At 37.7% G+C, this 144,179-nt stretch overlaps 1 protein-coding gene across 3 annotated transcripts; it reads left to right on the top strand.

Moving 5' to 3' along the window:
• The first annotated feature begins 18,710 nt into the window (after positions 1-18,710).
• Positions 18,711-104,685, top strand: STXBP6 (syntaxin binding protein 6). Of its 3 annotated transcripts, none has more exons than XM_059819875.1 (5): positions 18,711-18,864; positions 68,846-68,976; positions 70,792-70,957; positions 97,832-97,989; positions 104,653-104,685. In XM_059819875.1, the coding sequence occupies exons 1-5, from the start codon at positions 18,711-18,713 to the stop codon at positions 104,674-104,676; spliced, it is 633 nt and encodes a 210-aa protein (XP_059675858.1). In that variant the 3' UTR covers positions 104,677-104,685. The 3 variants fall into 3 exon arrangements, with proteins under 3 accessions (XP_059675858.1, XP_059675859.1, XP_059675860.1); XM_059819876.1 differs by having other exon boundaries at positions 97,853-97,989; XM_059819877.1 differs by lacking the exons at positions 68,846-68,976; positions 70,792-70,957.
• The last annotated feature ends 39,494 nt before the right edge of the window (positions 104,686-144,179 follow it).

A 144,179-nucleotide genomic window follows, 5' to 3' on the forward strand; every position in this document is an offset into this window, starting at 1 on the left:
ATGAAAAGAGTAAAAGACTGCAGAAACACTGGTGGCTGTCAGATGTGCAGAAGGTTGGACTGAGGCTGGTTTCTAGCACAGAAAGATCATGAACATACTGGCAATCTTTTTTGACAATGTAAACCATAGCTTTTTAAAAATTTGACTAGCTATATCTTTGACATGCTTATTGTAAATTTCTTTTCTCTAACAATAAGAGGTGCTGTACAGTTTTAATATTTCTACTCATATACCCCTGCTAATAGTTTCAATGTACAATTTTCTTTTTTGGTCAGATTGAATATTATGGAAATAACAGCTTGTCATCGTTTGTTTGCAGATGTCTTCTTGCAGAATTGTGATCTATGTTTAAACCTTGGCTGAGAAAAGAGGATTACTGCCAATATTCCCTTCTCCATCTATGTCTTTTCTTTCCCCTTTACGCTAAATAAGAATTAGTATGTGAAGAACAAAAAGTCTGAGAGTGTTTCCACACTGATTTTACTGTATATGGCATAAGATGACTTGTTTTTTGCTGTTGGCTGTACATAAATAAATGAAGTTAGTAGTGCTATATATTTATCTTATTATGAAGTTAGTAGTGCTATATATTTATCTTATTATGGGTGCTATATAAAGCAAATGGTTTTGTGAGAGTATTTTCTCTGATGTACCACAACTGCCTAGTCCATTTTGGAGAAATTTGCTTGCTGATTCACGTTAAGATAGACAAAAAGTGGTATAATTCTAATACTGCTTTTCATAGCTCTGAGACTAATCAATCTCAAATTTATTGGGAAGAATGCTGTGGGAACATACCAAAATCACTTCTCTAAACCCAGCAGTTCTCTGGCTATCAGGCAGTGACCAGCTGATGGATGTGCTGGTGCATTGAACTCGGTATGATATAACTGACCTCTAGCTGTTACGTTCTGTACTTTCGTAGCTTTGTCAGATAGCTGAAAATACCGTTAATACACCTGAATTTAACAGCTGCATGTTGCTTGCTTTGCTGCAAAAGTAGAAAATCAAGGATGGTAGTGAGGTGGTGATTATAACGGGTTTTTTTCGTTTTGTATTTTTCAAGATGAAAATAAGCATACAACTTACTAAGGAACTGGTTACATGCATCATACAGTGATACTAAACTCTTACTTCACCAGCTCAAGTTACATCTGCTTCTCAGCCTGATTAGTCTTAGGCTGGACTACATCTGTAGCTCAGATGAGTAAAGGCATAAATTTGTTGGGTAACTGCCATAGGGTTTTTCCAGATTGTTAACATTTCAGCTGCATGGATGCATGTCTCTTCTTGCATTTGGTATGAAAACTGTGAGAAAGATCTTTCTTCTGCAGTATTTAACAGTATCTAGGGCATTCAGTAAAGACCAGAGATCCCCTAAATGCTAGTGAAATGCAATATATTTAAGCATAAATAAAATATTTTGAAATGAGGAGTTTCTGACGGTGTGTTTGGAGCTGGTTTCCAGTCCCATGGATTTCACTAAGGTATGAGTACTTAGCTTCCATTAATGTTTTGAAGTGCCGGGTTTTCTTCACTGGGATGCAAATTAGATACAACTTAGAGTAGTGTTACAAAAGAAACTGGATAGGAAGTACCTGTTAGAAAACAATGAGCCATGTGCAGAGGAGGATATGGTGATGACAGGGGGTGGGGGAGGAGAACACAAATGTGGATCATAAGTAAATTTATCTCTGTTGAACTGGTTGATGCTGGGATTCTGTGCATTTTAGGGATAGACAAAAATAAATATTTACAGGGGGAAGAGGCAAACATCACGTAGTGGTTACTTCTCTTAAGTTAGCGTAACTCCACTAATGTTATTCAAGTGTGTAGTGAGAAAGACTTTTAAAAAATTAGTTAACTTATAAAACTTTCTAAATGAAAACACTCTACTGTTTTGAGGTTTGATGTCAAACTGAACAATGCTGAAAGTAATTTCTTTCAATTTCATTATCTGTTAATAAACTATACTTGGCCCTTAGTTTATTTCTGTGTCACAAGAAACAAATAATAATAGTTTTTGCTGCATAAGACCTATGGAAGTAAACTTTAGAACCAGAAACCTGAATATTTAGTTATATACTTTTACATATGATAACTGGGAAATTAAAGCTTTATTGGCAAGACAATGTTTTCTTTTTCCTAAATAAGTTCTAGCGTCAGCAGCATCCACTGCCATTTCGGTTTTAACACGATAGTATTTAGAAAAGAGTAAGGCAGAAGCGTGACTCTCGTGCTTTATCTGCTGCATACAAAGTGAAGCCTGGTATTTTTGTGAGCTAGACATACTGAAGGAATTAATACATCATAAACAAAACATCTGTCTCCCCAGCAATTTTTTTTTTTTTTTTTTGCTGGGATCGGAATGAGTCATGGGTTTGGGAACTGTGCTGGTCTCAGCACAATGAGATCACCATAAAACTTAAGGGTTTTCACTGTTCTTTCCAAAAAGAAAAATTATATGGTGAAGTCAGTAAAACTTACCTTCTTTTTACACTTGCACATGGCCTTCTGCTTCTGAGCCTTTATGATACTAGGAACTCTCTTCCCGGAGAGCCGTTTCCTTTTCTTCCCCATTAAAAGGATTGAAGGGACTTGGACAAAATTTTCTGTACTAGTAAAAGTAAGAATCTGAATGCAGTGAGAGGGAATGAAGAAAATGGCAAGAGTGGTGAGGAACAGCATGTTGTTGCCAGTTCAGTTTTGACATAAATTTCTGCATGGGTACATACCATCATTGAGATAAAAACTGGCAAAAAGTAGTACAGAAATGTTTCAAAGAAGATCAGATTTTAAACACAAACTACTTGAAAAGCAGTATTACGGCACTAGTAGATGGAAAATCGTTGTTGGAAACGAAGCTGTTCTCTTCTGCGCTTGCTTTTTCTGAGGTTTTATTTGTGAAATATTAGTTTATTTATCTAGTTGAGTTATGATTTATTTACAAGAAGAAATTGAGGTGACTCTTTCAGTCCATTCTTTCTAACTTTTGTAGCAGGTTTTGAAATACTGGCTAGCGAGGATATTGTATAACTGTGTTCTCCAGATTTGGTGCTACAGTTCATAAGGTGAGAACAGCAGCTATTTTGTTGGCTGATATGTACACGGTTGGGTGAGCATTATCACCTTGCACTTGAGCTTTCCTTTTAGATACTTTATTAAATCTCTAAATTTTATTTATATGGAAACTGATCCAGTCCCTTAAAAGAATCTAACTTATTTTGTACCTCAGCTGCTGGATTCCATGTGCTTCCTGAGATCTTTTGTTACCACAGTGGTCAGTGACCCTGTCTCTGGATCTCTTGCATATATTCCCACATTCAGATTCTGGCAATATCATTTAAGCAGTGGGATCCTGTACTGCAGCTGTTAGTCATAGGCCCACCCACGGTCTTATTTCTTCTTTAGGGTCTGATTTTTCTGTGGGAGTTTTAATTTTCAAATTTTCTTTTATTTACATGAATATGTAATGGAGGAAGAAGGCTTATTCTAAGACTCTTAAAGCGTGAACAAATTACTTTTGTACTTGGCAAGAGCATTAGGGCACAAAAGTCTATCACTGAACCGTTTCCCATGTCTTTCAGAGTCATCCTCTTGTCTAGCCAGTCCCTGGCATAGTTGCAGTCCAGGTTGGTAGAGCCCAAGCCTGGATTTCACTGCACCCTAACCATACTCCATAATATGACCTTTGTGGAGCACCGTCAGCGCTTCTGAGTGGAGACTTGGCCTCAGCTAGCACCCAGGTTTCCACGGTAAAAGAAAAAAGCAATTCATCTCCTGAAGCAATAGCTTGGTTTTATTTAGGCACTGCAGGTTTAAAAGTAAAAGAATTCTTAGGCTCTGAATATCAAGGTTTGGCATTTTGTAAGTTCAGTTCAGTGTTGCAGAGGGAACAGCTTTTTTCCAAGTATCGTTTCAGATATCAAACCTAGTCAGGGATGGTGCCGCCTTTTTCCACAATCCCATTTCATATCCATGGCCTGCCCCTGGCTGGGCTGGGATCTTTCGCAACTGATGCGTTTTGCTCAAGTCCTTAGGAGGAGCCGCCTTTTCCTGGCTCTGAGCATATATGACTGTACTCAGATGGGAGAGCTATACCTCTTCACATTGTCTCAGCCTGGGGGTCAGGTAGAAGAAGAAAATAATGACTTTCATATTGTTGTACTTGGATGGAAAGCAAGGGAGTGGGAACGTTTCTCCTTTTCCCTGCCCAGAAGAAACATTTTCGGGTAGAATCCATTTGAAGTCAGTGGCCTTGAAACAATGGGTTTACTTTTTCACTGAGAAGTCATTGAGTGGGGATAACCCTCAGTGAATTTCTCCAGTTAGCAGCCACTGTAGCCTGGGAATAGCAAATTACTGTTTATCAAACAAAATAGTGTCTGTAACTGTCCACAGACATACTCCCTGAACTGTCACCAGCATTAGCTGTTTCACCTCTTCCTCACAAACTCTGAGAATAAATGCTGATTTCAGGAATTGCAATATATTTTACCTGTGTCTGACAGAAGTAGAGTTCCCCGAGTGTTTTATAGAAAGTCTTCTCATTTTAAAATGCAATTAAGCAGCCCAGGCCAAAGCGTATTATGCTTACCCCATGCATATCCTTGACCATATCTGCAGGGCTGCAGCAAGCAAATCTGATCTTCCTCATCTCCAGTGGATAAGTTTTAAAGATTCACCTTTCTTAACTGGTATTTATACCATCCTTTTTTCATTGCTGGGGCTAAGTTTCTCTGCCAACAGCATGTTCTTGGTACAACAGGTAAACCTTAGTGTCTAAAGAACCTAAGTCCAGCAAGGTGCTGGTAGGGCGTGCAGAGGATCACAGCTGAGAAACAGTGTGAAGGCAATAGAGTAGGCGATGTGAAAGACAGAATACCTGCCCTATATTTGCGTATCGTCCCCCCCATTTTTGTTTTAAGAAGTCATAGCAGGCTCTCGCATTTTGTCAGTGGAAGCGATTTGCAGGCACATGAAGGACAAGAAGCTGAGTAGTAAGAGCAAAGATGGTAAACCATGCTTGACCAATCTGACTGCCTTCTGTGATGAAATGACTTCCTCAGTGCATGAGGGGAGAGCTGTGGAGGCTGAACAAAATGAGGAGATAGATATATATATATATAGAGAGAGATATATATCCCAGTGCAATTTATTTATTCATTCCTGTTCTGATGTCATCATAGTACTTTGAGAAATGGGGCTTTGCCCTGCCCCCTCCCCCCCCTTTTTTTTCATAGCTCATACTCAGTTTGTTTCTTCTGGCAGATTGTGGGTTCTCTCTGCTCTTCTGATAGGAGCTGGTGATGTTGTACGAGTTTAAGAAACAAGTTTTGCCTTTTACTCTAGAATGTGGAGAACTCTTATTTTTAAAATTCCTTGTGGCAAAATTTTTCATAACTGTGCCAACCTGCCAAGAGCTTCTAAATCAAGGGCCTCTTGCACTTGGGGTTATTACACTCACTTAATTTTTTACTGGTATTTCAATGAATTTTCTGTCTCCCTTCTTCATTGGAAGACAGGATTGCTCTTTCCTGTAAGCTTCTTCACTGTACCCATATTGTTTTGACAAACATACATTTGTTTCACCTATATCTCCTCTTCCCTGTAACTGTGCAGAGGATAATTGCCGGTTACTCTCTAGATTGCAAGTCTGTTAAGGTGGATGTAGTGGGCTTCATTATCTGCTTAATGTTGCCGAAGTGCTGTTTTTAATGTGGATGAATCAGACACAGAAATAAGCCTTAATGTCATTTTCTCAAAGTTTTTGAGTACGTTGTTTGTCTTAGTTACGGAAGAATTTATATAAAGAGTTGTTATATAGGTATTGCAAGTTACCTTAAACGTGCAAGCATATCCTTAGGTGGTAGAAGCTGTAAGTGTGTATTGTGATGTTAAGCCACTTGTGTAAGTTCTCCAGCTTGTTTGCTAAAACTCATTAGCCACTATGAAGTGAATGTGTTTGAAGTAAATTGTCATAGTGGTTTAGTCTAATGAATGGACAAGTATCAGGTTCTGAAGCCCTGTTTATTTACATACTGACTGTGTGAAATAAAAAGTAAAGTAAAAGGTAAAGACAAAGTGAAGTTTGATTTGGATCATTCATATTATTAAATTAACTTTTTTTCTTTTAATTAGCTGATTTAGTAGGCAGGTGGTTTTCAGGAGTTAGTCTGGAGGTAATGCTAATGATACCTTTATAAATTTTTTGGTTTGTGTTGTTCTCTGTCTGCAGAATATATGAAAGGAAAAGCCTATAGCAAATAAATCACTTGGTCTAATATAAGATACACTTGTAAAGTTTTTTGGATGCAGGGTGTGATAAGCAGTTAATTACTGTCTGGATGTAATTGCTTTTAAGTACTTAGGATGATTGACTACTTGAAAGGCAAAGTAGTTTAATAGTTTTGAATAAAGCATGGTGTTAGGATGGGTAGAGGTGACATATCCTGTTGAGTAAAGAAAGAAAAAGATCGAAGCTGTGGAGAGCAGTCTATAGGTTCATTGTAACAGGCCACACCACATAATTGTCTCTGAGACCTCAGTTTAGGATTCAAGAATAATCAAGTCTAAGAATATCGTTCTCAGGCTTGTTTCTAAAGGCATCTGCAGAGGTGAGGGTAAGGATTCAAGACTGAATTCGCACAGTGAACTGTAGATTATTGCTCAAAGTAGTGCATATTCCCACCAGTTCCAGTGTGTTGATACTAACGATGTGCAGCTGCAAATTTTAGTGTAGGATTAGTGTTCTGATGAATCAGCAAAAAACTGGGAGATGAAGGATGTCAACCACTTTATTTGGCAGCATCCCACAGTTAAACTGGCATATGCTGGTGCTGAAAACCTTCTTTTGGCTGAGGACAGGACTAGATTGATTTCTTTGTGAAACAGTTTTCCTACTTGTAACTGGGTATTTCTGTCCTTGAGTGATTGTATGGGTCGCTAATATTGCATAGTGGTTGTTTGGTTTTACACAGGTGGAGATTTTCATGAGGCTAAGAAGAATACTACATTTGAGATAAGCATGTATGTATCTACATGGATTCCTTTTCTAGGCAGGGGATGTGTGGCTGGCAGTTGTTTTACGTTGTATTCAGATGTCTTCGTTAAAGATGCAATTTCTTCCTGTTGCTCTTGCAGTAAGTTTTTATGGGATAAAAATCATAAGACTGTATGGAATATGTGGTTGTTTTTTCAGTTGGATGCCATTTTATCTAAGGGTGTTGCCATCTAAAATACCTTTTTGAATTTTTTTAGATGGTTTCTGGCAGTGAACAGTTTGAAGGTTGGAGATGTCATTTTGTTTGTAATATCAATGTCTGTAGTTCAGCACTAGATGTGGGATGTATTGAGTTGATTTTGGCACAGAATCGTTGCAGAGGATTTGTTGCTGTGGACGTTGTCAATTATTATACTACTGAATTTGATGGGGGGATATTGAAATTCTTGGTCTATTTGAAAATGTGTATTTCTAAATTTGGTGTACTTTTGGTGCTATAATTATCTTTGTGTAAGCCTGTGAAGATCTATTGAGAGATGATGTTATTTTGGGGTCCAAAGCTGTGCCCACTGTTTAGAGACCATGTAAATTATTCACAGTAAAGTTGTGAGAGAGATTAAGATTGGAAGGATATCTGATATATTCATTGAGCTGGTATCTCTGGGATCAGTCTAATGAAAGACGTACATTGTATGTTTTGATTTTTTTAAACAGTCCTCCTACTTTGACACATGAAATGAGTAGATGCCTAAGAGTTATAAAGTTCTGTGTGCAAGAAGCATAGAATCAGTCCCAAATTTATTAAATGAATGTTGCAGGGTTTTTGTGTTGTATCGTCCTGTCCCATCCCCCCTCGTTGGATAGGATGTTTCTTATACAAATTTAGGTGCCACTGTTTGGTCCACCTTCTCATGCCTCCATATGGTATTGTCTCAGTTCAGGCGTGCAAAACATACGTAATTATTTGAAGTGAAAACATTAAGAGAAAGGTATTCCACTATCTCTCTTTTGGGAAAATGTAAAAACGCATAATAGAAAGAACTAGAGAAGAATGTTTTTTGTTTGTTTTGGCTCTCTAGGTTCCCCTCTTTCATCCCTCACTGTGCTCTTAGAGTGTTGATCTCAGAATTTTGTGTAAAATGTTACTATGTGTTTTACAGGTATCCCATACATTGATTAATACCACACTGATCTGTAAGAGATTTTAATGTAAAACTTATTGGTTTGTCCAGATTCATAAACCTGATGAAAGCTTTCGCATCCTGGAGAAGTCACTACTTGGTCCCTGAAAGGAGTGCAGAGGGGAAAGTGTTTTTTGTTTTTCTTTTTTAACTTCAGAAGAATAATAGCTCACTCCCAACAGGCTATCACTCGACAAGATTATTTCTGCCCACCACCTCCATGTTTAATGGAAATTTTCTAGTTGTTAAAACAGAATGCCTTTACCACTGATCAGTGATTGCAAATTACCATGAAAGCATCGAGGGAGAAGAAAAAGCCAGTAGTTTCCATTCTAGCTTTTTCTCGGATTTCTGTGAGACTAAACAACAAGCCATTCATTTAAAAAAAAAAAAAAAAAAAAAAAAAAGAAAAAAGTCTTCAAATGTACAAGGTCTGTTTGCAGTGTTGTTTTGGGCTTTTTTTCCTGAATTCTGTCAGGAGTGCAGAGCTAAGCAATCAAACATAGTGGGGGGATAAAAGCCATGGATGGCGTTTTTAATAATTCCTGAGATGATAACATCCCTTGAACAAAACATTGGAGCAGACCAGATTTGTGTAATTTCTTCACTTTGCAGGACTCTGCAGTTTTGCAAGCTTTATTTGGCTCACTCATTTTGAAATGGGTGATGCTTACTGTTGGAGGATTCCTGGGAAGAAGTATGCAGCATGTCAGAAATGTGTTCAGCTTGTGTTGTTTGCCAGAAAGAAAACTGTCTTTAGTTAGCTGCTAGAAAGTATCAGGACACAGTCAACAGATGGTTTACTACTTTTACACAGTTCTTGTTTTCCCCTCAAGTAAAACGTTGGTGTAATACTTTACAGAGGTCTCTCTGCCCTTACAGAGATTCTGATATCCCCAGAACCTGATATATTCCATTCTTAAAAGAATTATGCATTTTGCTAGTAAGTGATTTCACTCACACAGTTGGAGTGATTGGAAAAAAATATTTATACTTACCAGAGAAAGTTGATTCACCTTGAATGGATCAAATAGAATGCTTTAATTTTTGATGTTATATCTTATCCCATTGTATTACTCTGCTTTTGTACTCTTCCCCATCATTAAAGTAATATAAAGGAACATAATGATAAAGAGTTTACTTTTCTTTTCTTTCAGACGTGGGTGTTGCAGGTTGCAGTTCAGAAAATTTAAAATCTTCAGCCTGAGAGACCTGACTTTGTTCCCTACTTCTCTTTTGGAATATTCCATTTAATAGATGGCTGTAATGTGCGGAAATTTCCAGTTTGTACCAATACCAGTTATGTGAGGAGGAATGGAAATGGAACTGTGAGGATTTGGAAAACATGATTTAGGATCTTACTGAGGTATACTAATTAGGTTAAGCTGGTGGCAAGACTACTATGTCCTAGCTGTTGGCTGAAACAGTGTTTTTTTTTCATTTAAAACACCTTCAACTAATACTGTAGTAATATAGTATCTCTCTGGGAACCTGTACTCTGAATTATGAATCCATTTAACATCGGATTTTTCAGTGATCAGTACTTAGTACTTGCAAAGTTTGTCCTTGTTGAGCAGCTGTGATTGTTCATGCTAGTAAGTCAAAATCAGCTTCCTGTGAGATGTCTTGCCAGAGTAGCTGCCGTGACTTAGTGTGTTCTAGTTATGTAGGATATACTGCAGTAATAGCATTGCATAATATTTTTGTATATTCCTATATGCAGCAGGTTCTGATTTAGTGTAGAAATAACACTGCATGCTAACGGAGCCTAACTTCCAACCTGCATTTTTGCTATGCCTCTGTTTAACCCAACAAGTAATGGAGTCAGTATACCAAGAAATTTGCTCCTATCTTGAGATATGTTTGTTCTTATCAAGGAGAAGCCCGGTATGAACTCTTCTGTTTTATAACTTTTACTCAGTTTGTTTCTTTGTTGCAAGTTTTGATTTTGAAAAATTTTGTCTAGATTGGCTCCATGCCATGTCTTCAGTTAGCCAGTTTCATTGTTTGATGAAAGCTCCTGACATTTCAGGTTCTGTCTTTAAACTGCAGTTTCATGATCCTTGTAAACTAATATTGCTGGTGCACAAGGCAACCCTAATCTTACCGCTGTTCTTCCTTCCCATGTGCTGACACACAGCTGTGTAGTGAACTGAGTCAGGGAGCTGATCTGAGTAAAAACAAAACTAATCACTCTTTTTCTTCTTTTAAACGGGATTAAACCTGGATTAATTCTCTTGTCTAGTTCACTGCACTACCACATAAGCACTTGTGATGTCATAAGAAAGAAAAGCGCACAGGGAAATTAATAATTTCTGCCAGCAGAAAGACAGGATTGGAATTTAAACTTACCTTACAGTATTGGAGAAATAGCCTGAAAGTAGTAAGTACAAAAATCCCCTTTTAAGTGGGAAAAATTAGTTACTGAGATGTCAAATGTCTTTTTTTCAGTAAAAGATTGAAGAACGTGGTAGATGTTGAACTGAAGCTCTTGTCTTTTGCTGACCAGTTGGAAAAGATCCATGTATGGCAGTAGCTGTATAAGCAGGAGTGTTTGCTGTAAGGTCTATGAAGTATCATAGAATATCTCAAGTTGGAAGGGACCCATAAGGATCGAGTCCAACTCCCTGCTCCTCCCAGGACTGCCTAAAACTAAACCATATCACTAAAAGCGTTGTCCAGATGCTCCTTGAACTCTGACAGGCTTGGTGCTGTGACCGCTTCCCTGGGGAGCCTGTTCCAGTGACCAACCAAGTAGTTCTTCCAGTTGACTCTGGTGCCATAAATGATGCTGTGAGTCCAGATTTGAGGATTGCATTTCAAAAAGGATGTAGGCCAGTGGGAAAGAGTCTAGAGAGGTGAGGTGTCTGGAACAAGAAATCTGTGAGGAACGGCAGAAGAAACTGATAGTTCAGCCTGCAAATAAAAGTCTAAAAGTGGATGTAATAACTGGTCTTAACATCTAAAAATATCTAAAAGGTCGTAAGAATTAAGCTGACTTCTTAAGACTATGATTTTCAGTGTTGCTATGCAGAAGTAGTAGTTCTTACTGCTATGAATGTCCCAATGTCCTGAAGTAATACATACAACTTTCCACAAATGCAAATGTGGTCTCTCTGGGGCTTTGTTATAACATCTGGCAGTTCCTAAGTTTTACTGTGAATCTCTTTGTGAGATTCAAATAATTTCTGTTTCAAAAAGATGACTCCAGCGCCAGTCTTCCCGAGCAGTTCTTGGTTGCTTGTCGGTAAACAGTTCCGTTGTTTGGATGGTACTGCTTAATGTGGTATTGTCCATCCTTATTTTCAAATTCATACATTCTCAAACAATAATGACTTTCAGATTTTGGGACTCTTCTAATGAGAACCTCTCTGAGTGGGTCCCCAGCTGTTACTTTTCACTCGGAGATGCCCTGACAGGGCTGTACCACCTTCTGCTGAGATGCCTTTCCCTCCCTGGGGCATAGCCCAGAAGCACCCCCAGCTGTCCATATGGGGTCTGGGGGAAAGCATGTTTAGGGAACACTGCTGCTTTTGGCTGTTAAGAAAATGCTTAGAGAATGAACATCCACAATGCCCACTGATTCTTGCATTATTATTTTATTGGCTTCTTATAAGTATAGTCTTGATCCAAAATGCTACAAAAACGTAAGCAGCGATTGATTTTAATTTGCTGCAGTTCTTGAATGTATGGTTGTTTTCTTGCATGCCTGTTTAAAGCAGTCTGATCCTAACTGTCTGCAGCCGTTCACACACAGAATTCCAGTACAGAAATGTTGTACGTCTTTATTTGAGTTGGATTTTTCCAGCTTGTGGGTACTATAAGTTCACCTCAGAATTAACATCCTCTTGTGAACAAAGTTAAGCTGGAAGCCACCATACTGTTTACCAGGACATTAGTTGCTGGATATGGAATTGCTGTGTTCTTGTCAGAACAAGAAAAAATTGTTTGACCAGGAATATACAGTAACCCATCCATCTCTATGCCTCTTTGGTGCCTTCTTGTACTGCCTCCTACTTAATTTTCTGTACCTCCTGGGAAGAGTTTGGGGGCACAGAGTCTCAAAAGAACCAAGCGATGTTGCATCTACTGCTTTGGCTACCATCTGTCTTGAGGAAGTAAGGGTATTGATTACCATGATGCTGTATGTATGCCTCTCTCTCAGCAGTAATACACCTTTACTAGAGCAAAGTGCAGGAATGAAAACAGCTGCTTTGTCTTCTACATGAAAGTGGGACTGGTTCTCATTTACCTACTTGTGGGATTTCTGTGATGTCCCTGATAATCTGTCATTGTAAGTAGATGTTTGGGGTTTTTTGGGGGCTGATGGAGGGAGGTAAACAAAACTTCTAGGTGAACTTTGTTCATTTTTTAAAAAGATTGTGTTATGGTCTGCCGGATTGTGGCACTGGATGATGTAAACTCAAATGTACCTTTCTGTTCTGCATCCCTTTTCTATTGCTTCTTTATAAATACATAGTCCATTCAGAGCTCTTGATGCATTTGATCTCTTTAGATCCATAGGTCAATACAACTTGCACAGAACTCAGATCAACTTCCTTTTGGATGAAAGAAAGGTTGAAGGAATTACTCAAGGCCTTAGGCTGCCTGCCTCAGGTGAAGAAACATGTCAAACATCAATATTTAGGCACTACTGCTTCTGTCCGACTTTGACATACTACTACTGTGCACTTGTTCATTTTTTTTCTTGACTAAAAACCACATGTTCTCAGGCCCATTCCTTTTGCTTATTCTAGGAGTTTTCCGAGAGATTCATAGATCATTCAAATGTGGCTGCTTTAAGGGGTCAGTAAACAATGCTGAAACACTATTAAATCCCTGTAAGCAAACCATAGCTTCATTAAAAACAAAGTTAAGAAGGTTTGTATTTCTAACTTAGAGTACATTCTGTCAAACATTGTAGCCCACCTGATCCAAGACCAATATAAAGCCAATTAAAAGAAAGAAAAAAGTCACTTCACTGCAAGAAAGACTCAAATTTTAGATTTAGGAGCCACTGTTCTCTGAAGTCTGCTTATGTCCAGTTCACCTTGATTGGGCAGACAGTTTACTTTGCAGTTATATATGCAAGTAAAAACACATTTCTTGTTTCTATTTTAAATTGCCACAAATACAGTTTACGATTTCATAATTTTAATATTCTAGAATTAATATATTATTCAAATGAACCAGTCATCACTAAAAGCTTAATTGAAGAAATGAATTGGAAATGTGACTGACTACAAATAACTCTGGAGAGTTATTTTTTCCAGTAAACACTTAAGTCATGAACTCATGTTAGTAGGATGTTAATAGAATTTTTCTGGCCTGTACAGTGGCTGCCACTATTGTCCTAATTTAAATAAAAATCTATCAAGCAAATCTAGATTTTTGCAAATAGAAGGATGACAGAAGATATTCTGATCTTCTTGTTATGTTCAAGCCTTTTAAAGATTTAACCTTGATTGTTTTAGAGTAAGGTTGATCTGCTGCTGGTTTAATCCTTGTTTACAGAGCTAATTAAACTTGGTGTTATTCCTTTAGGATAGAGTTAAGCTTAATAAATCTATTGCAAACCAACTTCAGAAATGATACGTTCTAGTATTTGCTTTTTAAGGATTTATAAATTATTTGCCTTGTTTTAGCAACGATTTTGTGCTTCTCCAAAGTTGCACTAGCTATTTGTTTGAGATGACAAGAAATACAGAATTTTGATGAATGGTAATGGTCAAGTATGTAGACTCAACACTTCCAGCAAGTAAGTATCAGACAATTATGACAATAGCAGAACCTGGGCTTTTAATAACGGTGTCTTGCAATGATTTCCTAAAGTAGGTGTCCTTTGTCAGGACGGTGGCTTTATTAAAAGCAGATTTGAGTGCTTGCTTGAGCTACCAGTGCAGCTCAGCGATAGTTGGTTGCTGAGATGATTTCACACTGCAGGCAGCATTTCAGTGGTTAGCCTCTCCTGTGAGCCCATCCCTGTTTGTGATTAAACTAAAGATCCTTGAAAACAGCGAGACTTAACATACTGAACATATTTTCTTTTTTGGAAAACATTACTTGCTCTTCCTTCTCTTGCTTCTTATTTCTCCATGCTAATTTACTACTATGTAAATTCTGCATGCTGAGGATTAGTTTCCCCAGTTCCTTCTGTGTACCAATACCTCAACAAAGATACTATAAATCTCTTTTTTCCACTTACTTGCATGGTCCTATAAAACATCTGGATGTAAAGATAAGTAAGCTGCTTGCTGGCTGTCTGCCCAAAAACAATCTGAGGCTCTGACTGACCAGAAAATGGTTCATGAACGTGTGGGATGTGTGAAGGTATCAGTTTAAGTACCTTGGTTATATTTAGTATCTTTTTTAGAAATTACGTTTAATCCCCATCCCCTCACACACACACATAGAGGAATGGTCAGCTGTTCTTAGGAGGAGGTTTTAGTGACAGACATGCCATGGAGAAGAATTGCAGCAGAGAAAGATCTGAGGAGATGCAAATGGGCAGTGTTACAGGCACTAGTTCAAATCTGCACAGGAATCTTCCCTCTTGGGCGTTTCTGTTGAGCACTGGGGGCACAGTGTAAATGTTGACATCCTCTTCCATAACACTGGGATGGCTGGAGTGAAAATCTGCAGGAGGAAAATGGAATTTTCTTCATTCAGCCAAAAGCATCATTATAATAATTTGAGCGGATTTAAGTACATGGAACAAAGAAAGTGTGTGAGGCAGGAAATACAGGCTCTCTTTAAAGTCTCTTACATTTACTGAAATGTTTAAATGCCTCTTGCCACAAAGGGGTAAAAGTGAACAGCAATGCACTGTCTCAGAGTGCTCAGAGATCCTCCAGTAAAAGCTTCAACTTTTAAGGTATTTTATATTCGAGCACAGGGAAAACTGTTTGCATTCCAAAGTGTGTGAGTCCACATCGGCCATGAATGGAAACTGCTGATGGTTTGAATTTGTCCTAGAATGTGCACCAGGAACAAACATTACTGTGTAAAGAAATCTGCATGTAGCACATGAAGTTTTGCATGTACTGCCAGCATCTTTTTTTTTTGATGAAAAGAGGTGTTTTTGTTGGAGAATGGGAAAAATTGAGACTTACTTATGTTACTTGAGCAAGTCTTCCTTATTTTTTAGTAAGACTAATAAGAAGATTGCATTCCAGCACGCCTGCTTTTGAAAAACAGGAGTGCTGGAATGTTTTACTTAGTACTTTAATATTACCTTTGCTTTTCACAGAACCGTAGAATATCTCAATTTGAAAGGGACCCATAAGGATCATCGAGTCCAACTCCCATAGATTCACCAGTAAATATGGAGAAGGTAGCTTATTTAAACCCAGTTGCTGATTTTTTTGACCTGTGAAAACCAGCTTCATCCAAACTATACTGAGAGCTCAGTCTCAGAAGTCTGTTTGCACACAGGCACAGTTAGTTGTTTTCTTTTTTAAATAGATAGGCTTTTGTGATTTGTGCCAGTGTCAGTTTCCTGATTAGATTCAGTAATCACATCAAGTAACACTGCATTAGATTAATTGGTTAATTCTGGCACCTGAGGCTGTTGTAAACCAAGCATTGGGAACAGAAGGATCACAACCTCCTAGGCAGTGAGTGCATGCTTTAGTTGGAGGTTCAGTTACAACATTTGGTGTCTATAGCATCTGTCTGTGTACACCTTCTGGTGCATATCTGTACAACCAGCTTAATCACAAAGCAAGTAACAGCATGCAGCAATAAACTGCAGTATTTGATTGTTCGATTTCATGTCTTCTGTGATTCTACTGAAACAGGAGATTTAATGTGTCTTGGGATATTGTGTTGAGCTAGGCTTTACTTAAAGTTGGATGTGTATGTTGTTCATGCATAAAAGCACTTGCATTAAAAGACAGTGTATACATAGGTATGTTAATTAAATCTCCTAGGTTTTGCATTTATTTTGGGTTATTGTCTATGTGGAAGTCATTGTAGTTTCATGCTGTAAGTTGCAGTGCACATATGAAGCAAAATTATTTGGGAAATCTATGAAATAGGATTTGGATAGTGCCTCTTGTTTGTTTTGCTTGCCTCCTGTTCAGCAGTCTTATCAAATGCAGCTATATACAGTGAGGCCTATTGCTTGTAATAGCCTTAAAGTAAATCTTGAAGTACTAGATGAAAGTTTTGAAGCTATAAGCCAGTAACATTTTCTGCTACAACCAGTTGTAGGTAGGGAAAACTTATATCCTGTCTTAATCCAGGAAGCTTTTACATCACTAAGTATATCTTTGAAATCATACTTTATTTTGCCATGTGTGAACCTCAAGAAAATGTCTGCGAACATCTATTCAACAACCCAGTTGCAGAATCAACAGCATCAGATCGTTGCAAGAAGGAGTACACTTTTTCAGTTGGCTGTGACTCGAGTATGTTTTTACCTGACAGCAGTTGTATGTGTTTTCCTAATCAGCTATTGAAAATTCTTTAAGCATGTGAAGGTCTGAGGCTGAAGTTATTTTTGCAAAGATTATCACACTTTATCTCAGCCCAAAGGAGGTCTGTGTGATTAAACCCATAGTCATTGACAGTGGCCTTGAATTAAAAAAAAAAAAAACAAACACAAAAACCCCTCCAAAAACTAGTCATAAACTGCCAGCAGCTCACATGCTGGTATAAGATATACTGCAGATATTTTCATATCACAATTTTCTCCTCTTCTGTGTTATGATGAACACGAATGTGAAAACAACTTTTTCTAAGTAACTAGCAAGTAAATTTATTCTTTTGATTCTTTTTTCATGTTAATATATTTGTTGTTAAAGGGTAGGTAACTTACATGGCAGGAATTATGAAATCACGTCTTTTCAGGAGCTGTGCATTCTTTTTTTTCCTTTGAAATTGGTCTGGATTTTTTCCTTTGATGGGGCTGTTTTTTAAATGCAATTGATTTTTGTAAAGGTGCATGTAAAATAACTTAATGCTAAAACTTGACAGAATTTGCATACCTCTATATTGGTTAACTGAGGTATACTATTACAGGTTATTTTGGCAAAGGATTCTATCTGCATCCCAAAATAAAAAGGTGGTGAATTTGATTTGGACTAATTTGTGCTCTTACACCTCCATAAATACAGCTTTTTTTTTTTTTAAGATAAGGGAATATCATAAATAAGTGCCAACAAAATGTTGAGACCGAAAGTGTTAAGACAATTACTTTGCTGATAGTATGCCCACTAAAAATAATGGAACCTTGTCTCTTTTGGCTTCATAATCTAATTTGACTGGAATTTATCTATGTTTTCTAATAGTTAAATTGGGGCGAATATCAAATGATCCCACAGGCAGAATTTCTGGCTTCAGTAGTTGAGACCTGAAGATAATCTTACTCATACTAAGAAAGCTAAGGATGTGAAAAAAATCTGTGGGCTTGAAAGTCTTAATAATATGTAGATGTGGAATTTAATGTGTGTGTATTAGAGCATCATTGTATTTGAAAAATTAAAAGGGGCATTTGGCAGTCTTTATCAGTGGGATCTATATACTTATTAACAGATTTCAGTGCAGAACTAATTGGAGTTATAACTGTGATGCTGTGTAGGTAAAGAGCCTGTTAATATCCCCTCCGTAACTGAGTTCTCCCTCCTTTAGTTAGGCTCCTCTGTAAGCTGTGGTCAGACCAACCTTTCTTTTGCTGGACACTACTGAATAAGCAGCTTCCCTCCTTCTCCCTCCCTGTTCTCTACTTTTTTTTTTGTCTCTCCGAATGTCTCTCCTAAGTTGACGGTGCTGTTTTCTTATGAAACACATTGAGGAACTGAGCTGGGTCAAAATTACTTAGCAGAAAAGAGGAGGTGTGGTTTTGTCTGTGTAAATTCTGACCATTTCTCTGACACTGTTCCTGTGCAGTTGCCCAGCTGGTAATTACAGACAAGTTGAGGGGATGAGGCAAGAGGTGCAGGAGCTGCTTAATCAAGTACTGTCACCAAGAGCAGCGCTCCTGAAGGGTCTTACTGAGTCTGAAGCTTTCTGTATCTTCTGTGAATATGACTTGTCTGCCAGCACAGCCAAGCTCAGAGAGGATGCTGATGAACTCAACCACAGTGTTCCTTCCCTATGCCCTTGCATTGCTTTCCCTGTCTATGTGGGACAGATGAGCTTCCCTCCAGTTATCAGAGAGGGAATTAATGAAGCTTTTATGCAGCATGAAGTTACAGGGTGTCCCTCTGAGAAGACTTTGCATCATACTGAACTGCTAGTGTGGACAGCTTCTGCCCAAAATAAGCTAAGCTAGTTAAAGAGAATATAAGAAGCGTGGAGAACAACTTAAGTGAAGACTCTTAGATACTTTGAAAATTCTGCATCTAAGTGCATGAAATTATATTTGAAATTCTTTGAATCCTTAAACTTTATTTGAAGGTCGGAGCTGCTAATGCCCATGTAAGTTAGCTGGACTTTCACATAACTTAGGAGTTTCTAATATTTTTTATTTATTTATGATTTTATTTTTAGAGAGCAGCAGTCTGTTATATCTGTGATCTACAATGAATGCCAAATCTGCAATCAGCAAAGAAATTTTTGCCCCACATGATGAAAGGATGCTGGGAGCTGTCCAAGTGAAAAGAAGAACAAAAAAAAAGATTCCTTTCCTAGCTACTGGGGGTCAGGGTGAATATTTAACATACATCTGCCTGTCAGGTAAGATTAATGATTTTGACATCCAGTTATTTGGTTTGATTTATCTTTGATTAACTGATTAGATGCTATCTGTAGCCATAAGGACCTGGGTGACTCGAATGTCAATAATGTAACCAGAGAATTATGGCGCTTTCGTGTTTAATCTTGAGAAACCACACACTCACGGCTATTAATATTTCTACTATATAATAGAGTAAACAGGTGGTTTCATTGTTTAAAAAAAAAAATTAGGTGTTCTCTCACAGCATAGTTGCAGAGTATGAACAAATAAAATATTTGGTAACAGTTTTGCTTATTGAGGTAAAGATCTTCCTTGGAGGGATGAAATTCACAATGTATTTCCTTTTAATGCCCTGAAATTTTTTGTTTGAAGCAAATATGCTTTCCTCTTCTTTTTGTATTTGCCTCTGTGTGTTACCAGCTTATTGGGTACTTAAATATGCAACTTTCAGCCAGAATATTTTCAGTTCATTGAACAGAACAGTGGTGCTATGTGTCAATCACCTGACTTTAAAAGGGATGAAGATGGGAATATTTGGATTGAAGAAGAAAAGGATGTGTAAAGACATGTTTTGTGAGAGGTCGTGGGGAACAGGGAGAAATGATCTATTTGTGGCTAATGTATGCTAATGTGTTCAGATGAAATTAATCTGAGTTTCTCCAAGGTCAAACCAGTATTCGTGAGAGTCTGGATTTCAGGAACAGGGTAGGTAGTAGCCGTACGATGTTTTGCTTTAGATTTTTATAAAAGTAAAGTGGTTTGGGTTTTTTTTTATGTGCATAAATGAAACCCATTGCTTGGGTAACTTATGGTTAACTATGGTATTGTAGGTTTTTGGCTGGCTTTTTTTAATGCTTTGAATACCTTCTGGTTATTGCAGTGAAATTTACCTTAATTAAGATTATGTCTCAAGACAGTTGGAAAGCAGTTTGTGATCCTGGTTTCTTGTAGTTTATACCTGTTTTCAAACTTCGAGTGGAACTCAGTTGCTTGGAAGTAGGCATTCAGTGCACTTTTAGGTTTCTTGCCCTTCCTTCAGGCAGCTCTCTGGAAAGGCAGAAATCTGTTGTAGTTTCTATGTCTGCCAGATGAGTGTGTGTGAGTATCTTTGGTATCCTAGGGTGATTTAGTCACTTAGGTTTTTAGGCATAGCAGTGCCTCCCTTCGAGTGTGGGCGTCTTACTGGAAGTAAAACTAGTGGTCAGAGGAAGAATCATAGAATAGTTTGGGTTGGAAGGAACCTTTAAACCAACACCCCTGCAATGAGCAGGGACATCTTCAACAAGATCAGGTTGCTCAGAGCCCCACTGAACCTGCCTTAAATGTTTCCAGGGATGGGGCATCTACAGCCTCTCCGGGCAATCTGTTCCAGTGTTTCAACACCCTCACTGCAAAACATTTTCTTCCTTATAGCTATTCTGAATATACCCTCCTTTAGTTTAAAAACATTATGCCTTGTCCTATTGCAGCAGGCCCTGCTAACAAGTCTGTCCCTGTCTTTCTTATAAGCCCCCTTTAAGTATTGAAAGGCTGCAGTAAGGTCTTCCTAGAGCCTTCTCTTCTCCGTGCTGAACAACCCCAACTCCCTCAGCCTTTCCTCACAGGAGAGGTGTTCCATCCCTCTGATCATTTTTGTGGCCCTCCTCTGGACTTGCTCCAACAGGTCCATGTCTTTCCTGTACTGAGGACTCCAGAGCTGGAAGCAGTACTCCAGGTGGGGTCTCACGAGAGCAGAGTAGAGGGGCAGAATCACCTCCCTCGGCTTGCTGGCCACACTTCTTTTGAAGCAGCCCAAAATATGGTTGGCCTTCTGGGCTGCGAGCACACATTGTTGGCTCATGTCCAGCTTTTCATCCACCAGTACTCCCAGGTCCTTCTCCACAGGACTGTTCCCAGTCCTTTCATCCCCCAGCCTGTATTGATACCAGGGGTTGCCCCAACCCAGGTGCAGGACCTTGCACTTGGCCTTGTTGAAGCTCATGAGGTTCACGTGGACCCTCTTCTTGAGCTTGTCCAGGTCCCTCTGGATGGCATCCTGTCCCTGAGGCATGTCAACCACACCACTCAGCTTGGTGTCATCTGCAAACCTGCTGAGGGTGCACTCGATCCCACTGTCGATGTCATTGATGAAGATATTAAACAGTATTGGTCCCAATACGGCCCCCTGAGGGACACCACTTGTCACTGATGTCGATCTGGACATTGCGCCGTTGACCACAACCTTCTGGATGTGACCATCCAACCAATTCCTCATCCACCGAACAGTCCATCCATCAAATCCGTATCTCTCCAATTTAGAGTTGTGTTGTGGGGGACCATGTCAAAGGTCTTACAGAAGTCCAGATAGATGACATCCGTAGCTCTTCCCTTGTCCACTGATGTAGTCACTCCATCATAGAAGGCCATGAGGTTGGTCAGGCAAGACTTGCCCTTGGTGAAGCCATGCCATCTCAAATGACCTCCCTGTCCTCCATGTGCGATAACATAGGAGGATCTAGAGGACCTGTTCCATGATCTTCCCAGGCACAGAGGCGAGGCTGACAGGTTGGTAGTTCCCAGGGTCCTCCTTTCTATGCTTTTTAAAAATGCGTGCAACGTTTCCCTTTTCCCAGTCACCAGGGACTTAACCTGACTGCTATGACTTTTCAAATACCATGGAGAGTGGCTTGGCAACTACATCAGACAATGCCCTCAGGACTCTGGGATGCATCTCATCAGGTCCCATAGATTTATGTATGCTCAGGTTCCTCAGGTGGTCACAAAGCTGATCTTCTCTTACAGTGGGAGGGACTTTGCTCCCCCAGTCCCTGTCTTGCGGTCCATCCACTCGAGAGGTATGGGAAGAGAGGTTGCCGGTGAAGACTGAGGCAAAAATGTTTTTAAGTACCTTCTCCTCATCCATTGTTACCAGTATGCCAGTCTTGCTCATCAGAGGGGGTATGCTTTCTTTGAACTTCCTTTTCTGACTGACATACCTGTAGATGCCCTTCTTACTGTTCTTTGCATCCCTTGCCAAGTTCAGCTCCAGCCACGCCTTGGCCTTCCTGACCCCACTGCTACACAACCAGGCAGCATCCCTATAGTCTTCGTAGGATACCTGTCCCTGCTTCCACTGCCTGTGCATTCCCTTCTTGCCCTTTAGTTTGACCAGCAGGTCTCGATTCAGCCATGCCAGTCTCTTGCCTTCCTTGCCTGATTTCTTATACCTGGGGATCGAGAGCTCTTGTGGTCTATGGAAAGTGTCCTTAAAGATCTGCCAGCTCTGTTCTGCTCCCTTGTCCCCTGAGGGCAGTTTCCCAGGGGGTCCTATTGACTAATTCCTTGAACAGCTAGAAATTTGCTTCCTAAAATTCAGGGTCCTGACTTTACTCTTCGCCTGACCCATATCCCTCAGGACAGCGAACCCCACCAGTGCATTATCACTGCAGCTCAGGCTGCCTCCAATCTCGATGTCACCAATTAGCTTACTTGTGTTGGTGACCATTTGGTCCAGTACTGCATCCGCTCTGGTAGGGCTGTCTGTTACCTGGCTTAAGAAGCTATCCTCAATGCATTCCAGGAGTCTCCTGGATTGCCTACAGCTCATTAGGCTACTTTTCCAGCAGATGTCGTGGTGGTTGAAGTCCCCTAGCAGCACAAGAGTTTGTGAGCGCGACGCCTCCTGTAGGTGGAGGAAGAAGGCATTGTCAATAGACTCCCCTTCACAGAATCACAGAATCACTAAGGTTGGAAAAGACCTGTAAGATCATCAAGTCCAACCATCAACTAACACTACCATGCCCATTAAACCATGTCCCACAATGCCTTGTCCACATGTTCCTTGATCAGGCGGCCTGTAACAGACACTATCCACAAGGTTCCCTTTGTTGCCTCGGTCTCTAATTCTTACCCATAAGCTTTCAACCTGCTCATAGCTATTCTTCAGAGACATCTCTTCACACTCTATCTATTTCTTGATGTAGACGGCAACCCCTCTGCCCCTCCTTCCTCACCTTTCCCTTCTGAACAGCTTGTAGCCGTTGATAGCTGCAGTCCAGTCATGGGATTTGTCCCACCAAGTTTCAGTAATGGCAACTAGGTCATAACTTTATAGCAACACGGTAGCTTCCAACTCCTCCTGTTTGTTGGCCATGCTGCATGCATTGGTGTAGAGGCATTTCAGCTGGGCTGTCGGCCGTGTCACCTTCTTAGAGGAACACCCCTTAATTCCTTTAAGGTATTTCACTGGTGTTTCTCTGTTGGCTCCTATTACAGAGGTGAACCAGCAGCTCCTGCGGTAAGACTTCAGGTGTGCTCCAGTATACCAAGCACATCTCAGAGAAACAGGCTGAGGGCCCTTGCTAGCACCCAGTCTAACCTTTGGCGTGTCATCCCACAGCTTGTCACAGCGAGCCTGATATTATCTCCCTCCCCCTTTAAGTCTAGTTTAAAGCTCTGTCAATAAGCCCTGCTAGCTCATGATCAAAGACCCTCTTCCCGCTTTGAGAAAGGTGAATCCCATCTGATGCTAGCAGGCCTGGTGCCATGTAGACCATTCCATTATCAAAAAACCCGAAATTGTGGTAGTGACACCAGCCATGTATTAATAGACTGGGTCCATCTGTTTCTTCCAATGTCGCTGCCCGCAAGTGGAGGGATAGAGGAAAAAATTACCTGTGCTCCAGATTCCCTTACCAACAGTCCTGAAGTCTCTTCTGACTGACGTTGGAGTACGCATTGCTGCTTCATCACCACCCACGTGGAAGAGCAGGAAGTGCTCTATGAATCTCAGAAGACTGCAATTATTTTTGGACTAAATGGAAGATAGTGTTTCATGGACTCTTTCAAATTTTTTTCCACTGAAAACTATGTTAAAACTTTCAAAACAGAGGAAGTAAAACCTACTACTGGTATAAGACATTACACACATGCATACAAAATATACATTTATTGAATGTTATGTATGTTTAGGTTAAAATATAAGCTTCAGAGTATATGCGCACACATACTGAGGACAGTGAGACAAAACAGAAGACTTCTCATTTCCGGCTGAGTGTTCTGCTTGTAATTCTCCCCATATACAGAGCTTCAAGGAAGGGTTTAAAAATTGATTTCCCAAGGCTGTTCCCTAGACTTGTGGTTGGGATACTCTTTTTGGATTTAAGGATTGCAGGTTTCAATCCTCTCAGGTTGCAGAGGAATCTGAATCTAGGTCTCCCATCTTTTAAAGAAATGTTCAAATCACTACCCTTTTGAAGCAAAGCTCAACTCTTCTTTCTTTGGCAGTAAAATTTTTCAAGTGTCAGTCCAATTTTTTTTCTAAGTCATCTTATTTTAAAGAACAATCCTGTTGTAGGGCCATGGAATCAGTTTTGGAATACCCAGGTCTTTGATACCCATGTTTATGAGGAAAGGTTAGAGGTGTGATCTGTGCTTAAAATTTTCTGTAGGCTAAGTCTATTCAGGAGATGGATTTTTTTTTTTAAATATTTTTTTTTTAATTGCCATTCTGGGAAACTTAGCCCTCCTTCAGCTCCCCCACCCCCATGTTGATGTGTAGCAGCCAACATGGATTTTAAGCGATTGAATGATAGATGCATCTAATGCCTTTCTGCAGCAAGATAACATATTATGAGTAAGGAAGAAACAGCAGATGTCCTGACTTCAGCAGTGTTTCTCACTGGTGACAAGGAGAAGCATTCAGGATCTAACTAAAATTGCTGTATGATAGGCACTGATAAGCTGCAAAATTGTATTAGGAGAGCTGTCATGCGTGGCTTATTATTAGTGTGGGTGTGCAGGGATCTGAGACCAGTTGTTTTATATACATTTACGGTTTATATGGAATGTACAGTATGATTGGTAACTTCAGTAGACAACAAAGTGACTAGGGAGAGGACTGCCTGGCTGTATTTGTGTTTGAGGGCAATAGTAGAGTTCCAAACAGTCTGATCAGACAGGTGATTCAATACAGTAGGGTCAAGTGCAATTAGTTATTTAGTTGGGAATAATCAATGGCACAAAACTAAGGGGAAGGGAACAACTGTTTCTGCCCCTGTGGTTAAAGGAAATTGTGACAAGGATAAGCCGTGAGTTTTGCTATTCCTTATGGCTGTGAAGGAATAATGGTGTTAGTTGCAGCGAGAAGTTGTGTTACAAATAAAGAAAAAGTTTTCCTTTAGTAAGGGTAAGTTAATGTGGGGATGGCAGTTTAGTTGTGTCCCCAAACAGTCTAAGATGAACTGTATCTTGCAATAACAAAATATACTTGGTGACCTTCCATTTTTTCTGAGATTTGGTACAATGAATGAGACACAATGGTGGCTACGTCTGGATTTTAGTTTCCATTTCAAGTGACATGTGCTTTAATGCTGAGTGTCGCAACATCTATTTTGGAAACACCTTTATCAGCCTTTGACTCTTGTCCCATTTTTCCCAGGTTTGCTATGTATTAGGTAAACATAGTAACTGGAATATCTTTGTGTTCTTAGTTTCCTTGGACTAATTCAGTTTGGCCTGTGCCAAAAGGAATTTGATAATTTACTGTTTAGAACTGAATTTGTCTTGTTAAGGGACTTCTAAATATTTGGAGATACAAAATATCCTGCCTAGTTGTAGTTTCATTCAAGATAGGATACAGAAAATTAAGCATCAGCTGTTGTGATAGCTACTTTTATTTACTGCTCGGCTTGTAACTGACAAATTGCATGAATTGTTATAATCAGAGTTAAATGTTTTCCTTTCTGTGTTGAACTGAAAATACATTATATCATAATTGTTGTCTATCTGCATTTTTGTAAGCATGGATAGAGATGCTGAGGAGGGAGAATGTTCTTAGGCCTCAAAGAGATGGGACAGTGAAGCATTAAAAGAATCAAATATTGAACAGAGCAAGATGGGAGAGTAAGGGAGATTACAGAATCACAGAATGATAGGGGTTGGAAGGGACCTCTGGAGATCATCTAGTCCAACCCCCCGCCAGAGCAGGTTGACCTAGAGCAGGTTGCACAGGAACGCGTCCAGGTGAGTTTTGAATGTCTCCAGAGAAGGAGACTCCACAACCTCTCTGGGCAGCCTCTTCCAGTGCTTTTCCACCCTCAAAGTAAAGAAGTTCCTCCTCATGTTTAGATGGATCAAGTTTGTGCCCATTACCTCTTGTCCTGTCACTGGCCACCACTGAAAAAAGACTGGCCCCATCCTCCTGGCACCCACCCCTTAAGTATTTATAAGCATTAATAAGATCCCCCTCAGTCTTCTCTTCTCCAGACTAAAAAGACCCAAGTCCCTCAGCCTTTCCTCGTAAGAAAGATGTTCCAGTCCCCTAATCATCTTCGTAGCCCTTTGCTGTACCCTCTCCAGCAGTTCCCTGTCCTTCTTGAACCGGGGAGCCCAGAACTGGACAAAGTACTTCAGATGCAGCTTTACCAGGGCAGAGTAGAGGGGGAGGATAACCTCCCTCAACCTGCTTGCCACACTCTTCTTGATGCTCCCCAGGATGCCATTGGCCTTCCTGGCCACAAGGGCACGTTGCTGGCTGTGGTCATCCTTTTGTCCCCCAGGACTCCCAGGTCCCTTTCCACAGAGCTGCTCTCCAGCAGGTCAGCCCCTAACCTGCACTGATTCTTCCTTAAAATCTGTATTTCAAGTATGTATGGGATTTTTTTATTTGACAATACTAAATACTGAATTCATTAAAAGGAAATACTCATTAATGCTCCAAAAAGGTGTACCTAAAGCCTGTCATCTGAAACTGGAGACAGGTGAAGGTAAGAAAGCTGTAGCAAGACTGCTTGCCAGAGTGGTAGAAACTGAGCATCTGGGTTACCTGCAACCTTGCCTGCTGTAGTGGTGGGGCTCGCCAAGTTAGACTGGCAAGCAGAGCCAAGAGAGACCTTTTAGGAGTTACTTAGTTAAGAACAGCAAGAAAGGAGTAGACAGATGGGAAATACAGAGGTGGGGTGGCTGTAGGCAGAACAGAGAAGATGAAAACTGGGATTTTTTTTATTTTCTTTTTTTTTTAATGTTAGAAGAGGATTTAAAACAGAGAAAAGACAAGAAATTCAGAGCTGAAAGTGGGTATTTATCACCTCCTCCACACTAGCAGACCTAGTGACAGTTATTGGATCAGATCTAAGTTTTAATTTTGTCATCATTGTCTTATATAATTAAAACATAACTTTCAAAAATAGTTCTTAGCCTTATTTAGAATTCTGAATTAGGTGTAAAATACTTAAAAGATCACTTCAGAAATATAGGACACTGGCGATATCTCCTACTTGCTTGTGCAGTTTTGTGTGTGTTATTTCCTTTGACACTCTATCATTATGTTTTTTAAGTTAACTTCTAATATTTAGAAAGGTTTTTAATTTGTTATAGTGCATTGGAAGTGTTCCAGTTTGTGCATATGGATGTGGCATTGACCTTTCAGGACTAAAAATCTGTTGCAGTGAACTGAATGAACCAGATGGTTCCTTTTGAACCTGAATGCCTATGTGTCATAACACTCTCGGCTTAGCAGCACTGCTTTTTCTAGTCCTTCTGCTGAAAAGCTTGGGATTTGACTGTAAAGCTGAAGTTGTTTAAAAGTGAGAGTGGAACTTTCTCCCCTGTGGTTACAACTTCAATAGTGTTATTAACATATTTTCAGTTCAGGGTTTTTTTGGGATGGCTTTTATGCAAAAGTACAATATATCAAAAATGGTGCTAGAAAAGCCAAAAGGAAATGTATAGAAGTCATATGAAGTAACATACAAATATAAGATGTACATGCAGGGGGAGAGTGTGTTGGGTTTTTCTTCCTTTAAGATTTAACCTTATTGACCATGTCACAGGTTTTCTCGAAAGACAAGCAGTAAATAGCTTAGAAAGCTCTTTGCAGTTACTCTGGAAGGTTTTGGGGTTGTTTTTTCTTCTGTTTCTAAGCATACAGAGAGACAGAGGCTTGCCTTATTAGCTTAAGTAGTTCTCTGAATATCCTTGTTTGTGCTCTTACAGCACACTTCAGCAGACGTCTAACCACACCACTCGGTTACACTTCCAACGTAAGCTTTCTATTCTGTTTTTTGCCCCTAGAGCCAATGGTGCTGTGAAGTTGTTTTTCCAAACAGGAATTTGTTGTTCCTCCCTTACTGGCTGCTCATGGAATAGAACATTACCCAGGAATGACCTATATCTCTTGCTTCTTTGAAGGTCACTTGACATGGCTGCCAGAAATTGGCCATAATTTTGTGGGGAGTTCAAGGGCAGGTTAAGTGCAATTGAGTTTTCAGCATGATAGCTGAACTGAAAATTGGAAAGTAGTGAGGAAGAGCTTCATATCAAAAGAATTCAGTTTTCTCCTAATGTGTTCTCATTTTCCATTTGAGTTTTGCTACTGTACTGAAGTGACAATCTCCCAATTTATTTTCTATATTTTCTTGTTGAAGAAAACATCCCATTTTCAGGAGCTTATAGTGCAGAGGATTCTCATGGTTCCTTCTCAAGACATGAGAAAACAAAGTAAACTTCATTTTCCCCTGACTTTCCAGGAGAATGCTGTGATCACCTCCCCACAGGGTGTATTGAAGTATTACTGCATATTGGGGAGGGGGGGAGGGGCATTTCCCCTCTGTTTAAATATTTTATTAAGGCATGAGAATGATACTTCAGTGTTCATGGTCAGACATAGGACATTCACTTTGAGTCTGACCCATTTAGATGTCAGATTCTCCATTGAATGTTTAATTATTTATGCAGAATAGAACATGATTGATGTGAGAGATTTAGTCAACCCAGAATACTAAATGGTGGTCCAGTCTTCTGCAAGCTCTGACCTGGACAGCTGTTTGAAGACAGCTGCAGACCAGTTGTGCTTTCTTTAGCCCCATGGACCCAGATTGGCACAGCAGGCTGAATATTCGGGCATAGATTGGTATGTTCGATCACGGGAAATATTTCTGGTACCTGTACTTAACACAAGTGCTAACTGTTGCAGGTGGTGGCTTTAATGTAAAGACTCACCCTGTCCCTCAGAAGAGGGATGTTAGGTATTCCTATGTCTTGGATGAGTTCTTTGAGTACTAACCATCAGTATAAAAAGTGTGGCTGCCGTCAGCAGTTCTCCGCCTAACACTTCTGCATTTTATCTGCAAATACCTGATAACTTTCTGATGGCCAATGGAGAAACTATTCCAGAATTCAATGGCCAGGACTCTGCAATTCAGAAAATGTAGAAAAGAAATGTACTATTCCTTCTTTATTGGCTTTTTTAATGTCAGCACAGACGCACTGAGGACTTCCTTTGATCAGCAACTGATCCCTCTAAAACCTTCTCACTGTGCAGAGTCAGTGGCTGCTTTTGCTTCCAGTTACTTGGAGATATACGCTACACAGATTTTGTGCAAATTTTGCATTCATGTTGACTAAGTCAAAGTGATACGATTTGCTAATGTGAGTAGAGTTAAATTGATGTAACGTTCTATGGTTTCCACACACATATAGTTAGGTTCGAGTTTAATGCCAACTTCTTAATATTTATTCCTGGATTCCATTCCAATGCTTATCTGTTCTACTTCTGAATGAGATAATGCCTTCTTGGGGTTGTGTACATGGCAGATTACTCTATTTTCTTTACCACTGAGTGTGTTTTAGGCTGGTGCTTGTATTTGTTGCTTAGCAAAGTTATTTCCAGTGATATCAAATTCAAAAATTTTATTAAATGCTGTGCAAAAAACCACCCATGCTTACTGACTGTAAGGATTACTAAAAGGCAATTTCTGCATAACGTAAATTCTCAATTTGAAAACACGTTTACATTATCAAATACGCAAGAATGATTATGGCCTTTAATGGATGGATACATTTTTCCCCTTATTAACATTGCTTCAGAAGTCAGTCTGAGTGGAGTTAAAATCCTTTCTAAAAGCGATAGGATTGAAGCAAATAGGTCTCTTCAGCACTCCTACTTTACTAGGGTTTGTTTTAACCTTGATTAACAATCATAGGAGTTTGGAGGAATTCTCTGAAGTTTACTCTGCCTTTACTTCTCCTTTTGAAATAGCTACCTTAAAAATCATCACAAGCTTCTGGCTAAAACTTTTTTATTATTTGCATTTTATTAAATTATTTTTAAAATAAGGAAATAGAAGTTCACATATGTAGAGGCATAATATTATCACTAGCCTTTCTGTGGAGTGAACTAAGGCCCGTTACAACCTTGATGTTTTCTGTTCTAAGAGAAATAAAAAATCAAGTCCCAAAGATGTTTCAGACCTTGTCTTCCTTACCATGAGCCTCTAACCATGCATTTGTGTTGCTCTGGGTCCAGGTGTTGGTTGGTTGGTTTCTTTTTGTGTTTTGCTTTAAATAACAATAACAATGTAAGTTTTGTACTGTGTTTCGTGACAAAAATGCAAATCCTTTTTTTCATAAGCCAGAACAGGAAAAAAATAACAAACAAGCTTCTCGTCTGTCTACTTCTTCCAAAGGTAAAATTTGTAACCATCACTCTCTCATCTTGGTAATGGATTCTTTAAGATGAAGGTTTAATGGTTCAGGTACCTGTAGGGCAAATTAATGTCTAGCTCCTCTTGCTGTGTGCTCAATGAACTATATTCACTGCTCTGAGTTGACCATTAAGTTGGGTAAAGGAAAGCACTGATATTTTTTGAATTGTTCCTTAACATGGTTGCGCTCATGTAGTGTACTGTGTGTGTCTAAATAAACATATATTAAATGTGTGTATATATATATGAAGTTCCTGTCTACTCTTAGTTGCTAGCCTCAAGGCTTGTAGAAACTGTGGAAGCAGTTGTTTCCAATGATGCTGGTTGATGGTAACAGGCTGTGCTGAGACATATCTTGTGTTGTGGCTTGGAAGACTGGCAGCACAGACAATGGCAATGCTTGTCTCATAACAGCTTCCCTGTTGCATCACAGCTCAGTGAATTTGCCATGATGTTGATGTTTTGGGTGCAGTGCTCATATTAAACTGTCAAAATATAATTGCCTTCATCTACTTATAGTAAGTGATTATGATACTGAATACAGTTCTTAACCAAGCGTCTTTTCCCTTCTTTATCAGAACATGTTTTGTCTTTGTTAGGTATTTCTGATATCCATGGTTCTCAAAAGGAGTTTTAGAAGTCCAAATATCACTTGCTCGTAATGATAATAAATGCCAAATTCCATTTTATAAAAGGGCTTTAAAAGTGTGAAGTCATGTAAGGGTCTTTGATCACTGGTAAAGTTTTTCAAATCATGTAAGTGGCAAAACTGGTGGCTTTTGCATGGGAGCTGGATTAACCTTCTGTTCTTCTACTGATTGATCTTTTTGTATTTATTTAAAATAGAAGAGTGGAAATGATGACCTTCTTTGGGGGGTAGTCTGCATTCATTGATCGTATTCAAAATAATACCCTTAATATATGTTGATGCTCTGATCCCTCCTGACTCTGAGCTGTTCAGCTTAATGTAACCAGTACTTTTTCACAAGAATTTTGTGTAGGAGGGGATCTTGTTATAGCAAAGCTATAGAATTGCATATTTGAAAGCATCTAGTCTAAGATTAGTGTTTTTTTCTTTTCTTCTTAAAGTGGACAAGGAATGTATGTGTGCTACCATGCATCTGCCCAACACACTCCTTGATCTAATTTGCATGCAGGGAATATTTCCTAAATTACAAGCTGAAGGTGTGCAGTTATGTGTCTGTTGTTTAGCTCTTTTTTTATTTTCTTTTTTTTTTCCCAGAAGAGAATCGTAGCAGAATGATAAAGCTTAACAGTTAACTATTGTGCATCACTTTCAGTTTTATAAAATGATGTGTCGATCCAGGGAACTTGTGTTATTAATGTTGCCTTCAGTTTTATTCAGAATTGAGCTTTTGGAATTCCTTTTCCCTCCACCTTATGCATACATGGACTCTTTGGAAAGATTTCCAAAATCCCAAATGAGATTATCTTGGAAAAAACATGAGCAAAACAAAAACATAGAAAACTTGATGGGAAAAGTGAGGCATCAGATCTGTTTATTCAGTCAGATGTAATTTTGTAGTAATCAAAAGGGATAGGCTTAATATTCATGAATATGAAACCTGTATTGATGCAGTAAGTTTTTATGCATAAAACAAGTTGGTTGCAAAGCTGTATGTTGGAAGTTGTACACTGGAAGCTGTATGTTGCCGCATACATCATAAAGGAAGCTCGATGAGGTTATTCTTAGTTGGAATTTGTAGCCTTTTCCATGAAGGCATCCAAAATTACTGTGGAGGCTTACACAAAGTAGTTAGGTTGCAAACTGCCTTTCCCCCCTCTATGTTCACAGAAGAGGATGGTGGTGCAGTAGTGCTTTATCCATTCACTGGAATTACTTGTGCTGGATAGGTTTGTATTCCTCAAGAGCTGGCAGTAGCTTTCTTCAGTGAGTGCAGCATTTCATTGCAGTGTTTTGCCCAGAATATGGCAGATGCTTGCATCAAGTTTTAATTCCAGGTTTAAATGTTTGAATGTCGTGCTGTCTTTGGAAGCAGTTTGTTCTTTGTCCATGTGAGGCTTTTGGCAGGGATTGGTGTTATCTTATATGTGATAAAAATGCAGAGCTAGAAGTAAGGATGTACTAAACAATATTTCATGGTAACTACCCCTTCAAGTTTAAGTATAGCAACCATGCATGTAAGACCTGTGTGAGTATCCTCTAATTGCTAGCTTTGGTGGAAACCATTTTCATTGTACCATGACAGTTAAAACTGGTGTGTTTTGCTTTGAGGTAGGATTCATTTTGAACAGTTTTCTTAGTTTTCATGGTGCATGGTATTTATAATACCCTGACTCACTGCATTACTGATTGTTGAACTTGAATCATACCGGGGAGAAAACATCTGGATTGTTCCCTTGCAGTTGCACTTTAGAAAGCATTTCTGTCAATTGCTGTGTAGCTCTGCTCTTAGTAGTTGTATCAGCTTGTAAAGAAAACCAGTTCTTTTTCTGCCTGACCAGTCGTTGGTGTATTACAGACTCTTTTAGTAGATAAACATCAGATTAAACTCTTATCCTTTTATAGTACTCCAAGCTGTAGGAGTCAAATCCTGTAAGTTTTCATCATACTTCTGACCTTTGAAGACTGTACTATCAAATAATTTTCAGTGCAGAGCAGCATGTAAGAAGTACGTAAGAAAAGGAATTGCTGAGCCGATCAGAATATTATATCAAGCTTCTCTGTCATTAGGTAGGTTTTATTGTTGCCTCAACAAAGAAAAAGATAAATAATGCAGTCCTGATCTCTAAAGACTTTCTGTTTGTGAAAATAATCTTTTTACAGCAAGTTAAATAGAACAGATCAGAACTGATGCCTGATCTTCTGCTGTGATTTGCCTGTATCCCCCAGTTTATCCAAACTACTGCCACAGGAGCTCAGGTACTAATCAAGTAGCATGCCACCTATGAAATACTGTAGGGAGGGAATTTTGAACTAATTCTGGCCAATTCTCCCTCACTGGTGTAATATATGAACATTTCTAGCTGTAGCAATAAAAACAAGGTCATGGTCTCGTGCATGCATGTATATATGCTACCACAAACAATTGTTCTGCATTTACGACAGGCAGTGTTTTTCCTCCAGCCTACTTATATTAAGATTTTTACGTAACTTGTTTTTTGTAGTCTGATTATGTATATCCTAACAAGAAGGAAAAAAACAACATATGAAGGGTGGGGAGGCTGAGAGAATATAAACTATGCAAAGTTTTGTTGGCCTTGTATCAGGGAGGAGCGTACCCATTTGTCCAAGTTAGAACAATCTCTAGTAACTGTTCAGCTGGAACAACTTCACAGAGAAAGTCTGCCACACCCTGTCAGCTGCTCTTCTGCTGTGTTCATTAGAGCAGAGCAGCACACAGTAACTTTTGGTAGCCTCAGAGAATGATGGAGTTAAAACCCTATTGCAGCTCAAATTCTCTAACATTAGTGTTTTGATGAAAAATTCATTTAGGTGAAATTTTTAGGGGGTGCGTTTTTAGGGTAGCTTTATAATATTGTGGAACATATGCATCAGACAGTGAATTAGCTTAGGCAATTTTATCCCCTAAATCTAGATGGCTATTGGAAAATTGCTTTAAGCATCTAATCGTCCTTCCGTATTGTCTCCTTAGACATATCTTCAGAGGACAAGCTCAGCTGGAAGAGAAGCTGCAACATAAACTTCTTGCTGGATGAAATAACTAGTAAATGCTTTTCGTGGATAATATGATATCGGCTCCTGCTGTGTTAGTTTCCTTAAATCTCTGCCTCTTGTCACTCTTTGTGGAACACTGTAGTAATGGCAAGAGCAGTTTTCTGTGACTGGATCAATGACTTGGAAGGGAACAGAACTGTTAAAAGAATATTCTCTTGCTAGAAGCAAGAGAAGCATTTGCACAAAGCATTCAAAGCATTTGCACAAAGAATGCTTTTCCTGAGTGAAGTGAAAATGGAAAGCTTAAATAAAATAAAAGCTTTCAACCTCCAGTCATTATGTTTGTCCACCTGCATTAATGAGTCCTAAAGAAATCTTGGCTGTTCAAGTGTCTGGGAATATCTGAAGTTGTCTAAAACACTATCTGATAAGATTTTTGGCAGCTGAAATTTGTTAAATTTACTAAAAGGAAAACAACAAGAGCTAGGTAGAGAGCTTTTGTAAAAGTTCTGGAATAATTTGTGTTCTGTTTTATTTTTGTATTCAGATATCACGGTTTCTTTTAAAAATAGCTTTCTTAAGTTTAGCCCACATAAATTTAGCACACACATACGCACAAACCATCCTTCAGCTTTACCATCTGCCTGAGGGAATGCTGGTTGTTTACCCAGTGTTCATTCTGTAATGGAAGGTAGTTGGGAAGCAAAAGAACAAAAATTGACCTCAACTATGGAGAACATAAAATCGGAAAAGGCTTGGAGGGATACTTCGAAATTTGTGAGGCACTGGAAAAAGGGATGGCTTGTACCGTGACATTTGAAAGATTCTAAACTGATAGACCACTGTGTGTGTTGAATGATAAAGCCATGAAGTATTCATGTTTTATTCAGTTGGACTCCCAAATAAATTATAATTTTTTGTACATTTAAATTTTAAGACGTTTTTCTGTCATGTCCCATCCCTCCCTCCCCCTCAAAAAAAACTGTAGACTTCTCTTGACTCTAATGATGTATTGCAGCATGATGTTGCCATTTTGCAAGACGGGTCTTTCAATCCATACTGAAATGCTGTGAGGACTAAAGCATTTGATCACTAACTTCCAGTGGTAGTGGGGTTTTGGTGATCCAGGTGATGAGAAATAACATAGATTTCATTAAAGGCTCTAATTGCCTTTTAAATATGACAAAAATGTCTTTTTGTTCAGTCATATTTCAGTCCTTACATTACAGTAATTACAGAACTGCAGAACAGCCCAGGTTGGAAGGGATCTTGAAAGATCATCTGGTCCAACCTTTGCTTATGAAAGAGTGTGTTCAAAAACAATAGTGTGCAGTGAGACAGTGGTGTCATTCAGGCAATCTGCTAGAATTATTCAGAGCAGAAGTCTAAACAGTAGAATTATTGTCAAGAATTGTATTAACCATTCGTTTAGATGGCACAGTCTCAAAGACTTGAGTGATCAGAGGTGTACTATTGCTTTTTAGCCCTTTGGATTCAAAATTTAATGAAGTGGAGAAAAATCTTGTAAGAGTTATTTGTATTTGTTACTTTCTACAGCTCTGCTTTTCCTATTGCAAGCATTTCCATAAACCTCAGCTCAGTCTTTGTCACTTTCTTAATGGATTTCGTAAAGACTGTTCTCACCTTTCTGCTTACTTTGGACCCATTCATACAGTCATTCTTCCCATTTGCTCTTCTCTCTTTTTTAAAAGAACCTACATAATTTAGGGGAAACAGCTGGGTTTCATGATGTCATTCCCCTTTTTGTATATCTAAAATGTCTTGAAAGGCTGGAAAAATGTTTGAAATGCCATTTTTCTGTGAGTAGCTCCTGTTTTCAAACCAACCAACCTATTGTGGACAGCTTCTTTTAGTCTTATTTGTGGAAAACTTTAGCGAAGTTTCTATTTATTACTTCTTTTAAAAGACTCAGTTTTTTTATTGTTAGTTAATTGGATTTTTACTGTGGCCATTTGTATTGCCTTTTTCTATCTCAACTGCTTTCTGTCAGCTGATTGTCTCTGTGATTCTCGTAGGCTGCAACACCTTCTTGGAGAAATTTCTGTCGCTAAACATAATTCCTTCAAGTTAATTCGCGTTTTAATTTTGCACACGTCCTTCCTGAATGTAAATATTCACTAGTAACAAGCCATTGTCATCTTGCCGCTATTTCTGCTTAACTCAATTTCCAGCTGTCCAGCTCTACGCAAGAATCTACCCTTTTTTTTAAACAAATAAAACATAGCTTTCTTCCTCTGTTGCTTATGCCAACCTTTTTCATTCCCAACACAGAATAGTAATGAAGCTGATTGTCTTTTAACCTCATGTGATTATCCCTTTTACCTTCTCGCTCTTTTTAAGCAGTCTGCTCTTCTGACTTTTCTGTCTTACAGTCAAGCTCTCTAATTTTCAATACCTTATCTGCTCTGTTGGACCATATTTTGGGTTACTTTGCTTTGTTTTTCTCTTTCCCTTTATTTCTAGAATCCTGGTACAGCTGTAAAGCCAGGCTTCTGCTATACCATTTCTGTGAAAATTTGATATCCTATCACTTGGCTTCGTTCCCTGCTCAGGAGGAATCATTTGGAGTGCAGAATTCCTATTTCTTATTCTCCTCCGCAGTCTTTGCCTTCAGCCGAATGGGGCATTTGCTGTTTCTGTTGGGTTTTGTGAACTCTGTGCTCTGTTAGTGAGTATCTATTGGGAGACCAAAAGGTATCATTCAGTTAATTTGTGTAATATTTGATTAAAGAAGTCCTAGCACTTGCTTGTCAGCTCTGCACAGGGTGTCGCATAGCAGAAGGGCAGAGGAATTGCTCCTGAAAAATGGTTTGGGGTTTTTTTTGGCCACAGAGCCTGGTTTTAAAACCATTTGGAAAATTTAGAAGTGCACAGAATAGCAAAGGAAAAATGAGTATTAGAGCAGCCTTGTAGATCTATATTTGTGGCTGTGAGTGAGTGGTCATTAGGACACGTTTGTGGGGATGGATCATTAGAAACAGCTGTGTTGCATTCTCTTAAGTGTTTAGGGTTCAGCTGTAAACTTCTGCTTTAGCTAGTTGTGCTCTGGCTTCCTTTTCACTTGTTAAAGCATGTTACCCCTCCCCTCTAGGAGAACTTTTTGGCTTCACTGTTGTTCATGCTTCATTCTCTTTTGCTTATTGATCTCAACAGAAGGAGAATTTACAGCTGCTTCCCCTCTTTTTACAGTGTTTTCCATAAATACTATCAGGTATATGTATAAAAAAAATAGTATATTACATTTTCCATGTGTTGAGGCCTCTTTCAACACATCCATCCTCGTATGTTTTAAAATTAGCTTTAGACCTAGTTCTTCTATTTGTTGTAAATTGTCTCACAGCATTTCTTGCAAAAGAGTGCAGATAAAAAATTATTAATTTATTTTCTTTTTCATAAAATGCTTTATCTCTGATAATGTGACATGTTAATAAAATGGTTTGTCAAACGTCTCTATATAGAATAAAAGAAATGCAAATTCTTTGGGCCTTGAAGTGCTGCCTAAGCAGACAATTTCTCTTAAATCGTAACGGGAATGCATCAGTTTGAGAGCTGAGTTTAAAATTATTTTTCCTAAGTATAGAAATGATTTTGAAAGGATGGATTTTGTTTCATTTTGAGCATAATACAAATATGTCAAGAATTGAATGGAATTGATACTGAATAAATTCTGGAAACAATATAATATATGTACATGCAACTTCGTCAAGCTATGTCCTGACTATGTGCTTTTATCTGTCAAATCCATCTGACTCAGGGTACACATAAAATTTCCTAGAATAGGAGTAACTTGACTGACGTCCTTTATTTTAAGATGTTATTTTTACTGAACCAGTAATTTCATAATCTACTTATCAATATTCTTGAAACAAAGGCGGTTACCACCAAGTTGCTAGGTGACTATAAGCTTGCATAAGGGGTAGTACTGTAAGAAACAGAGGTAGGCTGCCCACTTCTAATATTTCTAGTAGACAAGAATTCTTCGTTTTGTAACTTTTCAGGTTTATTTTTTGACACTGATATGGCTGTAACTTGTAGAGAAATTAGTTTTGTCTTACTGGATAGTGAGTACCAAAAGATGTGTTAGAAGAACCCTTGAATCATAATGTAGCTGATTGCAGGATTACCTTTGCACAAGGAATGCTATTTCCTTATTACCCAAAATGTTGGCCAGTGCTTTGTTTCATTTTTTTAAAGCAAATGGAAGCAGGATCTTTATGAGGTACAGACGACAGGGAGTCTCAGGGGACAACTGATGCCATACTGTGCCAGCTGTACGCAGTACGGTGTGCAGCTGCCACCATGAGAAGGGTGCAGCTGTGCAACTGCTCTGCTCATGTCTACTGTGTGGCCAGATTTTTAAGTGCAGTATCACCAGCCACAGGAGAGTGAGGCTCAGAACTTGTGGGGCACATTTTCATAGGTTTGGTATTTTAGCTAATGATATTCATAGTTATTTTATTGAGTTTGAATCTGCATTAAGGGAGTAGCAGACGTAAATTAAAATGTGCCCCAAAGAAAATCATTCACTGGGATGATGGCTGTGGAACGTCCATAATACAATTAAGCAAGGCATTAAGATACTATTTCTGCGTATTTCTTGAGGGTCTGCAGGATTTTCTTCACTGCTATAATACAGTATGAAAAGAACAAACGATGGAAGTAATGGATTAGCTTGTGTTCCCTTTGGTGATGACCATAATGAATTGAACAAGCAGACTGAGGCAGTTAAAAGGAGATTGATTTACTAAACTGATGTATGTCTGTATGTGCAAACTCTGTGTTACAGGAACTAGAATCTGGAAGGGGTCATAATACTTGAGCAGTCAAAGATTATTCTTATGGACATCTCTAAAAAATAGGGTGTACTTTGAAAGCAAATGCTGAGTGATATAATGTGTGTTACCTCTTTCCACCTGTGCACCTTTGGGATTGTTTTGTTGCTCTGAAATGTAGAGAATGTTCCAAAATGACTTTGTCATCTTCCCCCTATCTTTTGTGTTGTACCAGTAAGTGCTTGATGTACAGCTGATAACAGTATCGATAACTTCTAAAGAATTTAATGTTGTTTTCTTCCAGGTTCAGTGTGTTAGTTGTTTGAGATGCACTGTCCAAAGAAGTTGGTGAGGTGTCAGGAAGCATATCCCAGGCAAGAGGGGGTGGAGACAGAGAAAAGAACTATAGTTCTATCTGCAGCCAGTGTATCCCGCTGATGGTACAGCTGATCTATAAAATTAGGTGGATAGTACCATATCTAGTTCAACCAAGTCTTATTTTATTTTATGTCTGGTATACAGTGTCTGCATTTGTTCGGAATGTCATTGAAGTTATTACACAGTGGTTAGGTGTCTGTTGTGCCTGACCTGCTGTTGGATTGTATTTGAACTTGGTTATTAGTGTTCCACAGGAGTGCTAACAGGGATAATCACACACTTATTAGGTGGGTTTTTTTTAGATAAGACATTAGTATTTATTGTTCTAGGAAACTTTGACCTCTTATTCATATAAATGTTTTGATGCACTCCAGGAGAACAGGAGTGTACATTTTCCCAGCAGTAATTTCTAGTCCCAAGAATACTAGACCGCTACTGCACCCAAATACTTGGTTATTCAGTGTACTCTGACATACTGTCTGGAAAATCTCCCTTTGAATACTGAAAGGTGGTTATCAGGTAAGGTCCTGCTATTCTGATTCTTATTTGACTATAATTTTGAACTGTTTACTTTCAGTCGCAAGATTATATATAAACACAAAAAAACCAGACCCCAAGCCCTAAATCCTGTTAGCCGGAACCTCCATCTGCGGTAACAAACAATACTATATCTGTGGTCCCATAATGTTCAATCATTCAGCAGCAAGATTTCTTATGTAATCTGTCACCTCAGTCTACAGGTTAGCATTGTTTATCATAACTCAGTAATAAAATTTAGTAGTTTCCTACTCATGCATTGCTGTGTTTTTTAACTCTACAGGGTCGTCCACATGATAATCACTCTTGGCTGTGTCTCGTCTGTATTATGTATTCCACAGGATCTCTGCTGGTAACATTTGTGTAAGCTTTCAAGATGCAGCTGCTTCTTATGTTATTAAATCCTTTTCATTATGTATTCTTTATAGATAGATAAATACAAATAGGTTGAATAACAACAATGGCAAGAGAACTTACTGTACTCTGGGGCTATACAGCTGCCATTTGTATACTATTGTGCAGTATGCTGTGTTCAGTTTTAAAGCTCAACATTATTAATATACCAAGAATCCAGTATAAATTTGCTGTATAATTTTTAAAATTAAACTTAAGGCTGAGCTTCATAGGATGGTAGAATGCATTAGTAAAAGGCTGGGATTCCTACACTAACTGATTAGTATATACTTGGCAAAAGAAAGCCCCCAGAGTGATATTAATCTGAGGACAATGGTGGTAGGTACAGTATGAAATTCTGATTTAAAAATCAACCATTAAAAATGTAAATATCTTTAGTACTGGGTATTAGGATTTATTATTTGTTCATGGAAAGTCTTCTAAACAAAAGAGCCACCCCCGCCCCCCCCCACCCCCCGCAGAACCCTACCTATAATACCGTGCATTTTCTAATCATTCAAGAGATGACCCTTTCTGACAATTGCTCAGCACAAAAATTGGTCTGCACTGCATGTGTAGAAAGCTAAGGAATTAGAGGAACTTTAAGTAGATATTGAGATGGCTGATTTTTCTCCAACAGCTACGAGCGGCAGGGGGAAAAGTAACTCAGCCAAGTATCAGTTTTGTTTCTACTCCAGGTACTTGAACTAGCTGATGTCATTCCAGGCCGTGGGCTTTTGAATCCGTGTTTATTTGCTCCATTGAGAGAAGTATATGCAACTCTGATAGCTCTTTATCTTTCTCAGTGAAGGAATACTTGTGTGAGATTTTTGTGGTATTGAGGAGGACTCGAGGCAATCTTAAGCAGAATTCCTGTGTTTCTACATGGGATTTCCAGAAAAATATATATGAAAGTGCACACATTGCAAGTCCTGAAGTGTGTTAGATGAACTGCAAATGCACAATCATTGCACGCATTATACAGGTGTTTCTCAGGATCCTGGCATGTTGTTCAGTCTCATAGTCTCACCAGAGCAACAAATCGTGTGGGAAACCTCATGCGTGTATTCAAAGTCTTCAGCTTATGTTTAGGGAAGACTTCCAGATGGAAAGAGAGAAGGATATATCTGAGGAAATAGGAATATAGGGCAGGTCTGTTTCTTACGTTTGTTTTATTTTCAGCTTCCTGGAAATTGACTTGCTTTATAAACACAATGTTGAAATAATAGCCTTGTTTGATAACGTTAAAATAATTGATCTGCAATAGATGACAGATACTTACGTAGAATTTTTTAAAAGCTTATTGTATTCGTATATTGTGTTTTAGGATTTTGGGACCAAGTGCAAACCAGGCTGGATTATTGTGTTTTAATTTGATTTTCCAGATTAGAATGATTGCTTTGTCTTGTCTTACCCCAATTTGTAAATGCATCTAGTGGATTCTTTTTCTGCCTGTGTGAAACACAGTATCTTAAGCAGCTTCATAAAGCCATGTTTTCCTGTTCTTGTCTGAACAGGAATATCCCTAACAATGACCCAGAGAACTTGCCACAGCATTGATGTAGGTACATACTGAACTATTTACACTTTTTTGAGCTGTAATGGTTTGGGTGAGTTTAGTAATATATCCCGTGGTGCTTATTTTTCTGATGGTTATAAGGCTTTAATTATCTATTTCATTATGTAATTGTTTGTAACAGTTACGGTCAAGTCCTAACTGGCAGTGCTGCCATGGGAAGGTGTACTTTAATGCTTTATTTTCAGTGCTTTTGTTAAGGAGAGTAGTTCCTGGCTAATCTAGCAGTAAAAGATGGATTACGTGTTACACCTGAAAAAAAATCACATATTATTTATTTTAATGATAGTACATTGTTGTTATATTGGTGGGTGACTTGGAAAGTAGATAGGGTCCTAAGGCAGTAAGGGTTATTCAGCGGTTGCATTTATAATAATAAAGGAATTGCGTTCTTTTAGGAAGTGTGCTTGATGATAGCTCCAAACTTGACTGCTTGCTGAAATAAATAGTCTCCTCTTCTAATCTCATATATTAAGCTGTCATCATTTCAGATAAAGTCATTGGGTGAAATATTTAAATTAATTAAATGGTGTAAGATATATAGTTCAAGTCATATATACTAGCTTGAAAAGTATAATAGGAAACACAGGTCAAGAAGCTGTTTTAAACTAGTCAGTAGGGTCTGTTTCCTTCATGTAAGTGAGATACTGTGGTTTAATTTTTGACAATTTCATGGCTTCTTCCTCAAGCTGCGGAGTTTTGTTTGTTCTTACTTTTCTTTCTTGAAATAGTTTGAACCAAACATTAAATCAACAGGAAGGCCATATCTTGAACCAGAACTTAGAAAATGTAGAAGAAACACAATCTTTAGTCTATCTAGTCTCACCTCTCCTGTAGCATAGGTCACAGAATACTGCCCAGCAAATTGAGGTTGAATTGGTACTTAGTCAGCTCGTATCCCATGTAATGGGGGACAGACACAGTCCAGATCATGGAAGACAAGGAATTAGCTCAATAATGTACTGAGGGATGTGTCAGAATGCAAAAAAAACCCCAAACAACAACAAAAAACAAACAAATAAAACCAACCAACCAAACCAAAAAAACCCACCACACCCACAAAAACACACACAAAAAGACCACCACAAAAAAAACCCCACCAAAACAAAACCCACAAAACAAAAATCTGTCTGAAATGAGTCTGCAAAGCAAGTCCTTCAGCATAAGTCTTCACTCTTAACGTTTTGGTGGCAGTTTAGGGAGCTGCCATTCTCTCCTGCTCCAATGGCACTGCAGTTTGTGCGGTTGTATACTGACCCAGGTCAGGAACTGATTCAACTGAAAAATATTTTTCTTTTCCTGTGTTCTTTTTTAGCCTGCTCACTTTGCAGTCTGGTTCTTTCTGTGATAGACACACAGCATGGGACATAGTGAAAGCCAAGGCAGTGGGAGAAGGTAGCTGGCAGCAGTACCTGATTTAAGCCGTAGAGGTACCAAGCTTATAACCATAGTCTGTGCTGTCTCTGTACTGCAGCTCTTGTTTGGTGCAGGTACAAATCCTGAACAAAGCAAGGTCTTCATAAACAAGTTCTGCATTTATTAAAAGTAAAATAAAAATACTGTGTGTAAATAATCAAAACGGCAATGAAGTGAAATTCACAAGGCTGAGGTATTAGCAAGGGTTTTCCTAAGCAGTAGCTATTACTGTTACCTTGATACTTACTTCAAATGTGCTTTTATCTAGAGACTAGAACAGTAGTTTGCATAGCCTCCCCCTGAGTCATGTATACTAGTATATGCGCTCAGAGGAAGCGAAGGGGCACAACAGCCCGTTATATAAAGGAGGTGTTAGCGAGCTGCTTGGGATTCTCAGCCACAGAATGGCAGCTCACAACCCAAATGTACATGTTCTAGCTCAGCCATCTTTGAGGGGCTTGGGTGACTGTTTGTGTCCCACTGTAAAGATGATATCTGTCTTATAGGCATTTATCCCTACCACATTTGTGTGACATGTATAATTTATTTCCTCGGACTATTGTTCTTTATTTGCCACTGATTGAAGACTTAGTAAGTATCAACATTGTAGATGGTTTCAAATCTTCATTTTCATATTTATTGCAATGAATTAACTAACTTAATATTATATTTATTGCAAAAGTAGCTGTATAATATCTCCATCCTCATCTTTCTCAGGAGAAATGTTTCTGATTGGCAGTATCAGGCAAGTTGGGGAGAGCATAGGGCATTATTATTTTTCCTGTCACATTCTAATCTTTGTGTGTATCTATGGTGGGATAGAAGTAAAGAACTGCTTCCTTTTGCATCAGATAGCATGCTTTTTCCTGGGTTTTTAAGCACATGTGATGCTAATGTGTGTGTGCTTCCTGGTAGAAAAGAAAGCTATGTAGCTTGAAGGTCTGTTATTACTGCACAGGTGACCTTTCTGCAAGGTCTGTTTAAAATGAAATTAATAGCTCTTGTGTCTGGATAATCTGACAAACACAGAAGGGTGCAAAAGTTTGTGCCCCTTTTTTTAGATCACTCTTTAAATGCCTAATGTGTGTGGCTGATGTAGCTGTGAAACATCACATGGCTGATGATGCATTTCAACTCTCCTTAAGAGAAATTGATGTGGTTTAATTATTTGCTTTTAAGTAATCTGATCCTAGTTATTTTCTTACAACCTTGCTGGTCATATTCAATACCTGTTATTCTGGGAATGGTCTGGCCTAAGTCAGCACATAAAATACAACTGGATCAGACATCCCTTTAAAATACAATTAAAACCAAGAAGCCTTACTATTCCCATCGTATTGTCCAGTAATCTTTGAGCATTTGTGAACTATTGGGAAGCTTCTTTAAACGGTCTGTTCATCAGTACTGTAATTGCTGTTATACTTCATACTGTTGAGTTTGACTAGAGAGAGTGAGACATTAAGATAAAGCCCTTTGAATGGGATACGGCTGCTCTGCTCCCTTCCCCTGTAATTTTAGTCCTTGCATCCTTTCAATCCAAGTGCCTTTGCTTTCTTTCCCTGATGTTGTAGTTTCTATAGCTATTCTGGATCACATTCAACTTCTTGTGTTGGCAATCTTTGCAATTATACCACATTCAATAAATCTCTGACAAGGCTAAATTGACTTCTGAAGAGCCTTTTGAAGGCCTCATTACCATCAGTTTCTGTCCTGACATGCTAATAGGGACACATCCCTGCACTTCGAGCAGTGCCGGAGAATTAAGTGCTTGAATACCTGTCCCTCGCAGTATAAATTTTCTGGGATAGTGCTTGTTTCTTTTAGTTTCAAATAACATATTCTTCACAGCTGTGATAGAGTAGGTGTGTGGAAATCTGGAACTGGGATGCAGATGCGTTTGCTTAAGAACTGTTAAACCAACTGATGCAGCAACTTAACTGTTTGTACGTGGCTCTCTCTCTAGCTAGCAAAAACTTTTTAGGTTCATAGGTAATCTTGTGGATTTAAGATTCTAGTTCATTTAAGAGAAAACCATTTCAATATGCTCAGGCTTGGGAGAAGGATGGAAGGGTTCAGTGCTGTCTCTCACCAGAGCCATGGGAGATTTTGCCAGCAAATGTAGTAAACAGCTGTTGCAGTAGTTAGGCAGGTCAGATGATAGGTACTAATTACTGTATCCCAGTGATTCCCAGATATTCTGATGTCCCATGTATCATTACATTAACTGAGTTCTGAAAGAAAAGCTGTTGCTTCTTGAAAAGCCAGTGACAGAAAAAGTGCCAGGCAGGGGAGAACTCGAACAGGAATGCTGCAATGGTTTTTAATGCATAATTTCAATATTAACTCTTCTGACTTCTCAAATGGTCATGTGAAAAGATGGAAGTGGAGGAATTAAACCCCTTAAAGCGAGGGATCCTATTTCTTTATCTTTCATTTATTTATGTCAGGGGGGAAGCAAAGTAACTTAGGTTTTAGTGAAGCATCTTACCTAGCAGCAGAATGCTGTTCTGAGTGAACATAAACTGAAATGGTAGTGCTTGCAACAGGTCACTAACTAGGAATAATTACTAGATGGAAAAGGTAATGGAAATGGACATCTGTGAAACAATGAAATGTTTCTCATTAAGAGAATTAGCAATTAGCCTGTAGGGTGGGGTGATTTTTTTTCTCCCCTCCCCCCCCGCTGTGTCTAACTGCTACTATTAATGTGTACTTATGTAATTAAGCTAATGAATGCTTGTAAATTTTTAAAACTTGTGTTTCTAGGAGATTTCTGTGGTGTTGTTTTCTCTTAAATTTCACTCTGAAGCAGCTTAAATAATATAATGGCTTTATTACTACTTTCTTCTTTTACATTTTCATTTTTTACAAAGGCTTGGGACTCAAAAATTTCCAACTGATTTTCCAGCTTAGTTTCAGTGGGAGGCAGGGTCAGTCCTGCAGGAATTATGGTAGCTGTTAACAATATGCTGTTATTGTAAATTCTTCGAAGCTGTGAAAGTGAATCTTTATGGTGTGAAGCAAACCCTCTGTGTGTTGTTTAATAGGAAACTGAAAACTGAACTTAAATGCTCAGAGAACTTCTTTATCCAGGTTTTTGTGGTTTTGATTCAAACACTTTTTAGATTTTAGTTCTGTTTCCAGATCAACACTATTCTGAAACTTAAATTTATTTACTCAACCAGGTTCTATTATGTAAAACAAAGGTTTGCTGAATAGGGTTTGTATTTGCAGGGACTGATCTATGAAAATTAATATTTTTATTTTTTTTACTGCTTCTGTGGAAAAATAGTGAATTTCTTTCTTCACACACCACCCTACCCCCCCCACCCCCTCCTGGGATGGAAATTCCTTAGCAACAATTCTGTCTAACTTTTTTCATTTCAAAGGATTTTAATAAATACTATGTCTGACTTTTCTAGAAGGAAAAGGTATGGAAGCACACTGTACCTCCTTGGTGGGTAGAGGAGGACAGAGGTGGAAGCCAGCTACAGGTGTACCGTGTTTGACTTGCTTTGAATTACCTTGGTCTTCTCAAAATGTGTGCTTATCTGAAGGAAACAAAACATTTACATGATTTGTTGGTTAGAGCTTTTTTGTATAAAAATTGATTCCTAGCATTAGAGAACCAACCACAAATTGTAAAAAACAGGTCTTGATACAGTGTAGAGAGTTCTTCCAGGCTAGGCAAATCAAAGCAGTTCTGTATTACTGAAGCAGGACACAGTTTGACACTGCATGGTTGAAATCTTCCTCAATTTATACAAAAAAACCCCAAAACAATTAAATGTATAAAACAGTGGCTTGGAACTGTGTTCCTCCTGAAACATCAGGCAGAGACGTGGAGCTCTGATATAGTTATCTCTTGATGCCTGGGGACGGCTGGCTGCGAAATGGCGCGGAAGAGAACCATTGAGGGAAAATAGATTGTGCCAAAGCTTCTTGTCATGTTCTCCTTTTATCTTGACTTAAGAAGGTTGTCATGCTGTTGTCTCAGGGCTCTGATAGGAAAGGGAAGTGTTACAAGTCTGAACTGTGCGGACAGTAGTGGTGTGTAATACAAACGTGCGGTTCAGTTTAGCGTCGAGAAACAGTGATATAAGGCCTGCAATCCTGAATTTCCCAGCCCCACTTTCTGATACTGTGTTTAGCTGAGCCCAGTGAAGTAAATAACCTTTGATTCAAAATTAAAGAGGCTTTTGCTTGCTTATACCAGTATGCTTTAGACATTTACAGTATTCTTTTCACTCCTCAGCATCTTGCTTTAGCCATTTTGAGTCCTTTAAGGACTTCACAGAAGGCATCTGAGCAGTAATTATCACAATATTTTTTTTTTGTTTTCCCTCAAAGTTAACTAAGCATTTGGTAACGTGCAAAGAAACATATGATTCAACAGGTTTGGATTTTATTCTATAGTGGGTTTTGATTGAATAGCTTAGTGCTTGTCTGTAAGGAAGAGTTAGTTTGTCTATGACTGGTTAGTCTGTAACAGCAACACTGAGAAGGATACATCTGGGCCCATTTTCTTTGATACTGGCTAGTAATGAGTACTTGAAGAGCGGAGATAAGGAAATGGCAAACACGTGTCAATATATTCACTAATATATTTTCTAGCACCTTCCTGAGTCTTAGGCTTGCTGAACCTGATACTGGATCTTTATACTTTTTTGCAACATTGTCTAATCAATGGTTAAACTCATCTAGGTTTTCTAGAGTTTTATGACAATAGTTACATGGTTTCATTTTGAATTGCATGTGTTTCCTTTTTGATTAACTTAATTTAATGCCTTATAGTTACTGTGAGGAATTGTGAGGAAAAACTGAATAGTTATTCCCTATTTATCACCTTCATGCCATTCTTGAATTTAGGACTTATACTCTACCTCTGCCTTCACCCTTCCCAGCATTTAGCTCTCTTCTTCTAGATTGAAAAATAATATTTTTATTTGCTCATTGCAAAATCTTTCTGCACAATCTTTGATCATTCTTGTTGTGTTACTCTGTATTGCTTCTAGGTTTAGTTTATCTTCTACGAGATGAAAGTACACCTACAGTACTACTGAACACGTACATGGGTATCTTAATTATGTTGTAAATATCTTAAGTACAATATATTTAAATCAGATTATATTATATGAAATATAGAAACATGTACTGTGTTATAATAAAAGACATGTAATTAGGAAAATAGTACTACTCTTGTGAGTTGGAACTTAACCTTGTTGTAATAATGACCTATTTAATAATGACCTATTTAATTTAAGATAAAGCCTTTGTCAGATGATGGTGATTTAATCTTTACTCCATTTTGTATTTATCTCTTTTCTTTTTTCCTATCAGATAATATATTTTGTGGAAATGGTCAGTGATTCCTTTTAAAATTGATGATAGCACAGTCTTTACAAAGCTTTTGTTTCATTTATTTGGTTTAGTATTTCTGGTTTTGCTTCTAAACTTGAACTTTTTGAGTGGAGTTATATTGATTCATTGTTGTGGTACTAATAATGTCTTGCCCAGAAAAGATTCAGCAGGATAGCCAGCTTCCAAACGAGAAAAATCACTCCTGAGTCTGTAAAATTGTCTCTGCATGAGAAAAAGGTATTTTATAAGAATATTAGTTAAAGGGTTTTTTTATCTAGATGAGAGCAGTCTTAATAAAGCTGTACAGAGAAAAGAAGCCTCTGATGTTAAACAGTCCTAATAAATTCTTTAACCATGGGGGGAGGGGGGGAAATGCAAATAAATTTTAAATTCTCAATATTCAGAAATAACTTAAAATGATGTTATACTGAGAATATAGATGATTATGTGTTTCAGGAAGGTATAAGATGCATTTTGCCTAATTCTTGGCATAATTTCAAAAGCATGTATCCTTGCTAAAAGTTCAAAAATACAGATGGTTGGGGTAAGGGAGAGAACAGTCTAAAATCTGTTTATTAGAAATAACCGTTCTGTGGCTTTCATGTGAAGTAGCTGTTTTCTGAAATAAGTCCTGGTTCAACCCTTTAAGTGGCCTTTAGGCTTTAAAAAACTTTAGAAATAGATTCTTACGGAAAATGTTTTCTGCTTGTGATGCGTACATTAATTTACAAAGTGTCCTGTTACAGTGTTCTCCAGGACTTTTTTTTTAAATATGAGAATTAGTAATAAATATAAGAAACCGCCAGCTGGAACCACTAGTGATAGTGAAGTTGCTTCTCTTCTTGCTTTGGCAGAACTTTTGCTGTTGTCCTCTTGCTTATCAAATCTGTAAAACATCTGGTCTTAAGTCCTCAGTGTTGGACCATCATCAAAGGATTTGTATTGATTTGTATCAACTGATGAGTGGACTTAAAGGCCATGTGTTTAAATTGAAGTTGGAGTAGGACTTATGCCCTCTTGACAACCTATTGACCAACTGGACAGACTGCATAATATACCACAGTCCATGGAGAGGGACTTCATGTCTTTTGTCTTCAATAAGTGATAAAGTTAACGATAAAATAGGGTTTCTTTTGGTAAGTCACCTTTGCTTTTAATAAATGGATAGTGATATATCAAAAGCTTATAATTTCACAGTATTTTAATTCTTTAAAGTAAATTTGAGTTAAAACTGCCATATTGGTTTTGGGGAATTATAAAAGCTTTATTCACTAAAATGAATATTTTTGAGGAGTCATTTTGGTAATGTAAATCACTTTAAATCACTGGACAAGGCTGTGGAAGCTTGAGTTTAGTGGCAAAATCTGGTACTTTTCAGGAGGATTATTTTCTTTAGGAAGTTTTGACCCTCATTTTCTTGGTCAGCTTTCATCATACAATTTCTGAATGTTTATATTAAAAATGTGGCTGTGCCTGTCACCGATCTGTAAGTGTATAATTTTCTTAATGCTTTTAAACAAAGAAGTCAAATCAAACTAATAAGTCAATACGTGTAAATGATGTTCTGAATTTTATGCTTGCAGTACGTGGTTCATCTTGATATAACATGGCAAACGTAAATTCAAAGGATGTTGTGCAGCAACTTTTTTCTTACAGAAACTTAAAATCTGTATCATTCATTGATTTACCAGGAAATCTGTCCAATCTGCACTGAAAATATGTGGTATTACTAGTAGGAGGAGAAGGAAGTAGTGACAATTTACTTTATGATGCTGTCTGTTGGAAAACCTATTTTTAGACGGTTAAGAGTCTAAAAACTGGGAGAGAGAATAATTAACTTTATACATTTGTACACTTGGAAGTATGTTTCAAGTATAGAGATACACAACAAAGAAGCATAGAATGTGGTGAAAGTATCTTCTAAAATACATTCTTAATTTGTGTAGCATAAGCAGAAGTACTTCAGGGCATATCTTAGTGAGGTACTTCGATGTAACTTTTGATCAGTGTTCAGAATTTACTTTCTGAATTGCCAAAGCTGAATACAAGTGCATGTGTTGCAGTGATACTGATTCGCTTTGTGAAGGCATCACTCAGGACACACTTTTTTAATTTTTCTACAGCTTTTAATAATTTAACAAATGCAAGTGCATTTTTATTATAATTTTATAAAATAATTGTATATTGGACTTTTTTATTTTAAAAAGGCAAACTATTGTCTTCTGAGGAGAGCATGGCTAATTATTGGTCTCTCTAGCTACTACTGTAAGGGTTTAATATGTTTAAGACTTTCAGGAAGCTTTGAAAGAATTTTATTTCACATAGGGTAAAGGCTTAAGGAAACTGAAAAAGCTATGGAGTTATTACTGCCACTACTTTAGTTCAAGTTCAAGGCCATTCTGTTCACATCTTAAATAACAAATTTCAATGTAGTTTCAAGCCCTTGAGAAACACATTGATACATTTAAACTAAACAATTTACAGTAAGAACAGCAGATATTTTCTTCCTTGCTGCACCTTTTAACTGGTTTTATCAATGAGTATTTATGGATGACTCTAACAGGGTAATTACAGGATAGCCTTCATAGACTAGGCCACAGACAAGCCAACACTCACAGTGATTTTCGGCTCTAAACTGTGCAGTGGGAAGAAGCTATTAACAGCAAATTTGCAAGCAATGAGGCTTAGAATAATAGAGTATATTAATACTGTGTATTAGAGAACAGGAAAAATCAAGCAAGTGCTCTACTATACATACAATATCAGATTAGATGTAGTAGCTTTCCTTTCAGGATGGGAGTTGTCTGGTTTAGGGTTATGTAAAGCAGAGGATAAGAAAGACACTCCAAAAAGTCATAACCAAGCCAAAAAATGTTGTTGGGTTTTTTGCAGCATTTCTTCATACCCAGATTTGTCTTAGCCTTTTTTTTTTTTCTTTTTCCCAGTTTAAAGTGTTTCTATTGTATTTCTCCTGGTTTGGGGAATTATTTGTCCTCCAGATACTACCATGGATTAGGGCCTTTTTGCACTATTGTAGCATTGTATTTTTGCTCTCCTGACATGTGACTGTTTGTGGGAAAAACTCTTTTTCAATTTGATTGCAGTAGTAGTAATGTCCTCTGTACGACTGCCCACCAAGCCAGCAGGTAGCTCCGCTCCATCATAGCTCTTGTACCAACACTCACAGCATGATTGTAAGCTTAAGGGGGCACACCTGCTGACACAAGTTCGAACTATTGAGTGTCCTAGTTGTATAACTTTTGCTAGATAGTGAAACTATTTTAAATATTTAAGATTCTTGATTTCTGTGATCTATACTTTCTTCATGTTTCGCGCCTGTTCTTTTGCTTTGTTTTTTTTTTTTCTCCTTTCAAGATCTTTCAAACTGTTGCATTTATCTGCTTCAATATATCTTTAGTTTCAACCTTTGAAGGTAGAGGTAATCAGGATCTAAGGAATTTTTTTCTCCTTCCACCTGATTTTAATTTGGCTATGGATACAAATGTGTTGCTCATACACACAATTTGCAAAAGAAAATAATTGGTTTTCCCCTCTCAAAGACTGATATTAATGTACTATGTCCCGGAACACTATGGTTATTGCTTTAAAGAAAATACTCTTTCCTCTGCATATGTGTTTTCTTTATCTTATCCTTTGTTGTACTGTCAATTCATTTATACTTTCACTGGCTGTTTTCTGGTAGGAAATTGATCGAATTCAGTCATGCAAAACACACATTTCCAGCCAAATAATTCATAGTTATCTACATGGACAGATAAAATCCTATTGTTCAGATGGTTTAAAAAAAAAAAAAACAAGCAAGCAATAATGCTTTTAACAGAGATGGTTTTGTTTCTGGTTTGGTGGGGTTTTGTGTTTTGTTTTGGGTTGGGTTTTTTGTTGTTTTGTTTTGCAAAGCAGATGCATGGGCTATAGATGTGTAACAATTCTGGTATTTTATACTTTTCTGATGAAGAGGTTTTGTCTCTTTCTGTTTTTCCATGAAGTGTGCCACAGCAGACCAAGCTTAGATGAGATAGTATTCGAATGCTAATCTGCTGATCTGTTTCAAACTAGGCATTAGTATGCATTCCCTGTCCATAGAGTTTCACTGAGAGGACCTGTGTCATTAGCTCAGTTGGCCCTATGTAGGGATGATTAATAACCCTTCAAAAGGCCAACTCGGTTCATAAAACATGGATATTGATGTCTTCTTTTGCAGCTCTTGAGGTGTACAGTTCACTAATTCTCGTGATTCTGTCATTCAACCTCTAAAAAAATCAGTTTTGTATTTTAGTCTATATATTGGAAGTGTTGAAAATAGTGGCTAATTTCTTGCCCTGTGAAGGAGGAAAAGGACTTTTGTGGTTGCATCTTACTGGAGGAGGGAAAGAGTGACTGTTTTTTTTTAATCTTTCAGAAAAAATGACCTATCAGTTAAATCTGCTAGATACTATCAAAATTGTCTTTGGCAGCTGAAAGAAGTGCATGCTATAGCACTTGGTTGCTATACTACTGAATACTTGCTATTTCTTAATACTTGCTATATCTTAAATTGAATGGTGACCACTAATGTATAGTATAAAAATAACTTTTTGAGAGTTCTGACTTCATTTTTTTAATCAGATCTTTGGGCTTCTATTTAACTTATTTACTGTATCAATGAGACTTTTGCTTTTGGGTGTCCATATATTTTAATGACTTTTTTTGTCTTTGGAGTTTTTTGTTGTTTTTCAGGGGCTTTGTGACTTGATGATAATTGGTACTTGATAGAGGGAAATTGGAATGTATGTCTGTAGTAGCTTCTGTTGTTGGCATTTACAGATGATGGATGAAATTAGTGCAATCTATACTGACCTGCTAAATAAAACTTCAGTATTGACCTGGGACCCAAAACGAAACTTTAAAATTTTTCGAAACTGAAATCTCTTTTCTTTTTGGCTTCACTTCACATTTCAGCTATGACTTCAGGTCTGGCCTCTTAATGTGTCAAGAATTATTTCATGGCCTTTGGGTCTGTTAGTTTTCCTTCTCTGTTCTGTGTCCATTTTGGTAGGATCACAGTGCTTAGAAGGCTTTAGTGAGTGTCTGTTAACCTGAAAAGTAATTTGGGTTCAAGCCAAGCTAAAGAGAAGAAAATAATTGTGGGTTGTTGTTTTGTTAGGGTTTTTTGTTTGCATTTTTGGGGTGTTTTGTTTTGTTTTTTTGTTACAGAGTACAAAGGGGAGCAACATAGTGCCAGTAGTATGTAAAATAACAAAAGTCTAAGAGACTTTTATTATCTATTTAGGTGGTTTTAGTACTTTTGCCAGTGGGCTATTTCCTGTGTTCTGTTTTTCTTTGGAAACAGTTGACTCCTCAGGCAGGTTAAACACAGACACATCCCAACTGAACTATCGGCAAACTATTAATCTGCTGAAGAGCAAGCAGTGAATCCTGTTGGATGTAGAACATGAAAATATTACTGTGAAATGTACTGGCATTACGTGGGTTTTAACAATCCTGTTTGATTAAGATCATAATTTCCTTTACTTTTTTATGTTTAGTAAAGACAGTGCTAGCGACCATTGCAATTACTGGAAACATTTTTTTTTCAATTCTATCCAATAATATGTCTCTAAGGTGGTAGTGAGTTTCTTTTGGTGTGGGGCTGGGTGTGGAATATTAAGAGTTATTTTTGTTCGGTTTTATGAAATGTAATGTAAAGGATGTTGTCCCTCATAGTAGCATGGTACAATGTATACTGTGCAGTAGAAAGATAAGGTCAGCTGCAAAGGCTTCTTGCTATCAGGATCTATAATGTGCAAAGAAATAAGGTTGAGTTGCTCTTTTTTTGTGCTCTAAAATAAATACATGAAGAAAACCGCTTTTGTGACACTGACAGTATAGAATGTTTTTCAGAGGAAAAATTTTCACAAAGGAAAAGCTACTGTAAGTAGTAAAATGTTACTGCAAATTAAAAATTAATGCTACATTAGCATAGTAAATCATTAAAAAGTTTTTAAGATACCATTTTCTATTTAAAATGTTCAAGAGTTATTTCTAGATTCTTTTTTTCCTGAGACATTTCTATGTCTGTAGGCTATCTGTTTTTCTCATTAAGCATGAGTCATCAATTGTATCTTAAACCTGTTTCCATGTTTTTCTTTTGTTTGAAATTTCGGGTGTTAAATAATAGCCAAGGGCACATTCAGGTTAGGTTTTCATAACTTCACAGCTGAGAGATTAAATCTGAAGCCAAATTTCATTTAATTGAGTTATGAATAAAGAGAAGAGCATAGTCTTCCACATTACGGCAAAGAAAATTTGGGGCCTACAAGGACTACCCAGAGTATGTTCCTGTAACAAGTATGCCTATGAAATGGTAGTAATTAATCCTGTAACATAAGGAGCCTATGCATTTTAAGATACACAAATCAATACACCTCCTTCAAATGGAAAAGAATGCAAACTGAAAAAAGAGCTGGTGAGAAAAAAGCTGGTGGCATGCACTTGAGGTGTTTAGTCTTACCTTTGTACGCATGCCCACACGTAATGAGGAAGGTAGTTCATGTACCCAAATGTTGCGTGGTAAATAAGGTAAACTTTATCCTTTGATATCTTTTTAATTGTGTTTTCCTGCCTGCAAATTACCTATGTCAGTGAACCCTTTAGGAAATGGAAATAGCAGATTGACTGAATACCAGTTTGATCACCTGCTATTCATTATACTACATCATATTAAATAGTGTAGATTAAATCTACTAGATTAAACTAGATTAAATCTACACCTAATCACATTAAATCTAGTAGATTTAATGAATAGTAGATTCATTATAGTTAATCTAGTAGATTTAATGAACCTGCTGAAAATCTTTGAAGTCAGTAAAATCCTTGATGAAAAGAACTGCAAACAGTTTCTCTGAGGTTACTTATATCTAGTTACAGGGAAGCACAAATACGGACACTTTAAAAATATATGTTGTAATTGACTTGCTGAGAATTCACGGAAGAAAGCTGCAGAAGGCCATGCATCTGCCACAGCAGCTTTTGATTTTTCTGACAATGATATAATTAATTTTACTGTGATGTCTTGTATCTATGATTTTAGATATCCAGTTTTTGTTCAGTTGAGCAGTCTGAGAATGTACCTTTTCAAAATACTTATTTAAGTACATCATCATAAATCACTTCTCCGTGTGACTTTGGAAAGTTAGCCTTTTATGTAAAGTTTTGAAGACATGGCTCAAACTTCCAATTTACGGAGGTGATCTTCACCTTAAGCTTGTGTTAGTCTATGTTCTGGGATGTGGAAGCTGTTAGGGAGGTCCATTAGCTGTCCCCTAATTGCACGTCAAAGTGAGACCTACCTGTGCACAGTTCTCTCCTGCCACAAAATGCTCCCTGGTAGATCTTTCTTTGGTGGAGTACCTTTTAAAATTACTGTTCACTGAGGTGTATGTAATTCCTTGATTTCTGTGGACTCATTAAGGAGAGTGATTAAATTGGAGAAATAAAAACTGTTAAAATTATTTGCTAACAGTGTGCATGCTTTCCTTTCTCTTCTACTGTTAAGCCTGTTTGATGTCTTACCCTATACAACACTTTTTTTCCAGTTTCTGGGTTTTTTCTTCTGTGAAGACTAAGAAAGCTCCGTGATTGGAAATGGTAGACTTATCCTTGCTAAAGAGAGACAACTGATACTTTGGAGAGTTTTCGCAAAGAATAGTAAATATGAGGAAACTATCATTTAAGTAAAATTTTCAGTCCTAACATTGCAAGATTGTGCAATGGCTGATGAGAGTATTTTCATTTTAATACAATTATTTGAGTTAAAAGAAGCACATTTTACAGGGGTGCTCTGAGATCCAGTGCTTTGCAAAGGACTTTGATAATAGTAATAGTAGTAACAATTCATATGCCAAGTATCTACTTTTTTAGTTTCTGCTCTGGTCCCTTACAGTGAAATCTTCTGTTAATAAAAGGAACTGTATGCAGGTAACTTAAGATACTACATATAGTAACTGAATGCTATCTGCACATAGCACCTTCAAACAAAATCTAGTCCACGGCAGGTGTGACATTTGTAATGTAGAATATAGAACGAAAACTTTTCTTGCAGTTCAAACATGTTTCTACAGAGTCTAATGAGGGATATATTCCTGCTGCATATGTTTGATCTGTGAATGTACCTAGGATCCAAGTATTAAGAAAAATGAGTAGCTGTTTATAACATGACTAAAATCTGTGAAGCTAAGATACTCAGATTCAAGCGTCTGTTCAAAGCTTGAGAAATTATGTATCTCTGCACAGTTCAAGTATATTGCAAAAGGTCTTTCTGCATTGGTTTTGCTTTTCTGAAGATACTGACCCAATTAATCAGCAACTGATACTTGCTGTGTTTAAATAAATAAAAACAAAGTTTAAAAAGCCATTCAAATGGTCGTACTGAAATGTATTCAGGTGCAATAGTAGTGTGCTGTAATCCTGGAGTTCTGAAAATTATTTCTCATAACATGAAGTACATATTTACATTGTTGTTAATTTCAGTAAATCTTATGAAGTAACCATTTCAAATTAGTTTTGAATATATGTTTAATATAAATTGTCTGTGTATTAACAAATACACAAATAACAAATACACAAGAGTTCCAGAGTTTGTTGTGGGGGCTTTTTTTGTTTGTTTCCATATTAGTAGTAGAAAGCTGCCTTTACTCAGTTCATACCATAAATACTTTTATTTCACTCTTTCTTCACAACCTTTTAGTGTGACAACAGAAGATATGTGTATCATCTGATTGTAGGTTCTGAGCAGATAGTGATTTCTTTCCCACAAAAGTCACACCGCCTTAATGCATGTGCCATCAGTGAGATCAGGATCGTGTTGATTATTTTTGGAGTGTGCAACCAGGGAAACAGGGAGAGGGGAATTGAATTAGACTTTTTTTTCCCCTGTTCTTGCTGTCTAAAGAGAAAGGGAACCAAAATACAACATTTATTGTTTTAAATGGTCTACCATTTTTTTTATGTTTATTTTTCCATGTTTTTTAGAGTTGTAACCAGTTGTTCGATGTTTGTCACTCATTCTTCTGGTGTTGCCTGTGGCTGTTTGTTTGCTCTCATTTTATTGTGGTAGGGCCTTTCAATGTCAGTCTGTAAGTAAGCATTGATATAGTAAAAGTACTGAAGTACACATATACTTTAGTTTCTAGACACTTTAATTACCTGCATCTTGTTCACAAGGTGAAACCAGCTCAGTGAGTAGCTGCAATAAATCAATAGTTGAAAGAAAAAAAGGCAGTTTGAGAAATGCCATCATTGTACAAATTTAAAACGGAGCAGGAGAATCAAGCACAGTGGAAAAGGATGGAAGGTGAATACACAACTAAAGTGTTGGGTCCCAGTTCAGCAAGACACTTATTTCTGTTAATTTTTTTTTAGTGCTTTTTAAGTTAGCCTCATTAGGGTCTCAGTTCCCCTTGGTTTTCAAATCACTATTCACATGCTTAAAGATTTCAAAATTTTAAATATTACTCACATATGACATTTCATCTTACATTCTCAAAGTGCTTTGCAAACCAAATTGGCATAAAAATAACTGGAGGTGACTTCTGACTCTTCTGACCCTGAACACAACATGGAAATAGTAGTGACATCTTGGCAAGAGACCATACTGTCTTTCAGATAATTGAAGCTGTAGGGAATAGTTGTGAAGGTTTAAGAAAGTCTCTGTTTATTTTGTGGCTTATGTCCAGGATACTTGTTGGTTGATGCCATTGAAAAAGAGGACTTAACCACTGAACTCAGAGTGCAAGGGCAAGCATTGAAGACCCTTGGTTGCAAATGGGCAGAGAACTGATTTCCAGAAGCAAGATGGGCATTGGAAGTGTGAAAAGGATGCCATCCTCTGAGTTGTCCTTAAGACAGCACAAGATTCTGTCTCATGGAGGTTTTTGGTCTTACCTTTAAACTGCCTTGATAGTGTTCAGTATGTAAATTTGTGAAGATTCGTGTCTAAAGTTAATTTGTTACATTCACACTTTTTAAAGCAGTTAAAAAAATTGGAGGGGTATGATTGCATTTCAAAATTCTGTTCATTCATATATATATATACACACACATATATATGAGAAATAAAAAAAATACTCTCTGGACTACTACTGGATATGTAGGATAGAGATGGAACTTGCTGATATGTAAAATATCCTTTGGATTTGTGTAAGACACACATAACATGAGCATTTTCCCAGCTCTAATAATAGTAGTACTGGTAGTCTTATTTTTATAAACTTAAATCAAGTTCACAATATTCAGAATATACATACCTTAGAGATTTTTTTTTTTCCTACTTTTACATCTCAGGCTAAGAGCTACTTGAAAAGTGTATGTTGCTTGCTGTATTTCACTTTAGTTGTCTGCAGAAAATAATTCAGAAAAAAAAGGTCAGCGTGTAAAAACATCCCTTCACAGTAATTATTGCACTTCCATCGATAAGGTGCAAGAAAGGCTGGATACTTGGCTTCTGCTAATTAAATGTGTTGTGGGTTATATACTGTGGGTAGAGTACTTCATAGGTTGAGATACTGGGTTTTGTTGTTGTTGAATGGACAGGATTTAAATAACTGGCTTCTGTTAAAATAATGTATGATGATAACTTCGGACTGCAGACATTGGCCCACTTGTTTTTCTTCCTGCTTGGCCTCTCCTTTAGTCACCCCCTGTACTTCTCCACAGATGTGTTTCTGGAGTTTTTGTTGTTGTGGTTTGGTTTGTGTGTGTGTGTTTAGTTTCTTCATAATCTGAAGTGGTCAAAGTCTACCAGCCTTTTTTGTTACTTATCTTGAGACTTGGATGTTATCATGCCCCATGTGAATCTGAAGGTTTTTGTAGAATTGTGTCCATCTGAAAGTTTGAGTCGTAAGAATATGGAATAATTTGCCTGCTGCTGTTCTGACTTAGGCCGTTGTATAGCAAAAGCTAGGGATTTTGTATTGAACAGATGTAATAGAGTCCTTTCTTGCATCGGCTGTGTGCAAAGTATTTTCTTCAGTAGTAGTCTCATCTACTATATTTTCTGTCATTGATTCGGTACAAAATCAAGAAAAGAGCACAGTTTTATAAGTCACTTCTTTAAAAGCTCCATAAACACTCTACCCTCTTACAGCAGGGTCCTCTTACACTGTAGGATCTTAAAAGTCATTGGCCAGTTTGCTCCAGAACCTGAAGCCTGTCAAGTTGTCTAAGCAACCTTATAAATGGAGAACACTTTTGTAATACTGTACTTTTTGTGTGAGTTACTGAGTTATGAATTCGAACTTTAATTTTCCAGAGCTTCTTCCTGCCCCTCAGGACACTTGCTGTGAAGTTCAAACAATGTTTTCAGGCTGGTGAGGTAATTCCTCGTGTACTCTCTGAATGCGGATGCACATCTGTTAACTTGTATGGGAATTATGCCAAATTCCACTTATTAAGAGTAGAAATACTTTTGTGGTATTGACTTTAACTGGTTCTCCATAGTTGCAGGTGCTGAAGTGACTGGAATGTGATAAAAGGAATATCTCAAGCCACCCACACAGATACTCACTGTGGTCTGCGTCTTGAGCTTTGATTTCTAAACTAGATTGAGGTGGGATTTTCTGAAGTGTGCGTAAATGCTTACATGGCTATTTAAAGTATCCTGTTCAGCAAAATCTGTGTAGGATGCTGCCTTTCTTTTAAGAAAAAGAGAGCTAAGAAGACTGAAGCTGTAGATGATCCAGACTAATGCAGAAGGGCACATGCTATGGTGGGCTGAAATTCTCAGTCACCAAATACCTTACAGTTAAGAGGTGAGGCTCTACCATCCCAGGACAAGGTGAACTACTAATGTGAAATGCTCTAGGCCAGGATCAGCAGGAGCTCTGCGCTGATTGAGAGGTCTCTGATGAAGACTTTGGTCCCTGGGTTGTGAGGAAGTGATCCCTCCTCCCTGGGATCTGGCTGGAATACCTATTGTCTTCCTTTGCAGCAACAGTGCCTTGGTAGATCTGTCAGAGCACCATCCTGTCCTCTCAACTAGATTTTAACTAAAAACGTATAGGCAACTCAAATTTGCTATATTTGACTAGAAAGATCTCAAGAGCTTTCAAATGCAGCTGACTATCCATATGCAGGAAAAAGGAGGTGGGAAAAGTTTGAAAGTTGGCTGCTTTGCAATATGGAATAGTAAAAGGCAGTTCCAACAAAACCTGGAAGTACAGTCATCATTCTGGAAGTGAATATGTGTTTAATAAGATTCCTTTCCAAATATTTGTGGTTAAGCAGAAGCTTTCTCTCTGGCTGTAAAATGAAGTCTGCCATTCTTTCCACTGTTAACTGCATCTGGCTGTATAACTGTGCCAATGTGAAAAGCAGTTGCTTTGGTATCAATACGTTAAATTATATTGCTGTAGTATATGAAGAATAATTTAAGCAAGCTATTAATTTATAACTGCAATACATCTATCTTTCTAGCTTTAAAAATTTGATAGGAATGAAAAATGAGTCTGTCAAGAAACTTTAAAGACTATAATGTATGTGGTATGATGGGGGTTTAAAGTGTTTGAGTAGGCATAAAAACTACTTTTAAGGACATGTATTTACATGGTTCTGTGAAAAGTAAATATAATTGAAAACTACGTGCAAAATTGAAAGGCAAGGCACTCTGCCTATAAGCAGCAGTTTGTTATTAATGCACTGAGTGGTATGTTTGTAAACATACAGGCTCTCACTTCAGGCTTATAGCACTTTATGGTGTATTGCACATGGAAAAAAGAAGTTTTTTCATTGCAACCCAAAGCAATTTTTTGTTTGTTTGAAGGCACCAGAAAACTATGTTGTCTAGTCTTTCATCTTGGGAAGGAAAAAATGTTACTTAAACAGAACTATATTTTGAACAATGTATGAATAAACCTTAATTAAGAGATACATATTTTATACATTTGTATCCAGAAAGCAATGAAAGTGAGGCTGGCAACTTGTTATGGACAGTGATGCAGTAGATGCTGATTTAAGCAGACAGATTATGCAAATTGTTTGTTATTTGAACTGTTGGGAAGGGCTCTGGGAAAAACAGCATGCATTTAGACTTACGAGTAGTTTGCCTTTGTTGTATCTGAAAGCTTCTCTTTTCTTCATATTTTCCAATTTGTGTCAAAACATTATGCTGTACCTAAAGAAACAGAAGGAATTAATTTTTGGTTAAACTGCTGTGTATTTAGGGCCACTGACATCCCTTTGTCCTATTTGGCAAGTGGAGAAGGTAGGAAATGTGCAGCTTCTCCCTGCTTTCAGCTGCTTAGATTGCAGATGGTGAGAAAGCAGCATTGTCAAAGGAAGGAAAGAGGAAATATGGGCAAAAGTAGGAAATGCAATTCTGAGAAGTCAAGCCTCAACTTATCAGCCATTTTGACACCTGGCAAGCCTAGACCAGTAAGTGGGATTTTAAACCTGCCCCAGTTTTAGCTGCTTTTCTTTATTTTAAGTGAGGCTAGCTGTTTTCTACTGCAAACGTATCCCTTTTTTCTGTACCTAAAATTAATACTGGAGGTGGCAACATAAGTCTGGGTTCTTATTAGCACTGTCTTCTTAGAGCATCTCTTTGTGTTATAGATAGCTGAAGTCTAAGAAACATGGCAGGTATGAAGGTTGCCAGGAGGTAGCAGTTGGACAACCACAGCGGGAAGGCTCAAAGTTCTAGAATTAATTTAGATTCCATATGAAATCAGTGTTGAGTTGAAACTGCTCTGAGAAAACATGAAATACTACAAGTTTTGGTGTTCAAAGTCAAAGCTGGAATTGATAGACAGCAAAGCTCACAACCATCATGTGCAGCAGGCTGGAAATAGTTTTCCTGAAATCCACATGGTATACTAAGACAGTTTAATGTATCTGGTCCTTATTCTTTAACATACCTAAATAGGTCAGAATGTACCCATTTGCTCCATCTTGCTTAATCCTCAGCTTCATTTATCTGATTGTTGGAAAGTTGCTTTGGGAAATTCTGGAAGTTGCTTGCCAGGACGATATTTTGCTTCTAGGACTATGGGGCCTGAACAGTAGTAGTTTAAACTACGTTGGAGCATTGCAGAACAGCAATAATACAAGCTTCTACTATAATAAGGGTTGAGGAATGTGTTATTTAGTGTCCTTTCCCCTGCCTAGTCCCCATTTCCTCCCTCATGGAAGAAAACAGGGAGAATAAGATTTTGAAATGTGGGGGAAAACAATTGTAAGGTTGTTCTTGTGGCAGAAGGAAGAGCTCCTCATGTTAGAGGAATAAAGATAAATCTTCTTTTCATGACTTTTGTTTTGGAATCATGTAGGTGAGAATAGCAAATGAGGGTCAGTCCTTGTAGATAACTTGATATCTTTTCTTTGAGCGTTTGTACTTTATGACATTTGCAAGAAAGAAATCTGTCTTGGGTTTCCTCAAACTTCTGAGGCATTTCCACAAGTTACTCGTGCTTTGACCTCTGAATACAGAAACTCAAACATGTTGCATATTTGAGTAGCAATTGGACAAAGAAACAAAAAAGTCACTATTTTTGAGACTGTCAGAAACTGGATCATCAGCCTAACTGGTAGCCATAGCTTTACTAGGACTGTGTACATGACTGTCAGAATTTTAGTCGATGACCTTTTTGCAAGTTTATGAAATAAGTTGTTTCCTTGGTGGCTGGGAGTGAAGGGACTTGCAGAATGAGAATGAGATGTAATTGCACAAACAGAAGTCTGGAGGGAGAAGACAGCTTTTCCATATGTAACTCTGGAGAACTGGAAAGTAGAGAGGAGTAATTACTTCTGTCACAGTCTGTTCATAACCTACTTTTTTTCCTTAATAACTGGCTTGAAAAAAAATGCATTTCTATCACAAATACTAATACATAATTGTATCTATTTCCTAATAAAATCTGTATTGGATATCAAATATTTTTAATTAAAATGTGCTGCTGCTTTTAAATTTGCTCTCTTTATTCTGACTGTATCAAAAGCTGTTTAGGTTTTTAGACTTAGTGTCACTGTGAAGAATTTTGCTTTAGGGCAACGTTTCTACAAGAAGGTGGGAATGATTAAATTCTAGACACAGTGACCATGAAATCACATCACACTGCCATGGTATTGAGTTCAACTTTTTCTTCATCAAAGAGGTCGGGGTTTTTTTTAAAGGCTTTAGACTATCTTGAGTGCATTCTAAAGATTTTTATCCTTTGTTAATTATTAAAAGCCAGATTGATGGACTTTGCATCATTGGTTGTTTGTGAGTTGAGGGATGGGTATCCACTGTACAGGATTTGACATAGAGATAGATTATGCTGATCTAACATTCATTCCAAAACTATTCATCAATTTAACTACACACCTAGCCAGTGCCTTCAGTAGACTTCTGCAGGCCCGCTCAGGAGTGATTCTTAGTCTGTCACTTTCACAAATGAAATAATTTCATAGATTAAAGTAATTTTTTGAGTGATCTTACTTCACTTGCACTATTTTCTTCTTTTTTTTCTCAAGAGCTAGTGACACAACAGCAACAAAAGTTAAGGCTACTTAGTTTATAAATCTGTGCAGTGTCCAGATAAAAAAAAAAATTCTTGTTATAATGTGAACAGTTGCAGCAGTCATTGCCTGCTTCAAGACTTTGTACTTTTTAATTTCTCCCTTCAGTAGTTATTTCGGTCATTCAACACTTTAGAAATACACTGCAATATGAGTAGAAATTTTGTGAGGCAATCAAGCTATTTGTCATAAGATTCCTAATTACCTAGAGTTTGAGTTATTAAATACACAGATCCAAATGTAAAGAACATCCAAAACAAACACAGATATCCAGAGTCAAGACTTAAAGGACAGACATTGCTTTTAAAACATGCATTTCAAATCTGATAAAATAAATAAAAGTTCATAGTGCAGTGATTTAGAGCTTCCAGACTATTTTTCAAGATGAGGTATTTTGGGGTATGTATTTAAGGAATTAACCATTTTTCATTATTTTATCTTTTCCATTCAAGTAAAGACACTTTAGAAGACTGAAAAAACAAAGAAAAGATATTCTGGACTGCAGATGAGATGAAGTTGGACTGTGACTTTTGCCTCCCTTAGCTTTCTATGTGAAGAGCTGTATTGATTTGCTGCCTAAGATGCTAGATGTATACATAGTACTGGATTATAGCTGAGGTCTGGAATTCAAATACGTTTGTTTCCATGTGTTCCAAATGATGAGAACCATGACTTCCCTGACTCTGTCACAGCATTCTCTAAAGCTAATTCTGATCTGACTATTTGTGCCTCCTATTCTCTCATCTGCATGCCTCTCAAGCTTTAACAACCTCTTTGAAACTTAATACTGTAACTTATATTTATTTATGATGCAAAATGTTTAATATTGTCTTCAGTCCCAGAAGAAATAGTGCTGTTTCTGACTCAGGGACTTTTGGTTGTATGTTAATCCAGTGTTTAAAAAACAAACAAACAAACAAAAAAAAAACACCAAAAAAAACCAAACCCAAACCCCAACAAACTCAGTGTCTTCCATCACAAATTGCTGATTGCTGTAGCTGACTTCTCACACATTCTTTCTTACTTTATGTTCCTTTGAAAAACAAATAAATAAAAAAAAAAAAGGCTTTTTTATTTGCATCTGATGACACACAGAAATCCCATATGGACCCACCATATATTGATGGATTCCAAATAAATGTGCTTTGTCCACACTACTACAGCTTCGTATTTTGAAGGCATAATGTTAAGTTCTGTTACAAAAGAAAAAGCACAGCAAACAAAAAACCCTGCCTAAAATTGAAGCATAACTTAAATTTTATTAAGGTAGATAATGATTGTAGATTTTAGCAAACACATCTGAATGACTTGTCAGAGAGGGAACATGGCGGGGAGCATGTAATTGCTTCCAAATTTTTTCAGATTTAAGAAAAGACTTTTTACATGTTTGCAAGGTAACACCCACTCAGTGGCTTGTTTGGAAGTGCTCTAGTTTGCAAAGCAACATAATGAGCAGCTAGTGAGGATGGTTTTCCCAGCTGCCAAAGGGTTTCACAGAGTTGTAATGACTGCCATACTACTGTCAAGCTGTCACGGACTAAAGGAAGGTTTTAAGGCATGTTTGGTGGGTTTGTGGGTGGTTGGTTTTTTTTGAATGTTCTAGAAATGCTAGCTTTTTGCTAAAATACTAAGACACAAAAGGTGAAACGCAACTAGATTTTTTTGGCTGTGCACAATAATTACAAGTGTGAGACCTAAAGGGAGAACTCTCTTTTTTCCAAGAGGATCACATCAGCTAACGTGAGACTGAATTTCTACCCAAGATAACTGAGATACCCAAGAACCTTACAAGCTCTTCTGTAGCCCTCTCAGCCTCTCCCAGACTTACTGTGTGGTAGATGACATAGAAACAGTCAGCTAATCAAGATGTTTTATAGTTGATCACTAATAGGCATTTTCAAGAGTTTACGAAGTTTAGGCACGTAATGTGATCTTTTGCCGAAGTATAGAGTACTGATGGCTCCAGCTGAAGACAAAGCTGCTGATCATTGATTATTAAAAGTGCTATACAGAGAAGTTTGGATAATTAGACTTTGGATATGTCAAATCAGCCAAACAATTTCTGGAAATTTGGTGTATTCACCTTGAAATGACCCCTGTTTTTAAGAGCCCTAGAATGTACGCCATGTAGAAGCCTTCAGAGCAGTCAGAAGTTTACTGTACTAAAGTTTAAGGCTATACATCTCATAATTTATTATCCATGAGATTCTGAGGGGGGAAAATAGCGTTTGATCGCATAATTGTTCTCTCTAGTGCTTCCTGGGTTTGACCACTTTGTTTTGCAATGCTACTAGTGTTAATTCTATATGTGGCTTATGTATAGTATACACAATTTTTTTTTAATACATGGCTCATTCAGCAGTAGATTATTGCCTGTTTTGCATGGCGAGGGAATAATCCACAGACCGTAAAACTTGAGCCACTGTTAGATAACCTTCTATTAGTACTACTTAGTAGAAAATATGTGAAATACGGTCTGGTGGAGTGCTATAGAGTCTGCCAAAGTGATCAGTGGGGTTAGCAAAAAAAGACGTGAGTAAATATTAGGGTGAATTCAGGGAAGGTAGGGACATGAGTTTGGTCTGCTCAGGTAACTTTGTTTCCTACTCGGTGTGTAAACTTGCAGTAAAACCAGAACCTGTATATACTGTGTAAGTATAGATAGGATGCCTGACACCTCTGCTTTATTGATACTGTTAGGCTTGGATGCATAGGCCATTGAGCAATCAATGAATCTTTAATATTAATATCATTTCTTAGTAATACATAGTCATTGTATTGCAGTAGTTGTTCTGATCTAATTTTGCTGCTACCTTTCTGATACTACATTGATTTTTTTTCTGTTCTGTACCATTTGACGTGCGATTCTGAATCACATACTGCGCCAGTTTGGTTCTCAGTGCAGTTCTAAGTTGAACTGCTGATTAAGAGACTTCTGGCAATCTGTTTATTACATTCTTATCAATAGTCTGGTCAATATATTGAGTCCAACGATGCTTTCTATTCCAAAGTAACTTCTTAAAAACAGTTAATCTGCTGTGTGGAATGTTAGTATCTGATTTTGTTATTTTCTTTTATCTACTAAAATTTATTTGGAAATTAATTTTCTATTTATGAAATTAAGTTCTCATAAGGGTGCTTGGACTTTCACATGCGCAGACGCACACTGAACTGAAAATCTAAATCTGAGACATTGAAAATAACTTTTCATATTAATCTGAATTTGCTAATCTGTTCCAAAGTACATTTAACATCAAGACAGTGATCTGTGCGTTGGTAAACTTTCATCCTAAGAAACAATATTAACTCTTTAACTTTATGGAATGATGAGGTATTACATCAATGTTTACTTACTGTATAACTGTGCCCCTGGGTGCAGATGTGTATGCAGCATACATCTTCAGAGTGGGAAACCGGTTAGTTTTTCTGATTATTTGGGTAAAGGGGGTGCACAAAAATAAGCAATCTTACTATTCAAGTCTTGATTATTTTAAAAGCCTTCTTTAACTGCCAGCATCTAAAAGCAGAGAAAGGTGACTTTTCCAATAATATTCTTTTTGGAGGACCATATGGATAAACGGATTTTTTGGAAATAAAGAGTGTAAGGAGAAAGATAAATGGCACACCAGATTTAGTATACTGTACAGTACAATGATTCTACAAATTATTTCTTCAAAGAAAGTGGAAATGTGTTTGGAATTGACTTAACATACAGCAACAGATAAATAACATGTAAATAAAATACAGGGTATGACTATAGAAAGTGCCTAAAACTGCTTATAAAACTTCCATGGAGATTAAAAGTTATACTGATGAAAAGGAAACTTGTTTGTTTAGAGAAAAAGACTAATACAGGAAGCCAATTTTCCTGCTGTTGAAAAGTTAGCTTTAATGTTTAAGTACTCTTTGAAAACCTGATGCTGAGTTAAGGATATACTAATTGGAGTGGTTTATATTGCTTTTTTTTTTTTCAAAAGCAGAGCTGTCTTGCATGACTTACTTTGTGTACTTCTTTTAACATACATTTTGTTTATAACAAGTAGGATCATTCTTATCTATGGTCTGTCTTTGTGGTACCTAATATTTTTCAGGGGGTGGGGTGGGAGGGCGGGTCGAGCGATCTTTAGTTCCTTAATTCTTCTAACTCTTTTTTTCACAGACTTTTATCTGATTGGGTGGGTTTACTTTCTCAGTGCAGTAAGTGCATATACTTATGTCTGTTGACTGGAATCTGGAAATTGGGAATTGAATGCCATAGATGGTGGTGGTGTTATACAAGCGTGATCTACATGTGACATGTTGTGAAAAGACTGGAGAAACCTGTATTGTTTTTTTCAATCAATCACCGATATGAAAGTCAGTCTAAAGTAACAGGTTTTTTAAAAAAGGTACATAAATGGACTTATATGGAGATGTCTTTTTTTTGGTGTGTTCGCCTGTCTTAAATGGCGAGAAAGGAATGAATAAGAGGCTGGTTATGAGAAACCTCTCCTAATTAGCGTGGGGGAAAGAGAACAGTAAGGTATTTGTAAGAATGCAGATGGAAAGACCTTTGGTTTAGTTCTGTTTTTTACAGGGTGTTGGCAACTTAAGCTGAAATATATCCAATTTTGCATAGTATAATGCTTGTTTGGCATCATACCATCATTCTGACCTAAGGAATGTGCTTTTCAGTATGTTATCCAGGAAAGAGAATGTGTTCTACTGTCAGAATCAGTGACGTGTATTTACTTTGTGGGACATTATAGAAAATGCTCTAGCAAACCAGCTACTGATACAGTGAACTAAATGGCACGTTCCTGAAACATCAAGCACATCTCATTTTATATGTTTTTTCTTTCATATGTTCAGTGACGAACAAGAAACCAGCTCAAGCATCTATAACGAAGGTGAAGCAATTTGAAGGCTCTACATCTTTTGTCAGGAGAACGCAGTGGATGCTCGAGCAGCTTCGCCAGGTCAATGGTATAGACCCTAATCGGGTGAGTTTGAACAGTTCTAGAAAATGAAAATTGAGGTCTTTTATAACTGATTTGTCAATCAGGCATTCTTTCACTATTTAAAAGGCATTTGGAAGGGTAAGACACAGGTTTAACTGCAAATGCTCAAAAAAGAAATAACTCAATGGTATATGTGAAAATAGATTTTAATGAGAAAGATGGGAGGAGGCCAAAGCTCATAGTTACTGTGTTGTTTTTTTTTTTCTTCCGGTCTTTCCCTACTTTTCTTCCTACTTTCTCTCGTCTTTGTAAAGAGAAAAATAAGAGCCTTGTTTGCCTTGTCTACAGCTATAAGCCTCCTGGGGTCCATTTTGGCATGCAGCTGTGTTGTAAGAGAAGTAAGTGGAAGCAAGGACAGGAGAGGTTACTGAGGTTCAAGTTTGTGAAATATTGTGAACCTTGCATTTTTTCTCTGACAGTCCTCTCCTCAGTTCCTTCTGCATTTCTTACCTTTTTCTACAAAGCGGGGTGCTGTGGTTTAGTTGCCAATGGCATGTGAACACTGATTTAAACAAAAGAAAAACAAACCCAAAATAAAATAAAACTAACACACACCCCCCCCAAATAGTTATGGAATTATTCCTTTAATGTGGAATATACAGCCCACCTTGAGCTATCTCAAGACGAAGTCGTACTAATATGTAATAAGCTTATGAATAGAAATCTTCAGTAGTAAAACGGCAGAATTGGAAGTTAGGAATGTGGCTCATACTATGTGATCACAAAGTGACTTCCTGTGTTCATTGTGCAGCAAAATATGTTTGTGACTAACCCTTTTGGTTTGTTCAAAGCTGTGCTCTGATCAGCCCCTAAGCATCTTAACAATGGTGCACCAAATTCTGTTACTACCCAGTACAGTCTTTTGTACAAAAAAGAAGCCCTTTGGCCACTGCCCTACGAAATGCAGGGGGTGGAATTATATTTTCTCTGGGTAAAGGGACAATGAAAACAAGAGCAATGATAAATAAATAAGGGATATGAGTTTTAGTCCTTTTCCCGGCATCTGCTATGCAGCTATGTAAATAACAGATACTTGGGATACTCTCAGATTGAAAGTCCTGTCAGGTTCTTAAGCTTAGACATGTTCCTTTCAAACTTGTCTTCCTGTGATTCATAGTGTCATCGAGTCAAAAAAAAAAAAAAAAAAAAAGGCATTTACTAGATTAGATTACAAAATACTATTTAGCAAATACTGCTAAATATGTAACGATATTTCTTGCATAAAATCCATTTCTATTGGCAGTTGATGCATGGTGTAGAGCTGGGCTTTGATTTGTTCTGGGAGTGCTCTTTTGTTCATGTTATCCTGAGACCTATGCAACACTTAATGATAATACATTAAATACAATAACTAGGACTTGGTATTTGTTTTCCTTCTTAGGTTGAGTATTGAGAGCAGAAACGCATCTTCTAAAATATAGTGTGAAAGTAGATTTTGTGCTGAGGGGCACAAATCCTTGTGTAATGTAGAAGATACAAGTAAATACATATCTGTATATAACAAGGATTTCATACGAGATTCAAACTTGTAATTTTTTGGTCTAAAGTATTTTTGTTTTCAGGTATTTTTGTGATAGCTGAATTTTCCTCATTAAAAATACCTGCAACAAAAAAACTTCCTGCCTGTTTTTTGTCCATCCAGAAATATGCAAAGGAAACATAATCCCAGTATGGTCTTGAGTTGCATGACCTTTCTGCTTTTTCCAACATAATACCTTTTAAAAACTAATAGCTCTATATCTTTCTCCAAATCATTTATAAAACTGGAGTAATAGTAGTGTGTGTTTTTTCTTCTAGGATTCCCCAGAATTTGATTTACTATTTGAAAATGCTTTTGACCAATGGGTAGCAAGCACAGCTTCAGAAAAATGCACATTCTTTCAGGTTCTACATCACACTTGTCAGCGATACCTTACAGACAAGAAGCCAGAATTTATTAATTGCCAATCTAAAATTATGGGAGGTAAGTCAATCGAAGTTGGAGTACTTTGTGCAGTTGGATATGCAATGATTTGCACGTGAGTTACTTTGTGTTCAAATGAGCTTGCAGCCTAACTGTATCTTGAAATCATGGATCTGAATATGCTAAGTTCACAGTAGTAAACTTCTAGGCTTCAGCATTTCTCCATCAAGTACCACTTCACACTTTTCTGCTATCTTTGTTTTCCTAGTCTTCAGTTCTAGAGGCAACATCCCCTACCCACCTTGGGAGAAGTCGTTCTCCTCCCTCTTTTTAGCAACCTTGATTTCGATTTGTCTCTCTGCTTTTGTTCATCCAGAAACATTTCTGGGTGGCCTGAGGTATTTCCTACTAAAAGCCTGTTCTGTATTGCCATTTCCTCACAAGTATGTGAAAAAGTGCTTATTACTAAACTTCCTATGGGTTTTTTTGGAATTTACTTTGATCTTGAGAGAAATCAGTTAGTTTAAGAGTTTTGTTACGTTTCATAAGTCACATCTCTTAAGGTGAATTTCCAGGATTAGACTAAAAAACGTCTGGTTAGGTAAAAAATGTTTGGTCAATATGTGAAATTGTTATTTAGCATCCACTTCCCGAGCAACAAAAACTATTTTTTGGGGAGGATTTTCACATAGTTCACAAAGTATTCTTTAGGGAAATAAACTGTTTTAGTTGTTCCCTTAGACTGAAATTTCTGAAAGTAGTCTCCTTTTTGTCTGCTCTAAAGCAGAACAGTTTTAAAAAGTCTTATACCTCCCATGTTCTGCACAGCTGGAATAAAAAATTGTTTTTCTCTTTCTCAATGAGTCTCCAAACTGTAGAAGAGAAGTGCAAGCTCACTTAGGGTTTTGTTTACTTGTTGTTTCTTCTCCCCATTAGATGTCAACTGTAAATATGGAGAGCCTTACTCAGTTCTTTCTGGTAATCCTCCTCTCTATAAATCTAGAATACGTTCCTGTACGCTATTATCAGAACTATGTTTTGTGTAGCCACCTTTATATGTTCTTTTTCTGGCTGTTATTTTGTCTTGCATCCCTTTCTTCTGAAACACCAAAGGTAAACTGATACTGAGTTTGCCACTAACTTCGCGGTCATAAGTCAGAACTGTTCTGTCAATCATTCTTTTCTTTTAGTGTCTTCTCAAACTAAGAAAAAAGGCACTAAATTTCTTGTAAATTTCCTCTTTCATTTTTTTCCCTTCCACATTGTTAGGATTTCCTTTGTTTTCTTTTTGGTGTGGTGGGGAGGAGGGAGATGCAGTTTCTGCACTGATGGGAGAAGAAATCCTCTACAATTTTTCCATTTCATATGGAAGAAATCTCATATCAAGCCTTTGTTTGTCATCTGTTTGCTAATGATGCTTGCTTCCATCCTTCCTGCTAATAAGTCAGTATTAATAAACCACCATACATTTTAGCCTCTGAAATGACTTTTTTCTTATAAGCTTGACCTGTCCAAAATTGAGTTCCTGATTCAACCGACCCAAATATTAACCTTTATCCTAAACAAGTGTCATCACAGTGGGGGAAAAAAAAAATTGCCACTGAGGTTCTTAAATTTCTGCTTGACTTCTACTTTTTTAACACACACTAGACCCTACCATATCCCATGAAGCATATCCACATTCTCTCTTCTCTCTATTACAATCCCATAGCTAAAATGGGCTTATTCAGCCATCCTCCAATACCAGATGGTGACTGTTTCCATATTCCTTGCCTGTCATTCTGACTGTGCACAGGCATGGTCTGTGTGTGCACATATACAGTGCAGACTATGGATGTGGTAGAGGGCCAAGGACTAATAAATCTCCTCATGGATACAGTGCTTCTGCTGTTCTTCACACTGTCAATTTTTTCCTTCACACTGGGTTACAGACTTCCAGTGGATAAGTTTAAATTTGACAGAAACTATAATAACTGTAAAAGAAGTAATAGTTGAACCTAAATTCCGGTGACTTTCTGTGTGTCAGCCTCACTGAGCAATGGGAAGTCTACGAAAATTTTTTTTTTTAAAAAAAAAGATCGTCATTAGCAAATAACCGGAATCAATAATTATAATAGGCAATGCAATAATATTATTGGAAATTTTCTTATACTACGTAAGGTTCAATAGTCTTTTTAAATGTCTGCTGTTCCTTTCAATATTCAGATTGGTATTCTTAATGCAATGCTAAGTTTTCTATGGAAATACTGTATCTATACTATAATTACAAGCTTTATTGGTGTGTTCATGCATACAGATAAATTCTTATTCAGTTCCAAAAGCATTATTCTAGTGCCCATGCTGGTATTTCTTGAAAATATAGATAATTATGAAAAAACAGATGAAACTAGCTTTTCAAACTAAATTCTTTTGAGTTGTGGAAAAATTATTTTTCTGCTGTGTTGTTTAGCGTTTTTCCTAATGTTCTAGTATATATGGGAATATATTTCACTAATCTTTCCATCATCTTCAAAAGCTTTTGCATTACTTTGTATTTAAATGTATTTATCTAGTGGAGCCATGCTTCCTCCACCAATTAAAAATAAATAAATAACTGTCATAACAGCTTTGAAATATCTCCCAATTAAAGGCAGGTCTCCTTGGTAATTTGTTGTTGTGGTTTAACCCCATCCAGCTACTAAACACCACGCAGCTACTTGCTCACTCCCCCCACAATGGGATGGGGGAGAGAATTGGAAGGGTAAAAGTGAGAAAACTCGTGAGTTGGGATAAAGACTCCTTCATAAGTAAAGCAAAAGCTGCACACACAAGCAAAGCAAAAGAAGAATTCACTACTTCCCATCAGCAGGCAGGTGTTCAGCCATCTCCAGGAAAGCAGGGCTCCATCATGTGTAATGGTTACTTGGGAAGACAAATGCCATCACTCCAAACGTCCCCCCCTTCCTTCTTCTTCCCCCCTAGTTTATATGCTGAGCATGACATCGTATGGTATGGGATATCCCTTTGGTCAGTTGGGGTCAGCTGTCCCGGCTGTGTCCCCTCCCAACTTCTTGTGCACCCCCAGCCTACTCGCTGGTGGGGTGAGAAGCAGAAAAGGCCTTGACTCTGTGTAAGCACTGCTCAGCAGTAACTGAAACATCTCTGTATTACCAACACTGTTTTCAGCACAAATCCAAAACATAGTACTATACCAGTTACTAGGAAGAAAATTACCTCCATCCCAGCTGAAACCAGGACATATGTAATACTGTGAAGGCAGTTCAGTTACTGGTTATGTCAATTGGCCTGTTACGTTGAGGCAAATGGAGTAATTAAGTGACCAGAAGCACTACCATTCATTGACTTTGGAAGCTGTTCTGCTAGTTAGTAGTTGGAAGGCTCAGACACTGGGGAGATACCTGCAGTTCTGCTAGTCCTCGTTTGAAGGCCGGGGATGGGCCAACTGTGTATCAAAACCCACTTAGTCTGAAATCTGCAATATCAGAGTTTTTTATGGAAAATAGAGTGAAATGTGTTGGCGATTTCAAATTCATTCTGTCTGGAAAAAGTAAGGTCCAACTGTAGCCAAGCAAATGAAAGAACATATACCTGAGGATATAGCTTGAAATTAATGAAATTCAGTTCAGAATTTGTGACTTGTTTTTTTTTTTTCGTTGTTGTTACTGTTTTGTTGGGGTATTTTGCTAATTAGCCAAAGCAGTATGTTCAAATAATTCTTAAACATTAGTGCGGTCAGATTTCAGATGAAGCATGTCACTTCATCCCCTCTATCAAGGTAGTATTTGTTTTAAGTGATTCTTTTGAACTTTATGGGGGATGTGAAAACTAATATTCTTTTTGGATGATTAGTCAGTTTAACTTCTAATACCTTACAAGTATTTTTAAAATAAATTATTAGAATATATGTATATGCATACACCCACATGCTTATGTATGTAATGATACAGATATGCACATCATATATGTAAAGTGTATCTTGTAGCTAATGCATATTTTCAAAAACAAAAAAAATGCCACCAAAGAACACTTCCTCCCAAGTGGAACTGAAGATGAAAGAACTTGAAGGGCTTGTTTACAAGCTTACTTATCTTACTGAGCCTTATTCCTTCCTAAAGGATAGGAGTGAAGAAAGTGAAATTCATGCTGCTCCTGTTTCTGCAGGAAGTACTTGGGAGCTTAGCCGTAAGTAAATATGGGTGTCCCCGTGGAACTGCAGACCCTCTTCATTGCCTTCCTCCTTTTACCTCCTCCCCACACACACACTTCCTCACCCTGCCCCTGATTCTTCTTCTCCAGAACCATTTTGTGCTTTATTTTCATTTGAGTATCATGTAAGGCTATAGCCTGTAGAGTTAAATAGGCTAGACTGTTTTCTGTGACTTGATTAATGACATTAGTAATTACAGCAATAATGAGAACTGATTAAAGGTGTGGGTGCTAATTCTGAGAACAAAGAACAAATTCAAATTTAGGAAGACTCTAAGAAAATTCCTCCCACTAGTATCTTGTACTAAATATTTCAAGTTTGTCTTTTGGTTAGAATTTAGAAGAGCCCTCTCCATAGCTTATGTGCATTCTGGATGTTATTTTGGAGAGGAAATGCAAGGCAGGCATTTGGGGGCAGAGGGTTTTTTGACTGAGGTAGGAAATATTTTCCACTTCTGTATCTTTCTAACATATGGGTTCTGATGCTGGATTATGTCTAACGTGGAGTATCTTTGCTTTATGATAATTGTTATTTGGTGGCCAAGTTAATCAGATTGTATTGCTTTTACATAGTAATGCAAAAAAGCAAAGTTGGAGATGAGTGGTGTGCAGGTTGTGTTCATTAGAAAAACTTAATTCTTGACATAACAATAGGCTGACACTGAGGATGAATTTGACTCTCATTTCTGGATAGAACCATGTGATACAGCATCTGAAGCTCTTGAAAGATTAATTATGTGCCTATAGGAATAAACAGTTGCTGCCACCTTTAGATACATATTAGAAATGCATAATCCTTGGAAAGGAGCAAGACCTCAGGTTGAAGTAAGATGATGAATTTGTGATTTTTTTTTTTGTTTGTTTGAAGCTTTGTCCTACCTAGATGCTTTGGTTTTAACAGTCATTCTGCTGAATCAATTAAAATATTCTTAGAAGCCCAAAGTAATGACATCTTTACCTCTGTAACCTTTTCTCTAGGACAACTGGCAGGAGTTATTAATGGATCATTCTTTTTCTCCTCCAAGAATATATTGCCAGTGTGAGAATGGTAATGAGTACTTCTTTTTTTCGTACACTGTTGACTCATCTTAGCTTACCACATTTGAGACCTGGTAAGCATGTAGTAGTGTTTACGATACTGTGCAAGATTAATGAGATGAACGAAAACTTGCTGTTAGGATTTAGGATGGGAAGATGATTGCTCCCCTCCCTCCTGACAAATACCTGGTAGTTGCTGTTTTCAGTTCTTACCTGATAGCCATTGCAAAAAGTGTGTAATTGAACACATTATTCTTACAGAGTTTCACTTGTAAATTAATTCTGATGCAAATGAATTTGACCCAAAAAAAACCCCAAAAGGACAAAGTATCTACCATGTTATTTTGGCAGTGTTTTGCTGTTTTGAAATTATGGATCAGATGAATCTTAGCAATGGTTCCGTACAGGAGCAACAACATTTTTTATATTCGATTAAGGTATTTCTTGCCAGTGTATACCAAATACTCAGTTGTTTGCTTTAGAGAAAATAGAGGCCGCTGTCAGTCTAGAGATTGAAATATTAAAAATAAATTTTCTGCTGCCAAAGACCATTTCAGGTCCTTGCTTTTATGTCCTGCATATTCATATCAAGATTAATTCTGCTTTACCATTTTTTTATTTAACTGGATGGATTTCAGTTATCTTGAGCATAAAAGCCATGTGTTGAGATCAGAATGGATAAGAATAGTTGAGTGCTTGTTCCATAGAAATATTGCGTGTAATCAGAGCTCTAAATTAACTTTCTAAAATGGGAATCTTGGGCAAAAAAGTACATTAGGTTCTTGTAAAACCTGTAGGGGTGCATAAAATGAGAAGGTTGGTTCCTTTTTGATCTGTGTAACTCTGAGACAAGACTAGAAAGCATTAAGCTTTTTCTGAAGAGTGAAGGTCTAAGTGAGGTGTTTTCTTCAAGATGCAGAACATTGCTGTTTGTCATAGGAATGGGAAAATTGTTTGTGCCAAGTTATCAGATTTTGGTGTTTACAGAGACAGAATGAAGTTCTGTGCTTTTGTAGTAATTACTGATTCTGAAAGTTCCTCGTTGGTTAGACTTTTATTAAGTATAAAAATCAGTTAGTATTGAAATTATTACTAACTTAGGTTAGTATTGATTTTTATAAATGTATTAGATTAGAGTTTAAAGTTTTCAAGTTTAAATAAATTTCTCAGTTTGGAAGAGGGTAAAGGTTGTGGTAATATGAAATTGATCCTGGTTAGATATTTCCTTAACTTATAGCCAGTCCACAATATACAATAACGTCCTGTCCTGGCATCAATGCCACTGTTTAAAAACATCAACAGGAGAAGTATGTTTGAAATAGAGAAGATGAGTTTTTCTGAAAGACGTTGTGACCTGTCAGTTTGACTCTTAATCTTTGTGCTATATATTTTCCAGACTTTAATTATTAATTTCTAGTTTCTGTAATTTTGACTAAACTTTAATCTTTAGTACTGTATTTTGGAGGCAGGAAGGTGGGGACATCAAAACTATACAGTGATGTTTAACCCTAGAAGAAACCAAAGTGTGTGAATGTAATTGGCTTCAAAAATTATAGATAATATCTTATCCTTTTTTTTAATGGAACATTTATTAGCACTAAAACCATATCAAGACAAAAAGTTCAAAGGTAGAAAGAAAATAAAAAAACACTTTAGCTTAGGCAGCACATTAAAGCAAGGATTTTGCTATGTAAAAGCATTTAAAAGATTAGCTATCTAAAGATATGAATATAATCATGATTTTAGTAATAAGCAAAGATTGGAAGTGATCTATTATTCTCTTGTTCTTCTGGTCATCAAGCAAACTAGTAATTGTTGAGGCTTAGGGGATGACTTCATTGTGTAGTTACTCCAGTTTGCCTATTGCAGTATTACATCCCTTTGAGAAGGTGGCAATGCATACAGCTAGACAGACCACTAGTCTGATCCACTGTGGCAGTTCTATTTACTTCTCTCCTCTATAAATAAAATACAATTGGTCTATAATGCAGTTCTACTGAACTGCTGTCGTATCTGTAGTGCATTCCAGCACCTTTGAGCCATACGCTTGTGTGTATTTTGTTTCACTGGGTGTCTGTGCCTTGGTAAATACTTTCCTAGGAAATTGCATTTAAATGGAATGTGTTGTTTATTGTGGCTTGCAAGTTACTGAACTGTCAGTTTTGGTGCATTAGAGTTCTACTTGAAAAGGGCTTTTGTGGAAGAAAGTGAATAGCCTGTAAAAATAAACTTGATAGAGAAGCAAGTTTCTGCACGTATCAGTCATGCCATGAATCCGATTCCAGGAGAAGGCACGGTGTCACAGTGCTACCTATGACAAGAAAAAGCTTATGTGGGTCCCATGTTGCATTACAGTGAACACTAGAGATCACATCCTCCAGCTATAAAGAAAGTTACTGTATTTCAGATGAAATGCAACTGCCTGGACTCATAAACTGATGATGACATTGATTAGTTTGCAGCATCTTTGAAATGCTCACTGTGGGTAGCTGATATTTGCTGTGCTTCACTATAGAAGATTGCTGATAAGTAAGCTGAAGAAAAGTTAATTTTTTTCTTCTTTACTGATTGATTGGTCTTAGCACACCTGAGTTATTACATATTCAGTTTGTCAGTCCTGTAAGCCCACCTCAAGGACTACTTGAGGTGCCTCTTACCCCAGAGGTGGAATTTATGTTGAATGTCATTTATGATAATAGTGGCAAAACTATTCACTGCCAGTTTGACCCTGATTTGTTTTACTGAGATATCTTTTACTGTTTCACCATGCATAGCTTTATTAGTTCAGTGTTTTTTAATAGATTTTTGAAGGTGCAAGTCTGATTTATGTATACTCAGTATATTTGTATGTATATAGATATATTTGTGTGTAGCTAAAACATGTGTTTGGGTTTGTATATGTATTGTATATCATTTTGGAATTCATCAGTATTTGCTTAAAATGAACTGGATGCTTGTTCTGTTTTGATGCTGCTGTGGATTAATTGGTGAATGAAAACTGTCTTCTGGTCACCTTTGTGTGTAAGAATTCGAGGCCAGCCAGAGTTCCTTCATCCATAATGAAACTTTATTTGATCTAGTTGTACTCTGACATGGAAAGGTGATTGTCCATGTTCGTAACGACTTCAGAACTATTAGAAATGGGAAACAGAATTGCTTCTTTTATTCTTTTAAAAAAGAAAAAAAGCAGCCTTGGATGATGGCCAAATGAAATCGTTAAAAAGGAAATCTGCGCCACCTGAATGCCCAGCTGTTTCAAAAACTTAAAATCCTCCTTTTCTATTCCTGCAACCGCAGTATTTCTTTGTTTCTTCTTTAGGTCACTGTTACTTCATTTAATGCAGCCATTTTTCCCAGTCTGGAAAGTGAATGCAAGTGGTGCGTCAATAGTAATAACTGCAAATAAAACTACTGAAAATACCTCTGTGGGACACACTTTCGTGTAAATCCAAATCCATTTCTTAATATTTATTTCTTAAGTCCTTCAGAATGAATTTTGTATAAATTCTTAGGTTGCTTGAGACAACAAAATTCAAGTGAAGCATTAAATAACAGTTTTTCTTGAAATGACAGTGCTCCAACCATTTGACCTCATCTTGTTTGAAAATCACACAGCCACTAGCTCATTTGAAATGCGTTGCTCAGAACCATCTGGTGCTTAATGAATTGATATATATTTTTTTCACAGTATCTATTTGTTATATTTTTGAATTTTGATTCTTTCCAATTTCAGTCAGAAAGGATAGGACTTGATCTGTCTCCAGGATCACTTCTTGATCTTCTGAGTAAAAATCCTATATGCCATTATTTTTCATAAACAGTCCCTTTCAAAGTCATAAGGCAATGACATTACTATACATCTGAATGAAGTAAATATGAAGTGTAAATTATCTTGTCCAGCATTGTTTCATTCCAAAAATCATTCTAAATTTAGTACACCGTAGTTCTTCATAACTAGCAGGAATTCATCAGTGTTGACATTTTCAGTCTTCTGTACTTGTCCTGTTGACACAGATAGAACAGTTCAGTATATATATGCCCACCGTGTGGTTTCACAGTGATGGCTCTCTTGCTACTTTGATAGCGTAGGTCATTTCTCTTCTGAAGGATTTTAGCATCTCTTTCATCTTTCGCAGTTCCTGTATTGGCATAAGAATGCATAGAAGACCTTGGCTGGATAGGCTTATTTACTAACATTTAATTTTTCTTTCTGATTGTTCACATGCAATGTTAATTTGATAGCTGCGTTTTAATTTGTAATATCTGTATTAGACGGGCTCTGGTTTTTTGTTGTTTTTCATTTGTGTTTTGTGGGGTGGTTTTGTTTATTTATGAGTGACTACAGCTTACATTTTGCCTTCTTGTAAACCTGGTATTTGAAAACACAGAACTCGGAATATGCCACTACAGTGGAAAAAAAATCAGGATTGTTCTCCCTCTGACTTACATTCTTGCAGTTCAAACTACTTTTGAATATGGCTGACCTTCCCAGGTTCAGGGCTTCAAAAAAATGAATTGGAAAACAGTATTTAAATATTGGAAAAGTCCATGCTAAATCTATGTGAAGATGAGGCAAATGACACCACTTAAACTACACTCTCTATCTCTAGACTTTCTGGGAATTGAGGGGAAGGAGGATAAAAGAGTTCATTCAGCAGCTGGGAGGTGATCCCTTTATTCCACATGGTAAGAAAACATTATCCTTTCCAGGTCACCTGGAGTAGAAGCTCCATATTCAGGAGGCTGGTTAGAAAAATAAAGGATTAGAATAACCAAAACTGGTTCTTTGTGTGTTAATACGTACTTAATTTTGTGTCCAGGAAAACTAAATCTACAACAAAGAAATACTATTAAGTATTTTATGGCTGAACAATGTTCCCTCCGTGTTTTCATCTCTCTCCTCTATTTCAATTCTGTGTACATAACTGTTTAAAAAACAAGTCTGCTGGCAATGCTGTTGGATAAAATAGCCCATTTTAATTCTGTCTAATTCTGTTTTCCACCCCCTGATTTTAACAGCCATTCCATCCTAGTTTAATTATATATATCCAGTGTCCACATTTTAATAGAATGCCAGTCCCTGTTCTTCTTTGGCTTACCCAGAAACTAGCTTTTTCTTCTGTCTAGCACCTTTCATCTGTTTTCCAAATGAACGTATATATGAAAACTTCCTCCTAACCCAGGTTTCTAAATTGTTTAGATTTCTAACCTGGAGGAGGTAAATTAAAATACAAAGTTGTAGACCATCAGGCTATGTAGCAGATAAATAGGAAAATGTCTTCCAGGCTACTCAAGCCATTTGAAAAATAACCTATAAAATTTATTTGCAATGACTTGATATTTTTATGATTCCTTTTCATGTTATTAGCATTACTGTTTAATATAAAACTTTGAGAAATGGAACACTGTATGTAGCCTTGATGATGCCTTAGACCAAAGTATTGGATTTTTTGCTGTTCAGAATTACTTCTTTTGCACAAGGATTGTTTCAGAATGCCTGCTGTGGCATGATAGTAATTTTCTAAGGATATATTTTATTGATTTTCTGTCTTTCTTTCTCTTCACAGTATTTAAAGTCACTCATAAAATGCAAAACAGAGTGGATCTACATCACCTTCACTCACTGTAGATTTTAATGCATTGTATTACATCTGTGCAGCTGTAGAACATCTTGAGAGAAGAGGCTTGGTATGGATGCCACTGTTTTGATTCCCAGGGGTGGAATCACATCTGAAATGACAATCCCTAAAATCACTTAACTTTCCCGTTATTGAAGGTTAGAAGCTGGTCCAGGTACTGAAAGACCAGTAATATTGGCTAATTGTGGTAGATCTGGTGCTGCTATCAGGCTACAAACAAATTCTGTAAAGAAGTTTGTCTCATCTCTACAGTCTGTTAGAAATTTTTCTTCTTTAAAATAATATATAATTGATGGATCTATGTAATATTTTCCATTCTCTTTCCACTGCCAGACCACTAACAAGATATAACATCAAATGGTTTCTTCCCTCCTTGCTTTTATTTACATTTGACAAAAATATAAAATGAGTACCTTGGCTGGTTGCTGTTTCTGCATACCAGTGCATACCCTCAGTTTGCACATATATATAAAGAATATTCTTCTGTTTCCTTCTTGTCTCCTTCCCCCTTCTAAAGGACTAGTGCTGAAATGACCCTTTAAAGCCCTTTACAGATTTGGACAGAAAAGTATGGAAAGTAAAGTTCTCTCAAGTATTGACTTAAGCTTGCAGTTAGGAAAGTCATTGCTATTCTGACCTGGACAAATTTTTAGTAGCATATCCTTCCACTCCTGCTGAATTAAGGTTAGTAGTATCTTTCAGACTTCCCTTACCCGCCTTAAAGAACCGTAGCAGACTCCCCTTCATTCACTATGAACTTCAGCTCTAAGTTATTTAGCTGTTGAGCACCTGGATACTGTGATTGTTCTGCATGGTTCATGCTTGATAGTGGTGCAAAAGTGAAGAAACTTTATTCCATCAGTGTCTCATTTAGAACATTTCCACAAAGCTGTGATAAAAAAGCTCATGCAGGCAAGTTGAGCATAACTCTACTAGTAAGTAGAGTACTATCAGTAGTCTAGTTTATAGCAGTCTTGAAATCAGAGCATTTACTCAGGTCCTGAGGTGGACCTTGCAGCCTCTTCTGAGCTTTGTGCAGCTGTGACGATATTACTTGCAAGACCCTGGATAGCTAGCAGTCCAGTTCTGGAATGGCTATATAGGCCGCAGACATTGCAGGAGTCTGAAATACAGACAGATTCTTCAGTCAGTCAATCCAGAAAGAGTACATAGCTTTCTTTTTTAGCTTTCTTTCCAGTAAATAGGTTAAACCCAGGGCTAAAACAAAAAGTGGGATGCTACCCACTAGACTGATTTTTTTTTTTTTTTTTTTTTTTTTGGTGGAACTTAAAATGTACCTTGCAAATCTAAAGAGCTGACATGGCTAATGAGAGCAGAGGAAGAAACTGGTCTCAGTTGTCAATTAAGCTTACCTTGTTTTGTTGTTTGCTGATGAAAGTTTTGCAGCTGAACAGTTAGGATTATCATTTTGCCTCCTACATTCTTTATAATCATTAGGACCTTTTTAGAAATATAATGTTATGATTCACAAGGTATTTTTTGTTATTGTGAGAAATAACTTGGAAGCATCTGTTTAACTCCCAGGATGTAGCTATTACTTAACTAGTAGCAGGAATAAAATATGCTGTTTACTCCTGTGAGAACTGAGATATGTTAAATTTGGCTTTTTTTGGCCTTTAATGTACAGGAATACAGATATATAAAAAGAAATTGTATGCAGATGTCAATAACGGATTGAAAAGCAATGAAGTCACAAACGGGTTATATTAGAACATGTTGTTACAGTATAAAATTTTCTAAATTACTAGAATTCATGTTATAGGCTTCATTTCAAATGCTGTAAATCAGGACAACTGAAAAATATGGGATCATATTTTAAGAGGTTTATAGAGGTTTAACAAGTGCTTATAATGCACTGTTTGTTTTTCTTTTTTCTTTCTATCTTACGTGCTTTGGACAAAATACCAAAGTAGATGGATTTTTAATCTAAAAGTCTCTCTGCTTCAAAGTAATAGGCAATAATTGCCTGCATTTTTCTATTCACAGATGCCACTATTGCCATTAATGGGTATTAAAAGATTCATTTGTGTCAGAAGAAGTTGCCTACCCCACATCAAAATGGGAAAGTAGTGTAATCAGTCTTAATTTGAGATCACTTACTACTTTGCAACCTGCGTTACTTTCATGAGCAGAATCAGATTTTTACAAAGGTGGAACACTGATCCGTGACCTCAGAGTACAGTGACTCTTAATGTTGCGTGATCAGTACAAGCTAAACTAAGTGCAGAATATGTACCACTTGTAACAGTTACCAGACGTTGGTAACTAATGCTTCTTTTGAAGGTCATAAACTTTTCAGATTCAGGTGTAAAGACCTACAGAAGTGTTTTGTTTACTTTCAAAGAAGGTGGAAGGCCATGGAAATCTTCCTATTCAGGCTGAGCTAGGAGACTTCTAGATTTTAAGGCTCAAATTTAAGTTGGGAAGGACATTATTCTTGAGAGATAAATTGAGAAATTGATGTTCAGATTTAAATCTACAGCTTCAAGTATTTCAAAGTTATAACTAAATTAATAAATCCAGTAAAGTTACTACTTTCTATGAATGTTCTGTTTTTCAGATCACTTAGTCATCCTTTCTGGCTGATAATTTAAATACTGAAGTTATCTAGAGAACATTCCATTCATGTGATACAAGAATTCATTAAGTTGTGAGAGGGAATTATCTAATAGGATTACAATCACAGAAACACTTATTAAGTAGAAGATTACAGAAATACTCAAGCTGTTTAATAAGGCTTTTTAATGCTTAATATGGCTATTTAAGGGAATTCAAAAACCTTTTGTCTGTTTGGTTCTTTTTAGCAGCAGTTTCCTCTTTTATTCAAAGAGGCTGTCAGCGCCAGTACAAGTGAAAGGGTGTGTAACTGTCACTCAGCAGGGAGGTGAAAGGGATGAAAAAGGAGGGGAAGAACATGTTCGACCTGTCGACCTTTATGATCAGCTGTTATGTTACAGTAGTGATCCTGATCTTCGATGACCAGGTGACCCACCTAGTGGATGAGGGAAAGGCTGTGAATGTTGGTCTACCTGGACTTTAGTAAAGCCTTCGACTCTGTCTCCCACTGTATTCGCCTGGAGAACCTGGCGACTCGTGGCTTGGACAGGTGCACTCTTCGCTGGGTAAAAAACTGGCTGAACGGCCGAGCCCAGAGAGTCGTGGTGAATGGAGTGAAACCCAGTTGGCGGCCGGTCACAAGCGGAGTCCCCCAGGGCTCAGTTTTGGGGCTGGTCTTGTTTAATGTCGATGCTCTAGATGAGCAAGTTGGGTGGGAGCGTTGACCTGCTCGAGGGTATGAAGGCTCTGCAGAAGGATCTGGACAGGCTGGATCGATGGGCCGAGACCAATTGTATGCGATTCAACAAGGCCAAGTGCCGGGTCCTGCACTTTGGCCACCACAACAACGCCATGCAATGCTGCAGGCTTGGGGACGACTGGCTGGAAAGCTCCCCCGCAGAAAAGGACCTGGGGGTGTTGATTGACAGCCAGCTAAATATGGGCCAGCAGTGTGCCCAGGTGGCCAAGAAGGCCAATGGCATCCTGGCCTGTATCAGAAATAGTGTGGCCAGCAGGAGTAGGGAGGCGATCGTGCCCCTATCCTCAGCGATGGTGAGGCCACACCTCAAATCCTGTGTTCAGTTTTGGGCCCCTCACTACAAGAAGGACATTGAGGTGCTGAAGCGTGTCCAGAGAAGGATGACAAAGCTGGTGAGGGGTCTGGAGCACAAGTCTCATGAGCAGCGCCTGAGGGAGCTGTGGTTGTTCAGTCTGGAGAAGAGGAGGCTGAGGGGAGACCTTATCGCTCTCTACAACTACCTGAAAGGAGGTTGCAGGCAGGTGGGAGTTGGTCTCTTCTCCCAAGTGACAAGCGATAGGAGAAGAGGAAATGGCCTCAAGTTGCACCAGGGGAGGTTTAGGCTGGATATTAGGAAAAATTTCTTTACTGAGAGAGTGGTGAAGCATTGGAACAGGCTGCCCAGGGAGGTGGTGGAGTCACCATCCCTGGAGGTGTTCAAGGAGCGTGTAGATGTGGCATTGTGGGACGTGGTTTAGTGGGCATGGTGGTGTTGAGTTGATGGTTGGACTTGATGATCTTACAGGTCTTTTCCAACCTTAGTGATTCTGTGAAAGCCTTGGGCTAATGGTAGTCTAGGAACTGTAACTCTCTGGTAATGATGATTTTAACAAAACAAGTATGCTCAGTAAGGAGAGGCAGCTTATGGAAGTATGAAGTGCCACCATCAGTTGGAACTTCATCAGTCTAAATATTTTGATTTTGAAATACCTAAACTTCCTGAGTTAGAAGCCTAGAGTTCACTTAGTGCTTTATTACTGTTGTAGTGTTTCTGGTGGGCCATTCTGGACACAGCTGTTTCTTGTTGTGAACAGTTTCTGTGACAATTTTAGTGGAGGAAGAGATTTGCCTTCATGTCTTCAGTGCTGTGTTGCAGTAATGAACAACTGTTACTTGCTGGTTTTTTTAATGGCATAATTCTTTTTCCTAACAAAATTTAGCTGTTTGATTTCTGAATCTGGCTAATATGTGGGAGTCACCTGAGCCTTGACAGCCTAGGGGAAGCGTTCAGACTAGAGAAATGTGTAACTTCCTCTTTCCCCTTTTCCTTGGGGAAAAAAAATCCCTTTCTCTGCAGTTGAATTCCCAACTCAAAAAATGCCAGGTAAAGAAGTTGAGCTTCCTGTGGTCACTTTCTTCTTTCTGAAGTGTTGTTTTTCAGTGTTTAAGTACAGTTTGGAGGGTGAAGGAGGAGGTGGCTTTTGTGAAATGCTCTCTAAAAGAATGACTAATCAGATACAAGTTACATTTAAGTTGATTTTTCTTATTGACAGTAGCTGATGGAAACAGATGGAAGAAATGTGCACAGTTAGCAGAGAAAATATTCACACATAAACATAGTAATACCAGTTCTGGGTGACTGGGATGTTGCTAAAAGATAGCCCTTAAATGTATAGCTCCCAGGTTACCAGACCACGTTCTCCCTGAGGGCAGCTGCTCTTGCACAGCCAGTCAGTCTCAGGCCAGACCCTGCATTTTTCGCTTGATGTGTTCAAACCATTGCTCTTGACTGACTCCATCCTGACCTTGACCAGTTCTCATTCAGTCTTCTTCATTCTTACTTACAAGGTACAACTTTATTTCAGCCTATGTGGTAACAGAAGTTGGTGATTTTGAATATGCTACTTAAATAGTCTTTTAGTAAATATACAGATTGAAAATTCTGTGTTTGCTACAAACTCAAAAGTCAGCTACCTGATTTAGAAGTGTGAATCTGTTGTGACAAATACACTGTGTTCCATGCCTCCATTGTACCAGGTTAGTGCATTATGTTTCTCAATAGTAATTAACACTACTTAATCAGAAGCTCAATCAATAGTATTGACACAGTGACTGTAAGCAGTGCCTTTGTTCAGAAGAATCCTGTGTCTTATCTTCAGGGCATGTTGCTACCTGATTCTCCCACCTACCCTAAAAGAAATATCAATACTTTGTTGAATTGAATTTGAAACATAACAAAATGACAAAAAATTGCATCTGGAGATGTATAAACCCTTTGGATTGCCTTGACAGGGAAAAAGTGAATTAGGCTTTGTTTTGGTTTTGGCTCATTTCCTGGATGGAGCTAGTTTCTTCATAGCAGCCAGCATAGTGCTGTATTTTAGGTTTGTGACCAAAACTGTGTTGATAACACACCAGTGTTTTAGGTGAGCAGTGCTTACACAGTGTCAAGACCTTCTCGGTTTTTCACTCTGCCTGGCCTCAGCGAGTAGACTGGGAGGGGACAAAACCAGGGAAGCTGACCCAAATTAACCAAGGAGATACTCCATGCCAGTAACAGCATGCTCAGCATTAAGAAGGCAGGGGGGCGGGGGGGGCTACCTTTTCCCAGGGTAGCCAGTGCTCAGGAACTGGCTGGGCATTGGGCAGCTGGTGGTGAGTGATTGTTTTTGCGTCACCTGTTTCTTGTTTTTTCTTCTTCTTTTTTTTTTTTTGACACTTATTAAACTGTTTTTATCTCAACCTTTGAGATTCTCTTCCCCCATGCCACTGGGTGGGAGTAAGCAAGCAGTTAGGTGGGAGCTTACCTGCCAGCCAGGGTCAACCCACCACAGGTTTTCATTCAAAATAGATTTTTTTCCTATTAAATAGAACTCTTTATAGTAGTCACTGTCTTTTTATCCTGTATGAAATCAGTTTCCTCTTTCTGAATATTCCTTGCAGAAAAGTATTCTGATTTTGAATAGAATTTGATTGGATATTTCAGCTTGTGGTCATGAAGAAATGTAGGAGATAGAGGATTTTGCCTAATGGCAAAAATGGCTGAAAGGTTTCAATCAAAAAAAACATACTTTTTCTACATCAATGTCAATACACATGGAAGTTCTCCCATTTCCAGTGATTTTTACCAGTCAGCTGATCAAAAGCAGCAAAGCTCGCAAGCTTTTTCAGTATTCACAACTTTCACAGCTTTCCACTTGTGGCCCCAATGGAACTGCATTTAGGATAAATGTTTAAATTTGACATCTCATTCTCAAAGAGAAGCTTGCAATGGTGCATAGCTGCTGTTCTTAATTGCACACTCTGCTCCTTGACAGGTCGGTTGTAATAGTGGCATTACTTGAGATCCTGTAGAATTCCGGAACTTTTCCAGAGTAAGCCCCTTTTAATTCATAATTGTCATAATGGGCAAATATCACTGCTCAGTAAGATTTTTAGATTTAATTGGTTTTATAATCCCCAAGAAAATTACCCTTTTTAGAGAAAAGTAAGGCTTTCTTCCTTCAAGGTTTTCCAAGTTATTACGTACAAAGTCTTTTCTAGCTTGGATCTTTAGATACAAAGGTTTTCCCAAAGGTGTAAATTTCTGTGTATTTGGCCTGTATTTGATACACTGGGTTAATAATCTTGACTGTAACTATTTATCATTAATATGAGCACTAATATTATCTATCAACATTAAATGTAATACTGATTTTAATTTGTCAGGATTTATCTGTAAGAAGAAATATGCTTAAAATGTAGTAAAAGTAACAGCATAATCTGCCCACCCCCCCTCCCCCAGGAATTAACAACATTTTGAGCAAAGTAAAAAGAAGAGACAAATTGCTACAATAAATTGAAGTAAAGGTATGTTACATGATTTTTTCTAATTTTAATTTTTGAAATTTGAATCAGTAATTTGATCAGGTCAGTCTCTTCATGCCTAGTGCAGGCACTCTCAAGAAACACTTTTCATAGGCAGGGTTTTTCTTCCTTGGTCTTTGTCAGATTTTCTGTGGAGAAAATCTTTTTTGATCCTTTTTCTCCACCTTTGAAGCTGGTCTTACTTAGGTGACACAGTCAACACAAATAATCTGTATGAAAGCTTTTATCTTAGTTTAACTGTTCAGAAGTACGAATAATTTACATGACACCATTGCTACGGAGTACTGGATAAAACAGAAGAGCATCTCAGTCGATCAGGAGGTATTCTCATTATCAAGAGATCTCATAAGTGAAAAATTTTTTTTTTTTTTTACTTTAATGGTCCCTATGTTGTTTAATGTCACTATTTAAAATAAAAGGGCACTAGCATCAGAGATAATATTTCCATTTTCTTCCAACTGTGGCAAGAAAGCTTACCCTACTCAACTCTCCATGGAAGGGATTTTTATAGTCCCTTGCAGAACCATAAATAGACTTGGTTTTTTGTAATACAGCTCTTTCTAAATCTAAGATTTTGCAAGCCACCTTGAGAAATTTGGATACACCTTGCTTGTTAGCAATAAAAATATTGAACTGTTGAACCCTTAAGGTAATTAAGGTGATTTTTTTTTTTAAAAGACCTCATATTCTTCACTTGATTAAATTTTATTTCCTGTGTTCTGTAGAAGTCATTCTGTTCATATGCTGCTTTCAGATTTTGGACAGCTAATGGTCTGCTGTGTTTGATTTTCTTTAATTTGCGTGGTTCTGGTTAGGATATGTTGAAATAGGGGAGTTAAACAGCAGAGATCATCCAGATGCATGTATTTGGTATGTTTGGAGATAATATTATTTGGCCAGCTAAAAGTGGGGGCAGTTCTTTTCTTAGACAAGTTTATGAAAAGAATTCAATCAAGATGATACATGCAAAGATACTCTTTGTCTCATGAAATCCCCAAAGCCACAAATAGTTGGAGACTTGGAAGATACACTAGGTAAGTATCGCTGTATATTTACCTTGCTCTAAAACTTTTTTGAAAGCATCAGCTGATTCTTGTAATTTTCTTAAATGTCCATCAATTTTTGTTAAACAACATCTTCAGGAGTTTTCTTGGAACATAATGAACATTCAAACCAAATCAGACCAAAATCAATTTACCCTAGTATTTTGTCTTTGATAGCAGTGATCACCTTAAATCATTATTTGACAAACAAAATTACCAATTTCCAATGCTTTTGGGGAGAGGAAGGAATGCTAAAGGGAAGGTTTACAGCATTTAAACAGGTTAAAGCATGGTTGTCTGAAGGAGATCAAACAGCTGGCTTCAATACAGTTCCTACCTGTAGCTAGATAGATTAAAGTGAAAGTAAAATTAAATAATAATGTGGGCATAAGACATGTTAATATTGGCAAGCACTGCTAACTGTAACTCAGGATTGAGAATTTCTGTGATTTGTTTTAGCTGTTGTGAGTCCAAAGTAATGATGTATGAGTCATCCGATTTCTGCTGTGTTCAGAAACACTTTAGTTTTTCTGTGGGGCAAATCCCAGCTCATCCTTGAATGTGGAGAGAAGCTTTGCAGTGGAGATGCTTGTATTCTAGTAGATTTAAGGGGAGGTTTAGGGAAGCCTGTGTCATGGGTGTTCATGGGCTGCAGACTGCAGAGCCTGGTTACTTGCAAGCTGTTGATCAGCACTGTCGGTGGAGATACTTAGCTGGAACAAGTAAAATTGCCACACAGCAGCCCACACTAGAGGATTTCTTCCCCCTCAATTTCATGCTGCTTGAGCCACAGTACCTTCAGGTTTAGCATAACAAACATTATCTCTGCCAGAGAGATGACCTACCAGAATGCTAAAATAGCAGCCTTTCGCTGACAAAAAGACACAAAAGGTAAAAAAAAGTCTCATTGTGACTGGTATGAGCTGCCATATTGGTAGATTTGATAAATTTTTTTCTCACGTTTATTAAAACTTTTTAAAGAAGTAGTGAAAGAGTTTAGTATCAAGGAAATACTGTGGATCTTTGCTGTGCAGTAATTATGGGTAGGTGTTTTTCAAAACCCTTTAGGAAAACCAAGATGGAGGTGGATAAAAAAAGTTTGAAAATTCAAAAAGAAAAAACAAACAAAAAAACCCAACACACCCCAAAACCCCAAACCACTTCTACTTTGAGACATGCAAATGACTAGTAATTTTTACTAAGGCTGGAATTTGAAAATTAATGCTTGACATTGACAGCTAAGACAACACCCCACATGAATAGCCGTATAATGTGTAGGACTGAAGATTAAATGAGCTTTTCATGAGTTTGGGTTCTGTTTGCATCCATAGAGAAGCTTTGGTATTTAACATTTATTTGAACCAGGTAATAATTCTGTGCTGAAAACTTCAATTGCTAGTTAACTTGAAATACATTTTTTACCTTTGTAAGTTTATTGAGCAAATCCTTGGGGGAAAAAACCTTTCTAGACACACACAGGGCAAGGTGTGCTGACACCAGAGATTTGTTAAAAGCAACTTGTTCCTCACCAGCTTGTCTTCTGTGATGAAGTGACTGGCTTCGTGGTTGAAGGGAGAGCAGCAGATGGCATTTTTCTTGACTTCAGCAAGGCATTCAACACTGTCTTCTCTAGCACTGTCATAGCAAAGCTGGGGAAATATAGACTGGATAGACGGACAACAGCGTGGGTGGACATCAAGGGTAATGGTCAGCAGTTCACAGTCCAAATGGTAGCCAGTTACTATTGGCATTCCTTTTAAGTCAGCACAAAGGCCCATGCTATTTAACAGCCTGGATGATAGGATGAAATGCTAAGAGAGACCTAAGAAATTAACTGTGTTTTTTTAAGGGAAAAATTTAGCTTCATTGTATTTCTGCAGTTCATTTAAAAACAGATGTATTATCTTTAAAAATAACAGAAATACTTGACCTGAAATTACGGTTTATCTTGAGCATTTTTTCCCATGCTTAGGTAACTTGGTGGTAAGAGATTTGGAACCTATGAAGATCAAAATATTAGCAAACTGGGTTTTTTTTCTTTGTAATTTTATTTATAATATAATCAAACTTCATATATGTGTATAGAGTCTATAATAATAATAATCATTGGTATGAAGGCTTAGAAAACTGCTATAGCTAAGCAAAGAATTTAAAGCTGGTCTGGTTTATAAGTCAAATGGATCATCATTAATTTTAGATGGAAATTAAAAAGGTGATTTATTTTCAAAATTCCCTTTTGAAGCTATATTCTGTCTTTGTCACCTCCATTTTTGAGGAGTGATGAGATAAACTGGAAAGTAATCCTAATTCCTGGCTATAATTAAAAATACAGTCATAGGTTTCTTTTGCTATTCTTTGTCAGGAAACACAGAATTTATATTCATCTCTTCCCCTCTTAGTGTTTTTTTATATTTGGCTTTTGTCAATTTAAACTTTTTTCAGTAAGTGTTTTGAAGTAACTTGGGAAGATAAATAATGCTATACTATATAGCCTCTTCCCTTCTTCAAACCACTTTCCCACTTACAAAAAGCATCTCTGTGATGCTTCCTTCTTTCACAAGGATATGTTCATTCTTAATTGTTCAGCCCCTTTCTCTTCTCCCTAGAGTCCTTTAGTTTTGTATTGATATTTTAATTGTTCAGTGCTTTTGGTTCTTAACTGATGAGTGCACAGGCAGATAACAAAACACAAAATAGTGAAGGAGAAAAAAAGCGATTCTTTGTATTTACAATGTTTCCAAACGTCTGTTGAAATTTTAGTGGCACCAGTATATCTGAGCGTAAATAGTAGTGTAGACATATAGAATAATTATGTTGTGATAGAGGTGGTCTTGTTAATGAACTTGAACTGATTGTCATTATGCTTTTAACCTTTATTCAGTGACACAGGTCCAGTTTTATGCAGTTCAATGGGAATCATAAATATCTGTTTTCTTTAAGTAAAAAAAAATTCTTCATGTGATAGATGGAACTTAATTATTGTAGCTAATTGCATTTATTTCCTTCTCAGAAGAAGGTAGTTGCTAAATGCTGCATTAATGCATATACAATTAAAAAGTGAATGCTTGCATTTACAAATCAGTCACTGTAGAGTCTTATCATTAATGTATAGATAAATCCCTGCATTGAACTGAAATACATTTGATACGGCTAATAGAGAATACGATAAACCTTTTATGAATGTGTGATAAAACAAATCATGCAAACTAAATAATGATATCTCTAGAGACCAATTAGTTTCTTCAACAAATAGACCAGTTCCCATGCTGATTGATGATAGTATCTCTGTACCTTTTAGGTACTGAGTATGGTGGGTTTAAGGATGTAGTTTTCTCTTGTGCATGATAAAAAGCCTAAAGCAATGTCACCTGATTTCATGGGCTGCAAGACCCCCTAATATAGCTTGTCATCGTAAGAGCCAAAAATTTAAAAATGAGACTGAGAGGAGCTGCGGTGCTTCCTGCAAAGTGTTACTACTTCAGTTTTTATGTCTATCAGCAAGTAACACTGCTAGGATCACTGATCTAAAGGACTTACCCAAGGGCCGCTGCCTTTCTGCTATTTCTGCGCCTTTGGGCCCCAGTAATGTTATGTATAATTATACAGGTCTCTAATTGAATTTTCTAAGGGGAGAGGGGAATTTAATTCCAATAATTTATATTTCACTATAGCAAATTCAAAAGAAAACATGTAATTTGCTTAGCAAATTGGATTACCAAGCTGTGTAGTTATTGATTGATTTGGAAATCTGCATGTTCCTTTCCGCTGGGTAGACAACTTCAGATAATAAGACAAAAAGTATTATAGAAGAAAAAGCTGTATTAGAAGTGACCTTATTAAGCCACTTGTTTGAGCAACTGAAAATAAATTAGCAGTATGTTTCTGTGCTTTTATAGACAGCAAAATTAAAATGAAGAAACCCACTGAATTAAGCTTTAATTTCAAACTGAAATTGGACTAAATGTACATGTTTTGATACTAGAAATTAATATTAACCTAATACTTTATATTGAACTTGGCATAAATACATATTTTCCCCATGTTATCTGGCAAAATTTGGTCCACTTACTCAGTGAGTCTGCAAATACTGTTAGATAGTAAAAAGCTGTGTGCTTGTCCTTAATAGAGACTTCAAAAAAAGCTGTTTAATAAAATGACAAAATATGTAAACTTTTCTTTTTTCCTTTCATGTTTATTTGAAAGAGAAAAGTCTGTAGTCTCAACTGCTATAGAATATATATGTGCTCCAAAAATGGGAGGATCTCCTTAACCTTAGAAAAAGCAGCAACAAAAGCATGAGACTCTCTCTGTTCACAGTGAAGACTGTAGCCATGCAAAATGTAAGCTCACAGGCCCTTGGAGTTGAACATCTTGGGAACAATGAGAGTTCTTTCCTACTAAAAACAGTTCAGAACATCAGCTGACCCAAAACCATATTTTGGTGGTGTTTCTCTCATCTTGCAAGTGTTATAAAAGCTCTTTCCTGAGAAGATGTATGTGAAAAGCTGTTGAAAGTCTTCCATTGGGGAGTTTGCGTCTCTAACCTAGTAGATGCGAAGTCCTGAAATCCCTCAGACTCTCCACAGAGAGAAAAGAAAAAAGAAAAAAAAAAAAGGGTGATTAACAGCAGTTGTCATGTCTTTGGTAAAAACTAAGCAAAGATGGAAAACAGTCTTTACAGACTCTAGGAAAGAGTTGTTGACCGTCACATTTCTTTAGGTTTTTCTTCAGTGGCTCAGTGCAGCTGGCTGGCATAAGTTTACACCTAAGTGGGTACAGTTCAGGCAGTTTTGTTGTTCAGTCATGGAACAAACTTCTCTGAAGATCTTGAATCACAGTAGTTATCTCCTGAAGAACAGCTTAAAAATTTTGCAGGTTATAAGTGATTTGTTCATAGGAATGATTCTCCAATACATCCACTAAAAGTGTTGCTATTCTTGCAGTGATACTAATATAAGGACAAGGCATAGTCAGTCATACCAGCAACCACCTACATATGCTCTAGAAATATACTGATGAAATTCAACAGACTACTGACACATGGGTTTCTGTGTTGCTCATAGATTAGAGTGGAATTTTTTTTTATTTACTGACATTCCATTGGAAAAGATTATCTAAAAGTAGTTCTCCAAAACAGTCTCAGAATAGCAGCTTCTGCAAGTCACTGCCCGTAGAAAAATACAGCAGATCTTACCTGGAGAGTACACAATACTGTATTAGCTAGAGAGAAAAACAATTACTATCATTGTGCCAAACTTCCAAGTTCATTCTTCTCTGCTGAAAACAATGTGAGAGAAATAGGTATCAATCTTTGGCCACAAATCCTGATATTTTCAGGCATAAAGAAAATACAGCATATTTTTGTTCTGCAATTTCCTACTGACATTGAGAGAAGGTCAGCAATGTGTTAAATTCTACTCCCCAGCACATTTTAAGACTTCAGAAGATGCTTAGTTTTATAAGGCTCTCCATGTACCCTGCTTCCCTTGAATTCAGCAGAAGCTTTATGATCTTTTAAAGCAACAACAGAGTTAATCCAGTGTTGAGAGCTTTTAAAACTCTTAAGCACTGATTTATACAAGAGGTTAAAGCCTTTAGATCGCACCACCAAAAAAGGGAAACTATTTCCAGTGTGGTGTTGCCCAGTACATGTGTTTATTGGAAAAGCCACTTGAACAGAAGCCAAAAGAACTAAGCCTAAGAACTGGCTTTAAAGGAAAAAGTTATGAACAAAATAACAATTGACTGAAAAAGCTTGAAGTAAGAAAGTGTGCAATATTTAAAGTTGTTTGGTTTTATTATCAGACTCCTCAGTGTCTGAAGAGAGACCAATAGAAGAGATAGTTTCATTTCTGTCTGCAAATTCCAACTCACAGTGTTCTCAGATATTCATCTCTTCAACATTAATGCCGATAGTTATTTTCCTTTTCTAAATGCAGCCTCTTTGTTCCATGCAACAATAGAAAAAAACAAACCTGTAGCTGTTTCACATCCTATACATCCATTATTTTTAATGACTGATGTGAAAAATGTAACAATATTGGTATACAGGAGGCCAGGGTGCTCTTAGCTTGGTATTGACTCATCATATGTGAGTCATTGTCTGTAGGTTCTTGAGTTCCTCCCCCACCTCCATAGTTTGATACTAGTTGTGTTTTAGTTTAATAAAATTTCAAGGCAATTTTTTATCTCAAGAGTTCCTGCATGTGCAGCTTCTGCTGTTGTTCCACAGGCTACTTGGGGCAACCTTCAGTTTCACTCTTCATTGTTTGTTTGCTGTTTCTAAGGAAAAGAATGTTATCTGTAAAATGAGAATGAATGGGTCTTTTGTCCTTTTTTCTTATGAAACTAGTAGCAAAATAACCCTTCAAATTAATGTTTGGGTTTTATTTTTTAACCTGGTAATATTTTTGAGTAGGTATGATTTTCAGATTAATGATAAAAGCAGTAGGTTTGTGTTTGTTTTCATTTGTCTTTGAATGTCCGTAAGAACAGCAGACTTGCTGTAGTGCTCAGTTCAGCTTCATGTGTTGAACTAGTTTCGTGCCTTTACCAGCGTAACTCATTTAGAAGTATTACATATTTGGTTTTAATGCTGTGAAAAAAGGCTCTGGGCAATTACAATATTTGGGGCAGTTTAGAAAACTGGCCACAGCATGCCTAGGGGTTAATGCTCTATCTGTACTGGCTTTCTGGCTCTCACAGTGCCTTTGTATATGTCTAGACAACAAAACCCTAGATAACAAATTCCCTGTAAGGTAGATTAAGTTTTAAAGCTTGTGGAAGACACCAAGGGACTACTGTATTGCGAAAAGCTGAATTTTTACTAGTCCTTTTCCTGAAAAGGTTAAAGGATAGGACAAAAAAAATTATTTTGTCCTATATGTATTTTAATACATACCAGTTCATACTGTTAACGTGTAACTTTCTCTGAAGACTTTTCAGTTTGTACTGTGGTTCATATTATAAACATTCATCCCAAGTTCATTCCAGAAAGAGGATAACCCCTTCTGTTGAGAAGCGGTATAGAAAGGAGTACTGAAAAGAGTGAGCATTTAAAAGGGATAAATGTAGAGGAGAAATGCAGTTCTACTGAAAACTTAAAGAAACTACTACATGATGTGCCAGAGAAGAAACAGAGAAACTGATAAGTTGATTTGGATGGTAAAGCTAAAGGCTTAGATGATACTGAGCCTTGCTGGGACTTTAAATACTAAGGTTTAAATAAAGTATGTTGTCACATGAAACATGGCTGGCACTCCGTGTGGAGAAGGGTCAAAGGTAAATAGATCAGAGTAGCGTAAAGTAACTGTAGTAATAGTGTTCACAGTGCACTTATAGTTATTATAATAATATTTCATTTATAATGTGGAAAAAAATGGTGAATTCATACAGACGTGTCCTGCAGTGTCAATCATTTATTGTCTAGGGAAACAGTGTAACTTCCAAAGAAAGTTAATCTATATTAACATGAGAGTGTGGTGAAGAAGCTGTGTGCCCTTGTGAACAGTTTCACAGATTTAGTAGAATAGCTTCCTGAAATGACATATGAGCATAAGGCTTAAAAAATAATACATAGCTAAGTTATGTCCACTGCTTCCTTATATTCCCCAAGTATTATGTTGCCGTATGGTACTTGTTTACAATTTGCTACTAATATGCTTTGAGTGAGAAAACAGTAACTTATCCCATTATGCAAACTGCAACTAGATCGTAAACTAGGAGATAACATGTCAGCTCTAGAACATTATAAATGAAAACAGTTGTATTCAATACAAAGCAAATATGTATTTGGTTGTTCTAATAGTTTCTTTTGATATTGCAGGAAACAGCATACTCCATTCAGCAGCAGACAGTGTGACAAGTGCAGTACAGAAGGCAAGTCAGGCTTTGAATGAGCGTGGTGAAAGGCTAGGTCGAGCAGAAGAAAAGACAGAGGAGCTGAAAAACAGTGCTCAGCAATTTGCAGAAACTGCACACAAGGTAAGATTATGGTGGGATAAGGCTCTCAGTAGTTAAAGTCACACATTCCTTTATTTTGAGAGGAGGAAGCTCTAGAATTGCAGATAGTCACTGTTTACAAACAGCTTGCTGTTTTCCTTCATGCTGTTCCTCACTTGGCAGATTTCTGTTTTATAACTTCTTCTGTGCATAGATCTGAGGTGTGCTGCCTTTCCGCTTGAATTGAAACTACCTATCTTCACCTTCCTGAAGCACGTTTCAAATCCATCTTCCCCCTACTGTTTGGTACTATTCCTCATACTTTGTACAGCAGTATAGTGAAATTGTTGTTAATCCCCTTTGATAAGTAATCATAGGTCTGTGACTGTCTCTTTCTGAAGACATATCTTTTTATGTCTGGAAATGTTACTTATGAGGATTTTGAGGAATTGTTCCATCTCAGGAATGTATGGACATCTGTTCTTGGTGGAAGGTGTTCATAGTACTACGTCTGTTGCTTCTGCGTGTGCATAATGGTGCTGACCTTCCACCTCTGTGACAGAAATTCTAGGTATCCACAGCATTTGATTTGGTGGCTGTGTAACACACCCACAGCAGGTGGAGTGCTTTTCAAAAACAAGGCAAAAGTTTTCTGAACGTGAGCAACCATTTTAGCATGCAAGTTTGATAGTTTTGCTGCTTAGCACATGCGTTAGGCTTTGTCATGCTTATGCCAAAAAATGCCTGGCTACTGCATTAATAGTAGAAATCCTGGATTGATACCTTGCAGTTCTATACAAACCTCTGTCTTATGTAGTCTTTAAAATGTCACAAAACTGAGATAATCCTCTACTTTGTGGTCCATTTAGATTAACATGGTTCAACTTAGTGGCCTGACTATGGTACGAGCCTGCTTTTGGACTCTTCCATCTAACACCACCACCTTTTTTATTTTTTCCACCCAGGGATGATAACTATGCCAACTTAAAAAAAACAACCTTAAACAGCAGCTACCACTGCTTCTAGGATAGGGGACAAAAGGTTTGCTGCTTTAGAGTAAAGCATAGAGTGCTGCTTGGTAGGGAGTTCAAAAATGAAAAACGCCTCTGATATTTGGCCCGCCATGCATCTTGATTAAGATTTGAATAGGTTTCTTTAGTGTGTGTTGCCCTTTCGTCTTCCACATGTGCAAAACAGCAGTTCCACAGATGAAGACATGCTGTGAACAGAAACAAATCTCTTGAACAGGTTTTATTAGAAAAATCTTATTTTAAAAATCTCAGGATTAAAGGATGCAGTATTGTAATAAAAATACCATCTTTAATAGCCTGTACTGTACCATATTTAGAAACAAAAGTTTACGTAATCCTGATGTAATAATTCAAAACAAAAATTGGAGGGAAACGTAGCAGGAATAGTGGAGAAGCTAAAAACATCTACAATGCAAGTATTTTATTTTTTCAATCAAGTAAAAAATATGGGAAAATTCTCAGTCAGGATTTTCTACACAGTCATTTGAGCTTACATGTCTCCGTGGCAGTAAGTGAGAACAGTTTCTGCAGGAAATGTTTAAGTGATGCAGAATAGAAAAGGATAATCTCCGTTTGGACAGTGTGCTGGGCTGAGATTTATGAAGCCTTCCTGCCAGTCAGGTTCTACAGATTCCCAGTCTTCCTCAGATAAGTGTGAAGCCATGTGCTGTTGAAGCTATCCCAGCTGCCTGAAACAGGAGTGTGACAGTCTTTCAGTGGATGATAGTTAAGGATTTGTAATAAATGCTTCGGTTTTGTCTTTCTAACAAGAAAATAACATCTTTTGTGTTTGAATAAAACAAAATATAGTTTAGTTCTCAGAGGAGCGCAAATGAATACTTGTCATCTTAATGATCATAGGATAACGTATTAAAATGGGGGTTACATTTTTTTCTTGCAAATTTTTCTATATTGGTGCCCCAAGTCTTGAATTGTATCTTAGAGGTGCAGTAGTCCTGCAATTCCTCTACTGTTATCTCACAAAAACGCATAGGGTAGCCACCCAGGAATGTATTAGGTTAGAGAAACTGTTGTTTTATGGTGGTATGCTTTGGTTTGCAAGAGAGCTTTGTTGGTGTTTTGGTACGGTATTGTTTACTGTTAATGTTCCTCTGGTTAAGTCTTTGAGGGGCAGCTGCTACTCAGACCTTAGATGCTGTTTGTACAGAAAAGAAAACATATTACTTCAGTGAAATGAGGAGAGCAAGGTTCAGCTGAGTGTTGCTTAAATGGCAAAATTGTAACTTTCTGGCAAAGCAGTGACAATGAAGAGAAAGGCACCAATTTTAACATACTAGTATTTGTGAACACTTTGTGCAGCAAAGCAGAGTTCCCATTTCGGTTGCTTTATAGTTGCCTTCAGTAAAATAATAAAAGTACTTTGAATTATTGTCAGCCCATAATTAATTTCACCACTATAGTATCACGACTGGATACAGATTTCTCTCGCAGCTTAATTTGTATGTCTGGACATTACTTGGGCAACAAACAGGAGGAGTTGGAAGCTGTTATGCAGCTGGAAAACTATCATATAGTTGCAATCACAGAAACATGGTAGGATGACTCGCACAACTGGAGTGCTGCAATGGATGGCTACAAACTCTTCAGAAGGGAAAGGCAAGGAAGGAGAGGTGGTGGGGTAGCCCTGTATGTTAGGGAGTGTTTTGACTGTCTAGAGCTTGACGATGGTGATGATAGGATTGAGTGTTTATGGGTAAGAATCAGGGAGAAGTCCAACAAGGCAGATATCACAGTGGGAGTCTGTTACAGACCACCCAACCAGGATGAAGAGGCAGATGAAATATTCTATAAGCAGCTGGGAGAAGTCTCACAATCGCTAGCCCTTGTTCTCGTGGGGGACTTCAACCTTCCAGACGTCCGCTGGAAATACAATACAGCGGAGAGGAAACAGTCTGGGACGTTCCAGGAGTGTGGAAGATGACTTCCTGACACAGCTGGTGAGTGAGCCAACTAGGGAAGGTGCCCCACTGGACCAGTTTTTTATGAATAGAGAAGGATTTGTGGGTGATGTGGTGGTTGGAGGCTGTCTTGGGCATAGTGATCACAAAATGATTGAATTTTCGATTCTCAGAGAAGTAAGGAGGGGGGTCAGCAGAACTGCTACCTTGGACTTCCAGACGGCTGACTTTAGCCTGTTTAGGAGACTGGCTGACAGAGTCCCTTGGCAGGCAGTCCTGTAAGGCAAAGGAGTCCAGGAAGGATGGACATTCTTCAAGAAAGAAATCTTAAAAGCACAGGAGCAGGCCGTCCCTATGTGCCAAAAGACGAGCCGGCAGGGAAGACGACCGGCCTGGCTGAACGGGGAGCTTTTGCTGGGACTCAGGAAAAAAAGAGAGTTTATGACCCTTAGAAGAAGGGGCAGGCAACTCAGGAGGACTACAAGGATGTTGTGAGGTTATGCAGAGAGAAAATTGGAAGGGCCAGCTAGAACTTAATCTGGCTACTGCAGTAAAAGACAATAAAAAATGTTTCTATAAATACATTAGCAACAAAAAGAGGGCTAAGGAGAATCTCCATCCTTTATTGGATGCGGGGGGGGGGGGGGGGGCATAGTGGCAAAGGATGAGGAAAAGGCTGAGATACTTAATGCTTTCTTTGCCTCAGTCTTTAATAGTAAGACCAATTGTTCTCAGGGTACCCAGCCCCCTGAGCTGGAAGACAGGGACGAGGAGCAGAATAAAGCTCCCATAATCCAAGGGGAAATGGTTAGTGACTTACTACTCCACTTAGACATACACAAGCGTATGGGGCTGGATGAGATCTACCCAAGGGTACTGAGGGAGCTGGCAGAAGTGCTTATCAAACCACTTTCAATCATTTATCAGCAGTCCTGGCTAACCGGGGAGGTCCCAGTTGACTGGAGGTTAGCAAATGTGACGCCCATCTATAAGAAAGACTGGGAGGAGGATCTGGGGAACTACAGGCCTGTCAGTCTTCCCTCAGTGCCGGGGAAAGTTATGGAGCCAGATCGTCTTGAGTGCCATGACATGGCACATACAGGACAACCAGGTGATCAGGCCCAGTCAGCATGGGTTTATGAAAGGCAGGTCCTGCTTGATCAACCTGATCTCCTTCTATGACTAGGTGACCCACTTAGTGGACAAGGGACAGGCTGTGGATGTTGTCTACCTAGACTTTAGTAAAATCTTTTGACACTGTTTACCAGAGCATTCTCCTGGCGAAACTGGCTCCTCATGGTTTGGATGGGCGCACTCTTCACTGGGTAAAACACTGTCTGGATGTCCGGGCCCAAAGGGTTGTGGTGAATGGAGATAAATCCAGTTGGCAACCGGTCACAAGTGGTGTTCCCCAGGGCTCAGTATTGGGGCCAGTTCTGTGGAATATCTTCATCAATGATCTGGACGAGGGGATCGAGTGCACCCTCAGTAAGTTTGCAGATGACACCAAGCTGGGTTGGAGCATTGATCTGCTCGAGGGTAGGAAGGCTCTGCAGAGGGATCTGGACAGGCTGGATGGATGGGCCGAGGCCAATTGGATGAGGTTCAACAAGGCCAAGTGCCGGGTTCCGTACTTGGGTCACAACAACCCCATGCAACGCTACAGGCTTGGGGACGAGTGGCTGGAAAGCTCCCCCGCAGAAAAGGACCTGGGGGTGTTGATCGGCAGCCGGCTGAATATGAGCCAGCAGTGTGCCCAGGTGGCCAAGAAGGCCAATGGCATCCTGGCCTGTATCAGAAATAGTGTGACCAGCAGGACTAGGGAAGTGATTGTGCCCCTGTACTCGGCTCTGGTGAGGCTGCATCTCAAACACTGTGTTCAGTTTTGGGCCCCTCACTACAAGAAGGACATTGAGGTGCTGGAGTGTGTCCAGAGAAGGGCAACGAAGCTGGTGAGGGGTCTGGAGCACAAGTCTGATGAGGAGCGGCTGAGGGAACTGGGGTTGTTTTACCTGGAGAAGAGGAGGCTGAGGGGAGACCTTATCACTCTCTAAAACTACCTGAAAGGAAGTTGTAGCAAGGTGGATGTCGGTTTCTTTTCCCAAGTGATAGGACAAGAGGAGATGACCTCAAGTTGCTCCAGGGGAGGTTCAGGCTCGATATTAGGAAAAATTTCTTCACCGAAAGGGTTATCAAGCATTGGAACAGGCTGCCCAGGGAGGTGGTGGAGTCACCATCCCTGGAGATATTTAAAAGACATGTAGTGGAGGTATTTAAAAGACATGTAGACGTGGCACTTAAGGACATGGTTTAGTGGTGGACTTGGCAGTGTTAGGGTAATGGTTGGACATGATGATCTTAAAGGTCTTTTTCAAACCTAAATGATTCTATGATTCTACTTCAGCTATATGTCGGGTCATTTTAAGATAAAAAACACATAATGGAGAGAGTGGAAGATGCATGGCATAGGAACACTGTTTTAGCATATTTAAAAAACACCTTAGTCACCTGTTTAAAAAAAAAAACACCACAAAAAACACCCCCCCAAAAACACACAAAAAAACCCCACCACTTAGTTTGCACCAGAAACAATTGCACTCACAGAGTGCTTCGGTTTTGGCTATCAGCGTTTGTTGAATGAAAGCATATATCTATATTTAGTTGTGTAAAGGCTGGAGCTTAGCTCAGGATATCTATCAAATCTTCCTTATGACACCTTCTTCACCCTTTTTGTTTGCCTCTAAAAAATTCTTTCCCCTTGTTGGTGACTACCCAGGAGCACAGAGTTATGGGTTCTGTATAATAAAAACTTGTTGCAGTTGCCTGCTAAAGACACATTTTTCTGAAATAAAATCTTGTTTGAGGGGAGAAAGAAAAGTGTTGATTGGAGTTCTTTCATGCTGAAATGCCTTTCCAGTATATCTTTACAAATAATATTTTTTTTAAATGCCGTATTTATGACCAGGTCCTCAAGTATCAAAGGCTTTTGTCAATTAAATTTGAGTCATTAATAAATGACCAGCATTTCACCGGTAGCAAATAAGGAAATTTTAACTGCCCCTACCAGTTCTGGTTTCCAGGTAACTTCCTAGAGGGTTCACTCAGCTTTGTGAGCATGCTCTTATCGACAGATACCATTTTTTTTATTATACAGAGCCTAAAACTAAGTTCTCTGCTTGGTTTGCAAAAGGCAGTTTGTCTACACTTTTTATACAGGATTTAACTCTCTTTAGCTCTTTCTTCTCCCTTTGATTCCCAGTTTTAAGTCCATTTTTGAATTATTTGAAAGGGAAGTAATCAGTAATCACAGAGGTAGAAAGGCAATCAGTCCTTAATTTTTTATCATTACGTAGTGGCAGAGCTGCTGAACAGGTGTTTAAAATTACTTGTCTAGAATTTCTGATTATATTTAACAATCCAAATCATAAGGTCGAAATGACCGTTCTTTTAAGCATGTCTTTGTTTCTAGCATCTTGCTCAAGCCCTCCTCACAGACAGCAAAATAATGGAACATTGGGAAACACAGCTATGAAAGCAGATAAATCCTACCTTTTCAGCATAGCAAAGGGAGACTTTGCCTATCTGTCACAGTAAAGGAAATGACTGCATATCTGTGTGCAAAGAAGTGACGGATTTCAGGCATCTTTGGGAGAATTCGGTTTACGAACTCTTCTGATCCAGATTAGCCTCGTTAGCCTGATACAGCTATCATTACATGTGATCTCTCTCTCATTCATTTTTCCTTTCTTTTTCAGCTTGCCATGAAGCACAAATGCTGAGATACTGCCCAAAGTTGAAATCTTCCCAAGAGAAACTGAAAAGGCTACATTCGTAACTTTTACAGGAGATCCAGACTTCTGTGTGCTTTTTTTCTTCCAGTTCAGTGGAGATGCATTCTTTCAGTTTCTGTGCAGGAAAAAGTGTTGCATTTCTACCTTTTTGACTTACTTTTGTTCCTCTTTTGTAATATTGCTACACAGTCCTGCAGTACTTTCTACCTGTATTTCAGTTGTTACAGGAGTGAAAGCAAACAGGGGAACTGGACCAAATTACAAGCTGATCAGGTTTAAAATAGTAATATTCTTCCCCAGTTGTACAGAAAATAATTGAACTGGTTGTGGACATACGTGTAGAAATAAAATCCAAAGAAGGTATACTTTTCTTCATTTTATGTAGCATTAGCAGAATGTGAATGTTGGAATTAAACACCTGGGGTTGTAACTATAGGGGAGAATAGACTGCTTGGTCCTGGGAAACAGAAAAGCTTGTTTCTTCTACCCAATGTAGGAAGTTTTGCATGTGCCATCACCAGCATTCAGAAGTGCATATCTGAATTTCATAGGGGAATCTGTTACCAGTGCTGCATTTTGAATATTCTGATTTTTCCCTTCTGGATTGATTATTTGAATAGTACAATGAAACCTACGGAATGTATGCTTGAGGTTTCAAAATTGAGGGAAAAAATAAATTTTACATCTACACGCACATAGCTGTGCCTCAAACACAATCTAGAATTTAGCAATCTGGTATAAAATAACATTTCTTTTTCCTTTTACCTGTGATTCTGTGGCTAAAGGCCTATGTAAATGAGAATGCAAAGGCCTGGGAAAATGAGAATGCACTATTTTCCAAGTCATCTTTTTTCATAAATTCTATGGTAAGAATTTTTGGGAACACTTCAGAAATTTGTCTGATTAGAATGACTTCTGTGTTGGCTAGTTGTCTGATTTTTAAAATAGAGGCTTTCAAAAAGCATGTCTTGGTACATTAGAATCATAATTTCTAGTTTGCTTCTCAGTTTTCAGTATATATTATCACTGGAAGGGTGACTCCCTACTTCATTCTGTATTCACTATATGCAATATATGCACTGTATTCTCTTACAAAAATAAGTAGGTTATTCTTTTCCTTCACAGCTGTTTTCTTAACATTTTTTAAGATATTCCAATATACTTCTAGAATGAAGGGGAAAAAAAAAAGATGCTGCACTATTTTTTTTTTAACCAGTAAGCTAGAAACAGAAATCCTAGCAGAAGTTTCAGCCTTCATCTTCTGACGATGCCTGGTTTTCTTTTTTGTCCTCATCTTACCAGAGAGCCAGAAAGCTGGCAATACATGAATGTACTGTAGCTTTCATTTTCAATGTAGAATAAGATTTTTTGCATTATTAATGACACTTTAAACAGTCTAAAATCCTCCGAGCAGTGCTTGTAAGAGAGATAAAAGCTTCTGTAGTAATTGAGAATATTTTAGTTATTGCAAGCTGAAGCAACTGAAAATCTCTTGGAAATACCCATTTTGTAAAAAGATGCTTGGCTTTAGGAAAACATTCTCATTTGAACTAAGGACACTGTCTAGTTAACTGATTGTATTCAAACTTTACATCTGTTTTTTTTTCCTGTAATTTAAACTGTTTTGTGTGAAGCTTTTTATTTAATTTCACACTGGGAATTGAGAGGAGGAGTAAATTTGTCATCTGTGTAGTACCGTATGATCATTTAGATCTATTTAGCATCAGGTCTATCAGTTACTACATCCAGCACCATCAACTGAAAACGAATTTGGCCATATCTGTTACAAATCAGAACAGGCTCATTAACGACATGAGTTCTGAACACTCCGTTGAGCTGCATACAATTAATGCTTGCCCTGGAAATGTCAGTAGCTTTCTGAGTGCTATTGTAATGACTATGGGTATTTCTGCAAATTAACCAGGGAAACAGTCACTCATTAGAAATTAAACTTCTGCTAGAGACAAAATGTTAGGCTATTTTTTAAAGTAGCTGCATTAGGAATCAGTCAGGGAGTACATTTTTGACCACATAGCTTTTTTCTGTTGTCATCTTTTCCACTCTTACTTTTTTTAACTATATTCTGCTGCTAACGTCACAAGTCTTTCTCTTGAGAGAAGGACAGAATAGGTTTTGAACTGCTGCCATCTAGCTGGTCTTCTAAGCTTGTCAATAATTTAGAAGAAATGTCTAAAACCCAGATCAGATAAACCTGAAAAGAATTAGTTGGCTAAATTCAGATAAAAAGGCGTAGGTTTTCAGGTGCTTACATGAATATCAGCTGGACAGGACAAGGTCACAGTTGCAGTGCTAAGTTCCAGACCTTTTGTGAGTTGAACTGTTCTAAAACATTACTTTAGTCTCACTGACAGTTTTTCAGCATTTCTTTTTATATCCTCCAGTTAAGTGTATTGTGTTACTCAGGACTTCTATCCAGCCATCAAAAGCCATTTACTATGGGAATTCTACGTAACTTATTGTTATTGAATGAAGGAAAAGCAGTTTGTCTGTGTGTTTACTTTGTTCTTGCTGTTCATTAAAGTAAAGATTTGGTAGTTTTTAGAAAAAAATCAGAGGTGTATAAATGTTTCTCCAAAGGTAAATCTTACAGCATTGCAATTTCCTTCTGGAACTTAGCTTGTAGTGTATACAACTTAGTATTATTAGATAGTCATGTACATAACATATACTATAATTCAGGTTAATGTTTCATATGAAAGAATGTATTTGTAAATTGTAACAACATCAATAGTTTCTTTATCTTTTTAAAGTTCTGCAAAGAATAAAAATAATGTGTTGTTAGACTTGATTACTGTACTGAAAACTCTGTCTTAAAAGGCTACTTTTGTGTCTAGCAAAAGTTGTGCATTATGTAAAATGTTAACAAAAATGTTCTCTCTAAAAAGTGATCTTAAAGGTAGATAGGTTTTGCTATGATATGCCAGAATTGTAATACTTGCTGGTATATATTGTAACCAATTCCTTGAAAGTTCTCAAAGATGTAGAAATTATTTTGTGCCATTCTGGGGAAAAAAAAGGTGGGACCTGCTCTCTTGAGTCATTACTGGAAACACTGATTTTGTCATTAAATACTTTAACTGTGATGAAAAGAAAATTGTCCTTGGATTATTTGAGTTGTCTATTCAAAATATAAATTATTTGTAAATGACATATTTATATTTCACTCCAGCAGAACTGTATTTCACTCTAGCAAAACGGAATAAAAATTAATTTACACTGTAATGATGAAAACTTTCTCTAGAAGGAATACTGTAATTAAAAAAGAAGTAATGGGAACTAGGCTGAAGGATTTTGTGTCCAAGCAGATTTCAGACAACAGTTACTACAAGTTTAAGTCACCGACTTACCTAGAGGCTGTACAGGTTAAAAAGAACTTCTGTGTTAACTTGTTTTCAGTTTGCTGTGAAAGGCTTCTTCTCAAATTGTTACTGTTTTCTTTTGGCCATCTAATTTTATTGATAAATTTTTATCAAAGCAAAAGCAATTTTAATTGCCCTATGGGAATAAAACTATAAAGGTAGAATTCTTCTACGCGCAGAGAAGCAATCCCATATATTCAAATGAGGGCTACTTGAAGAAGAATCATTTTGAATACGAACTGACTTGGCTGCCATCTCCTTTTTTTCAGGCTTAAACATGGTCCCCAAGATCCTAAACTCAGAAATATCCTGTTGACGAATATTGTCAACTGTTTAAATTACTTCAGTTGCTAGGTAAATTTTGCTAGAATGCACGTTATCTATCCAGTGTTGAATGCCATACATGCCCAATGCCCAAACTGTATGAAACTTATAGTAAAAAAACTAGATCTCTGGTGAATGAGAAGCAAACTTGATCAGAACAGCATTTTGTTGTAGTTTACGCATAACAATTCCGCAGTTATTTTCCCTTGTTATTGTACATTTATCCTGTAAAATAGAAAATGTTTGGTTCATTTTCTGAGCATTTTCTTAGATCAATATCACCATGTTGGCATTTTTTTCTTGATCTTATGATTTTCATAAATCATCGGCCTAATCTGCTGCTGTGTATAATTTATGATAAAGATGATGGGGTTTTGTTTGTTATCTTTGAGTCATGGAAGAGGCTCAAGCATGAATGTTTACTGATTCAATACATTAGGATTTCTAAGTAAAAGATATGCTAGTATGTTGAGTGTGTTGGAGAGTATTGTTGCTGCCACACTCCTGAAGGCATAATATTTGACTGAGAAAATCAAACTAAGATGCCTGTCACCTTCAGCTGCAAGTCACAATATGAATGAAGATATGCACTACTTCAAGTAGGGAGAAGATCAGTAGACCTATCCAGTACTCACTAAGGATTGTAATGTCTCAGATTAAAAATTGCTTTAATTTTTTTCAAAATTAGTCCCTCATGGAAGTGGTCAGCTACCAGTGGGGTGATGACATGAACTTATGTGAACACTAATTTCTCAAATGATTCTGAAACCTCAACATCCACTTCATAGCACATCATTTGAGCTTGTTTAGTGCATCATCTGGAAGCACTGTATGGTATTATATGTATGTTTCAACTATACTTTTTTTATTATTTGAGTTGTTACTATATTTTTGTCTGCTGTCACCTCATTGCAATCTGAATTGTAACTTTTTTTTAATAGATAGTGGCTTGCTTTGGCAGGGGTTGACTAGGGATTACAGGCACAAAAAGTAATTTACTATTTATTTCCACAATGACTGAGCAACTGTAAACCGAGTGTAAAGATACTGTTATATGGAGGCATAGTAGTATGGCAGATCTTCAGCGTTAATGTCAAGTATTCAGGATATAAAAGGATATAAAAGTAAGCTTGTTAGCTAGGGAAGTCAGATGGCTTTGGAAGTGTGGAGAATAGGCATCTAAGAAAATTCTTACTGGTATTTTAAACAACTTCACAGGTCTCTGGTAGCTAAAATGGTGACTTTTGCAGAGGAACTAAAGTTCAAGCCTGTAATGTGTTGAAATTCTGTTGCTGCTAAAGATGGGAGGACAAAGTTTTCTTCTGTCTTAAGTGTTCTCTTCTGGAGAGAACAGAAAGGAAATGTGATAAAAATAAACCAGAAAATTTTGATAGTGTTTCATACTATATCAAAAAGGAAATCTTCAACATACACAACTAACATTAATCAACATGCTGGTTTGCAGCCAATTCAGTGAGTCAAGGTTTTTTTCCTATTTCAGAAAGAAGAGATAAAGTAAAGTTTTCTTTGGATTAGCATGATCAGAAAATAAGGATTTCTACAAAAAATGCATTTAGTTGTGGGAAGTATTAAGATTTTAATTAGAATCCTTCTTTCCAAAACTTTTACCAGTTTTATTAAATACAGCATCTGGAAACATTTATGACAGATGTGAGATCCTTAATGTTGTAGGTATGGTTGGCACTCTGATAAAAGGCATTTAGCTTTAATAATAGATTGCTACATTCATTTGAGGCTTGTAAGAGAGTTTAGCTCAGGCAGAAGCATCCCAATATTGCTCTTTAGGGATGAGGAAGTGTAAGCACTGTTTGTGCTGCAAACCGATAGTGGCTAAATTCTGAGGTGAGGGTGGGCAAAATGAGGGAAGGTTTGGAGACTTGTGGGTCACCACGTGGGCAAGTCAGAAGAGGTGATGAAGTAACTGCCAAGTGAGCCCTGTGATAATGCGGCTCCCAGGGAAGAGGATGGTGGGGGAGGGCTTGCCATTAGTGTTGCCTCACAAATGTGTAGAGAACCATCTGCCATTTTAGCTGCGAGTTCTAGCAAAATTTCTTCAGGACAGTCCTGAGGGGTTTTAAACCTACATATAAAAAAATGTGAATACCCTTGGTTTTTATCTTACCTGTTCTTTTCTGTTGCTTCCCCATGTGCAGTTGTTCAGCATTTCAGACAAGCTGAAAACAGGTCTGTGAAAACTTGGAGCACTCAAACTACGTGACAGGTACTATTCTTCACTGAGGCCATGAACAATTGCAGAGCTGCCCGTGTCCGACTGAAATAATGGCTGTACATATAGGATCATTTGTAAGACAGATGACTGAGAAAGGTACCATTTATCTGCCAGGCAAGGTTTCATAACTTGTAGCATCTGTTCATCATTAGCATTAGCTATTGCTAATTACCTCAACTTAGTAGGTGTTAGATTAAAATCCTTTTTTTCCAAAGTCTCTATTCCATATGGCAACCTCTGCAATGGCACTGAAAGAGGAAAAGGAGGTGGGAAGGAAGAGGTTATGTGTTCATGTTCACTGACTGGGTATGGTTCACAGAATCCCTTCCTCTGTATCTGTCTGGCACAGTCAATGTGCAAGGTTATTTATGGCTTCCCTTACTACCCCGACTGTCTCTCCTAGTTGCCACTTTTGTACTGTCCTTCCATATTCAGTATCATGTTTTTCTTTTTTTACTCACAAGTCCCTCATCCTAAGAGGTGGCTCCACAGCTAAACTCTTGGGATTTTTAAGGCCAGCATGAAATGCAATCTTTAGCCCTTGCCCTTTGGGATTTGAACAGCTCCTGATGTGTTATTTATTGACTGCAGTTTGTTACTGTTTGTAGATGAAGATGTAGACATGCACTGCATGTAAAATGAGGATACTTCACACCACAGGGCGAAGTTGCAGTGAAGGTGTTTCAGCATGTCTGAAAGGATTTAGGACAAGATTTAATAGTCAGAAATTCATAGTGCTAGATCACCAACCTCGGTGTTCTTTCCTTAATCTTGCTAAAGGTTTTTCTCCAAAGTCTGTGCTGAAGCTGTAATAATACAAGGTATTTGTCTTGAATTTTTCACCCTTCTGTAACAAGAATTCAAAGAGAAATATCAAACTTCTTTCATATAGGTATAAATAAAGGCATGGAAGTAAGTAATTCATGGACAGGAATAGAATGGAGATCTGAGAGTATAAAACCCAGATCTCCTTATTCCTGGTAGAAAATGTCAGGGTTATAATGGAAAGATTTTTAGTTTCTTGTTTTGTTGAAAGCATCAGAAACAAATGTAGGCTTCTGACAAAGACTTTGTTTTCTCTTTCTGCTCCAGCAATATAAGATATTTCATGGTGTGCAGTATACACTGCCTGCAAAGCCCAATCTGTTGTTGCAAAATCTTTCTCCAGAAAGAGAAACACTAGGGGAAAGCTGGGCAAAGGCAGCAATAAAATCTCATTGCTTCTCTACTTGGATTTTACAAGCACTGCAAGAAGCTGTCAGCTTTCAGGCTGAATGCATTTGTATCAATGCAACGAAAGAACCCAGTTTAAGGTATTTGGGGGAATGCTGTGTGTGTGTGCCTTTTGTTGCAAGCTTCAGCAGCTGTGAGGAAAAAGTGTCTATTGCCTTGTGCTCAAACAGTTCTCTGGGATTCTGTGGTTTAGTGGAAGGAACAAAAGCATCTCTGTGTCAGAGCCACACAGAGCGCCTTACCAGTGTCAGCTTTCATTAAACTGCCCTTTTGAAACACACGAACCCTCTTTTCTAAAAGCATGGAGGAAGTAATTCCAGGAAAAGAAGATAAATCCTAATAAAGCATCAGAAATACTCTTATTCCGCAATGGTATTTGCTATAGGAATTCATACTGCAAACAGTATTTCAGGCAGCCTAACTTGAGCTGTTTTCTTAACTCTGCTGAATTAAATTTAAAAACTCTCCAAAGTCTTTCCTGTCCCTGCTTTTGGAATTTAGAAATCAAGCATTGGGATTGTCAGTTGAAGTCAAAGAGACTGTATTACAAAAGAGCACAATTTGTTTTTTAACATCAAATAGTTTAGCTGTCTCTAATGAACAGCATAGAGTTTCATATTAAGGTATGCTCGTAATGACTTTAACTCAACCATTTTCAAGTTTCATGCCCTAATCTGTAAGCAACTTTTCCATTCCTAATCAAATGCTAATGTAGTGTCAGAGGGCTTAGTTTAACCCAAATGAAAGGTAAACAGATGTCCTAATTTTCATTCTAACTGGTCAAAAAATACAAGAAACTGTTATTTGGCCATCCCTTCCGTACAAAACCATCTTTGCAGTGTTGGTAGTTTAATATTTCACCAGCTCTGCTAAGATTCCTTGTCAAGTGAAAACTTCCAGTAACTGCTGTCTTCAGATTTGGAATTTTTCAGTTCCGAGATTTGTAAAAATGTTCCTACTAAAATGACACAAAGTCTTTATCTCAATTTTGTTATTTTACAGCATAGTTTCTGTCTGAAATGCATCATAGTGGGATTACTGGCTGACAGCTCATGCTGCGAACTGCAATGACTTGTCAAACCAGTGTAGTGTTACCAAGTTCCAATCAAATTCTTTATATTGGTAAATATTAATTCCTGTCTTACTAGAAATTGTTGTAAAATCTGTCATACTTTTGACATTCCAAGGATTGTAAAGCAACAGAGTATCATTTTGCCAGACAGGCAGTGATTCCCCAAGTCAGACTGCAAGTGCAGCTACTTGTATCAGGGGAATCTAGAAATCTGTCCAAATAAAATAGCTTCAGGATTTTTCTTGCTAAGAAAGTCAATGTAAAACAATGATGGAAAGCTTTGGGAATGATAGTAATAAGGTATTTTATTTTTTTTAAATTAAAGGGAATGAAGAGAAGGGCTGGCAGGAATCCCTAGAAAGCACAAAGCAGGGGCTTTCTAGGAGGTGATTATAGTTAAGGATTGTTTTGTATAAGCCAAGATGTAGGCTTGTTTGTATAATCATAGACTCCCTAGATAATTTTAGTGCCCCAGCTTCAGCTCTGAGATTTTCATGAGTTTCAGCACAGTGCATTAAGGCACTTCTGAATGGGATGTATAGAATCCAGCATGCTGTCCAGGAAAACCTTCAAAGATTTCATATGATACGCCTAAAACAAAGAAAACATGCAAGTACGCAGAGTCTTTTCATGAAGACTAGAACATATGTAGAGTCAAATATTAAAAACATATTTAATGGAGTAAGTTAGCAAAATCACATTAGTATATGAAAATACTTATTTGCCAGGCATACCCAGGGAATAACTGCTCATTATAAAAACGTAATCATATGTTCAAATGAAACAGAACAACTACCAGTAAGAAGATGCAAGTCCAATAGCTTTTATCATATCAGCTGTAGCTGATCCTTAGAAAAATGTTATAGGCATATCATGAAAAGCAATTCAGATACCAGGGTTTAATGAGTTCCTCAGTTACATTCTGACAACTAATTGGGTTCAGACTTAGTCAATAAAACAAACTTGCATAAACTACTTTTGTGGATACCCAGCCTTTGTGTTTTAAGCAAGCATGGTTTATTTTGCAAATAGGAAGTCTAAGACAATCTACATGGCCAGTTTTTATAGCTTGACTAGTGAGTTAAGCTTGCTTGCCACAGTATAGCAGAAGTCACATAGCCATAACTTAATGTCTGTCATTTTAGTTATTGCAAATTAAAGTAGTTTGCATTATCATTCTTTCTCTCCCTTTTCTGAATTTCCCCCCTTGTTCTTAGGCTGGTGGTTAAAATTGACTTGTGGTCAAGGATACCTTTGGCCACTTCTGGATCTGAGATTTCAGTTTCTGGAGTGGAACATCAGCTTGGATATATGCCTTGTGTTAGATAACAAACCTCCCTTCTCTTTTGCTTTCCCTTTGTTTCCCTCTGAAAGAACAAAACCTGGCCATGTAGGGTGGAAGTGAGCCACACATTTTGAGGCTCTTTTGAGATAACTGGGGAAAAGAGAAGGTGGGATGTGTGGCACAGCACATTTTCCTTCAGTCTTGACAGACCAAAGAGATTAAGACTCCCCTGCCCAACATGATAAACCGAGTTTGGGCCCCTCACTACAAGAAGGACATTGAGGTTCTGGAGTGTGTCCAGAGAAGGGAAACGAAGCTGGTGAGGGGTCTGGAACACAAGTCTGATGAGGAGCGGCTGAGGGAACTGGGGTTGTTCAGTCTGGAGAAGAGGAGGCTGAGGAGAGACCTCATCGCTCTCTACAGTTACCTGAAAGGGGGTTGCAGAGAGGTGGGTGTTGGTCTCTTCTCCCAAGTGACAAGCGATAGGACAAGAGGAAATGGCCTCAAGTTGTGCCAGGGGAGGTTTAGACTGGCTATTAGGAAAAATTTCTTTACTGAGAGAGTGGTGAGACACTGGAATAAGCTGCCCAGGGTGGAGTCACCATCACTGGAGGTGTTCAAGGAACATGTGGACGTGGCATTGTGGGACATGGTTTAATGGTGTTAGTTGATGGTTGGACTTGATGATCTTACAGGTCTTTTCCAACCTTAATGAATCTGTGATTCTGAGTCATTTAGAGCTCCTTTGAAGTGGTTGAATAGTTAACATTCTTTATGTCTCAAAGTGTGAATTACAGGAAGTGACTTGAGAAATAGTTAACTTCTGTGAGCACCAGAGAATGGCGTACCAACTGTAGGTAAGGAATGCAAGAAGGAATAAAGGAATAGGTCTTTCTGGTCTAGCATTAAGATTTGAAAGATGAGAGATTACCACAGTGTATTTGTTGTAAGAGAAAAAAGGGACTTCTCAGGCTTTCTGGAGCATCTGAGGAGGAGACATGAAGAAATGTACTTTCTTAATTCTAATGGTTGTTAAAGCTAGAATTCCAATGTCAACTTAAAATCAGGCAAATTAAAAATTCAATTTGTTGGTCAATGTAACCTTGGGACACAATGGGGGTTAGTTAGACAAGCCAATGCAATGGGTCAATTTGTCATGATTGTTAATCCCTGCAATCACTGGAGTCAGTTTCAATTTACAATAAATTACATCTTTATTGATTTGCAAACAAAACAATGCTACAATGACACTGGTATGAGGGACCCTCTGTTTTGGGGTTTAATTTTTGGTTTTTTAGACAGTTTTTTATCTCTGTCTCCCTGGTTGTCTATTCACAGATTTTTATGGAAATAACAATTGTTTTTTATGTCAACATATATCTCTCAAGCACTGTCCTTGGAGTTTGGAATTTACTATGAACTTGTACAAGTCTCATTCACACCCAGCTAGTACTTGCTCATGGCTTTGTATGAAAAGGAAAGCAATCCACAGATGCACAAAATGAATATGTAGAAATTCTATTACACGTACACATGCCACACTCAAAACATACCCCCACTACATCATATTTCTAATTTGTTATATGACTCTGTAATGTGACTCATTTTTCATATAAAAATCTTCTGTTTTCTGGGGAGTTTTATATCCCATATCCCAGGTTTTTATTTGTATCTCAGTAAGATGAAAGATGAGGTCACCTGAACTAGACAACTGTCAAAAAATAAAAGATTTTCTTAGAAAATTATTTCTGAAACAGTAGGGAATTTGTCTACTTGATAAGAAATCCTTAACTATCGTAAGCTGAACCATTAGTTCAGATTCCACTATTTCCTGAAGGAGGACATAAAGAACATGCTACCACAACTGGTGTTAGAAAATGTATTTTTCTTCTACTTAGAACTGAGTGATGAGGTCAGATTGAATGGGTGCATTTTTCTCTTCTATAGTTTTCCAACGATACCAGTCTAGCTTTATTTTTTTTTTTTAATTTATCAGGGGAAGGAGATTTCTGGAAGTCACTTTTAGTTGTATATATCAGTAATTAAGTAGTTGAGAATTAATCTGAGAAATGGTGACTCAAAGAAGAGCAAAGAGTTCTTTGTCAACTAATTCTTGTTCCTGCACAGTACCAATTATATCTGGAGCTGCAGAGCAGAGATCATGATACTATAGTCTTTGAAATATGTTTAGTAATATCATAATTATACTGAATTTACAGAAAAGAAAAAAGCAATTCATGGCTTTTTTCTTCATAGTGCTTTTCTGTCATGAATTCAAGCACGACTATTCGCTCTGAAGGAGAGAATTGTCCTCATCAATCATCCAAGTGAAAAAGCAAAAGTAATACTGCTGTAGTATCCTTTTTTATTTTTCCTAAATCAGTGTACAGTGAATTTATATGCAGAGTTCTTAGAGCATTACAGTTGTCTCTTGAAGCAATTAAAACTGATAAACAGCTACGCTGTGCTAGCAGTGATAATTACCCTGGCCTTTCAAAAATCACCAAAACTATGCTAAATGGCTGTACTATCCATTATACATTTTCAAAAAAGCAGTTTGTCTCTTGAGTCCGATATTTAATGTGCAAACTATTAGGAAAGTCACTAGCAGCAAAAAAGGAGGAAAATTTAAGCAGGTTCCAATTTTAATGACCCTACCAGCTAACTTTTCTGTTGTAGCTATCACCTCTTATTTCACGGTTCTTTTTCAGATACAATTGTTTATATTATCACTTATTTTAGCTTATGTGCTGCCATCTTCTCCATATAGCAGGGACTGTTTTCTACAGTTCTTCTGATAACATTCTGCAAATTATACTAGGACTGTTTTTTTCTTTTTTCTCTGTTACAATGGTTTCTTCTAAAACATGAAGAGATGCTCTTTTGTCAAGAAACACGAAGAATCTGGGACTTTTCTTGCTAGCTAATTCTAATGCTCAAACTGTGAGCTGTGCTATTAATGTACTCATCTATTAAATAGTTTTTGTTTGCCCATTATAGTGATATAAAATTTAGTTGAAAAAAGTTCTAAAATCCTTAAATGATTTTGAGTAAATTGTCTTACACTTTAAGTACAATATATGAAATACTAGAATACAGTTAATGCATTACTACTAAAAGAAAAAAGGTAGAAAACATAGGGCAGGTTTTCCGTCAGAATTTAATTTCCTCTTTCAGATATATTTCTGAAATACAATTTTGTATTAATTGTTATTTAAACTGAGATAACTGGTCAGTCTATATAGGACATAATTAACTATTTTTCCCTAAACATCCTCCACAAATAATGTGTCTTCTCACCTTGCTGCAGTACATAACTACTATTGATTACCTGCTCTGTGTTAAATTCTGCTTCTGTTTAGTGCTGAAGGGCACATACAAGAGTTCTGACAGATTGATCAGGATGTGCAGAATGCAGTTTAAGGTGATGATATCTCTGACCTTCAATTGAGAAGCCAAACCAAGCTGCTGTGTGAAGTGTGTTCTTTAATGACTCAAGTCTTGCATTGGTATTTTCTCTAGCTTTAGAAATATATATATGGCATTTATGTAAGTTTCTATAGATACATGCTAAGCAAAGTTACACAAAGGACTGTTAATTATGCTTGGCCCTAAAAAAACCCAAACACCTGAGGCTCCTCTATGGAAAAAAAACAGAGGAGGACTCTCTCAGATATGGTGTTATGTTCTCATCTGGGTCTGTAATTTGGAGGATAACAGGTGATTACAGCACCCCACCAAGAGTGGAGATACGAGAAAGGAAAACAAAAAAGGAACAAGAAAAAAAAGACAAAAAACTCTGCCCTGATCAAAACTAGAACAAGATAAATTTAGCACCATTTCCATCCATTTATTGTATGTTTTGCTAGACTTGCTATTATTGAAATAATGCAAGATGCATAGAGAAGGACAAAGAAAAGAATTTAACCAAAAGTCCTTGAGTTATTTTCCTGCTTACAGTATGATGTGATTGCATCCTAGACTTATAAAGATTTCAAAATGTTAGGGCTGGCGTGCTCAGAATTTCTATTTTGACCTTGGAAGTTCAGAGAGGTTCAGAGATTTTTTTATCATTTTGGTGAAGAGAGAAGTATGGTAATAGTGTTTAACTTCCAGCAAGTGCTAGCATAGCAAACAATAGAAAAAAGGTTCAGACACCGATTCTGTGATTTCTGAGACCTAGTTGTGAGCAAAAGACAGGATATTGGCTTACTGTGTCCTGAGGTTATGCTGGCTCTTCTTGTTATATATAAACCTAAGCATGCTGGTTGCTTGAACCTATTTAAGTGGCAATATCAGATGGTGTTGTTTTTACATCAGTGTTAATTATTGTTGCTTTCAGTGTTGTGGACTACAGAATAAATGGTGTTATGATGAGAACAGTAACACCATAATTTTTCCCCCTGTCCTTTGCAAGGGAGCAGTGTCTAACATTCAGCAAAATATCGTGACTCTGGGCTGAAACTGACTCCAGCTTAGGTCTCATTCTCAGCTCTCCCCAGCTTGCTTTAAGGGAAGAAAGAGGTTGTCCATTTTTTTTCCTGTCCATATAGAGTTGTAAGAAAATTCAGGTAATTTCTCTACACCAGATCACTACACTAGTCACAAGAGAAAGAAAGATCTCCTGCAGATGGGAATGTTATCTTTCCTCTATTCTGGTTCTTCTCTTTGAGGACATCTGGCATCATTTTAAAGCTGGAAGAATTCATTAAAGAACTCTTGGTAATGCCAGGGAAGAACCACTCGTGGCCATATTGGTCCTTTTACTGCATGTGACTAGTAAATACTGGATAGATTTGGCATTGGTGTCTACAAGAGAGATGTAGATATCCTCAGATGAGTATCTACTCCAGGCTCAGAAGTGAGGCTCGGAGGATACTGTTACAGGTGGGGAGAAACAACTGTAAAAATGTACAAGTAACGATGTGGGAAATTAAGAGTGGAGACCACTTCCTTGTTGATAAAAAAAGAAATTTTTTTCTTTACTTCTTTGATGTCTTGAAGTATATGCTGCACTGGCTGATATATGCCTGATGTTTAGAGATCTTTGAATTTCTGCTCTGATTCCAAGAAATGTGTGTACTGGAAATGAAGTTCTTTACATATAAATCTTTACATTTTTTCACTGGCTTTTTAGAAATGAATCTAACTTCTTAGATGCTGCAGAAAACACATCCAAGTAAACCAAGCTGCAAACTGAAAGATGCTGCATGGGCTAGTTGTAGGGATATTTATCCCTCGGCACCATCGTCATACTGTGATTAAAGAAACCCCAACACTATGTTAGAGTGTAGACAATCATACCCTTATGGCCTGCATTATTTTTTTTTAACTCTTACCCCTTTTACAGTATTTATCAGGTGGCTAACCTTCTGCTGTCACCTGTTAAGGCAAGGCTAAGCAGCAGGAAACCTCTGTGGTTTGTTCTGTCGTTGCCAGTTACTGTCTGGTGTTGTACTGTTGGAAAGATCATTCTTCTACGTCAGCAACTATGAAGCACAGCAGCTTGGTGGATGTACAGAGGAGGCAGGAATATTGCTGTGATAACTGTTGTCTTGATCCAAGAAGTCTTCATATGCATGCAGGTTGTCTGGTAAGCCAAAAGAACAAGAGTGGCTAGTGAAGTTGTTGATCTTTTGCATTTTTGATAGTAGCCATATGGAAGGACCTGGCACACCGAACAGGGAATTTTGCTCAAGATACTGGAAGCATATCAACTCTTCAAAATAACACCTTCCTAACACTTATCCAAACAACCACCTTGTCTTCATCAAATGTCTTTTCCTGAGCTTGCCATGAAAGTTTGTTTTTAATGAAGCAAAGCTGAGCATTGTGTTTTAAAAAACTGCCTCAGGTATTTGACCAGCAGAAGAAAACATGGCTAGGAAGCACCATAACTAAAGCCTCACCATGACAACAAATCTGAAATAAAAAACATTTGGGGTATTTCTTGCATTTGAACCAAAATAGACGTTTTCTGCACAAAGCAACAAATTTGTTCAGATAGATACCATTTTCTCTCAAATTAGTTTTGTTGGCTAATTTTTAACCTGCTTTGCTTGTTCCTTTTTTCTGATATCTTAGTTGACCAGCTTCCTCTCTCTAGCAATAATTCAGTTTTTCTGAGACAGTTTCTTACACCCAAATGTATGCAGCATTCAAACCATCAATGCCAGAGTGTGCTGCTACCTTATCCTTGTTCCCATCTCTTTTTGCTTAATGTAAAGGATGTTTTGGCATCCTTCTTTACCCAGCACTTGCTGTTCACACAGCCCCAAACACTTTTTACTACTTCTGTTATGAGCAAGTAACAAATTTTAATTTTCCTTGCATTCTTGTTGACTATTCCACAGAGAGAGGTCTGACATGAGTGGAGAGTAGCCTGGAACTGAAGGGCAAGAAAAATGATCTGCAAAATGTAAGCAATGAGGAAAGTCTGAATACAATCAAGTCATTTAGTATAACGAAGAAAAACAGAGAATACATGATGATGACTTACACATATAAAAAAAAATAATATGAAGAACAAAGGATAAAAGAGGATTAAGGTGTTTCGTAATAGATAGCCTAAGAAGCAATGGTATTACAATTGCAGGAAAGCAGATATAAGTTAGACAATAGAAAATATTTCTTAATGGTGTAAATATGGTTGAATGGGCATCACTGAGAGTTCTGAAGACCAGAATGATGGAGGTATGATTTATCTTCTCTTGGGGCAGGTAACCGCAATATCCTTTTCATCCATATCATTAATGGTTCTGTGACTTCTGATCTCTTTTCTATTAGCTGTTCACTTAAATAGACTCAATCAAACTGGATTTCACATCATCATTATCCTTGTACTGGCTCCCCAAATGTACTCATTACATCATGAATTAAATTAGATTGTAAGTGACCTTTCCTTAAGGACTGCTTTAAAGTATTAGTTCAGTAGAAATATCTATTGAGGTTACTCTGAAATACATCTCTCTCCCTATGCAGAGAAGTTCTAAGACTCCTTGGAAATTAGGAGGAATGAAAAGTATAAAGGTCAAAGACAAGAAAGAAAAAGTAAAATTGACTGGCTTGTCACACTTCTGAATAATCTTGGACTATGTCACTGAACATTTTAAGCATTGTTAAGATCTTTGTGAGTGTAACTGAACAGCGGTGTTGCAAAAGTACAACGCCGATAGCATTGCATAGCTACACAGAAACCAAAAATTCCACGGATATGACTTCATGCCTAACAGCGTTAGTATGTTATTTTTCTCTGGTTTCCTTTATGTTGTTCACACTTAATAGTAAGTATGAATGTAAAAACTTCAAATGTAAAAATTCCCAGAAAAGAATTGTTAGACTGCTTTTTTCTACATTAACTGTAGAAGGTTTTGATAAATTAGTATTTTGGATTATATCTCAAAACATCAAAAGCAAAAGACAGAGCTAAGAGTGAAGCTTATATATTTATATTAAATACCTTTAACTATGTGCAGTGGAATACATTCCATGGCTGTAGGACTCTGGTTTGAATTAGATGCTTCACATGTAATTTGTGCAAATCAGTGTGTGATGTTGCCTAGTGGGCTGAAAGTATTGAGCTAGCCATTTTGGTCCACAAGTTTTTCTGATGCCAATTTTTTCAGAAGCCAGTGATGGTAAAGAATATCTCAGCACCAGATCTAGGGGTTGTCCCACTCCCAGCCATGTTTTGTCCTGTTAATATGAGACCACGTTATCGCAACTAACTTAGGTAAGGTGAAGATCTTGATAATATTGACAGGCCTTCAGAAGCAGAGGTACAGGGCAGGCTAGAAAATTTTCCGTTGCTATTGCTTATCATGTATCTGCTCCTTAGCTAAAGAAACTAACTTCTTTCTGAACATCTGATACCCTATGATCAGCCCTAGTCACTTTTTAAAGTAAATATACAAAAGAAACTGAGAGTTTTACAGGCACTTGAGGCTTTTATACCACTGTTTCTGTGAAGTGTATGAAATGGTAGTTTAAAATTACTTGTTTACATTCTAATCAATACTAGGATTATTTCTTCATTTTTTTAATATGGCTCAGACATCTTAAATCACATATATAATTTTTACTAATTCAGTCCTACAGCCATTGATCTACATCTTGTACATTTATTTCCTACAGTGTTTTCTATCAAGCTTTAGATCTAGTGGATGATCCAATATATACCTCCAGTTATATTTCTCTTTAAAACACATTAACCCTGCAATGAACCATGTGGTTCTAACCAGTGATCAAATACACCATATCTTTAACCCCCGTGAATGGATGTGGAGTTGTTAGTGAATGTCAAAAGATTAAATTTAAAACATTTATCCAATTACTGTTAGATTTATTTTACAAAAACAAAAGTGTTCAGAAATGAGTGATTTAGTGATTGTGATTTTTTTTCACTTTCTGAGTTATACATGATTAATTGTCTAATAAAATACTGCATTAAACAATTATTCTTACGTTTAAATATTTGAACTCTGTGCTTTTATTTTCTGCATTTTACTTCGCAACATTTTAACATAAGAATTATTTCATTATATTTTGCAGTTTTAAATAGAAGGTCATGCTTGGTAAAAGTCTGCTTTAAATCATGTCCATTAAAATAACTCCTACTGTTTTGCAAGTGATTGGAACAGTGGGTACATTTGCTGAATTCTATTTTTCCTCTTTCTGTTAGAATGTATCAAAGAGAAACGACTAAAAAAGAAGTGTCCTTTCTACCAATGGGGTTCAAATTTAACAGGATAAAACTTTAAAGCTATTTTTGGAAATATGCTTAAGGCGTTGCATTTCTACCTGATACAGCTCTGTAGCTGATGGACAAATAATACTTATTGAGTTCATGGATTTTGGATTTTTACTTGTCAGTAGTAACCTGCTGTTTTCAGAAAGCAGATCCTGCTTTTAAGGAAATTCAAATCTGAAGGTGTAAATCACCTCCGTATTTATAGGACTAAGCCCACACTTTTTAACTATGTTCATCATTAAAACCACTTCCATATCATCTTCAGTGATGGAGTGACTGTGTTTGCACTAATGTACATGAGGGGAGAATTTGGCTTAAGATAGGTTGATTAACTGAACTTCATCCTCCTAGTTGGCTGTCTTGAGTGTGCAGAAGCAGAAGAAAAATCTACAGCTGCATACTATATAAAATTGCAATCTGTATGCTATGGACCAGCAAGCAAATTCTGACAGAAATGAAAGAATACATTCCCTGACGATATAGTTCAAATGTTAAGCATAAACAATATGACAATTTATCTTGCTTGCTCTCTCAGTTTGTTTTAGGATTTTCCCATTCAATTACTTAAATAACCTCACTGTAGTCCTAGATATTAATAGTGAGATATGTAGCATTTAGGCAGGAGGTTCAAGTTAGGTTCTGACCACTTTTGTTCATTTGGGATCCCAGTGTGCATTTTGTAAAAGCAAGACTGTCACCTTCAACAGGCTTGATCATAATCCACAGTCATATTCTCTCTGATCAGATTCTCTTTGCAATTTTGATTTGATGTGATACTCTTCATCACGTATCTTAAACTATATAAAAGATGTTTATACCACTAAACAAATGGTAATTGTGTTAAAAACCTTTGGGTCTGTATTTTTGCGATGCTTTTATGGATACGCACTTTTGATATAAATATGTAGATAATGTGTACGTGTGTGTACCTATACACGTAAGTATAGACTAAATTTGCAAGATCAGGCATTTAAGAATTAGGAAGGACCAGTCTGTTTATGTACTATCAACTTGAAACTGACTCTCTTAAGTTTGTGATTCAGTAATTTGCAGTCATGTCACCAACTTTTTTTTTCTCCACAGATCTCTGGCTTAATTCCAGGCATGATAGTATTGCAGAGGTGACAACTCTGTGGAACTTGATTTCATCTTTTTACCCTTTTAGATATAGTGGCTGGAGAATGAGAGGAGATGGCTGTGGGGCTCAGGCAGGTAAATGTTTCCTTGGGGTGTGGGATTCTGTCCCTATTTCATCTGATGTGTTCCTTTCTGATGCCCTGAGTTGTACTTTCCCAAGTACATACAGATACAGCTGTACTTCAACAACAATAGGTGTTAGAAAATGTTTGGCTCCTCAAAAATTCAGGTCCAATAAATGTTCCAATTCATGAACCTAAAACTAATATTTTTTTCTTCAGTCTACCTCTGAAGTGGGAAATAATGTTTCACATCATAGTAAGTATTGTGAAAATCAATACTATTTGTGAAGGACTTGGAGTTTATACGGGGATAAACACCACAGACAGCTTGCAGCCAAACTCATCACTCACTGTTCAGAATAGTGTTTGGGTGATGGATCACATACAAAGTAAGGACCGACAGCCTACACACAAAGTTGAAAACAAAAATAAAACTGCTGCTTTATTGCTTCCTTACATGCAACTAAATGCCAAATTATAAATATGCATTATTAAAAGTATAGAATACCAAAGATCTGCAAGGAAATGCCTCTTGCAGTAATATGTGTTTTCTGGCAAAGTTTCATAGCAAAAAGTAGTTTGGCTGATTTTTTTTTTTTTTCTTTACGTTTCCATTGATGAAATTAAATCAAATTTTCTTTTATTCATTTATAACCCTTTTAACCTTCATCCCAATGAATGATAAGAAGTTAGTTCTTCTCAGGAGATGTATCCTCTTTTTCTTCTTTTTTTTTTTTCCCCCCTCTTATTCTTAATTTTTCTTTTATTTTGTTGTCTAGATTTCCAGAAGATATCTGATAACTGAAGATAACTGAATATCCCATGTTGCAGGACAGAATAGGTGACTGAGCTGCTGAAGACTGGTAGTATGAGCCCAGTACCAGCTCATAAGGCAGGTAACTTAACTACCACTCCATTTAACAGAGTTACAGAGTATTGTGGAAAAAAGGAGTTTAAACATTCTCTTTATTTTTTTATTGTACTATTAATTAAGTTAAGATTAGAGCTTTCTGGTTGCCACACTGCTTAATGATGCCAAGTGTTTGAAATGAAATTAAGGACAATAATTTGAGAGTTTAGCTTAAAATTGTCAAGATGTTAAAAATATTATATTTGACTTATTTTTTTCAGACTGGTTTTGAGCTGTCAGCATACAATCAGGTCATATATACAAGCTTTTCTTCAACCATGGGTGTTAAGAAAAGCATGTTTCTCAAGGAAAGCTGAAAGCCTTTCATAATCACAGGTCTCCAGCAACTGGAATTTTAAGACATGTATCAAATATCTTGAAACCAGTAACGTTACTACAAGAATTAACCACACTATTTTTTTTTTCCAAAATAATAGACTTCTATTACATGTTGTAAGGGAAATTGGTGTTGTCAGACCTGGATAGCACAGCTGGATTCTGAAAAACACCTGTATACCTGTATACATGTGCAGCTCTCGTAACTTTTCATGTGGATCAGCTTGCAGGACCTACAAAGCATTCCTGTATACAGGCTAACACCTATATCTTCATTGTGTTATTAGTTAGCAGACCAACTAAGATAGGTCTGTGACAATAAGTATTAAAAATGTTATGTATTGTGTTCATTTTGCATTTATAAGTAATTCTCGAAGTTCTTACAGTGGCCAAATTTAAATAAAAGAATATTCAGAATAATTCTAATTTTTTTTTTGTTATTTACATTTACATGTCACTGTTTTACATGTAAATACATTGTTTTGGTCTCAACATTCTGAAAACATTGAATTGCTTGGTTTGCAGTCTGGATAACCTGTTTTAAAAACGAACAAATGTGGTTTTTTAAAGAAATCAGAGCTCAGAAGTAAAAAAGAAAAAGTGGTGACCTTAAAAGTCCAACATTATAATACGAAAGGCAGAGTTTGCCTCTCACTGAAGCTGGTGGAAGATACATTTGAGAATTTTCTGTTCTGCTTTGGAGCTATAGTTCAGAAACTCTTGAGATACTGCTCTGTATTTCAATACTTAATCCAAATATAATGAGTAAAGTAAAAGGCGAGCTGAATAGGGCTATTAATCTTTTTCTGTATGAAAAGTCAACGTCTAACTGTACTTTTTATTATAAAATACAGTCATAAGTCCTGAAGATTCTGAAATAAGGTCTACTTTGACATCCTGCTAATAGCTGTTCAAATTGAAAATTTTCTTGTGCCAGCACACCGCAACCCAGCTGGTGCAAACGATTAATGCTTCCTATTTTCTTAAATTGGTTTCCAGCCTCTGGATTATTTGCTATGCAAAGGCTGCTGTCCTAGAAGGGTTCATGGAATTCTTTTAGACTGGATACGCTTGCATTAATTTCCTTCATGCCTTTTTTCGTGAATTAAGCTTGGCACAATTGTGACTGTTCCCTTTTGATCAAACATTCTAGACAAGGACGGCAGTTCATTTACTACCTCTCAAGTAACCATGTCGAAGTGCATTATAGAGCATGATGTCTGAGGAGGTGTTGCTACTATCTGCACTAAACAGGCATATTTGCAAATTCATGAGCTCTTTTTGAAATTCATGAGCCATCCTCTGCCCAGTTTTTCATTTTGTTTTCTACAATACAATATTCAGAAGATTTAATTGTCTTTTTCTTCTTCTGAAAGCACATTACCACATCTTTTTAAATATGAAGCCCACAATAAAAATGAAATATCTATATAAATACAAGGTAAAACAAGCATATGTGAATTATGGTCTTCCTCCTTAGCCACAATTCTTTCTTCATTCAATGCATTTCCAGCTGAAATCATGGGGCATATGCAATTTCCATTCATTTTATCAGCTTTCAGTTACCTGATTTTTTTGGTAGAATGGTTTAAAGAGTTGATGATAGGATAAAAAGTAACAGAGGAGTTTCAGTACAACATGTCCTGATTTTTTTTTCATTGTCACAGTTGACTGTCTTTAGTCTCACACTAGATTTTTCAGTTTCACTTAAAGTGAGATGTGAACTGAATAAATACAGGAGATGACAAAGCTGTTGGAGAGACTATAAGAACTGCCCAGTTCTCTGTAACCCAGCATTAAATAAGTATGGCCACAAAATAGCAAAGAAAAAGTAAATAAGTAATGGGGCAGGGTTTTGAAATATCATTGACAGGGAAACATCAGAAAATTAAACAAGCACCTTAAAGATAGAAATCCCTAACAACTCCACCAGTTCCAAAGGGGGGGTTGCTCTTCCTAGAGCACAAATTTTGCATCAATGAGACAATACTGTTTCAGAAGAAGCCGCAAAATCTGAAACACCTTGTATCTGAACGTTAATTGAATTGGTTTTTTTATAAATCTCAGAGTTATTTTTGGGATTTTATAACAACAACTATCCTATTTAAAAAAATAAGGCTGGAAAAGGTTGAAAAATACGTAGGTTTTTTTTTCTGTTGGAAAAAAAATTGTCGTAAAACCCAAAAAATTGCTGTAAATTTATTTTCAAACAATTTGTTTCATGCTTTTCAGTCTTTTCCACAGGAAAAAGTGATTGAAGCTTTCTTTTTTTTACCAGCTTTTCCATTAACATATTTTATTGTCTATGTCAATGTATATAGTAGTGCTATGGTAAAGGCCCAGGCCTATAGATGAGGTATGGACTGAATCAAAAAGTGCAGAACCTTCCAATGTTAAGATAAAAAGGAGAATCAGAAGTGACCATTGCCTTGACTTGTTTTGGTAGCAGAAGTTAATCTTTCACCCAGCCAATTTCCACACTTCACTACGTGTTGGCCTCTGTTAAACCCCTCTTTTTGAGGAAGAAGAAACCCAGTCTCTTACAGTTTCCCATATCCAAACAGCTTTGAAGAATGATGACCAGAGAGATTTCCATTGTTCTGTGGAAACCCTACTGAAAAACTCATGGACCTCACAGTTTTCCTGGATTGCTGGCTATCAAGGAAACACTTGTCGAGGTGGTTGCACAGGCTAAGCAAGCTTTTTGTTAAACTCTATGTTAGTGAGCTGCCTGTGCCATGTGATTGAAGCATTTTCTGTTTGTAAATTCTGAATACACAGACCCCAGCAATGATATGATGCAAACAGCCAACAACATTGTATTGCTTTGTAAATAGATGAAGACTGAATGTAAGTGAACTTTACAGGACTTTCCTACTAGTCCTGCCCCAACCCTAACTCTAGTGACGTTCACCAGGAACCACTCAGTTTGGGGAATGAAACAGGGAATATTCTGTATCTCTTTAGCTGCTGTTTTCCCATTGTTCACAGGGCAGGGCAATCCCTGCAGTGGCACTGAAATACCAATTTCAGACATACCAATATTAACCAGTGCCATTCTGCTTTTTGTAGAAGACAGATTGTAAATACAAATTTGGAATCATTTTACTCTTTTCCTGGTTAACTTCTTGCAGTGAATAGACTATTGACTACCTTAAAAAAAAACTAAGGGGGGGGGGGGGGGGCAGGAATTGGTTACGTTGAAAGTGTCTGGAACATGGGATAAACTGAGTAAAGTCATAAACTAAAGAAAATAGCTTCAACGTAATACTCTTAAGCAGGAAAAGATCAAGTTATATGTAAAAAGGTGATATTTTGAAGGAGGAAATAATGAGATTTTTGTGTGTATATCCATGCAATGTATATGCATTAAAGTATTTTCAAGATGTTCTATCAAAATCTTTGGACTGAGCCCAACACAAAATCAAAGGATGACTCAGAAAACGCAGACCATAGTAGCCATAGTGACATGACTGACATACTCCAAAGAAATGAGGGCTGCGTGTGAGTATCTTACAGTTTTCTTCCAAGAACCAGGTCAGGCAATGAAGAACCATGACTGTAAAGTCAGATCCAAGACTCAAGAGCTGTGTTGGCTATCCAGAGAGACAACCTGTTACATTGGTATGAGTGCACTGTCTGAGCTACAACTGGCTCGGAAACTGTTTCCTTATCCAAAAGGCACAGGTAACTAATGACAGCTGAAAGTTTCAGTGCAACTCCATCAGGAATCTCCACAAAACAGATGCAGTCTACAGAGCTGTGTTGACTTCATCTGACACAGAGTCAAGCTTCTCACAGGTGGGCTGCTGAGATGAGCCCAGCAAATGTCTGGGCTCCGAGACTCCTCAGAGATCCTACCGACCCCACATTTTTCAAGATTTTGAGACCGCCGTTGGCCTAATGCCTTGGGTCTATCAATACAGATAATTGTGAGGAGGAGGACTGTAAGTGGAACCTAGGAGCTGGGCAATAGGAGTATGTTAGCATTCCTGAAATATTTAATGTCAGAAGATTTTTAGTCCTGCAATAAAAATGACGTAAAGATGTATTTTCCAATATTACTTACCCAATTAAAAAAATAGACATTTCAAAGTGTTTTTGAAAAGATTTTAAAAGTTCACTAAAAGTGAGATGTTCTAGTTATCTGACAATAGGTGCTTTATAATGTATGTGTGCAAAAAGAAGAAAATTCCAATGGCAATTATAAGAACCACCACTTTAGAAATATGTGCTCAAGCTTTTATTGAATCATAGTGTGAAAACATTTTCATGGCATCTAGCTGGCTGACATTTACATTACAGTTATATCAAACATTTGCTACTAATGTGTAAAAGACCAAATTTTTTATTGAATATTTTTGCACAATGAGCACATGATAGGGTATCATAGTTTTGTCTCTACTACAAATTGTGGTAGGTGGAGCTAAGATAAATGCTGCTAAATTTGCATCCAAATTTGAACAGAAATTAATGAAAGGGAAGGAAAGCTTGGGTGTGGGTTTTGATTGGGTTTTATCTCAGCTTGAGAATAGATCTTGAAAATTTAGAAGTGATCCTGTTTTTAGATTTGTCAGAAATATTTATGGTCTCACACACCAGAAATGAACCTAGGACAGAATTCAAAGCAGTTTCTCTGAACACAAAGAAATGAAGCACAGAAAAACTGCAATTCAAATTACCCAGAGTACACCAAGTGGAGACTGCCCAAAGGATTCTACACTGGAAGTATGATATGAAGAAGTTGACAAATATGTATCTGTGGTAGATAATGTGATTAGAGTAAGAGTTCTAATTACCTCTTGGGCAAAGGAATATCCTAGGAAAAAATTAATTCACAGAATCAAGTTTGAAAATGTTTGCAAATCAACAGCATGCAATTAATTAATTAGAAGCACATAGAAATGAAAATATCAAGTTTAATTCAAAATGCCTCACCATTACTTGGCTTGTGTTTCAACTGATAGTTGAGTTATATTTCTAAGCATTCAGAGGCTGATTCCATTCATATAGCTTAAATGGTTTTTCAGCCCAGGTTAGAGATTTCCCAGCCCCTGGGACTGAAGTACGAAATATAAGAGAATAGCTTTTCAGCTTCATAGTGCCTAAAAATGCGAGCTAATTTTCATTTTAAGTGTATCTATTTGCTAGATGGTTTATTCTTTCTGTTTTGCAAGATGCTGATATCGAATGAACAATATTCATTTGAGTGACTGCATCTGGCAAAATTACTTTACCTGTGTGGAGGATTTATCCTCTGGAAAGGATTGTGTGGAAAGCAAGATTGTAATGCCAATGATTGTTACTGCTGAAGAACATATTTTCAAATATGTTTTCAAACAGATTTTCAAATTAGTGTCCCACAAGATACCCTTACCAAGGTTGCTGAGGATGTCTTGTGGCTGTACTGCCCCCAGCCTGTTTTTGAAAGGATTATAGACTGGAACAGCTGAGACACAGCAGAATGGGTTCGGACTTTGCTTTTCCTTCCCCCTTCTCCTCGCCCTTCTCTCTGCTGAAAGTCTGGGGACAATATTCTCTTGCTAAGGGAAAATTTGAACTGAAAAGTACAAAATAATGAATGGCTTTCATAACAGTAAGAGCATTATTTTTCTCAGGATTCCACATGCAATGAAGGGAAAAGTCTGGGGAAGAAGGTACTTAAAGTAAATTAATGACATTTCATAAGATATTTTTTGTCTTTTTTTTCCCAGCATGTCAATGCTCTACACTTCTGTAATATTGGTTCCTTTAAAGGTTTTATAATATAAAGCACTGGCTGCTTGTTCACTTTGCACACATGTTCCTTTGTTTTTAAGTCAGGTGTAAGTTTAGTGTACATTGGATACAATATTGGTGTGAGCCAGACATCTTGGGAAGATACTATATTGGATTTCTCTCACTGCTGTTTTAATGCACCTGTATGTTGACCTGTAATATCCCAGTCACTGGCCTCCGTAAAAGAGAATTCCAGACATGATGAGGAATGTTGGTGTACTTTGCTGGTTTGTGCTGTGGCAAAAATGTTTACAAGGGGCTTTAAAATAATGAACTGTGACAGTGTTCAAATATTGCTCTCCAGACCTGCAGCATCAACACATTCATTGTGAGTCCTAGCTCTTTTATACCATAAAAGTAGACATATTAAGAATGTCATTACCATACCACAGAGGTGTTCACGATATGTAAAACAGAGCACTGTGTAGACTACATGGTGATAACTGCATAGTTTGGTGTCTTAGGAGGTTTAAAAATGCAGTAAGGCCTAAATTAATTTGTCATATTGAATCCCAGCACAATGCAAATTTATTTCATGGTCAGGTAAGTTAAAATACTCTTTCTGAATATTCATCACAAATCTTTCTTATGTCTCCTGAAATCACACAGGAGGAAAACCTCTATTCCAGGTTCCTTAGGGTGGTGAAACACCAGCTTTTGGAAGTTCATCTGCTGCTGCTGAAAGGTGACCTTGAAGTATCAGAGCCAGCACTTGCTGCTGAGTCAGTTGTTGCCATTATCATGCTTTGGCTGCAGCTTGCTGCAATGTTGTAATATTGTCACTGTTGGCAGAATTCCCTGTATGCATTAGTATGAAATAGTATATAAAAAGCCTGTATAGTCAATAAAGATGTAAAGGCTGGAAAAATGTAAGAAAACATGTTTAATTTCCTCCATTCCCTGGGCTCATTAAATTGGCTCAATGACTAGATTTAAAATAACTGAGCTGATATATCAGCTCCACATCATTTTTATGCCAGAAACAGCAGCAGTGTACTTTGTAACTCCAATGCTAGATTTTCCTGTGACATACTGCCCTCTTGTGCATCAGTAGCTTTGTTATAGAGATAATCTAAGAGCGAGAAGCCCATTTACAGTCTCCCAAAATGCAGGTCTGGTATTGATATGAATATAACAACTTGCAAAACATTCCCCAGAGCAGGAAGGAATATATAATAAACAGAAGTTCTCAGACTGTCTCTTGATCTCCTTTGACATTTTCTATTTTTATCCAGAATGATATTCTTCTTCGATAAATAAATAAATAAATGCTGTTGTCTTTGCAGGTAATACCAAACCAATGGACAACGGTGATATATTGATGGGTAGGGCCATTCAGAGGGCTGTCAAGATAATGGAGAAATGAGCTGGCAGAAACCTCATGAAGTTCAACAGAGACAAGTTCAAAATCCTGCAGGGAAAGAATAAGCCCATGAAACAGTGCAGGCTGAAGACCGACCATCTAGTACAGAGCTTTGCAGAAAAGAACCTAGGCGTCTTGAGGGATGACAAGGTGAACACCAGACAATGATGTGCTAATGTAGCAAAAAAACCCTGCCTATCACGCATGAATATAGCCAGCAGGTCTGGGGAAATGTTCCTCCACTTCTGTTTGACACAGACGAGATTGCACCAGAAGTGCTGTGTCCAGTTTGGGGCTCCTCAGGACAAGAACAGGTACTGGTATGCTGGAGTGAATGCAGCAGATGGTACCAAGGTGGTGGGGACTGGAGCACATGATGGAGAGGTGACAGGAACTGGGCTTGTCCAGCCTAGAGAAGTGAAGGCCAAGAGGAAATCCTACTGCTACTGGGAGAAGCAGGGAGCAGACTGGGTAGAGTTGAGGGAGGAGGAACTCCATCAGAGACGAGCAAGGACTGTACAGAGTTTGCTGCAACCTGGGAAGCCAGTGAGTTTTCTGGAATCAAGCCTGGATCTTTTTTAAATTTCTTTCCTGTTTGGCCTACTCATCTTGCATTTTTCTCCATTTAAAAGGTTAAAAACTCTAATTTATATTCTATAATATAATGAAAATTTTATATTTAAAATCCCTTTTGGTTATCTGTGGAGAAAGCACTACAAAAAGGCTCTTGTCACCTTAGAGTTCCAGCAGGGTGGTAGCACTTTCATACCTGGGTTTCGGTTCATGTGACAGTGATATTTGTTTTGTACAAAATGGAAAGTCTTCAACCAAGACAGATTGTGTTCTTTTAGATTTTTCTAGCCTGGCAGAAAAGTCACTTTTCTGCTTGTAGGTTAATGTGGAATCAAGCCTCCCCAAGCAAGAGAAAAAAAAAAATGAAACTGGAATTTCCACATCCCAATACCTATGTTGACCATTAAGGTCTGGGTAAAAGGGTGTCCTTCTCTTTCACTTTTATTGGACAGATGATTCCCAGGAATGCTAACTACTTCAAGTACAACAGATAAAAAGAACTACGCATCTCACCAATAAATGCCATAATAGGTTAGATGAGAGTTATAGCTGCAGTTACTTATGTTTGGCAAGGATTAGTTTAACTGAGGCAAGCCCTGTGGCAGAAATAAGAGGACATGAAAATTTCTGCATCTCAGTTGGTCTGTCAAGTTTGGCAGTAAGCATTTAAACAGCCGAATTAGATGTCTACATCTTTTTGTTGATATAGCCCCCACTGTAATAGTAACTTCTGGAAAGACCACTGGGCTTTAGTGTTTTTGAAAAATGTTACACTTTCTTTGGATTTAAATGAGAAAACTTTGTGGTAATTTAAAAATAAATCATACTTCCCTTACTTATGGCAACGCTTGGCCCTTTTACCTTTATGAGAAAGGAAAAAAATTATAATACAGCGATTCTACCATCAGTCATGTACCACATCTCTTTGAAAGTGCTAGGTAACTTATCAGAGCTTTCAAAAACACGACAGTATAGATTTCTTATATAATAATAATTCTATTCTAAAGTAAACTTTCCTTGCCAACAGAATAAATGATGATTTGGAGTGGAAAGAAAAGATTTTCTATGTAAACAATGATTGTTCAAAATGTATAGAGGGAAACTTTCTCCTGCACATTATATGCTGTGTAGTATATACTATAAGTGGCCATAAGAAACTTGGCAATGACAATTTACCAGGAACTCTGTTTTTACAGCCTTATAGATGATTTAATAGCTCTGGATGAATTCATTGTTAGTCTACTATCTTACATCTATAGCAGCACAAGTCCTGCAAAATTAACATACAAATCATTACTCCCTTTCGGTCTTCTGGAAAACAGGTCATTAAGGCAACCGTGCATACTGTGGTGATGTGGGACAACCACTGACAACAGTGGTCTTCCAAATGTTCACAATCTTTGCTAGCCAATGCCATCACTCTCTAGAGCAATTTCAACTGATGGGGAAGCTTTTTTGGCTGCAAAGGCCTGTATCCATTCCATGAATCTGCCAAGTGCAAAAAAATGTATGATAAAAGGTGGAAAACTGGTGGTGGTTAAGTCAGGGTGCTTGTGAGGTTACCATCCTTGAACAGGCAACAGAGATTATGTGAAACCAGTGGGAGGATTGTCTAGCTCAGGTTAAAGTGCTTGACAGGGCCATGTCCAGAATTCTTGGAGAGGGAACCTAAAAGCAGGAGGTCTTGCACTCCAGACGTCTCCCTGGTTTTGATAGTGAAGGGACCAGACTCTGCCTGTCCCACAGTGCAGCTGTAGCAAAAAGGCTCTGAGTCCTCCAGAAGACCTCAGGGCAGAGGTCTTGCTTTCTGCTGTCTTTAAAAGAATCCTAGAGACAACAGCTTTCTAACTTAAAGATCTTTTTTAGGTGCCTGAAATTTTACGAGTTGCACTTTATCAGTGTCTTAGCAAAATGAACTCTGAAAGTTTACGCAACATCCCCCAGCCCCTGGTTTATTCCACTGTAATATCATTAGCATTCTTCAAGAGGGATTGGTGGTAAGTTAGGTCCATTAACATAATTCTGTCCAAAAGTTTTAAATCAGTGAATGTTATTTTCAGAAGCCACTTTAGCCATACTTTTGTTATTAGAAATAACCTCAGACATCTCCAGCATATTGCTCTTTTGCATGTTTAGCAGGGGATTTGTCACAAGTAATGCTATTCAATTTTAATCCATTTCAAGCTGTGCTTGGGGGAGAGCCAACGTGAAACAAAATAAAGATTGTAAGCCCAGGAGTAATAAAATAAATCTCTGAAGTTAGTGTCAAATTCTGACATGTAAGTTGATATATCTCCAGTAGAGCTGGAAATCACCGGGGAATGAAATATTGAACAAAACCAAATAATAAAAGATGCTTTAGTATCTTCATTAAAAAAACCCTCAAAACTTGTCTATTTGCTTGAATTAAACAGCAGCTCAGTTATACTACTATAAAATAGTCAAAGCAAAGCTGACACTATTGTAGCTATTTTTAGTAAATTATCTTATTTCGCAAATATTGTCTTTATTTTATGCATCACATTTGGCCCAGCTCTGCAAAAAATTGTGTCATTACTTAACCTTATCTTGTGTGTATAATCATACTGACTATTCTTGAGAATCAGAGCCATTGCACACAGCAGAATTTGGCTCTGTCCTAAAACTTCTCTGGGTACCATTTGGCAGCATCTTCTACGGTCACTGATCTACTACTGCATTTGTTCTGCAAAGATATTATCTGGCCTGTGGAGTGAAATCTATTCAATAAGACTGAAGTACTTGTTAAAATCACATTTTCTTCCTGCAGAACACATGGCGTTTCCAATTACAGAGCTTATTTACTGCCTGCTAAGCTACTTATTCTGACTATTAGTAATCTTGTGGCAGGTGCACATTTCAGTTATGCTAGATTCTAAAAAAAGTAGTTTTTATTTAAACCTACCCTAGCTGCCAAAGTACAGTGGGTATTTGCAGATCATAAAACTAACTTAATGACCTGTTGCCTTGGTCCAGATGTACAAAAAGAAGCAGCAGTCAAGCTCAGAGAGCTAATAAACATGAAGAATTCCTGGGGATAAGAGGCCTACAACCCATTACGGCAGTATTTATATTTAGTATTATGGAGTAAAATATCGCAACTTATACCATGAAACATGGTGAAACATGAGAGAGATCTTTGTGTTTCATTTCATGCAGCCTAAGCAAATGTAATACAAACACAGTTTAAAGAAACAGAATATTTCTTATTTGTAAGCTAAAGGGATGTGTAGCGGAGAGAACTTTGCCGATGTGAATACAACCTAAATCTCCCCTGGAAATTTTTTAAGTGCAATTTACCTTCTTATAACAAAGAATGTTGATGATATTATGTTCTTTGCAGAAAATACACAAAGGTTTAGAAGTCATTTTAGTAGCTTACAGATTTATCTTCTGGGATAACATTTTAACCTTGTGAGGCTGGATACTCTCACCAAAATTTTAATAGAAAAATCAGACCTATATGCTTCTATGACTTTGATTGCAAGTTAATAAATAATCAGATTTAAAATCTATTAATGTCTTAATTTAGCCTCTGTTACTTAAATTATGCTGAACACAATTGAACAATGCCCTTATCAACTCAGAGTTACAATTGCAATCAAATTAAATCCGTCAGTAATATAGAATGAAGAAAGAAGGCAAACTGACTCATCAGGGAAGCTCAAAACAGGAAATTACACTATATTTGTCTGATTTTTAACATCTAAGCACTAACAAAGTAAGCTGCTTTATCTTTTTTAATTTGGACAGCAAGACCATCTGAATTACTGTTTATTCAGTGACTTGTAAGGAGTCCATATTCTGTTTAAATCCTCTGTTTTGATATGGAATGGCTTATAATGCCCAATTGCCTTTGTATGGTAGAATACTTTTAGATGAACAGGCTTCTAGAGCTCAGGAAAACATAAGCTGATTCATGGTATTGTTTGCTAGATGGAAGGATAATATACATCTTATCAGTTCAACGCATTCACATGTTAATTATGCACATCTTTTCTAGGAAAATCAAAGCAAATAGTCAGGAGATCTCATAGTAATAAAATACAGAAACAAAAAAAAAGAAAAAGAAGAAAAAAAGGAAAAAAAAAAAGAGAAAATAGTAAACTCTGTCTTTTCTGGTCTTCATACCATCAAAATCAAGAGTGCAAGTCAGTTCTGATGCTACTCAGTAGCTGGTATCAGTGACCTTTGGTCACTTCCAGTACCTTTGCTTCCCTATCTATTTCTGGACTCCTCATCATAATTGTTAGCTTTGATCGTCTTTCTTTGGTGCTCTGGTAACTAAATAGAGACCGAATGTGTAGGGTTTTGTTGCCACTTTAGCACTCAATCTCTCCCTTGAAATAAACTCAGCAAAATTCACAGCCTTATAACAAAATCCAGTAGAGACTGAGGGATCAGATCAGTTTAGAATAGTGTAAAAGTTGCCTCTTTTCTAACAAAAATGGATATGCTCCAAAATATTAAAACATATATTAAAACAAAAATGACTTAGTAAGTTAGTTTTGATCCCTGCATTCCTTTTCATTAGCTGTGGTGTGCATAAGATCAAAGGTCCCGTAATTTCCTGTACGTTACTAGCATGAATTATTACCTAACTGCCACCACTGCCCCTTATTACATTTATGCTTCCTGTCTAACCATAGATTTGTGTTTATATTATCCTGCTTACTCTCAAAATATTTTTAAAACTGTGGTGGAATGAGGGGAAGCAGTCCCTGGACTAAGGATATGTTTTGTTGATTCTGGACAGATTTAAAAAAGCGTATTTTGACAATAGACTTATATGTACTTCTTAAATGAGAGAAAATTTGAGAGCAGTATTATGCATACTGACACTAAGACGGATTATAAACACGAAGTTCCCCCGAAGTTCCAGTTTGCTTATGTCAGTTTCTGAGCTAGAACAAGATGCCATCTGTAGTTTGGTTTCTGCTATTTTTTTCTACATAATAGAAAATTCTACATATACATTTGATGGTCCTGAGACACAAACAAGAGAAAGGTGATGTAGATGTACTGAACTTGTGGAACAGGAATAGCTCCCACTTAAAGGAATGAAAAGCTTTTTGTCAAGTACTTATTTTGATGATTTTCAGAAGGGGAAACGGAGGCGGAAGTGGAGTACTTTGCGTTTTTCCAAGCACATTAAACCCCATGATCAGAAACTCAGTTATTGCAAGACTTAGTCAATTATCATGGTCCTAATTTACATGCCCTGAGGATTTTGTCTCTAAAAATAGGTTACCAAGGCAAGTCTGCTATCAGTCAAGACTGGTTCCATCACTTCCCTTGGAGCATATATTCACAATCTGTTAGCCAGCATTATCAGGAATTTCCTTCTTTCATTGGTCATCAGCATAATTTTTCTTTTTAAAGTGTCATTCTGTAATACTATTTCTATTTGATGTATGTGAGTAAATAATATTTCTTTCTTCTCTCTCATACTTGTGCACTCATACACTCACAAGGGATTAAACCCTTTGCAATATTTGTAGGTGGTTGGAACGTCTTCACTTACACTTGTTCTATATGACACTTGGCATTTAGGCACTAGAACTTTATTCGATATAGCTGTTATTTTTCTTCTTTTCAGTGTAGATTTTATATTGTTTTCCCTTAAAAAACTCACAAAGAGAACTTCAGTGTAGCTGATTTCCTGGCTTAAATTCAATATGAGAATCAGCAAACAAATACCTTCTAACATAGACACTTCTTTATGGACGTTTCTATAGTATATCATATTTTTATTACTGTTTCACTGATGGCTGAATTAAAATGAATCACAGACTCATAGAATACCAGGTTGGAAGGGACCTCAAGGATCATCTGGTCCAACCTTTCTTGGCAAAAGCACGGTCTAGACAAGATGGCCCAGCACTCTGTCCAGCTGAATCTTAGAAGTGTCCAATATTGGGGAATCCACCACTTCCCTGGGGAGATTATTGCAATGGCTGATTGTTCTCATTGTGAAGAATTTTCCGCTTGTGTCCAATCGGAATCTCCCCAGGAGTAACTTGTACCCATTGTCCCTCATCTTTTCCATGTGATTCCTTGTAAAAAGGGAGTCTCCATCTTCATTGTAGCCACCCTTTAAACACTGTAACATGGTGATAAGGTTTCCCCTAAGCCTTCTTTTCTCAAGGCTGAACAAACCCACTTCTCTCAGCCTTTCCTCATATGGCAGGCTTCCCAGTCCTTTGATCACCTTTGTGGCCCTTCTCTGGACCCTTTCCAGCCTGACCATGTCTTTTTTGTATAGCAGGGACAAACACTGAACACAGTATTCCAGGTGTGGCCTGACAAGCGCTGGGTAGAGCGGGTAATGACTTCTTTATCTCTGCTGGTGATGCCTGTGTTGATGCAACCCAGCATCCTGTTGGCTTTCTTTGCTGCAGCAGCACACTGGTCACTCATATTGAACTTCTTGTCCACCAGGACCCCAAGGTCCCTTTCCACAGAGCTGCTCCCCAGCTGGGTAGATCCCAGCCTGTGCTGCACTCCTGGGTTATGTTGTCCCAGGTGAAAGACCTTACACTTGTCCTTGTTCAACTTCATAAGGTTCTTGTTAGCCCACTCTTCCAGCCTATCCAGGTCTTCCTGCAGGATGGCTCTCCTTGCCGAAGTGTCCACTTCCCCGCTTAGTTTGGTATCATCAGCAAACTTCAACACGGTACACTTGATCCCATCATCCAGATCACTTATGAAGATATTAAACAGCGTTGGGCCCAATATTGATCTCTGGGGGACCCCACTTGTGACAGGTTGCCAGTTTGAAAAGCTGCTGTTTACCACCACCCTCTGGGTGTGGCCTGACTGCCAGTTCTTCACCCACTGCACAGACCGCTTGTCTAGACCATTAACGCATCTGTTTCTCACAAAGGAGGCTGTGGGAAACTGTATCGAAAGCCTTGGAGAAATCCAAGTAGACACTGTCCACCGCTCACCCCACATCAACCGAGCAGGTTACTTTGTCATGGAAGGTGGTTGGGTTTGTCAAGCACAATTTGCCCTTGGTGAATCTGTGCTGGTGTTTCCCAATCACATGCTTCATTTGACTTGTGGTAGCTCCCAGGAGGATTTGTTCCATAACTTTCCCAGGGACTGAAGTAAGACTGATGGGCCTATAATTTCCTGGATCCTCCTTTAAGCCCTTCTTGTAGATGGGAGTGACGTTAGCCTTCTTCCAGTCTTCTGGCATGTCCCCCTATCTCCATGACTTCTCAAAGATTATGCAGAGCGGCCTCAAAACGATGTCAGCCAGCTCTCTCGACACCCTCAGTGGATATTGTCAGGTCCCATTGATTTGTACGGGTCAAGCTCCTGTTCACATACCAACTCTTCCTTCACTCACAGTGGGTGTGTTTGCATCAACCTGGATTTTAGTTCCCAAGCCCTGGGGCCCAACAGTGCTGGTAAAGACAGAGGTGAAGGAAGTGTTGAGAACCTCTGCCATTTCAGAGTTGTTGGTGAGTAATTCACCTCACCTGTTTAACATGGGCCAATATTTTCCTTCTGTTTTTACTTGTTGTTTACATACCTGAAGAACCCTTTCTTGTAGTTTTTGACATCTCTGGCCAATTTCAATTTGAGCTGAGCTTTTGGTTTTCTAAGAGCATCTCTGCATGCCCTGGCAATGCCTTTGTAGTTCTCAATGGGTATTCATCTGCTTTTCCATCTCTGGTACGCTTCTCTTTTGGTTTTGAGCCAACTCAGAAGCTTGCAGTTAATCCAAGGGGGTCTCTTGCTCCACCTACTTCCCTTAACTTTACGCTTCTCTTTTGGTTTTGAGCAGACTCAGAAGCTTGCCGTTAATCCAAGGGGGTCTTTTGCTCCACCTACTTCCCTTACCTTTAAAGGAGATGAACTGTTTTTGTGCTTCCAGGAGAGCGTTCTTGAAAAACTCCCAGTACTTGCTAGCTCCTTTATCCCCCATAGAAGTTTCCCAAGGAATCCCTCCCAAGTGAGCTCTGAGTGAGCTGAAGTTTGCTCTTCTAAAATCTAAAAACTTCATCTTAGCACTAACCTTCAGCGTGCTCAGCAGGATCTCAAACTCCACAATATTGTGATCACTGCAGCCAAGGCTATCACTAACCGAGATATTACAAAGCAGGTTTTCTCGGTTTGTGAGTAGCAAGTCCAGCAGTGCCTCATTCCTGCTTGGCGCATCTGACGTGTATGAGGAAGCAGTTCTCTATGCATTCCAGGAGCTTGATGGATGATATGTGAGCTGCTATGTTGTTCTTCCAACAAATGCCTGGGTAGTTGAAGTCACCCATAAGAACCAAGTTCTGTTGACCCGAAGCTTGCTTAGGTGACTGAAATATTGCTTCATTTGCCTTATCGTCTTGGTTTGGAGGTCGGTAGCAGATGCCTACTGTAAGATCCCCCTTGGAGATGACCCCTCTGATCTTGATCCAGAGGCATTCGGTGGGGCTTCCACAATTGCAGTAGTTGACTTCTATACATTCAAGGTTCTCCTTAACACAGAGCACAACTCGTCCTCCTCTTCTTCCCTGCCTGCCTTTACGAAATAGCCTATAAGCATCCATTGTGATCCTCCAGTCATGTGAGTTGTCCCACTGTATTTCAGTTATTCCTATGATAACATAACTTTCTGACTGGGTGCAGAGCTCCAGTTCCTCCTGTTTGTTCCCCAGGCCACGTGCATTGGTATACTTAGACTTGAGGTGGTTGGTCTTCTGGTTTTCATCTTGGGAGGCAGCTAAGGAACACTTGTCGCTGCTCTGGTTGGCCTGGCTTATTCCCCAGTTGGTTGCAATGGCATGAGCGTTGCCACTTTGGACCCTGCCCACCAAGTCCTTCAGCTTAAAGCCTGCCTCACCAAGTGGGCCAGCCTGCTGTCAAAGATTCCCTTGCCTCTTCTAGACAGGTGGATCCCATCCCTCCCTAACAGGATTTAGTCATCGAAGAATGTCCCATTGTCATAAAAGCCAAAACCCTCATGACGGCACCAGCCACAAAGCTAGAAGTTGATTTGCATTATACATCCGTTTCTGGCTGCACCCTTTCCTCTAGCTGACAAAATGGAAGAAAGGATGACGTGGGGACCAATACTTTTCGCTTGCACTCCCAAGGCTTTATAGTCTTCCTTGATTCTGCCCAGGTTCTGGCTTGTAGTGTCATTTGTGCCCACATGAAAGAGTAGCAATGGATAGCAGTCTGTGCTCTTGACAAGTTGTGGCACCCTCTCAGCAACATCTCGGACCTCAGCTCCCGGAAGGCTGGTAGATGGGCACCTCAGTGCCCCTTAATGGAGAGTCACCCACTACGAGCACTCATCACTTCTTTTTGCAGTAGCCACTGTGTTAGTGGTGTATTCTATACTCTATAAACAGACTAGCTTTTTTAGTTTGATAATCATTCAAAATAATTCAGTTTTTCAAACTTGTGTTATAACATGAAAATATTATTAACAATGAGACAGCTCTCAAATTAAATTTCTAAACCTGGCGTATGACTTGTATGGAACATCTCTGCCAAGGCAGGGGGCAGCTGTAGGTCCAGACCAAGTAGGCAGTTGCCTAAGGCAGCAGCAGAGAGACACGAAAATCACAGTGGTAGCAGAGCAGCTCCCCCAGGCACCACCTGGTGTGCTGAGATTATACTATCTTCTCAGTCTCAATAATGAGAAAACTTATCCCACTCCCTGGCCTTGGTTTTCCCTCATTCTCCTTCTGGTAGGCTAAGGAGGTCTGGAAACATGGCAACATGGAGCTGGAGAAGGACTGCTCTTACCTTTATCTCCCTTCTCTCAGGCAGTCATGCTACTTTGGGTCAAAAAGTCCAAGCAGGTGTTTGTATTTTATCCTCATTAATTTTGATTCACTGCTGTGAAACCTCGAGTCTGCCCTTGACAAAATCATTATATTGATTTCTGTACCACTGTACTGGTTTTGGCTGGGATAGTTAATTTTCTTCATGGTATGGAACTGTATTTCTGGTTTGTGATGAAAACAGTGTTGATATAACACAGGGATGTTTTAGCTATTGCTAAGCAGTTCTTGCACAGCATCAAGATCTCTGTTTCTCCCGCTGCCTCACCAGTGAGTAGGATGGGGGTGCACAAGAAGTGGGGAGGGGACACAGCCGGGACAGCTGACCCCAACTGACCAAACAGATATTTCATATCATATGACATTGTGCTCAACAATAAAACCTGGGGGAAAGAAGGAGGAAGTGGGGGATGTTCACAGTGATGGTGCTTGTCTTCCCAACACCATTGGCAGGGTTTCCTAATACAATCCATCAATTCATTACCCGTTTAGTTAATGTTTATATTTCATTAGCATTTGATGGGATCTAGCTACCTGGTTGAGGCTTTTATGCTTAATGCTGAATGGACATAGTAGATACACTCTATCACGTTCTGCTGCAAGAGTTTTGGGTTTTTTTCCTAGAGGATGTGAAGGCTCTTTTTAAGACGCAAAGTGTACAGACAGAAGGAGATGGAGAAGATGAAAAAGAACTTTCACCTGGATGCACATGAAGGAGATGAAAGGTAGTAAATAGTCTAAGTCTATTTCCATAGGACTGTTAATGTTCTCAAAAAATTTTCCTGAAATGACATGAAGATTGCAAAGCTTTGCAATCCATTAAAATCTTTGCTAAAAACCCCAGCAATCACTAGATTTTTAAATCAGTCACTTGTGTGTCACTTGTGGTTGCTTTGAGCAACCTCATCTAGTGAAAGATGTGCCTGCCCATGGCAGGGGGGGTTGGACTAGGTGACCTTTAAAGGTCCCTTCTAAATCAAACCGTTCTGTGATTCTATGATACATCACATTCTGTTGAAACTGGGTAAGGCGTTAAAATTGTAAAGAAAAGACAGAGAGTACCTTGCTGTTTTTTGAAAGCTAGGTTAAAACCGAGTCTCTTTGGAGGAATTTAATATCTAAGACAGGAGAAAATGGAGTGTTTGAATAGACAGGAATGTAAGAGAATAATTGGTTAACTTTCTGTTGACTCAATTGCGACCTGTACAATGCAAATGAAC

This window comes from Gavia stellata, chromosome 7 (assembly GCF_030936135.1).
Source record: "Gavia stellata isolate bGavSte3 chromosome 7, bGavSte3.hap2, whole genome shotgun sequence".
NCBI classification, from domain to species: domain Eukaryota; kingdom Metazoa; phylum Chordata; class Aves; order Gaviiformes; family Gaviidae; genus Gavia; species Gavia stellata.

Bases quoted from the DNA above. Each gene is read 5' to 3' on its own strand.
- STXBP6 (XM_059819875.1), top strand. From the start codon at position 18,711: ATGAATGCCAAATCTGCAATCAGCAAAGAAATTTTTGCCCCACATGAT. The intron at 68,977-70,791 runs GTGAGTTTGAAC...TTTTTCTTCTAG, and splicing joins ATGGTATAGACCCTAATCGG to GATTCCCCAGAATTTGATTT. The intron at 97,990-104,652 runs GTAAGATTATGG...TTTCTTTTTCAG, and splicing joins TTGCAGAAACTGCACACAAG to CTTGCCATGAAGCACAAATG.